The sequence below is a fragment of the Anopheles merus genome, chromosome 2L, assembly GCF_017562075.2.
Source record: "Anopheles merus strain MAF chromosome 2L, AmerM5.1, whole genome shotgun sequence".
Lineage (NCBI taxonomy): Eukaryota > Metazoa > Arthropoda > Insecta > Diptera > Culicidae > Anopheles > Anopheles merus.
Window position 1 is genome coordinate 34,865,700 of NC_054083.1, and position 144,179 is coordinate 35,009,878.

At 43.2% G+C, this 144,179-nt stretch overlaps 5 protein-coding genes across 20 annotated transcripts in view; 3 read left to right on the forward strand and 2 right to left on the reverse strand.

The window, feature by feature from the left end:
- Nucleotides 1–17,017: 17,017 nt before the first annotated feature.
- On the reverse strand, nt 17,018–27,744 carry LOC121593308. Its single transcript, XM_041915554.1, has 3 exons — nt 27,399–27,744; nt 19,909–20,154; nt 17,018–18,040 (listed from the first exon to the last, which is right to left on the reverse strand). The coding sequence occupies exons 1-3, from the start codon at nt 27,432–27,434 to the stop codon at nt 17,225–17,227; spliced, it is 1,098 nt and encodes a 365-aa protein (XP_041771488.1). The 5' UTR covers nt 27,435–27,744; the 3' UTR covers nt 17,018–17,224.
- Nucleotides 27,745–41,354: 13,610 nt separating this feature from the next.
- Nucleotides 41,355–58,313, forward strand: LOC121594684 (repressed by EFG1 protein 1-like). Of its 4 annotated transcripts, none has more exons than XM_041918255.1 (4): nt 41,355–42,993; nt 43,083–43,444; nt 53,120–53,649; nt 54,550–58,313. In XM_041918255.1, exons 2-4 carry the CDS (start codon nt 43,143–43,145, stop codon nt 54,882–54,884), a joined length of 1,167 nt encoding a protein of 388 aa, XP_041774189.1. In that variant the 5' UTR covers nt 41,355–42,993; nt 43,083–43,142; the 3' UTR covers nt 54,885–58,313. The 4 variants fall into 4 exon arrangements, with proteins under 4 accessions (XP_041774189.1, XP_041774190.1, XP_041774188.1 ...); XM_041918256.1 differs by having other exon boundaries at nt 41,355–42,983; XM_041918254.1 differs by having other exon boundaries at nt 41,355–41,562; nt 42,682–43,444.
- Nucleotides 58,314–74,000: 15,687 nt separating this feature from the next.
- LOC121594685 lies at nt 74,001–74,467 on the forward strand. The gene has a single exon (XM_041918259.1). It carries the CDS (start codon nt 74,047–74,049, stop codon nt 74,320–74,322), a length of 276 nt encoding a protein of 91 aa, XP_041774193.1. The 5' UTR covers nt 74,001–74,046; the 3' UTR covers nt 74,323–74,467.
- Nucleotides 74,468–76,454: 1,987 nt separating this feature from the next.
- LOC121594683 (uncharacterized serine-rich protein C215.13) lies at nt 76,455–88,049 on the reverse strand. 6 transcript variants are annotated; one of them, XM_041918253.1, is made up of 6 exons: nt 87,895–88,049; nt 84,712–86,400; nt 81,139–81,237; nt 80,944–81,014; nt 78,675–79,204; nt 76,455–78,542 (listed from the first exon to the last, which is right to left on the reverse strand). In XM_041918253.1, the coding sequence occupies exons 2-6, from the start codon at nt 85,123–85,125 to the stop codon at nt 77,815–77,817; spliced, it is 1,842 nt and encodes a 613-aa protein (XP_041774187.1). In that variant the 5' UTR covers nt 85,126–86,400; nt 87,895–88,049; the 3' UTR covers nt 76,455–77,814. The 6 variants fall into 6 exon arrangements, with proteins under 6 accessions (XP_041774187.1, XP_041774182.1, XP_041774183.1 ...); XM_041918248.1 differs by having other exon boundaries at nt 76,455–79,204; XM_041918249.1 differs by lacking the exon at nt 87,895–88,049 and adding an exon at nt 87,726–87,882 and having other exon boundaries at nt 76,455–79,204.
- An 8,054-nt stretch (nt 88,050–96,103) lies between these two features.
- The window catches only part of LOC121592991 (mucin-5AC), an 81,433-nt gene continuing 33,357 nt past the window's right edge, over nt 96,104–144,179 (forward strand). The window contains exons 1-3 of one of the 8 annotated variants that reach the window (XM_041914996.1): nt 96,104–96,304; nt 97,891–98,308; nt 113,335–114,027. In XM_041914996.1, coding sequence (XP_041770930.1) covers nt 113,709–114,027 — 319 coding nt within the window. In that variant the 5' untranslated portion in view covers nt 96,104–96,304; nt 97,891–98,308; nt 113,335–113,708. The other 7 variants (XM_041914998.1, XM_041914995.1, XM_041914997.1 and 4 more) reach the window with 7 other exon arrangements.

Consider the following 144,179-nt stretch of genomic DNA (forward strand, 5'->3'; position numbering starts at 1 on the left):
TGCTCTGGGACGCACTCGGCAAACAAGCGGTATATTGATAGGTCAATATTGAACCATACCTTCTGATGGACGGTTGGAAATTGAGCAAATTTTTTCCTCTCCATACCTTGAACTGAATCACTTCGGCGATGGAAGTGACTGTCATGTCGCCCAGCCGAAGCGGATACGGCCTGTGTTTCGCGAATGATGATGATGGTGATGTTATAAGGTGGAGCCGGTAGATGTGCCAAATCGAAGCCCGGGTGTACCCGGGGAAAACGGTGTCGGCTCCTTAATCAGTATCCAATCCGTTGCCGCACCCGTCGATCTCGGGACGTTGCTAAGTTTCGCCAGCATGCGTGACTTAACAGGGGAACACATTCCACGTACCCGCACCAGCGCCTCGGACGCGCTGACACTGACATTGGCCCCCAAAACAGTCCGTTGTCCGTTGTCAATGCAGGCCGCTAAATTTCTCACCAACAAAAACCCCAACTCCCCATCTCGGATATATCTGAGCTGGGGATCGGGTACCTGCCTGGCAGGTAGGTACGATCGGGATGCGACAAAATGGAAGAAAATCGAGAAAAAATTAGCATACGCTCGGACGCAACATCGCAGCGCGAGTTTGGAGCGAGTGGGGGAAGAATCTGGTATTGCATGGGCATCGGCCACCGCCTTGGGTGGGGTTTTTTGTGTTATCTTGGGGTGTGTGAGACATTTGCTTCCGATGTCTTCACCCTTATGCACCCTTTTGAGCACCATCAAGGGTGGGAGCTGCTTGAAAGTGGAGCTATCAGGGGAGCCTCGCTGACCGGTGACATCTGCCCTCAGACTGGAATGGGTGGCCCCAGTCCGTGTGGGTAAAAAATGTGCTTTCTATACACACACACACACACACACACACACACACACACACGCATACACACGTTTCAAGGGCGGTTCAGCACGCATATTAATGTGTGATTCGAATGAACACGAACGAAGGATATCGATTTTAATATTGCGTAACTTCTCGGGCGGGGACTGTTGTTCATTTATCTCAATTCAAAAGAGTTCTATGATTTAATCTTGACTTTAAACAAACAACTATTAAAATAATCTGTTTGAGGATGCCTGCTGTCGGTCGGTCTCAGACGGTGACTGTCTGGGTCTACTTTCGATTTCCTGCAGATGGTAAGGGGTGACCTTCTGGGGGTGCATCTGAACCTGAATAACCTGTCTGGTATGGCGTTGCTCTGCATTTGTAGCATATTTTTACACCCGCAAGCGGCTTGATTAGATAAGATTCTACGTTGAAAACAATCCCAACACGGTCTAGCCGCTGGGGAACGCGTGGCGGAAATGGAGATTTAGCATAGACGGCACAGCAGCCAATGAAAGAAAAAGCAGATCGTAGAATTGGGGCCTATTTATGGTAATTTAAAGTCTCCAGCAAATCTAGCAAACCTTTGCAAAGCTGAATGAAAATATGAGCTTTACAGTGTATGGGTTATGCATGCAAATTGTGTAGCTGTGGGAATAACATTCCGTTTGTTTTGTGATATTTTTGTGATAGCGTGGTTGTCTGCGATATTGTGAAAAAATACAATAGCTATGCATTATGCTTTAATAAATCATGTGTTATCATGTCTTGATAATAACTCATTACTTTTTATTTAAATATTTTATGAACGCCCTAAATACGTAAGATTGCTTTATTTGGTGTTGATATTTTCAGAAATGTTACAAATAGCTTTGGCAGTCTCGAGGACGCAAATTCAGACAAAAGTTGATCCAATCCAATCCGATAAGTTTTCAGTGGTTCAGTAACTTTATCAGGTTTTATGAATTTGAAGAAAATTAGATTCTGGTGCTTAACCAATGCGGTTGAAGAACTTCCCCACCAAAACATGTGATGGAGTGTTTGATTTATTAAGTAAGTAATAAGGAAAAATAGCTTAATGTACAACTGAGCAGAACTAAAGCCTCTCAGGAAATAGAGCATCCCCATCAAACAATGTGTGAGCGAATGAGCACAAATAGGTGGGCAATCTTGCCGAGGCAAATAGCAATGTTTTTTTTTAAATCACATCGCAAAGCAAAATGTAAAGCATGGACTGAGCCGTGATTTTTGTTTAATTATGTTTTCGTTATCATTTTAAAGTACATCTCCAACGGCTTAATTCTAATTAGCTGCCATATAAGACCCACAATGTTGAATGCTGTAAAAATAAGTCACAGAGAATCAGTCGCGTTAATATGTACATTGTTTCCTTAGACCCTATGTAACATGTGCATCAAATCTATAGAAAACTTAAGCAATTTAATGTACTACTTTGGATCCAATTCGTCATCCTTTTCACTAACCTATAATAAAGAAAACGACAGACGTAAAAAAGGAAATCAAACGCTTTCGTTCATACCGTTTCCAAACATCTTTGTCCGCTGCCCTCAACATGAGCTTTTATGTCAGCGCGTTTTGCTTACAACGACTTTTACGCACAAAAAGCTCTGTGAAAGCTTTTGTCTGTGCGTTACAAGCGTTACGCGTGGAATGTGTAACAAAACAGAAAATTTGTATCGGGGAGCTTTCTTGCATTTATTTTTTTTATTGAGATGTGTTCAGTAGTTTATTTATTCAGAGGGAAATGTTCTTTTAAAGCAAATTTAACAAGCTTATAAAAAAACAACAGCAAAATTAACGCATAAATGAAATAAATAAAATTATCAATATTTTATGGTATAGCAAAACATTCAGACAGAAAACACTATCAGACAAATCAAGATGTTTATTTTTCTGTCATTTGGATGAAAAAAGCTTTTACATAAAATATCAATAATACATTTAAAAGTTTTCTAACCAGCTTGTAGAAGCACGTTTTAGCTCTCAACTAATAGGGACAATTTCTTATTCATTATTTCGTATCTCCAAAATGTTAGTTGTTAAGTTCTGATACACGTCTTGCTGTGTTTCGAACGGTGGACATATTCCTGGTCGTTTTGGTGTTCAATTAAGAATCTTTATTGTATGCTGAATTATGGATATACGATACTCTGCCGGCCATGACGATCTAGAACAATGCCTAAAAAGGACTATTTTTCATTAGTAGCATCGCCCGATGCTAGATGACCTGATAGATGGCCGGCCTGTTGCACCGACGACCATAATTTTAACTAAGGAAAACATTATTCATCCCATCCAATTACTTTTTAGCCCTTTTAAAAAGTACTTTTACCAGAGCCAGGACTCAATGAAATGTCTTATTCCAGAAATGAAATAATTTTAGAAATGCCAGGAAGCTCATATTTACTATATGGAAATCGGCTCAACGGGCTCGAATTAGAATGGAGAGAATGTGGTCCCGGTACAATTGTTTCTTTTGGAACTCTCTTATCCTCGAAGTAAACAGTAAATTCCTCAGTCGATCGGCAGTCTTCCAAATTTTATATAAACATCAAATTGGTTTGAATTGTGGCCTAAGGGTTTAGGCGTTCTTTCACTTTCTAGAATATTTTAGCTGATAATATGCTAATTTATTTTTTATCCATTGTTTCATGATCTAAGAAGATGTTGATTTGCTTCTGACAACCCTAACCAATGAAATGGCATGTCGTCGTGATGTTAGATTAATTGCGCATAACTTTCAAATTGCAACAAACGGTTCACACTGCCAATACATTCTTTACTCTTTAATTAATTGAGGTCAGCAAGAAGTGTTCCAGTTACCTTACTCGTTCGCGTAATAAAATACCCTCATATACACATTGTAAACCCTTTGACCCTGGGGAAAAGACGACACAAAAGCATGGATGACACAGAACTGGAGCATGAATCATTCATCACAGTTGTACGACCGACACAATCAAGTTTGAACCAAAAAGAAAAGGTCAGCTAAAGATTATTTTACTCACTGCTGTCGTTCACCGACGCCTGTAGCAGTGGAATTTCATTAGCACAATTTCACACGCTGCATCTACTGCAGGCCCCGCTGTTCCCGGAAGGTGTCCGTCACGACATCACGCTAATCTGTGTCCCAAACAGCCGCTCCACAAATTTCTAGCGCATCCCTTTAAAGCGGTGACGATAAGATGAACAGAATGAAATGGCGAAGAAAGGGTGCGAAGAGAAATGACAGCAAAGAAGCGGTTCGGGGGTTGTTTTGTAAGAAAAGCATAATTTATTGTTATTCCCAGCTTTCGTATCACTTATCAAACTATTTCAGTCACGGTTTATTTTGTGTGTGTGTGTTGTCTACGGTTTAAGAAAGAAGAGCGCTGGAATACTGGGGCAGTGCGACACACATCGTCACTTAAAGCAATGACCACGCTTCGAGCGCTACCATATCCCAGTCGATGGCCGTCTTTTCGGTGGGTCTCCGCCGGCGCTTTCGGCGCCTCTTCCGCCGGTTCGTTTTGTGCATGTACGGATGCCGCACCGGGTCGTCCACCTCGACCGAGACGGTTTTGATCGGCGTGCAGAAGACGGCATCCGGGGCCAGCGGTACCGCTTTCAGGGCCGGCGACGGCGTCACCAGCTGCATCAAGACGGGCGGATCTTTCGCGCCGATGATCGTTGTATCGCTGATGCCGAGCAGCCACTGGAACCGGATCCAAAGGTACCGGAAGGTGGATAGGACACCGTTGATCAGGTCCGGTATGCTGATCTCGATCGGGAAGAGAAACCGTCCCGCACCGAGGTAAGGGATCAGATCGTTTGTGCGGCTCACTGGACTGTGCCGGACGGTTTGCTCTACTCCCCGGGATGGTTTGGTGGAATGAAAAGATGTAGAGACAACAGCTGCTGACGTCACGGCTACCACCAAATACCAGGCGAGAGTAAACAAACGCATCCTGAGTGCAGCTGTGTTGCGTGTCTTCGTAATGCTCCGATTTTTTTCTCCGATCACTTTTGCTTTCGATCGTTTCTTTTCCACTCGTTGATGTCACTTTCGTTTACTGTTTTGGCCAGTTTTTGTTGTTGTTGTTGTTGGTTCGGCAGATCGTCGAAACCCGAGCCCAATTCCCCGCTCCGGAATGGAGTTGTTTGGCAAGTTTCACCGGCACACGATCACATGGGCTTTCATCTGCTGCGCAGTTTGCTGCATTTCGTCGGTGGCTTTCTTCTTCACTTCCAGTCCCAAAAAAGACAAAAAAAACTCGACAAAAGCACTAAAAATGATTCGTCTATTTTTCAACCCAACCGGACAGGTCCGGTTCCTCTGGGCTGCCGCTGTTACACAACACATAAGCCCACACACGCACGCACCTCACTCAACGACAGTTCGACTCATAATCGAACTCGATGAAATGCTTTTAAATATTCGGTGACCACCACCAATTCACTATTTGAGTCGGAGTGATCTTTTCCCTGTTTTTTTTTTCTTTGCTCGGAAATGGTTCCGATCGGAATGCATCCGAATTGGTTGGCGCCTGGCACACGACTGACATGCGGCCCCCGGTGTTGTAGTAGCGTCCGGTGATTCGGAAACAGCGGGTTTCATACGAGCGGGAACGTGCCTGGAGCAGCTGGACTGCGGCTGAAGTTCCCCCACCCAGCACGAAGCGGGCAGCGTGGAAAACGATGGATTCACTGCCCATGGGAGAGGCTACGGAGAAATAGGGGGGCGGGAAAATTATCTTTCCCGGTTGCGTTGTTGGGACCAGATGGGAGTTTGTGGATGCCCGTGCTGCCTGTGCCTGTTGCCGTGTTCGTTGATGCATTAAGTGAAGCTGGGTGATTATCGACCTTGTGGAATGGAGGATAGAAGGTAGAATGGAGTAGAAATGTTTTTTTTTTCTTTGCAGATGATACGAAAACCACATGTTAAGGAGTGAACAATGAATATTGAATTATAAAGAGTAGAGCCATTTTTAACATCAATGCAATGCCACTTGGAACACCAAATCCTACCCAAATAAAAAAGGATAAAATGGAGTATTAAACGAATATAAAACTACCAAACACTTCAGTCGGATTTGTTTAAAAAACACAACAATATTTAAGTTTGACAAAACAATATTTAGATAAATAGTTAGTTAAGTATTCTTGTAAGCATCATTTTAGGTTTTGAGGAGTCAATATTTGTAATAGCCATAAACATTAAAAAATATATTTTCCATCCTTTTTGCAAACAGCAAAGCGTTCTTGTCCAGTTGTAAATAAATATGAATTAATAAATAAAAATATTGTTATGCTTGTGAAGATACTTGAAATCAGACCAAGATTCTAACAAATGTGCTTTACAGCCGTGGCCACTTAATTTTGGCTCTAAGGCATCAATTTTTGACAGTGCGCATCTATTTTTGACTGTAACGCATCTTTTTTTGTCTGTAAGTCATCAATTTTCGACTCCTGTGGGAATCATGACAATTCTACAAGGTATTTAAGCATAATTTTAACATTTGTTATCTCACACCTCATAAAAAATACAAAAACTGTGTAAATTGATTGTTTCTAGAGAAAAAATGATGACATTTTAGAAATTCTAACGCTTTTGTTTACAGCTGAAAATACATGCCAATTTTTTCACTTCATTTAAACTTCCAAAATAGGCAAAACAATTGTTTTATTTTAAATTCTATCAATACAATTATTCACTACTTAACTTAATTTATATCATTTCAAAACACGCAGTTTCAGGAATTACTTAAAATTTTGTAAATAAAGCGATTGATTCACAGTCAAAAATTGATGCCTTCGAGGCAAAAATTGATGCGCACTGTCCAAAATTGATGCATTCCAGACAAAAATCGTGACACGCTGTCCAAAATTGGTGCTTTCGAGGCAAAAATAAGTGATTTAGAGTCAAAATTTAGCAGCAACGACTGTAATGTAGGTAAATTTGATGCAGTTTTCGATTCCAATTTTTTCCTTGACTTGAATATCTTAAACCATCAGTAGTTCAATTAAACTATGTTATTGAAATCAGTGCTACTTCAACAAATATATTTATCAAATATTTAAGAAATAATTGTTTACAAACTGCTGTACAGTTTATTTTTATTAATTATTATTATTATTATTTTGATTATATCAATAATTTATACAAATTATATGTAAGATTACTCAGTGACTATTTGCACGAATGACAGAAGTCTCTACAATTGAAGGCTGCTTAAAATTCATTTTCAGCTTAACTAAACTAATCGAGTTTAGTACCTGTAATTAAGAAGTCGTCAATAACGATTTGCATTGTTACAGCCGCGTGAAAAACAACCCTTTTATACGGAAAGAATATATAACTTTTAATTAATCCAAATCGTCCATCGTTAATTTCCAACTCAACCTATTCAACAGTCACCTCCTAATAGGTTTGCAATATGTTTGACACCCAACACAACTCTATTTATAGTTTAATCGCTGCTAAATGCGTCAACAATCACCACATAATCATCGATTAATGGCATTCGATTTAATGGCAAACTCCAAGATGCAAGATCCATCTCGAAACATTCCATCTAAAGCCCGTAGCAAACCACCCAAAAGAGGGGGAAAAAACAACAGAAATAAAGCATAATTTCTCCATTAGCAGCAAACGATCAAAACACAGCCAACAACCATCGGCATCGTCAATTTTGCACAGGCACAAACATTCACACACACACACACGCACCAATACTCATTTGCCCATGTCCAAAATCTTTGCCTTTCAATCATCCCAGCTGGAGCAGATCTAAACGAGCCAGAAAAAAAAGTCGCCGAACCGAACCTGGTCGGCTGTGATGCTGGTGGTGGGGCAGTGATTAACTTTCTCAAACTGGGCGGACGAACAATAATTTCATTTTCAGCCCTACTGCACCCGGCCGCTCGAGCTGGCCGTGTTTCGTCTGCGAATCTTAATTTGAATATGACGATCTGATCCGACGACCAACGGCGACCGCTGCGTGTGTATGTGGGGATCTGTTTTAACGAAAGCAACAGTGGCCACCGGAGCGTTTTGATGAAAGCATCGGAGTAGAAAATAAAGCAACAGGACGTCCGCAAAAAAATAGGACGTTAAATGACACATATTCGCAACGTGCCTTGCAGCACAATTTCAGGCACGGAATTTCGGTGCGAAAACATGCGTTTAATGTACGAAAACAAGTTCACATGGAGCTTACTTTTTCATGCCATCGGCATACATGCCGTAAGCAGTGTAAATCGCGCCAATACTTTCAACAATATCGGAACGAATGTCTCACCATTTGTAACCACTTTGTACTGTCGCTTTTCTTTTCCCTCCATTGTAAGCGTTTTACAGATCGAACGGCCAGTACCGTACGCTCCACAGCCCAGTTGATAAATGGCGTTCGCAGCAAAAGCACGTGCCACCACGTGCTACAACCAATCGTACACAAAACAAGATCTGATCTTGCACAAGAGCCGGCATGCTTTCCCTTTCCGCTGAACGGACGCCGAAGAGATGAAAACGAGATCCGCAAAGAGCGCGCGCGTCAAGTGCACCGCTCAAAGTGGCCCTCGAGGTGTTGTTAATTGTTAAACAAGATATCCCAAAAATTAAGCTACTCGCACACGCTCTCCAAGAAAGGAACTTGAGCGGGTCTTTGGAGTGCCCGCAAAAGTGCCCATTATTAGCACCGTAATTGAGTCGATCGATTGAGTTTCTCGGCGCCGTTACGAGTTACGTGCTGCATGCGCCCGGTAGCCGATCTCCGATCCGATCGCGACGGTTCCTTCGGCTGCTAAACGTACGCCGGAAGCGATCGATTTTCGGTATCACTTTTTGTTTCAACCGTCGAGCCCTGGAGACCAAAAGCCTGTAATCAAGTGCGTGGATCGTAGGTAGTACCGTTTAGGTGCGCAATTAGGGGTGTGCGTCGAAATGTATTAAGCCTTAAAATTGTAGGGATTTGGGGTGGTGCGATACCTTTTCGTGGAGTATGATCGTGCATTTTAGCGGGTTTCGAGTTTTGTTGCTGATGATGATTTAATACCGTTCAATAACCTTTTCTCAATCGGTGTGTTTGATTCTGTGAAGGTTATGGCTGGAGCTTTGAAACGGGAGTAAAAGGAAAATTGAAGATGTGCTTTGTTTCTAAAAAGAATGTAATTTATTTGGACCATTTTATAATAGTTATTTTCAAAATAAAGAGTAAAAGGTGTTTTCTTTCGCAATAAGCGTTTTAACTGTTTGAGTTAACTAAATGAAGGAGTCAAAATCAAGCAAAAGAGTTGGATGATTTTTTTTATCTACAGCTAAAGACAGATTGTTATAGCTAACTAGAATGCTAGAAAAATAATCCAAACAGTTTAATAACGGATAGCTTGAGGTACAAAATGACATTTGAAGGTAACTTTATGTTTAACAGAGCTTTATGTTTTTGCAGTTTTTTTTGTATATTACTCTCTCTTATCCTTACAGGGTTTTCCAGGGGTTCTCTTAGTTGTGGGACATTTTCTAGACTATTTCTATTGGAAGTGAACTTTATTGGTTGGAAATTGAACTCTATGGTACTCTTTTTGGACAGGCTCGTTGGGAATTCTTATTGGATTTGTTAAACCAGAGTGCTAGAGAGTCCAATTCCCATTACATTAAGTTCGCGAAAGAAATGATTTAAAATTAACAGTCGTCAATGGTTTAAAATTAACAGTAAACAAACAAAGAGCGTATGCGATACAAATTAACAGTCGTTTAATTATACTGCTCGATTTTTTTCCCCGTGTTTTCCTATATGCGATATCGAGCAGTCGTTAACTGTTTTGACGATCGTTTATTTTAACAGGAATGAACAACAAATGAACTCGGTTAAACCAAAATGAACTTTAAACGACTGTTAAAATGTGTTCATTTATTCGCGATGCCGGCTAGTGTTTATAAAGCTTCCCACAGCTATGAGAACTCCTGGAAAACCCTGTATTTTGATGATTTCGATGAACTTAAAGACCTTGTATACTAAAATTTGGGGTTAGCTACAAATTTGTTATTGATTTCTACTTATTTCCGCTAGGTAAAATTTGATTTATATTACATTATGATGGTTTTTGTGGCCCTTCATGGGAAATGGTATAGAGCGAGAGCCAATTGGTCCCTGCTATCTACTATTTGTCGGTTAAAACATATTGTTTCCTTAGTAAATTATTGAATCCATGGCTCGCATTGATAAGACCTTAATGCTTGAGCCATATCAAAAGAGATTAAAACATCCAGTTGTTTTCCATAGCGTTATCACAGGCACGAGTCATTGATTTCTCGCTAACGGTGCTAACACACTCGACACATTTTTTCAGCTAATAGTTTCATAGTTGCTAGATTAGCACCCCTCCAGCTAAGCCCCCCTAAAGCAGCAATCAAGCACTGCCCAACTTACTTCCCGATCCGTTCCAATTAAGATCAGCGCCATTTTTAGGGAATTTGCATCGTTTAAAATAATTTCCCTGCTAAAAGTAGTTCAAGCTACAGGTGTACTTCACCATCCCATCACCAAAGCTTAGCCCCATCTAATCGCACCAGGAAACACTTGAGACACCGAAATTGCTGCATTTAAGCCGATGCCGACGGTTTATCAGCCCACCGGCGTCCTATAAAACCAATCCGCCAGCAGCAATCAATACGGGCAGGGGATGCTGCTCCGTCCGTTGCACGAGATATTACGAGACGGCGCCTTCGAGCGAGCAGCTCGTCCGAAATGAACCCACATAACTGATAAGCCAGCGCGGACGGTTTGGCCAAAAACCGTCCCACAAACCGTTGAAGACCGTTCGGTGGCTGGAATCTTTTAGCAAATTTAATTCCATTCCTGCCCAAGAGCCTAGAGCGGAGGAAGATTTTTCGCACCTGATAATTTCACCGCGGGAATCAACAGTGAAGAAACAACAACTGTGCTTAAATTATCGGGCATGCGTCTGATGTTCCAGAAAATATTGCGTCCGAATCTGAGCTGCCCCAGTAGCACATTTTCTATCCGGTTGTATTAATTGCTAGATGTTCTGCTTCAGTTTTTTTGTTGCTGCTTCCTTCCTCAGGGGAGGGAAGTTTTATCCCCAGCGTGGGCGCTTCCGAAGCGGAACCGGTAGAAAGAGAACGGATTGATCGTGTACCCATACCCGGATGGTACCGTTCTGATTTGGTACATATCTTTTTTTTTTTTGCCCATCCACTAGCAAACTTATCGTGGGCGGTCTCCGACAAGAAGTTAGCCTAGAAGTGAGTGGGGGGTTTTTTTTTCTCCAGAAAGGATGGAAAAAATAATCATCGATAAACGTTTGGTAAATGCTTCAAATTGAAGAATTGCAAAACGGTTCTTGAACGGTGCACCAGGGGAGGTTTTTTTCCATGAATTTCCCATCACAAATAGGTAAATGAGCTCGAGTATGCATGTGTTGTAGAACAGCGATCTTTTGCAAATGAGTGGTATCGATTTGAGTTCTGTTGGTTGAGAATTGATATTATAATTCTTGCCAATCAAGAAGCTTTTTGCCAGCTTTTGAAATTCTACTTCTGGTTGGTGGGAATTAGAAAATCGTTCGTACAATACAAAGGTTTGTTCTGGACATGTTCTTTTAGAATGAGATGACTTAATATAGTAAAATAAGCCAAATAATGGTGCTGTGATATTATCCAATGATCTGTAATGTACAAAACAATAATGAGAAGCCTTTAATCCACGATTTTTCCTAACTGCTAATATTTGCTAATGTTTTCTTCAAAATCAAACATAATTTCAACACCCAACGGTAACGTGTGAAAATACATACCTTCATCAATCGATTTTGTAAAGTGTAATGCTCTTTGTTTACTATTTTAAACAAACCCAATAATTGCATAACGTAGATCAGTATCGGCTAATTGCATAATGCAGTTCACTTTCCTTGCGTCATACTAACACTCCCGTAGGCAACCGTACACCGAAACAAAAACCCTTTTTATCTCACACCTTACCCGTTGATTAGCGAACCATGCTCCAAAACACAGGTAGCCAAAGCCAAACCTGAAGTGATCACTTTCTAGGTCAATGTGGGAGCAAAAAAACAACCTTCCTTTCTTTGCCGTGTCTGGCAAGCGGTGCTACTTTAATTCGCAACGGTATCGCAACGGTACAAGCGAAGGGATTCTTACCGATAATGCTTGCATCATCTTCATCAATCCCCATGAACATCCATCTATCTGTCTGCTTACTCTCCCATTCCCCAAAGCAGCACACGATCGATGATACGGACGCAGTGCAAAGAATCCATCAAATCAAGCTACCCGCAACTAGCCTCAATCATCAGCTCATAAGCTCGTAAAAGCTCGTTTTGCTTTTCTTACACCTCGCGAAAGCCATTATCAAACATTGAACTAGGAGGGAAGGGCGTGTGCAGCTTGTTAATGTTAAAACGCGTTAGAACGCTCGGGAACGAGCATAATTAAAGCAAGTATGTGTGTGTGAATGAAGGGCTCGTCGATGGTACACGATGTATTAAAAGAGGAGGAGTTTATTTTAGGGTTAAGCTGTAGCTGACTTCAATTCGGAGCTTCTTTAGCACAGTTTTTTTTGGGGGGCAGTATATTAAACAAAAATGAAAGCGTGTCTTAGTCCTATTTTAAGTGGGACTTTTTGTTAAGAGGCTTTTCTAGAGGGTAGAGTCAGACATGTTATAGAAGACGATACAGAGACTATGATTAATGATGTGATGGATTGAGTGTAAAACGAATCATACATTGTTCAACTTTGATAGAATTTTCTCATTTATTTTTATAACATTATCGAACCTTTCTTTCAAATGTCAGACTCTTTGTCCATTATAAAAACTTACACCAAAAATACGACATAACATGCTGTTTGAAATCAATGCTCAGACTAAAATAAAGGATTTATATATTAAGCAAATATTAATTTCATGTTTTTGAGTATCTAAATTATAAAGAAAAACATTTCTTCTTTTCCAATTATTTTCCAATTGATTTTAACCTTCAAACATTAAGGAATGTCCAATAAGAATATCTGAGCACGATTTTGTCATTTTACATTGATTATTACTTGGCAATTCTATTTTTTATTATTTACCTAATATTAAATAAAACGAAATTGAGAAGAATATATTTAAAAACAATCATAATTCTTGATATTTTAAGAAACGTTGACATATGGCTTAAAGACTTTAAGAGAATGCTAAAAAAGCCTGTTAAATCAATCAGCGGCGGTACAAATTAAACAGAAATAAAAACAATTAAAAACCAATAACACTAACAATTAAATAACTTTCTCTTTATTACCGATACATTGCCAATAAATTACACTAAAATTACCCACTATCATTCGAGCTGCCGTAAGACGCACGTACGCGCGCACTCACACACACTCACACAACTACAATAGTTTTCAGTCTCTTTGGAGCTTTCCTTTCAAAAGTACTTATTCGCTCATTCGCCGTTTCTGCTGTCTTTTATGTCTCGCTTTTTTGTGTTGCTCGCACACTCAGGCACATGAAAAAGTTCACTAATGTTCATGAGACGATCGCCACTTGGGATTACTAGTTTGGTTTCCTTGTGTTTTTTTTTTGTTTTCACTGTACCGCACAAATGCGGATTTCTACGCATTACAAGCCGGCATTGTGTGAAAATTAATTACTCTGCAGGCACGCGGATGTGCTAATTTTGGGGTGCACATTACGTTTTCACTTGCTGAAAATGGTTTTTCACCTGGAGCATTACTTGCACGATGTGTTTCTTTGTTTTTTTGCACGTCTATAATGAATAGAATGCTGCTCTTAGTTGTGGTTTTAAAACCACACAGTTAGTGCAGTTTTTCATTACGCCTGCACTGCCCGCACCACACGGCAGACAGTATGCTGTACTGCGGGCTTGCATACCTTACAGGCGCACTCTACCACAGTCCGAGCGAATCGAGCGAAAAGAAATCATCGAACACATCGTCATCGCCGGTGTACGCTTTCTTGCGTCGACTTTGGCGCCTCGTGGTGCTTGGTTTGCTGGTCGTAGTCGTTGTCGTAAGCCTCTGGACGCGATGCACCGTCTGCAGACGATGCGTGTAGTCCGCCCGTCGTACGGGTTGACGCCTGAACGGTGGCTTCCAGTAGACGACCTGTGTGGCGCCCATCAGCGACGTGATCAGCTTCCGCAGATCGTGCCCAATGCTGCCGAACTGATGCTTAATGTCGTGAAACAGGGAAGGGAATCCGACCAAACCGACACCACGCGGCTGTTCACTAAGCTCCACCACTGGCGTCAACGGAAAAGGCTCGCCCTGCTCAACCATCGCAAAGAGTGCTAGCAGCACCAGACAGAACGCGACCGGCACCGTACGTATTCCTTTCATTTTCACCCGGAGTGTCCGCGGTTCGTGCACGCGTTTTCACTTTTCACATCACTCTCAACTCGACGTGGTTCGGCACCGATCAGCTGCCACCGACTAAACCGTGGCCACTCGACGCCGGCCCACTATATACACACTCACACACTCGCCCATCCGGATGGCCAAGTGGCGGGAAAATGACACGCCGAGGGTGAAATTTTCTTTTCTCTACCCAAAATTTCCACCCCGGCCGGCGCTGCGTGTCCGGTTGGTGCAAAGAAATTTCGGTCACTTACCGATCCGCAGCCTCCCAGACCCAACAGATACACACGGCATCCCCTCCGCAGTTCACAGCGGCGAGCATTACGCGCTTCGCCCGGTTCTACATGTTGCGTTAAATAATTAGAGAAAATCGCACCGCACAGCTTTAAATCTCACCCGAAACACTCGCCCGTCCGCGTGTGAAGTTTCGTGCAAAGTGAAAAATCTCAACCCTCAACACAAATGGAAGGAAGCGGGTGGTTCGTAAAACCAATAAAGCGGAAGCGGTGCGCTCAGACAAACTTGACCATACCGAATGCACTGAGCACATAAACCCCCCCCCACACACACACACACACACACACGGATGTTGCGCTTAATGGTGAAACAGAGAAGGGGGAACAGAAAATGAGCTCATTTTCGCATTGTTCCGATGGACAACAGGCGTTTGGGGGCTGTTTTGGGTGATGATCTTTTGTTTCCAGCGCCACAAAACTGTGTTCCCATGATAGACATGCAAGTGTGAAGAGGGCTGAAGGTGGCCAGTTTCAGTGATGTGTTATGATAAGGTGGACTAGAAAAAGGGGTGACCGGGGTGTAGTGTTGGGAAAAGAGTGTCACACGGTGGAAAGTGAACATTGTGCTGGGAGTTGTTTGATTAGCAAAAGCGTGTTTGAGGTTTGGGTTTGGAAATGGGTTGGGTTCAAGTTTTGGGGCGAATTAGATTGAGCCATGCGTTCATCTAAAAGTGGTTCGGTACGATCGTGATCGTACATGGAATGAGCGATATTAGAGCATCCGTTTGAGTCTAAACCATACCAACAACATAGTTTGAAAGAACTATGAGCCAACACTTATTCAATTAGAGGAAAGATAATCAAGGGAAATTTTGACATCGTTTCGGTTTAATTTTGAGACAATCCAACAAAGCCTTCAGTGCATTCTTCAAGGCTTGAAGTCCAACAGATCAACATTAAACGCAGATTTTTGAGGCAAGAAGTATCAGCAATGTGAGGCACTAATGATTTAGTAATGAATCAAGATGCTTTCCCGATCTAGTAGAGGAGTTCCAGTTATTTAGAATTCACATCTGGAGCGAAATTCCAAGACACATATTACAAGAGTTTGGTATCTGCTTTGAAGTTAACAAGCGTCGAAATAAGCAATATATAAGCGTATTGCGTCCGATGGTCCTATAAGGATACATATTTTGAAGAATCTATGACATCTTTACAAATGTCTCACACTGAAGCTATACCATTCGGTGCTAGAGTGCCAAGCAAAGTTCGTCAAGTGCATCTGCTTACCTTTAAAAATGCCCAAAAAACAAGGAACACCATCGTGCAGCGCTCTACATTAAATGGATGAAAGTACTTTATGAACTTCCCAAGCTAATTATACTATAACAATATAATTTATAGGGAAATTTCTATTCCCAGATTTGGCCTTATCACTTTAATATGTTGCCAATTCAGCTCTATGATTGTGTTAACCATATACTAATTAACACCTTTATCTAAACAACAAAAAACATGGATCATTATCGCTTTTTGTGTATCTTCCTAAACGTAAAACCTATTCCTTTACTTTGTCTTTCTCTGTGACATCTCGGACCTTCATTCATTGCCCTACTATTCCTTCACAACATCATCACTAACCCGATACATCCTAGCGAATCTAGCAACTGCTCTATCAAGATAAGAATTAGTCTACCCATAAATCAATTGACACCTTAAGCTCCCTTAGCGTCAGGTACCGCTGTCGCACAACGCTGCAATAAACTATAACGACGGTAAACCGTGTCAACCTTTCGCATTTACCGAAACATGATCGCTCGAGCTCGATGCTCAGCTTTGATGTAGTTTGACGATCATCCATAACTCAAGTTTCCCATTATTAATTGCTCCTCTAGCCCCAACCGCTGGAAGATCTGTTTTATGACCCGAGGCGCACTCTTCGCCGTCTTTGCCGTTTCCCTGTTTTGCTTCCTGCGTACGATCGGGAATGCAGAGAGAAGAATCAAACCTGTTTCGGATTCTTGATTAAGTTTCATCCAGTTTTGTTTAGCGTCATCCGTAGCCGCAGGCGCTGGTATTTAGCTCGCGCTGTTATCCATTAATAATGCTACCGTTCTGAATTCCCCATCTTGAGAGAGGGGGAGGGAGATGTTGTCTTGTTGTCTTGGGTGGCGAGATGAATGAGATTCAGTTTTCAATTTTGCTGCTAATGAGTGTGTTGCATCGTTCGCATTTAGCGATCCCCCCTTGACGCCAGAAAGATGCTCCGGGAGGTAATAACATGTTATTAGAAAGAGTGGAGTTTATTTTCGTAAATGTTAGCCACCGTACAACCGAAAAGCCATTGGTTGAGCTCGTTCTGTCCAACAGGCTTATCTTTCCTGTTTCTCATTTTCAAATTCTTTAAATGTCATCGCGTCGAAAATGCTTTGTTTAGGTTCTGCAAACAGAAAACCGGGTCATGGGGCGGAAAAAGAAACAAAACGAAAGCAAGAATTGAGTATCCTTGAGATAACAAAATACCACCGAACAGATTGAGCTATTTTTCATTCCTTCAGATTGTTTTATTTTTGCGCTTGCGTTTGACAATTCGATTGATTGACGCGGACCGATACACATTTCTGCACACATTGCTGCAGATAGTCTGGATTTCGTTCAGAGATCTCTTTTGCTTCTCTCACTTTTGTCGTTGATCGATAGATTTTCCTCGCAACCGGTTGTTGATGCATTCCTTCCCAAAAAAAAACTTAGTTTCGCTCCGACTGCAGTCTCTGTTTCGGTGAAACCTGAGCATCATGTACCGCATCGACGAGCGTTTCGCCGCTCAGCACAGCCTTCAGCGATACGCGATCATCGAACGGGACCGCTTTCGGTGCGTTCGTTTCTTTCGTTTCCACCACCACCGATTCCTGCGGGATTTCGTCCAGTCCGACACGGGCAGCCTTCTTAGCGGCGCTTTCCGCCACTAGCTGGACGGGATAGTCGAAGCTGTAGAAGAACCCTTTCGGATCGGCCGATACCGCCTCGTCCGGTTGGTCGTCCTGCTCGTTGTCACGCTTCTTCACACTGCGCACAGCCTCCACGACGACTCCCTCGTCTTGCTGTCCGCCGGAGGAGACACTGGGTGAGATGTGATCGGTGTAGGGGAGACTCGGGTACCGAATGAGGCTCTGGTGTTGGTTCGACACGGCTGCCAGGATTTCGTCCTGCTCGGGCTCTTCCTCCACCGTGTTCGCTTGCACCGCACGGTACGGTTCGTCGGAGCCGCCGGACGTTACGGCCGGGTTGGCACGGGCCAGGTTTGCCGCCTCCTCCCAGGCCTTCAGGTGGGCAAGGCGGGCCTCACGCACCTCCGGTGTGTCCGTGACGGGCTGCAGGCGTACCTCCGGTCGGTTGTCGATCTGGTGAAAGCCGAGCCCATCGGACCAGTACTGCACGATCACGTCCTCGCCGAGCGGGTTGACGTACTGGTACGAGCCGCGCACTTCCCCGTTCGCGTTGCGTGCTTCCAGCCGGGCCTGATTGTGGTCACTGTAGCCGAACATTGCTCTACCGAGCCCATCCTAGACTCCAACATGAAAAGAAAATGGGAAAGAGAGCACAACATTTGGTGATGAAATGTTTATCGTAGTGGGCTTAATGTTTTGCTATCAATTCAATAAAAATGTTACTAAAAAAGCATTAAATTTCATTTCCGTTGTATGAGTTCTAAAACAATGCTGGTAGATATTCCGTTTGAAACAAGCTTTAAACCACATGAAAAAAGCAAAACACTAACACCAAATAGATTATTGTATTTAACGATTGAGCTCATTTCTAGACATTAGTAGTTTTAAGCTGATAGTTCTAACATGACGTGTATGGTGAATGCTCAGATTGAACTCCTTAACAGACTTTTCATGTGCAAAATCACATTCTAAAACTACAAATTACGTTTGATAGCACGTTGAGTTTATTATTTTTTAAAGTAGCGAAATTTCTTGATAAAAATCTAATTAGGATAATTACAGAATTGACCTATTATAAGTCCAATAGCTAAAATATAAGACCCAGCTAAAAATATTAAAACTTTAAAATAGTCTTAAATCGTTGCATAATGAATTAATCGATGGTGAAGTAGGTGGTGGGAGGGGAAAAAATATCAGGCTAGGACTACATTCCATAACTATGCATGTAACAGCAGCAAATATTTAGATTCTGATAAAAAATCGTTGTTGAGGTTTCTTTGTCACTTTTGTTTGATCGGAACAGTTTTGAGCCGTTATTCACTAAATTGACAAGGTTCACATGGCCATTTTCAAAATATAAAAAAAATATAATTTAACTATTATATAATATAATATAATAAATTTATTTTGATTTGAACATAATTTATTTTGATTTGTATTTTCAAAACAATCATTACATGCAAGGAATTATTTTTGCATACTTTAGGTATATAATTTTTTTTTTTGGTGATTATTCTTATCAAACTCATAAAATCTTTAAAAAAAAGTCATAAAAATACTTTTTTTAAGAATCGGTAAAACATATTTTTCTGAAAAACCTTTCTAGAATTTGTTATTTATATTTTTGAACGATTTATAAATGCTTTAGTTAGCACAAAAAACCTGTTTTTCGAAGTGTCTTTATAGTTATGGTATGACCATTAGTTAGTTTTTTCGTAATAAGGCGTGTAAAAACATTTAAAAAATTTGAAGAAAAAATATAACAAGATGTGAAATAGTATTCTGCCCGACTCATGCATTCACTGTTTTTATCTATCTCTTACGGATTTTCCACAAATCGTGAAAAACGACTGACCATACGGTTGTGGTAGGCGCTGTAGGAATTCTTACTTTTCTCAGTATTCACTTAATGAGCTAAAAAACAAGTTAACCAGTTAATACTATTCATTTTGCAAATAATTTCATAATGCACACATACATTATCGGCGACTATTAATTATTGAATTAAAAGCAACACTACGCCGCTTTGATCCAAATTATGCACTGCACAACGCAGCCTTGAATGTACTATTAAATGCCTTGCCGAATTGATTGTAGCTACGCTTTACCATTGAGCCACCGTAGCCATAAACACGCTATCATGTGCAAAATAAAACCATAAAACCGCCCAGCGGACATCAAGGATTTACTGAGCGCTAACGTCCTTGTGGGCAGTAAGCCAAACGGATGCTTGGTTTGTGCAAAAAACAAGTAAAACCAACGCGCAGTTTAGCTGTCCTGTGCCCACCAGCCCATAACGTGAAGGCTGCCTTCAAAAAAAAAAAAAAAAAAGAAGATTGGTCCACCGGACGGTGGCCGGCAAATAAATCTTCCTCTCTCAATTGTGTGTGCCAGCCTCTTGCATAATTTGCCATGTGTAAATTAATTCCGTACCAACACAAAGCCATCTTGTCCATTGGAAAGAAAATTGCAGCCTAGCCTACCTGCCCGTGGAACTGCTTCGCCTCGTACTCTTCCTCCACGTAGTCCTCCGGATTGTCGATCAGCCGGCCGTTGTAGTAGAAGGTGGCTGGATCCGCCGGAACGTTGCGCGTGTAGCCGAGCGGATGTTCGCCCAGCTTGGCCGCATACCGCAGGTCCAAGCTTTGCTGCGTGATGTACTTTTGCGCCTCCTCCGGGCTGATGTTGACGAGCTGGATGCGTCTGGCAAGGAGCAGCGGTGTTACCAGCTGGAAGATAGGAGACAAAAGCAAGAGAAAGAAAAGAAAAAACAAACGTTCATGTCACATTATTTGTGATTCAATTACTCGCTCTCTCTTTCTCTGCGTCCCCGGACGGGACTGGAACAATGCTCCGATTAGCATGGAATGGATTTGAAATCTGCGCCTCGAGCGGAAAGTGTGTGTCTTTGTGTGTGATAAAGCGACAGTTTTCGTTTGACGGAATGTCGTAAACATAAAAATATACTGCCCGCATTGACGGGAATAGCAAATTTGAAACAATAATATTCCTTTCTTCCAGTCCAATCTCGAACGGGGTTACTCCCAGGGGAGAGTTTCTTCTTCGCTTGGTTATCGTCGACGGTTCCCGGTGCTTTTTTTTCTCCTCGATTCCTGTCTGGCGACATTATTCTTGCGCCCCAGAACCCAAGAACACTTTTGACACGCTGCCAATAACAGAGCCGGAGAGAGAGAGCCGAAGGGAAGAAGGCAAACCCGGTGGTGCGAAAATAAAATAAACCAAGCGACGAACCGAAAGATATATGCTGCAGCATATAGAGAGGCGCAGCAACAGTGGCCGTGTAATGGCGTTTGGCACGAACGGGGCGGATTTGGACGACGCCTGTAGACGCGATTGTGTGCGATAGTTTTATGTGCCTTTCTTGCTTTCTTTCCTTTCTTGCCCCTCCGAGCAGTCCGCCGTTGCTTTTCACTGCCGGGGTGCCCTCGAAAAGCTCGAAAGATGGTAATCGCACCAAACAAAAAAAACCGATGCGAGCAATTCCGGTCGTTGTGGCATTGAAATTATATATCGTTCCGCATTGTAAACGGATGGTTTCTCGTAGGTTTTTTTTGTTGTTGTTTTTGTTGGAGCTCGCTCGAATGACAGAACTGTTGGAATCGGTTCAAGCATAATGCATAATCATATCTTGCTGGTCATATCGCTGTAAATTGTTACACAGGCGAATGGCGAATGATCGATGCAACTGGCGGCATCACTGGTGCTGCAGGCGGAGTTGACCAGTTGCAGTCCAAAATGTAAATTAAGTTACATTCGAACAAAGTACCGGAGATGTGTTATGATGTAATTTTATACTGCATTTCAATCGATGCGAATGATGCGTATTTGAATTATATGTTTATTTGGTGGCATAAAAAGAAGAAGGGGCTTTCTTCGCTTCACAGCATCTGAAAGCAATTCCAGAAATACGGTAGCTATGTGTCTTTGTCAAATTATGCACAGTTTAGAAGATGTATGCTTCTCAATTACTAATTAAAAACGTTATGTTGATTTTTCTTCCTCTTTTGGCACAACAACCGTTGTCGGTCAAGGCCTGCCTGTACCCACTAGTGAAGTGAGCTTGGCTTTCAGTGACTTATTGTTACCATAGCAGGATAGTCAATCCTACGTATGGGGGTACGGTCTAATCGGGACTTGAATCCATGCCGGGCATGTTATGTTGATATCAGTAATAAAATTAGTATTTTAAGTACTAGAACATTATTTTTACGAACTTTAACGTTTTCTTCTATGAGAAAAAGATGTTTACTCATGTAATGTTCTAAATTGCATTTGTACTGGTTTTTAGCACAGTTAACACGAGCGACTAGATTGCCTTATACATAAACGATCTGTTCATATGTTCATGTGTTTTTTCTTTTACAGCTAATTTACTTCTTCACAAATAAAAATAAAAGCAATTTGATTTGAATTTGAAGACTTATTTTTCAGCAGCAACTCGCCATTGTCAAAGGCGTTTCATTTTAATTATTTTAATTTGTTTCTCATTTTTCTATCTATTTTCTGGACTTTTACTAAATTTCATTACTAACTTTTTCCATTTTTCCTTCTAACTTATAAAGTATTCTTAAGGCCGGGGGACACTGTCCGTACACGCTAGTGTAATTTCAATTTTCACTAGCGCATCTGGCGGCGGCTGACCGAAGCATTTTTCCAAATAATTTGGAGTCCCTTCAGAAAATATGTATTTTTTCCATGTTTTTTAATTAATTTGGACGAGACAAGTTTTGTAAAAGGTAGATGTACATGTCCAGTACGCATTGCATCCATTTTCATGACAAAAAACGATGGAAAAACTACTTAATTTTGAGATCCGGCATGACCATTCCCTCGATGACCAAAAAAAGCTTCTACCAGTCGCCGCCAGATTCGCTAGTGAGTATCGAAATTACACTAGCAAGTACGGACAGTGTTCCCCGGCCTTTAAGTGTAATTGGTTACTTGCTATTATTTGTACTATTTTTCTATTCTATTTTTCATTTTATATACGGGTTGAAGGCTACAGCTACTCATTTGTCATACGTAATTCAATTCTTCATGTCCTTAATGTTTCTTTTAACATCCCTTTTCAACATTTAACCGCTCAATCGATCAAAGATCATAGAAACAATGATAATAAATACGTTTTATTATTAACAAATCATCAACACATCAATTTCTAAAAAAAACATTTAAAACGATTTTAAGGAGCATCCACTTTTCTACTTCAAACCTTCCATTGTTTACCATCAAAACCGACCACTGTGTAGTGTAACAGTTTTCACTCCTTCACCATTTCACTCCGCTTAAACCACATACCGAAATCGAAACGTGCAAAAATGTCGCCAAAGCGCTATGGCAAAAAACGCAAATTCTCCTCTCCAAACTGCCAACAGGAGAAAGATTTATTCGGCAAAAGTGAAAGAAAAGGGTGTGAAAACAATTGCAACCACCAACCGGGCCGTGCACTGGCCGTTAGCGTAGGTTGTGTACCGACTGACCCACTATTGCAGCACGGGCAGGTGCGGTCTCTAAACGAGGTCCACTCGCTGCACCAAAAAGAAAGGGAGTGGAGCTAGCTGAACGGCACTCTGTATTCACCTTGACAGTGAAAGGGACGCGCAGAAAGGTGAACCGATCCCGATCCGGTGGATGCGGTACTGCGGGCGACACGTGCGCGACCCACAGCGTGACAAAATTGCATAATGAAGTGGTTGTTGTTTTTCGAACCGGGCGTCAGTGTGTAAATATAAATCCGAAATATGGAACCAATGGGTGTGTGTGTTTTTTTTTTTTGTTGCCCTCCCCAAAAACCCATCCCTAAGTGGGATTTAGCAACAGCAACAACGGGAATCAATAAACCAAAGCCCTCGCCAGAACGGGTGTGCGTCACCGAGAGAGCTTGTTCATCATCGGGCAGACGAAACAAATGGCATGATGGCGGGCAGATTAAGGTCAAGCCGGGATGGGTTTTGGGGGCTTCACGCGCGCAAATTGCTTTATTTTATGGAAATGGGAAATGTTGTCGATTAACCGCCAAAAGGATCAGGACCGGTCCAATGGCATTAGCGTGCGTTACTGAGAGATTGGGGGAGCTGAGAGAGACAGACAGCGAGCCGAAGAACATTCATCAAAGCCCGATAAGCGTCATTGAACTTGGTTTTAGCGAAATATTCAAATCATCATCGAAATATAGACATCCTCTCACTCCTTTTTTTTCTTCTTCTCGGCGGATATTGAAGTGAATGAATATTTCATCGGTCAAAATTGCTTTTTATCTTATCCAGTAATTGTTCCAATGAAAGCGATGACCCAGCAGCCTTGCGTAAAAAAGCAGCTATTTGTTATTTTTTCGTTTCACCTCTCAACAGAGTGGGTGAAAAGTAATGCAACCGTCGTTCGGACTTATTGTGATTGATTACGGTGCTGCGGGCCCTAGACCATCTTGCTTCTAATCGCCTTGGGCCGTGATTGAAATGTAGATTGTTGTTGAATTCTGGGAGAGACATGTCAGCTCTCCAGCTAGACAGAGCTGACAGCTCCAAAGCACCGTTGACTTTCCGAGAACTTAATTCTAATGTCAGCAAGGCACCAAACACCTTCCACACACTCTGGCAACGATCAGGTGCGGCGATTTGCTCGAGATGAATCACCGACATTGTCTCCTGCAAACCCTTATAATGGGCTTATAAATATTTCATGCGATTCTGGCTACTTTTGGCAATACCAATTCGGGACGGGGTTTTCCCCCCCACAGTTTACGTCTTAAGTTGGATGGTACCCATTCGGTGAGTAACTGATATTTTGGATTATTGCCCTCTTCCGGTTCGTTACTGGTATACTGGTTTCTTAAAACGATCTAGTCACGATCCCATTTGGAGGAAGATTACGCATCGCGGGACTTCTTCGACACATCCAACATGGCATGGCCGGACGGATCCTAAACGGAGCAGTCGGCAGTATCATTATCGCTCGATTGTCGTCATTAGCCCGGTACAGGGACCATGGCCTTGATTTATGTTTTATGTGTGTTGTTGTTTGTCTATGACTCCATAATGTCATTTTGCTTGGAAGAAGCTAGCCCGCGGAAGAAGCGAACCCCAAAATCGTATCATACTAAGCTGAGCAGATAAACAAGCTGTGTCCCCCCACGATACACGATTCTGTAGGTAAATAGATACAAGTGGAACGGTTGGAACAACAGTTTGCTGCCCGCGGCGCTGGTCCTCAAAAAAAACGGACAAACACTTGACGTTTGATTGTTAAATGTTTACCCTCCATGGGGCTTGTGGGTTGGCAGTAAACATCGAAAGATCATCGATGAGTGTTGTCAGTCGAGCGATTAATTTCGTCATCGATTTTTCGGTGACGACTACGGCCACACCGGCCGTGGCGTCTGTTAATAACTATTAGACCTAGAATTTATATCCGTTTCAGGATCGTATTCTGCCGAATGGAGCAGCGGGTGGAGATGTTTCAGTGTCCACAAGAATGAATGGGTTCTGTTGTTGTTGTTGGTTGGACAACTCGATTAAATACAATCGTCCCATAAAGCTGATAGGCGTGCGTGCGCGTTCAAAGAAGGCCATCAAAGCCGCTAAGTTTTGCATAAATTAGTGCAGCTGACCGTTTGCCCACACATTGGATTGGAGGTCACTGAACTGTTCTGCGCGTGTGTTGAGGGGGAGAAAAGTTCACTTCCAGAGCTTCGTAACAGGTTCTGGAACCGTATCAGGACGACTGGTGGCGATTCCTGGCGTAGCATCTTCTCCTACGGGAACGGGTTTCCATTGCGCGATAACCTTGAACCAACCGCACACCGTGTATTAAAACCCATTTTCGTCCTCTTACATTAGCATTTGGCGTTGCTTAGAATGTGGTCAGAGAGTCCCGCCGTCCCGGGACCGTGGTCGGGAACCTGTTCCGCCACGCTAAATACCGCCGATTTTGGGTGGAGTGAACTAACTGTTCCCCTGGTGTGACATTTTGAGTCAAGTTTTTGGTATGCCGTTTGGAAAGTATTTACAAGCGAGAAAAGAATCGCCCAAAAATAATAAACACACACGTATCATTTCATCGATTAGTGAAGTTGCCAGTTGATACTGTGGAGGAACGCACGATTCCGCTGTCGATGTTTGGGACCATTTGGTCGTACGTTCAGGAACTGGGGTCTATTTTTGGACACTTTTTGTCGGAACATGCCGTTAACGGTCGCAACAACGCCTTAAAGCGACGGGAGGATTATCGGAGCATGTGTGTATCACGCACCCGCATCCAATCACGACTGTTTTTGAGCTAAAAGGTTAACGACATTACCCCGGGCTGCGGAGATTGTAAACGTGATAGTGGGAGAGCAATCTGCCGAGATATTCCAGTAATCCCGATACTTTATGGCTGTGCAGGAAAGGAAATCAAAGACTGGAGAAAAAGGCAGTTTGTAGCAAAAACAACAACGGATGCAACTTCCAAAAGATGCATTGTGCACTGTGTGTTTTGTGGCATTTGGGAGGAACGGTTTGAAGAGTGTGGTCACTGTTGACATTTCAAAGCGTTAGAAAGGATGCTCTTCGTGTGGTGGATTGTTAAAGACTTTACATTTAGGATTGTTTGTTGTCATTGTCGATAAGAGATACAGTTTTAAGGCGGCTTTTCCTATTAGATGCTATTCTTATACTTCCTAATACGATAAAAATCTAGAAGCTTTGAAATCTGACATATGTTTTTGAGATTAGTGGATAAAACCAAACTGATTATCAGACTTAGCTATGTAATTATTCAATTTTGTGGCAATGTTAAAAAATCCAACGAACCAGAATTTTGTAAAATTTCTATCTAGAATGTTTAGTTATGATTATGAATGCATTAGAGATCATAATTATCCGTTATTTATAATTGTATTATCAACATTATTTCTACGTAGGCATATATTTTCCAATAAATTTATATCAATTTTAACGTGTTAATATTTCAAATTCTTTTTCGTAATTTCATCATTACAATCACCTTTGTCAAGTATAAAAATATTTCGATATTTTTTTAATTTTTATAAATGATAGTTTCGCATAAGTTAGTCGTATAAAAGTTTTGAAAATTTAATCTTATTTTGTTCAAATTCTATATTTTTAAAGAAAATGTTCACATTATGTTATGTCACTGTAAATAAAAACACAGTTTGCCTACAATAGATCTTTCTGATATAATAGAATCTATTTCAACGAGTATAACAGTTTTTTAGGAAAAAATGGACATTAAAGTCTTGCTAACTATTATTTTTATTTCATGTTTTATGATTGGATTTGAGGTACTTTCTACATAGCATATTTGACATCTAAAGTATACAATCTTTTTGTATACTGTACAAATAACCAGTTTGCTTTGAAAATCACTCTTTCAAACAATTCAAATTAAATATTGCAAATTAATCAACATTATATATCACTTTTATAAAATAAACTATCTCTAATACATTCTCGTCTACTACTTTTGTACACTCACACTATTTCTAAAGAATTCCCATCGTACTACAATCCATCTTCCTTTTCAACACTTCGAGGGATGGTATGGCGCAATCGAAATGGTAGCTACTCTGCTCTACCACCAAAATCACTCCCAGACTTGGCGCCGACCAACTTTTGGGGAAGCGTAAAATCCGTGTCCAGAATTTATATTTCCACTTTTCGACCAGTCCCAATCAAGGCAACACGCAGCAAACGCCAAAGAGTGAGCGAGTGACAGAGAGCGACCAAGCGAAAACTCACTCACGATTTTAATTCCTGGAGTCAAGGCCACAGAGCCATTTACTACAACCCGATACTGTTTCCCAACCATTACTTCCTCTTCCTTTTGCATCCCTTTCGCTTATCACACAGTTTTATGCAAGTAAGAAAGAACCCTCCCTTTATCGTTCTAATTTCCCACTGTAAATTAGGACCATTTTCACGCATGCAGGGGGAAAAGAAGGTGACCGACGTACCGAGAGAATGGTTAGAACTTGTATCAATTTCTCCATGGCTGTTGTCGCACGGAAGACGCACAAACGCACAAGGCACACGCCGGAGCTTTTACGTTAATTAACTTCTCGTCCACACGGATAAGTGGGTAAGGGCTTATCAGTATCACCGTAGGCTTCAAGGTGTTTCTGTTTTTGCTTCTTTTCCAATCAATCAAGAACACTAATTTAGCAGCACAGTACCGCGTACACGATTACACAAGCGCATAAATCTCGCACTACGACGACGTGGGGTACCCGCCCGCCTATCCGAAATCGAAATCGAAGCTTTCGTTCCCGCGACCACGAAAACAATAACCGCCGAGCGACGCGTGTGACAGCCTTTTTATATGGCCATCATCATTCCCTTGCGTGCTGCCGCGCCCGGCCCAGCCCGGGCCCGGGTGCGTCTTGTGGGGCGCTGTTCGATCGCTACGAGGTGGTTTCGCATTCTTATCCTCAATTTGCACGCGTTCCGGAGCAGTGGAAGCTATCGAAAGGGTGGAAGTCGAGGTGGAAGAGTGCAAGCATACACACACAGACAAACGGACGGAGCGAAGAGCGAAAGAAGAACGCCAAGAACCTGGGCTTCCACGCACCTCGATCCTCCGCCGGTCTGAACCGATGTGGATGGGAAGATAGAGCTTGTGTGTTTGTTCTTGTGCTGTGTTTTCCGTTCTGCGGTTCTTCTTGTCCACTTAGAAGACGCGGTGTATCCGTGCGAGAGCATCGTTCCCTTTCCTTGGACGTAACCTTTTCGCTTTTTGGAGCAGAAGATAAGCCCCAGCCGAAGAGTGGCAGTTAGCAGCAGCAGCAGCAGCAGCGCTTGCTACCCTCACTGATTGCCGTCCTGAAATGTGTGTATTTGCACAAGCAACACAATAACTTGTTAGAGGCAGTCATACCGGGAGGGACATTCTGGAGCAGTATTGAACTCAAGCAAATGTCCAACAGCTGTGGCCCCGTCTATACACCGTCCTCGATCTGAGCCTAGAAGAAGGTACACCTTCGTTTGCTTAAAGCTTCGGTCACAACAATTAAAGAAACACAGTGGTCACCATAAAGGAAGCGAAGGAGCGCAACAGTCCCAGGAAATAATTGCTACATGCAAGCAGTAAATTGGCTCCGGTAGGGCTCGCATCTGATGATAAGAGGCGAATTGAACAGGGCTAGTTGTCATTGCATGTTCTGCACGGTAGGGAAGATATCGGTGCCGCTGTCTTGTTGTATCGATGCAAGAAGGATTTATTGAAGGCGGTGATAGCCTTTTAATACCCATGGTAAGCAAACCAGGAAACATGTGTAGAAAAGGGGGTCCAATTAATAGAAATGCATTGCTTTACAATGCGTTGTTTGACACTTCTTTTTACACCAATAGCTACGAACAGTCGGCACGGTATGATCATTTTCTTACGGTCCTTCAGACTCTCCCAGCGAATGGTAGAAAGCGTTTTAACCTATTGACCGAATGAAATGTATAATCTCCTCCAAGAACAGCTGCCCACACCTTTGGAAGATTAAGAATTCCAATAAAACCCCCGACCATTGTATCTCCCACACAGTCTCGCGGCAGTGGCGCAGAAATGAGGTCATTCAAACGGGAAACAAATGAGCGGATTAGAACAGAACCAAGCATTTTCTTCTGTTTCTTGGTTGCTGAAATTACAAAGCCGCACGATACAAGGACGCCGAAAGGATGCAAGACTGTTGAGCGTTATTTTAGCTTAACACTGGCTGAGAGTTCTGGTTCGATGAACTGACCGCGAATGTGAAACCAAAACCTCTCACGGCAAAAAAATGTCCACATATTCCCATCACGTGTTATGTGATAGCTTTGCTGTCACATTTCGATATGATTGATAAGTGAGAATGGGATGTTTTGTTTGTTTCGTCTTATTTTTGCACGAAAACTCTACCACAACTAACCAAGAACTGATAAGAAGAAATGGGAAAGAACACTTTTTTTTGCAGACATTTCTGATATTTAAACGAGGGTTTGCCTTGATTGGCTTGCAGTTTGGAGCACACAAAAAAGAACGATAATTCAAAGCGACAGTGACATGGTTCTGATCTCCCTCTTCCAATCACAACCTGACACATCGCTCATCGCATGTCCCCATGGCAAGACATTCAATGTTTGCTGTTAGTTTGTTGTATTTTTGCAACCACAAATCAAGATCATCCTAATCAATAACGAATCGATGCAGTTCGCAACAAAATAAGTCACCTTCTTCCGAGCGACAGCACGCAGGAGACGCAAGCGCAAAGGCAAACAGATACGGGCAAATGCTAGAGGCGCAAAAGCGTGATGCGTAAAGCAGCAAACACAACACACAAGAAGTATCATTGGAGCTTATGAATATTCATCGCACTCTGCCGTCTTCGTCGTGCTGCACGTCTTCATTGGTGGCTGTGCGCTGAGGTGGGCGGGTGGGTGAGTACAGTGTGCCATGGGCGAGTTTTAGTGTGTCCCGTGGCCATGCTTGATGACTGATGACAGAACGTAGCAGCTACCAAGGAGCTGCTGTACGTTCCCGCGTCCAATAATTCACCTTCCTAATGAGTCATATCGCGCGATCGTACGCCGGTTACGATCGGGAGCCGGTAAACAATATGTCACCATCGATGGACAGCGCTGGTGCTCCAAATTCTGGAACGTTCAACACACCTCACACAAATTGGAGGTGAATGTAAAGAGCATCAATTAGATGGTCGGGCGTTTTTCGGTAATGCCTCGTTCATCGGTCCATGTGCGAAATGTCAAGTGTATGAGGATCGAGACCCCTAGAGGAGTTGTCAGGAAAACAGGAATTGGACTGTTAGATCATGAAAGTGTTTGGATTTACATTCCATCAGATTATACGCCTTCAAAGCATGATCTTCAGGAAAAAAACACATAACCCAAATATGTCTTATAGCCCTCAAATACGACTCTTTCCAAGCAACTCCTCTTAAGAACCGTAACCTTCCCACCCCATCCGCTCCGATGCTCCACAGTGCTGCAAAACTGGCCCGGCAAGTGATATTTTAAGATCAAGTCTTGCGTACCGCCCTTCCGAAACCGAACCTTCTTAAGCCGCTGCCCGGTGTACGATCCCGGACACCGATCGGTGATTCGATACGTTTGTTCACGCCCCATACATTTGAATTCCTGCGGGATCTCTTGTACCGGGCTTCGGCTCTTGCTGTTGTTGTTAACAAACATCCACTTTTCTCCTCTTCCCTTTCCGACTAATGTATTTCCCTCTCCACCCTTTGCTGGTGGTGTCTATGTTCCGTCCACCATCCCCTAAGCCGGCGAACAGCATTACCGGTAATAAAGTGCTTGCTGAATAAAATCAATTTTTATGGGGTATTATTAGTTTCTTGTCCTTTTCCCCATTGCCAGGTGCGTCTGCAGAGGAGCGGGCACGGGAATGAAGACACTGCACGTAGGCCGTGTTGCTGTCGGAGGCTTTTTGCGACTTTTCCGAACCCACGGGCTCCTAGGGGAATGGGAAACAGAGCCACACGTCCTTGACACTTGACGTTTGCCGAGTAGGCCTGGGACACGGCGGTTCAAACACGGTTAGAGGAAAGCTGTACGCGTAGTAGCATCGCTACGAAGCAACCACATTTGTCGACATGCGTTAAGTGAGCAATTTATCGAGCATAACCATCGATTTTGCGGCCAGAAGCTCTCCGAGACACACAAAGATACTGACGGTGCAACTAATGGGATGCTGGGCAGGTTTTTCTTGGCCTTTTTACTATGAAGTGTACCCAGCTGCATAGGGAAGAGCCTCTGCCACCGGTCAAGTTCACGGCCTGTCAGCAGACCAGAACAGGCGTTTCTTTGGTAGTGCAGACGCACACGCTGTCTTGCTCCCACTGACATGCAATTAATTAATTAAATGCAATCTATCATCGCATCGTGAAAGCTGGTGTGACGGCGCAGATGGACTGACCGACCGGTTGGTGCAAAGTACAGGCATGTAATGGAATCGTATTAACGTCGGTTTGCAGATGGTTGGATGTTTGACATACGGTACCACCGCGGCGCTTGACACTGGTGAGTAATTTGTCGGCGGCGTCGGACAAACAAAACAAACATGGGGATTCCGGTGAAAGAGGTGCGAGTGCGAGTGATCAAATCGCAAGATAATCCCAACTGGATACAATGTGGGATCGTTTGACACATTGGACTCACAGATGCTGGAAGGAAGTCGAAGAAGTTCTACGTTCTACGGGACATTGCAGTTCATTTCAGTTAATGAATGCAATATCCTATACTTTGCCCAGGATTTTTGTAATGTTTTCTATGATAATTATAAATGTTAAATAGTGATGGTGCATAAATACAAACTACAATTGGCAGAACTACCAGGTGAATAATTTACTAAATTATGTTGTCTTTCTATAGCCATGATTTTCGGTAACAGTTATCTGTACAAATTCTTTGTGATGCTTCTCATACTGGACTTAATGTCTCGATCGATCGATGACCTTTATTTTAATTGTATATGAACCGGTATAGCTCTCTCGTATTTCGTTGTTGTCATTGACTTTTTTTTACCTAGTTATAGATACAAGACAAGGTAATCAATTATGTGTGTTTAAATGTATGATTGTACCTACTCAAGATGTGATATTAGAATAATTTTATTGATAAGTTACTTGACAATGACCTTCTTGTGAAATTCTTATTATTGAAATTTTATGTTTTATCAAAGTTATTAAAAAATATTAAAAAATAGGCTGTTTTTATCCTTCACAATACGTCTAAGAATTATCGTGGTATTTCTTCCTGTCAAATATATTTTTTAGAGGCTCGCCCACAAATCACTCTAACATGCTTGCTCTTTTGCTCTTCGTTCGCTAAAGTCTTTTCCCGAAGCTTTAAGAGGACACTCACAATAACAAGACAATCATTCAAATCAGACAATCTATATGAATTGACATTTCACCATCGCTCCTTCATTTTGGTAATCAATTTCTCTGTTTCTTTATGCGTTCCTACCGCCTGTTTGCTTGACTGGTATGGTTTTATGAGGGGACAGTTATATTGAGCCTTGTTTGTAGGTACTATAGCGTAGTGATATCGATTTATGCTCCTGCTTATTCTTGCGTTCTTATCAGGAAGACATTGATTGGTCTTCCGCATTTCCAAGAAATTCTTGCGGTGTTAAACTATTATATTGTTCTTTATTTTTTCATCCTTTCTTTTTTTGAGCAAACGAATGAACTTTTTACTTTAATTCATATTTCTATAGAAATTTCATTCATTAACAATCATTTATTGAAATACTAGTTTTGTGTATGTTTGGACAAGCAAAGCCTTTAAATTCTCGATGGCAAGTAGCTACAACTCCTCTACAACTCGCCCGTTAAAGCCTTTCCCATCGGAAACTGTATCAAGTACCGTAATGGAACCATATTTGGCTTGACAAATGCCCCACAAACTACACCCGCAGAACAACACATTTATCGATCACGCTAACCAGCAGAAGAATACTTGTTCTGGTACAAAATCCCATTTAAACAAGAAAGACAAGAAAAATCATCCGGTTCCACCACCACCATCATCCTATAAGACCAACAAAGGAAACGGCTTCTCTTAAACACACAATCCTATCCGCCGCATCATGTCTCTTAATGATGGCATTTCAAACGTCAGAACGGTTCCTATCCATCTCCATCTGTTTTGGTTTCCCATTTCCCTTTCCAACTGGATCGTTTAATCAAGCTTACTTCCGCGCCCGTAACCAGCTATTCTGGATGTGTTTGTGTGTGTGCGGTTTTCTTTTGTTTTGCCATTTCGGCGACTAGACCCAAAACCGTGATTGTGCGGTTTTTCGTACCAGCAAAAAAAAAAAAAAAAAAAAAAAGAGAAAAATACGGGAACAACTCAATCGCCCAATTCCGAATCTCTTGGCACGGAACATGGTGACGCTGCTGCTCCGATTTGTTCTACACCAGATCTCCGATGCATTGCTTTCCCAATCTAAGTCGCTTCCACGTGGCGGTGTAGGTTCTTAGTTTCCCTTTTAAGAACGAACTTCTGCAGAGCTCTTCGGAAAGGAAATGAGGAACCGACATTTCCCGGGACGAGTTCGGGTGGTGAGTTTTTTTTTCCCCACTCTGCTAGTACGCCACACGTCCCACACGTACTTTCAGCCATATCGTATCGTCGCATACATGCGGAAGCAAATAAATTTCAATTCAATGCGGGTCAGTATGAAATATTGCAATCATAAAAGTGGATTTATGTAACGTACTCGGGCGGTGCTACTCTTCGGCCTGCCCCAGCTCTTCGGTCGGAGTTGTTGATAGTGCGGTTGAGATGGTAGTCGGGGACCCGGCCTGTGTATGCTATTCTTACCGCACACGGAGTGAAAACAACTTCGTCCTCTGAGAGACGGAAAATGGAGCTACAGTTGCAAACAAGTAGAAAAAAAAAGTTCACGGTCACGGTCTTATGCGGTCGATGCATCTTGCATAAACGGTGCACAAACAGGCCCACTCCACTCCACCCATCATTAATGATGGGCAACGCCTCGTTTACGGGTTTCAATTAAACGTTTCAATTTTTCAAACGCACCGAACCGGACACAATCGGAACAAAGTGCGCGACTGACGGCCGACTGTATTATTAACGATCCATCACGGTTCACGGTGGAGCTCTGGTAAAGTGTTTGTTGTTTATTTTCAAGCTCAAGCCATCGCTCCATGTTCTAGGTAAGTTCTTGGATGGGCCTGTCCAGGACGTAGTGCGTGTGCGTGATGGTAAGTGATTTATGTTTGAATTGAAGCACGTGCGTTAGTAAACGTAATTTAATGTTTTAATTACTATTGTTGGGAGTGGCTCTATATAATGTGAAAAATGTCAACAGAATGTAAAAAATGTCACTAATCACATAGTTGTGAGAAATCATGATTTTAAAACACCATTTAACGAATACATCATGTCATTAGAAGCTATTATAATTTCATGGTATAAGGGGTTTCCCACGATTTATTGATCGGTTTCCAGAATTTTATGGTTTAATTGTATTGATATTCCATCAGACGATACCAATGAATTATGGGAACGAACCAACAATCTTTGGGATACGATGAATAAATCGTGAGACGAGCCCAAAAAATTATAGGAACCGACCAATAAATCGTGGAAAACCTTGTAAAAATCCTGTTAGCTTTTGCCATGAGCTATCAATATGAGCAGGACTAGGCCCTGGCCAGTATAACAGTTTTGGTTCTTGGAGCTCTCCAGATAAGATAGAAATCTGTTCCAATAGCTTTGGAAGCAATAGTCCTTTGGCCACACTCTGAAGTTCTGGAATACTTAGAATTGCGTTGAGCTACCCAGTAACTGGGAAAATTTAAGCAATAAATACAAGAATAAAATAACCCACATAACAATACTACTGAAGCGCAATTAATGTCCGACAATCATTAGCGCTAAAACAAAAACATTTCCATTGGACTATTTCCTGTTCAGAGCATAAATGGCAAAGTTGGTCGTAAGTCATTAAGAGAGCTTTAACTACTTAGGGATTAAAGCGTGCATTAGATTGAATGAATATCCTTGAAAGCCATTTATAACTAAATGGAAGGACCCTGAAATAACCTTTATGATCTCTGTAGGCGTTCAAAACACTTTATTTCTTGAAACTTGGAACTTGTGCCATATTGGAGGTTTATTAAGATTGAACCTTGATCATATTTTTTATGCAATATAACTTAATATCTCCTATTATAATTAGGGGTTTCATTTGAATTCCTCAAAGATTTTCTCCAGAACAACTTAAAACTTAAACCAAGAGACCTTCCTTTGATTGAAAGATTCAATTTCAAACATCTCAGTCCATACGAGCCTAATCAATTCAAATCTCCGGATCGTCTTCCTCAAGAGCGCCGTCAAGAGGATTCAATATCAAAAGGAGATACCGACTTCATGAAAGTACATCAATATGAAGCTGCTACTTGTGTCTTTCACCTCAGCAGCAGCGTACTCGGCATGATACATTCAATAATCAATAAAGAACCACAATAGCCCGACCGAAGACGAATCCTTTTCTTTATCCATCGCGTATTTTTACCTTTCTTTCCTCGCCTCATAAACAGGTCGTTGGCATTTTTCTTTACACACATGCCAAAAATATCTCCCCACTGCGAATGCGTTGCAAATGTGGCAGCGGCACGCTAACCTACCCGATCGATTGCGCCATCTCCGTACGACATGCCTCCACACTTTCTTTTCCATCAGAGCATGTTAGCAAGTCAATTATTCCACGATTCCGATTATCCAGCCAGCCCTATCGGCTACGCCGCGAGCCTTTCTTATCCCTTCAAAAAGCTTCCCTAATCACCAGAGCAGTTCCATTTCATTGGGCTTGTGCTGCCCATGTGCTCGGGATATCACACACTTTTCCTTCCGAATCGATGTATTTATTGGGAAAAGGGAGCAGCAAAACCGTGCTACCAGTGAATGGGTATGGTGTGTACACATACATAGCCGTGAAATGTGAGCGTGCTAGTTAACGGAGAAAAAGGAAAAAAACAGTTAAGGGATCGGGGGTACGGGGGGGTACCGGCGCGAGTAAGCGAACGATGTTCGGTGTCTATTAAATTTATGACTTCTCTTCCGGTCTCCGGTCTCCGCGTTGGTCGTGTGAGGTGTTCATGCTCGCTCCTCTTTTACTTTGCTGCTGCGTTCTAAAACCTCCGGAAGACGATGCACTACCGGGTCGCACGGGTCTTTCGAAGCTCTACAACCAGGACAAGCGTTTTTCCCTCCCTGAGCATCGCTTTTCATTGTGTCCCATCGATGATGAGTTTCGGCTTCACGTTCCACCCGACATTGTTGGAAGTTGTGTGCGCGAAACCATCGTTTTATGGTCCATCTGTTTTTTGCAATGGGGCTGAAGTAGAGTCCGTAGAATGAATGGTTGTGCAGAATACGCGCATTGTATGCGTAAAAGGTGGAACCGTTCAGATGACAGAAACAAAGGACGTGAAAGCTATAGAACTCAGAAGAGCAAGTTTTTGTTACAGAAAACCTTTTTTCATGCTGCACAAATACTAGATACTGTTGCAAACGTATGAAGTGTAAGCAGGATTTAAATTAAAATTAAACTTTTCGAGTAAAGCTTCATAATTTAGGTCATTTTTATGGCTTTTCTTTTACGATGCAGATGCAGAGGATAATAAAATTAAACTAGCATTTTCCCAACGGGCTCAAGCTAACCTATTGGATTAGATAAAATAAATACAAAAAAAATGAGCCATCTTCGCGACCTTCAACTTTTCCGAAGCCGGAAGATGTGAGCCTCAGCTCGATAAGCTTAGTTCGCGGTTCTGCAGCAGGACGACAAAGTAAAAAAAAAAACGACATAAAGAAAATATTGATTCACTTTATCCTACTTCCGCCCTTTGGCCTGCAAACTTTTTGCTCGCGCAACAGAAAGAAGAGAAAAAAGAGAGTCAGCGAGGTAGAAAGAAAAAGTTTTCCCTCCACTTCACGGTTCTCGCTTCGAGCATGGATGGAATCGGGAGAATGGTGTGCCAGTTTTGTGACAGGTTCGCGCGACAACACTGGAATACATAAAGATGCAACCGATCATAAAAGCGTCGCCTCATTGGGTAGGGAGCAGAGCCATCCCCAAGACAAGGACTGGTGGTTGGCTTGAGAAAATGGCCAACGGCACCTCATCTTTTGCCCATTCAGTTCCTCCCTCAGTCACCACAGTCTTCTGAACGCGTGCAGCTTATTTTGCCCAGTGCAGAAAATACACTGTTTTACGATGTTTGCAATTAGTCATCGATGAGAAGGGGAGGAGCACCGGGGTGAGTATTGCTGGGAGGGGGAAAAAAGGGAAGCTTACAATCAACTACACCATATCGGAAATGCATGACATTCCAACAGTATCCTGTACGGGGTGAACTGTATCGCACGTCCCAGTTTGAGCATACAATCGACTCACACTAACACACACAATATCAATAAGCTGTCAAGAAAGGTCGAAGAAAACATACAGCAGCGGTGTCGCTTAGCTCGGCAGAAAGTCGGTAAACAGATAAATATCGAATAACGTTGTTTCCAGGGCGGTTGTTGTTTTCATTTGTGAACGCACTTCGTTCTGCCGTTCTCCCACACTACATAATGCTTGGCGTTGGAGTTGGAAGCCGGGGAAGCTGTAGCCGACCCCCATTTGCACACTTCAAGTTGTCACCGATACTGGGAAGGGCCGGGGGAGGAAACACAAACCTGTCACATGTTCAAATTATGACAGCCCTAGAACCTGCGCTCCATCGATCGAGGGCCGAAGAAACGACACATCTTATGTAACAGCGGGACACAGACACAGGGTGTTTGCTGGTCGTGTTTAAATTAATTGCATGCTTAGGCTCGATGATCGAACTGTCGAGGGCTTGAACACTGCCGGACGGGTTTGAAGCGATCTGCAAATACGGGCGTTGGTAAGTTGGTGCTTGTAAGCCATTGGGGTGGGGCGAAAAGGTGACAATAACTTTCACGCCTCGTCGCATCAGATTGGTAGAAATGGTGGGGGCGATGGGGCGAGAAAGGGTGAAAGAGTTTTCTGGAGTTGTTTTGATGGACTGGTAAATACGATTAGTGCGACTAATCCTTTCTCATGTCGATCAGTTGTCAATGTGGTGGATCATTCGCTGCTCAGATTGAGGCATTTGACATGTACGAGATGTTATTCGGAATGTCCAAGAAAATGGTACATTGCAAGACATGTTTTTCATATTATTACTTGTTAGTTTGTGCCGGTTACAGTGTTTTATAATGGAATTCCCAGTTATCGTTAAGAGAAACTGGTTCAGACAACTCATACCGGTCCTGAATTTTTCCTGAAGTTCAGAAGTTTAGTCTTTAAACTGATCCCGAGCCAATTCTAGTGCTGAAACTCTCTCCGGACCAGTTTCCTATACAGTAACTATTTCGATTTAATAACTGATTTAGAAGACATAGGTTAATAGACATAGAAATTAGCAAAGAAGTGCAACATCACTTCTAAAATCATTTATTGGACAGATAATTCAATAATGAACGACTTTATTGTTTGAAATGTGTTAATTGTTTGAAATGTTTGAAATGTGTAATTTGCTAGAACTGTTTGAAATGTGTAATTTGCCATCAAACTCATTGAAATTGAGTTTGTTTACCTAACATATATTCTGAAAAAACTTTACGGAACCAATATGTTTATTTTGCTCCGCCTTCTCTACTCCATCGGATTCCACTCTAACAAACTAACGAGGTATGCTCAATAATGATGTAGTGTTACTAAAATAAGAGAGACTGCTGTTAGAGAGAAAACTCAAGAAAAGAGAAATAAAATAATCAAGATTCGATAGAAACGTCTTAGAGAGTCTTTGGATAAGATAATATTAGTACATCGTGCATCAAAACATCGCACGAACATCAGTTTTAAACGGTGGCTAATATTTAGCGGGAATGGCAGCAGGAAAGGCGTGACGTGCAGATAGGTGAACGCACTTTTCAAGTCGTCCCACAATTCACCTATCTTGGGTCAAAGGTCAGCAACGACAACAGCATGGAAGCTGAGTTGCGCGCAAGGATGCTGGCTGCCAACCGGTCATTCTAAAGCCTGAAAAATCAGTTCACCTCAAAGAACTTATCTCGACGGACGAAGCTGGGACTATATAGTACCTATATAGTTCCGGTACTCACATACGCCTCTGAGACATGGACACTGCCCAAACCTAACGAAACCCTCTTAGCCGCGTTCGAGAGGAAGATGCTCAGAAGGATACTTGGCCCCGTATGTGTGGAAGGACAATGCAGGAGCCGCTATGATGACGAGCTATACGAGATGTAGGCCGTCCACAAGGACAGAGGAGGCGTGAAAGGCCCAAATTGAGGTAGCAAGATGGCGTGAAGGCGTCCCCGCTATTAAGCCCGGGATAACGGACTGGCAGACGGAGGCGCGAGACCGTGAGCGGTTTCGGACACTCCTGAGGCAGGCCAAGACCGCAAAGCCGGATAAGTAAGAAAGTAGACAGCAGGAAAGTGAACATTTGCTCTAAATCAATCATGAAATTTAACATCTGTTATAATACGAGTCAACACAATCGGCTCAGTATTAACAGTGTACCATTCTCTTGCATTAACTTAAAGATGATTCCAACTGTAGTTGATTGGACGACTTCAAAAAAGCGTTTGTTATCAATTTTATGGTTTTATCGTTTTAGCCCAGTTCCTAACAACGAACCGAATCAAAATGGTCTATTAGGCAATGTTATCAGATTTTCCACGGAAGTCCTTGGCTTGATATCTTCAATTGTATGGTTTACTTAAATGAAAGCTGTTCGTAACAAACGTTTCTGGATGTGGATTGCCCATGTCATTCAAACTCTCCAAAACTGTGATTCTCTAGCTGTCATCGTGCAGGGAAGAGGGAATTATACATCTCAATCTCACAACGCGCTTGCTCTGGGATGCAACTGGGATATACAACGCTTTTCCCAGTACAGTTGCTGTACTGCCTTTAGCGTGTCATCAACTCAAATTGCATGGCAGATGAAACATCTGCTGTAGATGAGATGAGAATATGACATATTGTCACTACCCAGATCTTCTGCATGTTTCACACACATTTGATAGCTATTCCAAAAACATGAGTATTTAACATTGTACATTTCTCAACAAATTGTATTAATGCTGTACGCGACCAAACGATTGTATAGAAAATTCGTACACAATGCCCAATTAATTTGAACTTCAACATTCAAAACACTGCCACCTGGCTGCTCCCGCAAGCAATACCACCTGCTCAAGTGCATCAACTGACCTTGGGCAACAGGACACACATACAAAAACGCGTGTTTTGAATCCATTTCCACCGGTGTGGCACGCCCGGCAGACCAACCATTTCAATTACCCATTCACCGCCAGGCTTTTCTTTACACGCAAAACCCACCAGAAAAACTCGCCGCCGGCCTGAAACGTGCCAAAGACAATGTACTCCGAGCGTGTGTTTGTGTGTACCTAAAGTGAAAGCTGATTGCATCGTATTGTAACAAACACAGGCGGGTAGTAGCAGCACAGGTTTCATTGTAAAAAGGAAGTAAAATGTACTAAAAAAACCCAGCCAGTATGCTGACGGCGGTGACGTACAACGATAAATAAACACCTTGGCATAAGTCTCACAAAAAACTGATGGTAGCGATACTCACACACACAAAAAAAAATGGAATAAAACGTTCCCATTTTCTTCTCAGGTCACGGGAAAACTTGAAAACTGTTTGAGCAAAAGATAAGCTCACCTTCACCGTCACCGTCACCGTCAAGTTCAGGTGGAAAGAAAGACACCCGAGCGATACAGCAGCGAACGCAGAAACGGGCGTCCGTGTGCACTTCAACCTTTGCTGACTTCATTTCCATCCATCCATTCCTTCCATCCATCGTCGGCTGGGTTCGTCCATCCGTTGCAACGGAATGCGACTTGCTTTTTGCTCTGTTTTTTCCACGCTTAAAGAGGGTTAGGAGTCGTGCGGCTTCCGCATTTTTGGAGCCGTCCCCGAAAAGAAAGTGAATGAAAATTCAACTTACACAACAACCTCCTTCCGTCACTCCAACATCTCCCTTCCTCGGACTCCTTCTCGTTTCATTCGTAAAATGTTGGCACGTAAATACGGCCAAATACCAAGAAAAAAAAAAATAAAAGAAAGGATAAAGCCGAGCTCTGTGCCACCGCCTCCCCATGCCATGCAAGCGACACCCAAACGCTCACGTCACACAGCGCGATGAGTTCCGGGGCATGAGTTGCAAGCGACAAAACCACACGGGAAAATGGTTTTGTTTGTACATGCGCACTGGCCCAGCCCCCAACAATGTGGCGGTGGGAATTTTCCGTGCGGTGAGCTACCGCTGAGTTGCCACACGGCCGGAGCTGGATGGAAAAGGATATCGCCACGGCCAGTCAGCCATACAAAGCATCGGGACGGTCCGCTCGGGCTAGGCTAGTTGTGCTCGGGAGTTCACCGTGGCAGGACGGATCACACGGAGCCATGCAGCCATACACAGCAGACAGGCAGGCACACACACGTCCATAGGAAGCTACACCAGCAGAGATTTGGAAGGTGCCAGGTGTGCGTTTGCAAAAAACCTTCCCGGGTGAGATAACAGATTCTTCCCAAAAGAAACAAAACAAAAAATCTAGCCCCTCAAAACGGCACAAGCCTGGCAGCGTTTTTTCCCCCTTTGCTGGCACGTGCTGTTTGGCTCGGGTGCGAAAGTTTCGGCACTTGATTTGGCAACAAATCGATCGAGCGTGGGCCTCGAAACTGTGGCACACAGAAAAAACACGCTTAAATCCTTAATCGATAAGGTGAAAATGTGAAAACTCAAGGATCTAGGAGTGGAACGGCGTTGAACAGTGTTGCCGAAAGGAAGGAACGGCCTGTCCGGTGCGCGTGAAGAGATGTACTTCATCTCAGTGAGCGCGTTGCCAGCGCGTTGCTGTAATGGGCGATGGGACATCCAAGCAGCCAAACGCCCGGTCGGGTTGACGCCGACCACCAGTGCGGTGTTTAGTGTTGTTTGCGCGACGGTCGGTAGCGGTGCCGCAGTGCTCTTGTGAGAACGTGTACACAGTGTCTGTCTTTGACTCTTTAAAGCAGCGGCTTCGACCGTGCCACAATAAATCGAGCATCGAGGATTAGGGCGACTGACTGGTCGCTGACTTTATGGGCCACTTGTTCGAATCGCGTCCGATTCAATATTGCCGCAGTCGCTATCGCAAATTGCTCTTGCATTGGCTGCCGCCCCTATGTGTTGCGCCAAAGGAAGACGGGGGGAATTTTAGATAAAACCCATCCAAACGACCAGTTGGACGCAGTTGGACAGAACTAGTGCTTTCGTGGTGTGTGTGATAGTAAAGTTTTGGATCTTGCTTGTCTCAGCAAGAATCCCAATCCCTCCTCGTGGGTGGTTTTTGGTTGGGTGGTACAAGTGTTGTTGGGAAAATCGAAGAAAACAAACCCCCCTTCGAAGACATCAAGGACCGGCAAACAGGGGACAAAAATAAATAAAAGGCTAGCAAGCAGTGGATCGTGTGCGCTGTGCGTCACATGCGTAACACGCGAAGCAAAAACAAAGCAATTCAAAATCGAATCAATGTGTACGAGCGCTGTCTTGACACACCAACACAGCACTGAAGACACGTAAAGGGAGACAAAAAAGGGGAGGAAAATGTTAAATTACCCCATCTTTAACGATTGAAATCGTTTGCAGTGAAGCGAAGCGCTGTCGACTGTTCGCTGCTCATTACAAGTGTAAGGAGTGGGTGCGGACAAATAACGCAAACGGCACAAAGTGAAGCAAAGTGAGTGAGATAAAAATAAATCCAACCGTTTTCCACCACACCGGGTATACCAGTGCAAGATCACTTTTATGACACATCTCGTGCAATCGCGTGTCGAGCAGAACAAAACGCAAACTCGAGGGTCGTGATTTCGTGTGTCGTCGTCGTCGTAGCCAGCAAGCCGCAAGTGATATTTGAAATAAATTCGGTGTCACATTTTATTACCCAACCGGTGTGTTAAAGTGCGTGCGTGTGTCTCTGTGTGTGTGTGTTTATATTTATATGAGCGTTTGTTATTGTTATTTTCGTTGCGGTGGTACACACCGATCAGCTCCAACACTTGATCGCCGAGTGCAAGCCAAAAGCAATCAAAATTGCACGCAAACTCATCATGGCCTTACAGAAGAAGTTTTCCAGCAACGATATGGAGCTGATATCGATCAACAAAGTTAATAATAATGGCGGTGGTGGCGGTGGAGCTGGTGGCAACGGGCCCCCGAGTGCCACCGATCCGAACGGCAATGGGCTGTCGAGCATTATGAGCGTCGGCGGGATCGGAGGGGGCAGCGGCAGCAACAACAACAGTGTGAAAATGCCATCGAAAAAGATCCAGTTCAGCAATCCCGAGTTTAGCATTACGCCGATCGAAACACTGCCGGGCAGCACGGTACGGCCAGCGCCGAGTCGGCGAAGGTAAGGTTTAAGGTTTTGCTTTTGGAGGTGGGATTGGATGGTGGCACACCGCAGTGCGATTAAATGAGACAGTAATTGCTTTCTAAATGGGCCATCGGGCCCTTCGATAAGCTGCCGAAGCCGCCCCTGATTAGCATTTGTTGTCGATGGGTCCCGTGGGGGAAGGGGGAGGTTACGAGTTCATAACGGTTTGCCAATGCGTTGTGTTATTGTGTGTGAATCGGGGTTTTGGAGTTTGAATGAAGTGGAGGAATTGTGTTTGCTTGGCGGGTTGAGGTGCCTGCGTCAGGATGTGAGGATAAGGAGGAGAGCGCATAACAAGGAAAATTAAATGTATTCTCCTGAGAGGCAAAAGCAACGGGAGCACAATGCAGCGTGAAATGTGTGTTGGAAAAAGCTCTTACTGATTTTTATTTATAAAATCCTAATCTTAAAATACATTTTTAAAGAAAGGAATACTTTGCCTCAGAATCAGAAGTTAAATACAGCAAAAATAATATTTGTAAAACGCAAAAGGATTATCAACATATTTAGCAGTATGAGGAAGAGTGTATTTTTAAACAGCAATAGTAGAAAGTATCATGTAAATGGAGAATTATTTGTAAGCTCTATGGTATCCCTACATTAACTTTGGAGCTTAAACCCTTCCCATAACCTTTGGAAAGTAAAAAAGCATAAGGTCTTTTTGATATTATGTCGTAAAGAATTCAGTATTCTAGAGAAATGAGAACTGAGAGAATTATTTGACAAAAACATCATTGTTGTTGCTTCATGCTCAGTTGAATATTACCACAGAATCAGTTTTTACCATCACCATCAGAATCATATCAGAATGTCATTCGACTGATTCACCACCAATCAATTGTGGATTACAGCTTATAAAATTGATGCTTAGTGCTAATTTCTAGATTCGAAGTACTTTTAGTAGTAGTACCAAGAGGTATACAGGTGGTCCCCGAGATACACAGTTAAAAAGGACCGAAAACGGCCACAAAATACCGTGTATCTCGAATTTCCACGTAAGTTGAATCTCGTGCTTTCCAGCCAATATATCACTAATTTTCGTATAATTTTGCACGTAGGGGGTGATTTTAGCTACTTTAGAGGGTTTCCCACGATTTATTAATTGGTTCCCATCAATTTTTGGTGGGTTTCCATATTTTTTGGTGCGTTCCCACGATTTTTTGGTCCTTGTCCAGAATTTTTTGATCCAATTGTATTGATATCCAATTGGAAAATACCAAAAAAATCATGGGAACTGACCGATAAATCGTGGGATACTGTTTTACTTATTTAAAGTGATACTGACTGAATACAACCGTTTCAAACCTTTTGAAATAGTTTTTTACATTAGATCTAAAGAGAAATTATTTTGCATTAGCTAATTTATGTGTCGAAGAACTGTCAAATTTATAAAATCGCGTATCTCTGAATCCACATATAAGAGGTACCGGGTATCTCGGGGACCGCCTGTATTTACTCAAAGTTTAAGGTATGAAAATAAGGTTATCTAAGGTTATTTAAGGTATCTATTTCCGCTATGTTTTCCCATCTCACACGCCAGTTTTGGATTCTGTATCGAGAAAAACACAACCCTTTGGCCATGCATCGATCATTTTTGTATCATATAATCAAAATTGGAAAAATCGGTTGTTTAATCTCTCTATTTCGGATAATTTACTTTCCGCGTTTCGGTGTAGCTTTTCCTAATATTATTTACCTGCAAATCGTTTATTGTGTATCAAAATTGGAAGAGGATTTATTCCACGAAATACACTCATATTTATAAACTATATCGACCCGAGCCGAACGCTCTAAACTTAACGAAACTATTTTTGTGTTTCGTTAAACTTTCGGTCACTTGTCAGGGCTGTTCCTGAACAGTGTTGATCTTCCCGACCATGCTCCATTTACCACAAAATACTGTAATCCATAGAAGTAGTGCCTAGGCTTCAGAATGGGTTTGGTATAACTTCCCGCTTCAATGTCTCTTAGTACTTATCATCTAAGAAATAGTACTTAGTTCTTATCAACTCTCATTTTTGAACCATTCAAACTACTTTCAACAAGTGCGAGCTAGAGCATGGCTACCATAAACTCCCTCTAAAAATGATGGTTTTGGGAAGACGTATAACATAATCCATGCATGGAACTTATAAAAACCCAATTTGGTACCCAATGAAGGATTAATCTTTCTTAAACACTGTGCCTCAGCTAGGCAAAGCGCACAAATCCCATGACCCGTTTAGTGCAATCTTTGGATCGTTAGGTCGTTAAAATCTTAAGCACTCATAAAACCCTTTCGCATCTTTGTTTTACGCTTCTAAAACCCTTCCCAAACCAGACGCTGCATATAAATGTCACAAACAAACCGGGCGAAAAATGCACAAACCCATTGTAAGCGGGTCCCGCTCGTGTGGCAACCGCAACAGCTTGCCGAGCAAACAATTAATAAGAAAACGGCAACGGCGAGCCTTCATCAAAAGGCATGCTGCACAAATACACATCAAACAGCCACAGTCCTGTCGCTGGAAGACTAACACGAAACCGAGAACCGAGATGTTACGTAAAAGCGTTCCCCCGTTGAACAGCAGTGGAGAGAATAATAGCTTGTGACAAAAAAAAAAAATAAAACCCCACCACAACCCGTCGCTCCAGCATCAGGAAAAAAGGAGAATAACCTGAGCAAGGGGAAAAAGTGGCCAGCTTAGTGGCGAACGGTAGGAAACGTGGCGTAGAAAATGTTGCTTACGACAAAACGAACGCTGAAGCTGGTTCGAAGTTGTCGAGTTAAAATTAAGACACCTCGTAAACGCCCCCAGTCGAGTCGCTCGCTTGCAATGCCCTGTGCCGTGTGTGTCCCTAGCGGTGTGGTTTTGTTGCTGTGGGGTTGTGTTGACTTTAAGCAAACTGAAGCTTACCATCCGATGCTGCCGGAAAGCCGAAACTAAAGGCTAACACTCACGGTACGATGTAAATAATACTTCCCCATGGTTAGCTTCTAGGGAAGTGGGAGAGACCGTTTGCTCGCCGTCCTTCCTTTGCACGTTCGTTTGATAGTACTTTCAGTGACAATTTTCACTAGCAGTGGTAAATTGTATCCCTTTCCCTGTATCCCAACGGTCCTCCGGTCTTACCTGCGCTGAAAGTTGTAGTAGAAATAACCCGTGACCTGGTTGTATCCTTTGGCACATCGCGTTTTGCGCCCGAAAGATATGCAATCGCGATAGCCAGCGTGGTGAAAAACTACTACTACGAGCAGCATACTTTTCGCTGCAAAACCCACCCACAAACCTGTACCACAGTTTCTACAGCACTACTGGAATGCTGCTTCAGCTAACCATAGCCCTGCCCATCAGGCGTACGTGATGCACGTGGGAAACTTGCCCACAACGGCCAGGGAGATGGTTACCGTTTTTGCACGCTCCAACCATCCAACCAGGACACCACCATAAATTGTCGGAACTTTTACGGGACACAACGTCTGCACAACCTTCACCTAAGCTGAGGTACAAAGAATTCTCTTCGCTTTTTTTTGTGGTGCCTCCCCTTTTGGATTGCACTTTCTTGACGCGCTCCTTGTGCTAATGGAAAATGCAACGTTTTAGCTACTTTATTACCAAACAGTGCAAATGGCAGTACCATCGCCGTTCGTCTGTAGCGGCCATTTTCTCGCTCGTCTTTTTTCGTTTTTCTTTTCATTTCTCGACCTAATTTCAGGAGCAAAATTTCTCCCGCATTTTCCGAAGCTAACTCGCTAACCCGGAAGCAAATACCAACACGGGCGCACATTGCTTCCCAACGCCCCGGTGGAATTTTGTGCACAGCAACATATCAATCTGTGATAAAATGTCACACGGTCGGTTGCAGGAACGGCCGGGAACGGCCGGGAACGGTGGTACCACCAACCGGCAAGTGTAAATTCCGTTTGCTGCTTTGCTGATTGGGTGATAAATATTCAATGCGATTGGTGGGACGGTGGAGCATAGGTGTGCTGGTAGATGGGACTGAAGATTTCTACCCTCGGTCGGCGCGACTCGGGATGAGCAACCCGTGGGGCATAAAGCAACGTAGCGAAGGGGGCGGAGGTGGGACAGAGCACAGTTTCACACCAGAAAGAAGGAAGCTATATATATATATATATATTTACTTCGACATGGTTGAATCGCAATCCAATTTCATATTTGCATTGATATCGAGATTTTTGCACCTCACCCATCGCTCCTTAGCCGGTTGCCCGTAATCAACGGCTTTGGAGGGAAATGTATTTTTTACGTTTATTTCTATTTGATAGGTTATGTTCTTTTTTATCGGGTGTTTTATATTCATAGTAAATGCATTCATGATTGCGTGAAAGATGAGCAAAGATATAAGATTTTAAAGATTTTTACATATCTCATTTTATCACACATTTTTACATATTTCATGCAAAAAAATTGAAAGAGTAGGACATAAGCTGTACAATGATGTGTCGCTTAGCTCATAACTTTAAATATTCACTCAATAATCAGCATTTAAAAATTCACATGGGAATGAACGAGGAATTAATAATAAATTAAGAGAAACTTATGTTATACCTACTCTGATTTTAGTAATACGTTAAATTTTAGTCGTTGCCGTTAAATGTTGGCTCTAACTTACCAATTTTTTGTCTCTAAGGCACCAATTTATGACAGCGTGTCAAAATTGTTAACTCTATAGTATCATTTTTTGACCGTAACTTAATTTTTATGTTGAATCTCAAATAAAAATGATTAAATTTTACAACCAAGGATTTCGTCAGCAAGTTTTTTTGAGACAATGATTTTTGCGACCAAGAATCGTGCTACCAAGAATTTTGTTGACATGTATTTTTATGTACAATATCTTCAAAATTCATTAAATTTCATCAGATTTTTTCACAAGAAATCCTATAAAACGATTATTGTACTGTATTTGTAGTGTAAAATCACAGTTGTCTTAAATCTATTCAAATATCTTGTACATTTATCATGATTCCTACAAGAGAAAATTGTTGACTTTCAGACAAAAAATGATGCGTTAGAGTATTTAATTTACGATGACTGTCAAATATTCATCCCTTATAGGCAAAATCGTTGGCGATAACGACCGTAATACTGAGTCCATACCGTTCCTGGAAGCGATCACGAAGCTGTCAACTTGATTTTGAAACTGATATTTAACCTAAACCAAACTGGTACCTGGACTTGGACCAAATTTCAGAACATATCGTGAACCTGTTTCAGTTCTGCAACGTATACAGTACCTGCTCTGGATACAGTTTTGATCCAGTAATTGATTCTGCAGCGCATTGCTTGGCGCCTGAAGGTTATGCAATATGTTTATTTACAAATGCATTAGCCAAATCCACACAATAGCATTATCCCTTTATCATGTTACGATCATAGGTTTCAGTTGAGTTGAATGAAATGTAGTCCTATTAATCAACAAACATACAACATAAAGTCCATTTTCTCATTTCAATCCAACAAGCTGTGATGCAGCGTGCAGCACAAGCATAAACTAACGTGATGCGAAACTTGTGCAAAGCGATAGTGTACAGTGAACCTATACTCTATGGTTTAAGTCATTTGACAGCACAGCATTTATGACGGCAGTAAAGTGAATAATAGCACCCTTTGCTGAAACGCAAACTGCAACAGGTGGAAAATAGAGGGTGGAACCACCTTGGCAGGGCGTCTCAAGTTTTAACTGTCATTAAATTTATGTGCTTGTTTATGCCGTAGTTCCTTTCGGTTTAACGGCTCGAACAAAATTGTGATCCGTCGCAACCTATCACAATTTGAAAATGTAACTGTTAGAGTCTTTCCGAGGAACGAAATCAGAAAGCACTCCGAAAGAGTTAATTTACTTTATTATTGTTAGTACAAATGATGCTGGTTGAATAAAAATGAAAGAAGAAAAAATGTTCAGGAAAATATAATTACCTCTATTATAACTTCAACACTAAGCAAGAGATGTGCGGAAAGAGATAAAACAGCTAGAACATTAAAGCACCTGCCCTTTGGCTATTCGCATTACTTTAAAAAGACACACGTTGCGCAGATAACCTTCCACGGTGGCTGCTGTATCCATTTAAACTTTGCAAACAATGCTCCTAAAATCAACACCGTTTAAAAGTTTGCCACATTCCAGAACACCCCTTTGGCGCATTGAACACCGAAAACGAGCAGTATTAAAACCAACGAAAAAAAAAACACTTTTATGCTTCGCAAAGAATATTCGGCACTGTGACCTCGAGAGTGCCATGAAACAAGGGTGCGAATAAAACTCCCAACGAGCAAGAAAGATAGATTATTCTATCCGATTCCCCACACAGCAAAAACGAAAAAAAATACAAGGAAAAAGCCATTGCAAAGGCTTGCTTTTATATCCTCCGAAAGCGGATACATTCTGTTCCTCTTCTTCTTCTTCACCGCTTTCAACCGGTTGCACCAGTAACAGCATACACAGTGCGCTAGCAGTGGAAGGAAAAGTTTTAGCTAAATGAATTGGTTTTCCTTCTTTTTTTTGTTGCTTTCCTAGTGGGCTTTTCTGCCGATCCTCTCCCAAAATGTCAAGGTTACAGTGTACACGTGGTGCCGTAACGCGCGCGCTCCACATCGGGTTGCAGTTGCGCCCCGAAGCGGTCAATTTTATCGCCTAAAAAAAGGGGATAACAAGCAAGAGCAATGCGATTCAAACGGGGGAAAAGTTTTGCCCGGTGCGCCTCGCTGCTTAATCGTTTGCGGAGGGCAGCTTGCTTAGCAGATTTGCCTGGGAGGAAACAAAATGGTGAATATATTATGGACGATATGAGTGGTTGTTTTAATGCTGTCGAATTCGGTTGCTATTAGGGTAATTGATAAAAGTAATTTTGTACAATCAACAATTTTGGTAGGAATATAGGATCAACCATTGGGTATCTTGGTAAGTCTAAACAATTGATGCCAGCATAGTTACAAAACACTAACAGGGCAGAAGCCTATTGGTTGACTATTTAGCTTAATAGAAAAACATCCTTCTTTTCGTGTCTAAATCATCTATGGATCATTAAAGGCTTCCCCAACATACAAGGGATTTCGTCAAGTTCATAAATGGAATCGTTCAAATCTCTGTTCATCCTAAAGATATTGAAATATACACTTTTATAATACCAAAAGAAGTAGTAGAGCATTATGATGGTTTTAAAGAATTCAATAAAATGTGAACATTTATTAGATAATGCGATAATGCGATTTTGGAGGTGAACTCAGAAATAATGAAGTAAAGTTCAATGGAACTCACTATTTCTTAGCAGAACTGGTTCTCAGAATTTTCTTTTCTTGTTCGCTACATTTTGATTTGCAGTTCTTTCCCCTGAATATGTCCTTTCAATTGTACAAAACACTTAAAAAGTTTAAATGAAGTTGCTTCCCCTCTGTCCTGCTACCCTACTTACTGCAAATGGGCAATTAAGACCACCGAAAAAAAAAAACACTTACAACAGACACACACACACAGACGAATTCCATTTGCGTCATTTCGAAAATATCTTCCACGGAATTAATCATGAGCTTTTCCGCTTCATGCTCACACCACAGAAACGTACAGACACATACAAACAAACTCCCCCCAACAAAAAACCCGTCTCCATGTGACGCACGACGCCAGATGCTGCTGCCATCTCGCCCGGCACGGTCGTACACAGTCGTACACGTGGCCCCGCACAGTAACCGAAAGGTAATTGAGCTTGATAAACTACGTTCCCTGCGGATGGGAGGGGGAGGGACTCACTCGGATCGAACCATTTCGTTCGCCCGGTTAGCGTTAACGCCGTGTGTCCACAACAGCCCGAGCAGCCGCTGGAAGACGTAGAAATCGGATGGAAAGTTACGCCCGGGAGTCACCGAAATGGAGTCCCATCGACCGTCCTTCACGCCGCTTTAAAGCGTAAACCTAATGGAGTGTTGAATGGTGAGTTTGGTGGGCCTGATAAGATCGAGACGCTGAGGCAATGGAACGGTTGGGAGAAAATTGATGATGATGATGCCATTGATGAGAAAAGCGAGCGCAGAACTGTCCCCATTGAGCAACGACACGGTACAGATGGAGCACAATTTCGTAGTAAAATTACATGTAATTTTGAATTCTTCGTCCTGACGCAACCTGTTGAAAATCAAAGTTCCAAGACTAAATCAACCAAATCAGTCAAAAACTCTCATTGAAGTGAGTATTTTGGTTGGAATAATAGAAGCGCCCATTCATCACAGATAGCTGTCAGATTAGTGTTGTCCCCAAAACTGTAGGCCCTACCGAATGCCTAAGCTTTCCTTAATGCTTTTCGCTCGAACCAGCACAAGCATGATGGTTTGTTGGTTGTGTTGTTTTTTAATCACAATGTGAAAACGTGATTAAAACCGCTCCATAGAACGTCGTTAGCGCAAACGTGGGCACCGAAACGGTCGTTCCTTTTCCTAATCTGAAAGTAATTTATGTTAATGATAACTTCAACGATGCCGTGCGTGAAGCGTGCAACCAGGAGTGCTAGGCGAAGAATGGCCAACGGCCTCCCTTTCCCTCCCTACCATAATGTATGCGCTTTTGTGCCCGAAAAGATGGACACGGATAAGTGTTGGCCAACACCGTGGTCCGTGAGATGCGTGAAGCTGAAAATAAGTCATAAATCAATGAAGATAACAGTCAGCTTGGACGTGTACTCCCTGCCACGCCTAGCAAAACGCTTGCCCAAGTGTCACGCGAACGCATTCCCCACTGGAGGAAGCAATCTGAACCAGAGGTGGATAGAAAAACGATGGAAATTAATGAGTAGTTCCAATTACTGTAAGTCCTCTGAGCGTGCAGAGGCGGCCACTTTTTAACCCACTAAGGGCGTAGTGATTTAGTGGAGTGAAAAATCAATTGCTTATCTGTTTGTGCCCGGTGAGGTACCTCATGGCCTTCCGTCACATGTCAACGTGAGCATAATTTCATACGATATTTATCCACTGAGGATTGGTTGCCCTAGTAGATGGAGAGCCATCGGTAGCTCTCGAGAAGACGCTGCATGCAACGTCGCTCGGGTCATTGCTGGACCAGCAGAATGCTCTCGACCTGAACGCAACATAGCCATAGTCACATATTTTATTCACTTGCAGCCTCGATGATTTAATCTGTGCCATAAATTTGCCGCACTGGCTACACTTTCGAGCCAGCACGGCCTGGATATCGCACCGGAGAAAAGGGACCACTTACCCAGCTCGTTGTGTTGGAATGCAGGAACGTTATGGGGAAATCTTTTGCCTCTTTTAAACTGAACGGCCGCATCTGGAGCATTTTGTTGCACTGCAGCATCAGGAGAAGTGGACAGTCATCCGCTTCTTCTGTGCCAGACCGTACGGAGCCAAGGTACTTGAACTACTTTCCGGGTTTTTGTTGGTAGAAGTTGCTGGCCCCAGCGTACAGAATTAATTATAACGATGATGATGTACGACACGAACCAGTTGACAGCTGTTTTTGCTTCCGTCTGTAAGGGAAATGATGAGAGGAAGCAGATTAATTGAATGGCGATGTAGCTTCTTAAAAACGGACAACAATAAATGTCACGGTGCTTGCAGTCTACAGTGCGAACAAATCAACAAAACCTAGCCGCATTTAACCTCTTCTTTCGTCTTCTCTTTTTTGTCCATTCCACAGGGAGGAAGCGATCGTGATGGCCAACCTTCGGAAGCGTGTCGCGGCCTGTGATTTGAACAAAAACGTACGCAAACCGGGCGGCCCTGGTGGTGCTGCTACAGCGGGGACTTCAGGTGTAAATGTCGATGACATCAGCATCAATGACACAGGGCAAACGCAGGACGCGCTCGACAATCGTCCCCTGCTGCCGAAATCAACACCGACCGAACAGCGCAAGGACCGATCGGGCGGCAAGCAGAACGGGGCGGACGCTACCGGTGCGTCGACCAGTGGTGGTGGTGGTGAAGACTCGCCCAAGGTAAAGATCGTGATGGACAAGGAGTTCATCTTCGAGTGTCTGTGCTGGCACAACGAGTACCGGATGCGGCACGGGGCGCCCGCGCTGAGCGTTTCGTCCGAGCTGTGCGAGTACGCGAAACAGTGGGCCAACCATCTGGCGAGCACGAACGAGCTGTACTACCAGAGCGGCACCAACTATGGGCAGAACATCTTCTGCTGCCCTGCCAACAGTCTGCTGACGGACCTTTCTGGTGAGTAGGTGCTTGGAGGCTTTAAAACTCTTTTCAAGTTTACATATTTTGGTAGATTTTTCCAAGATGCTCAACAGGTAATACAACATAATATATTTACTACAAAGCATGCCATTTAACAGATGATCGACTTAAGTATCCACTGTGTTTTAAAAATGGTAATTTTGAGTTCTTTATTATTGGAATTTTTGAACTAATGAACCTCATTATTTGGACTTTTTGGACTAATGAACCTTACTAGTCCATTTGTTGATTTGTTGGTAGTGAATACGAGCAATAGTGGCCAATAGGTTCCATAGATCTAGCGTCAAAAGAATAAAAATTAAGATAAAAGTAAGATAAATTGATTAAAATCTGTATCTATGTGCATGTTTCGCACCTACAAGCGATTACGATTATCCTACAAGGGAAATAATCTCGTCAAATATCGATTCAGATTGATCATTTTGAGCATTTCATCGTCAAGTATATAGATTTCTCGTATGATTTTTGACTTAAAAAGGTCCTTAAATTTATATTACTTATGTTTAACCAAATTTAAATACAGCAACGCCTACAAAGAAATGTGTTTTTAGGACTGTAACATCATGTGTTAGGAATGTCTAACTGTAACATCTGTACAATCATTATGTGTATTTTATTTGAATAATTGTAATACTTAGATCTTCTTGTACGTAAAAAGGAACAAAAATTTAAACAAAAATTAAACTAAAAAGGAATAAAAATTATATTAAAGGAACTTTTTTATGATTCACAAAAAAGATAAAATATTATATAAAAAAGCTTATCAAAAAAAAAATATAGTTTCCTTATTGAAGATTTTTTTAGGAGAAAATGAAAAGTCAGAATGAAACTCGTTCAAAACCCCTAAAACATCTTGCTTTTGCTCTCCACCCACAGGTCAGGAGGTGGCCACGTACTGGTACAGCACCAGCCGACGGTACGACTACTTCAAGGAGCCCCATCTGCTGCACACCAACGTCAACACCGGCCACTTCTCGCAGATGGTGTGGCGGGCCAGCCGGTACTTCGGCGTCAGCAAGTCCATCTCCAAAACGGGCAAGCTGTTCGTGGTCGCGTACTACTACCCGGCCGGCAACGTCATGGGTGAGTTCCGACCGAACGTGCTGCCCCCGATCGTGACCAACGATCAGGAGGGCGGTCAGCAGCCGGCCCACACCCTGTCCCGGCCACCGTCCGCCAAGGATCTGGAGAATCTGAGCGCTTCCCACTGAGTAAATAAGAAACGGTGTTCCATAATGTAACAGATAACGCACTTCCTGAGCAAAGCGCTAGCCGAGTGGATGAAGTCGGTCACGGTGTGGCGGGGCGGTGGTGCCGGGGGATAATGCTTCCCCGGACGCCACCGAGATGCCCCTTGCCCGCGCCGGCTAGAACACGATGCTAATGAGGCTCTTCGTCTGCAGCAGTTGTCGCGCACCTCTTCGAACGCAAATCCTTCCGAAAGGCTTCGCTCCATGCACCTCAACCATTCGCAGGGGAAGGTGTTTGGTGATTGTTGACGCTAATGATTGGATCACTGTGAACGCCCCGAGAGGATCTTGATCCTGCTCGGAAGGGAGTCTTCCATACTCGAGTCATGCTTACGCTTCTGACAAACTTCGAACTAGAACGTTCCAACACGTTAAAGAACTATCTTCCAACAAGACGTCTTCTGAGTTCCAGCGCACTGAAAACCAATAATATTAGTGATAAAAAGGTTTAGAGCTCTTGTTTTCAGAGCTGAACAAATTATCATACTTTTTTGTAGAATTTGTTGTTGACTTGCTGCAAAATAAGATTTCCGCCTAAAAGTAGGCAATTGGCGTTGCAAGAACATGCTTTCAAGAGACAGATAAAACGGTGTGGCTCACACTTTCTACCACACAAGTTTTGTAAGTTGGAACACAATTGAAGCAGTTTGAACATTGAAAACCCCATCACAAACGAATGCTAACGCTTGAAGCGACAAACGATCGTTAAAGCTTTTCAGAAAGATAGAACAGTTACGTATAGTACTACTTCCGCTAGTTGAAATGTTGCTTCCAGGTACGGTGCTTCCAAAGCCAGTATAGCTGCCGTAACAGGCAAGGCCCGCTGTCCAAAGCAAATCAATGTCTAGCTTACGCAAAACTAACAACAACTAAACCTTAGCCTATCTGGATCTGGACACACCAAACCAACACTGGTTGGTTGGTTTGTTGATACCTCCAAGGAAAATAGTTCACTCCGCTTCCGACAGCTTTTTAACTGAGCTTTTTTTTAAACGAAACTCTGTGTGCATTAAACATTACGAGAAAGCAATTGGACACCGTTTTGAAATCGAATCAACAACCGTAACAGAATATTCTCCTTCCTCTCCCCCCAACCAGTTTCTACTATAGAGTGTAAGGGAAAGCCGGCCGGCAGCTTATGTGAAGAACGAACCAGAGTGACGTGAATATGATGCTTGTTGTGTGCGTGTGTGTGTGTGTGTTTGAGTGATTGTTGATACATTTTTGTGTGCGCGTGCAAGAGAAGGCGTGAATGGTAGAGTTTAAGGTGTATAGAATTAATTAACAAAAGAGAAGAAAAAACATTGCAAAAACATGACTCCACAAACGAGCGATAACGAAGGAGCTATTTATAGGGAACCGTTTGTTTGCCAAAGAAAAGCAAACAACTGTGTGAGTAAGAGGTGTCGAAGAAAACACAAACGAACGAAAATTATGATCATAATGCTAGGATTTATTACCAAACCCCGAGAAGTGATCGTTCGCATCGTGATAAGAGAGCAGCTTCGTCTAATTATGGCTCCAAGATGGGCCCAAAGCGACCCCCTTTTTCCACACCCGTTCGCGAACGTCAGTGGTTCAGGTTGCCGAAAAATGGGAACTCTCTCGTACCGCTCGGTTTGTTTTCTCGTGCGCAATCCTGCCCACGTCATCGGCCGCAGTAACTGTCGAGCAGAGTTTTACGAGCATCAATTTTTCGAATCAAGCTTCTTTTGCTCTATTTTTTGTTTAATTAAATTTCTCTTCCACCCAGGTAGGACAAAAATCGTCGCCCATCGTCGTCTGTGAGGGTGGTGCGATTTGTGCTCGAACACACAAGGTGCCATTAATTATTCTTATAATTAACATAAATTCATTAAACAAATCAAAAGACGTGGGAGCAATGAGAAGACGGTGAAGGTGAAAAACAGCAGTACCCAGTCACAGGGTGATACGCATTTCCAGCATTAAACATCTGGGCGCCGTTGGGCTGCGGGTCAATGGCATGCACGGAGCGTAGGACCCTTTTTCCTTGGGACCGGCTGTCAACCGTGAAGCGCGAAAACAAAACAATTCGGAATATTTCTCCTCCCGCTCCCAGAAACCCAAGGTAATTAATGTCCTCTTGTACCCTTTCCACACCGTAGCGAAGAATTCGCAGTTTTCACCTTGCTTTCTGCGTGGAAGGAGCGTTGAAAGCAGTGACTGAGAAAGGTTGGAAGCATTCGTACACATGCCGACTGTGTCATGCCGTCTGGTGTGTGACAATTTTTGACTGCAGTCTTTTTGGCCTTTCCTTTCTGGTATTCCACAGCTGGTGGAAAGTAAAACGCGACCACTAAAACAACCGCAACAACATGACTTGATAATTCGTTGTTTTTCCTGCCGGCCTGTTCGAGCAAGACGTTAGACGCTTGATACAGCTGTGCTGTGCTGAAAAGACGTTGCATTTTATCTACCCTTGTCGACACATTTTGTGATTGATAAATTGAAAGGAAACACTCACGCGGACACAATCGACAGAGTCGCAAAGTTTTGAGTGGAGACATTATTTGCCTTTTTCTCTTCATATTGCCACTGTGAGTTTCTGTCGCACGGGCTGCGATGGAAGGACGTAGCTGTTGCGAGTTTCACTCATAATTAACTCGTGGTTTTGCAGCATAAGGAGACGGCAAGATGTGTAGTTCGTGCAGTACGCGGTTGTTCGTGGTGATTGATGACGTTTGAATACGCTGTGAAAGGCTGAGCTTTTGTAATTATTCAGGAATAAATTAGAGTTAATGCGAATTGCACGCCATGTCGAGATGACATGCAGGCGCGGTGAGTTAGTGAGAAGATGGATTTGTTGCTGTTTTAGTCAGCATTCTTGATTAGTAAAGCTTGTGGTTGCCCGAACAGAGTGAAATATTTTCAATGATTTAAAAGAACTTTTCAATGCAAGGTATCAAATTGTGTATAAAAAAGAATTGTGTGTACTTAACATTCATCCGGAAGGCGTTCTGATTCTATTTTCTTTTACCCAAAGCAACACTCGAAGGCACTTGACAAGTCACTCGACAACATTTCATAAAGATGTTAAAAGCTTGAAAACAGATTATTAAATTGTTGTTAGGTTGTTGTTGAATTGTTGAATGATAATTTAATTATGCCAATCTGTTTACAGGCTGTGAAAGAGTAAAAAACTGCTTAAAGTTTTTATTTTGCATATCTTCAGGCGCTTGGTAACATCCCGCAGAGGAGAATATAGCATTATAGCGTAGTGTGATGTATAGTAATATGAAACAACAATTTAATACTTGATCAAACTCTGAATGAACTAAAACTGAGACTTAAAATAGGACTGAAAAGCAACTAATAATGGTTGGCTTAATTTTTCGAGGAAATAAATGCGCCTAAAGCTATGCAATTCTACTTACATTTATTGATTAGTTGCATTGCTTAATGTAATCAAATTGCCTTCCAAAAAGAACCCTTTAAATAATTGGTACAGTTATTGAAAGCGACCAGATAATCGTTTTATAAATCCAATTAAAACCCCAGTAAGAATGTAGAAACACGTTTAGAAAGTTTGCGCACGCAGACCATTGCTCGAAACAAAACTCATCCAAACCACCTTTCCCGACCCATTGCCGTGCAATGCCAATACCGATCGAAAAGCAAAACTTCATTAAAATTCACTCAACCCGTGATTGAAACTGAATCCGAACAATTCAAACCAAACAGTGCCCCGCCTCTACCCCTCCCTTTGCCGATCGGGGTTTTGCACCTTGCAGTTAGATTCTAATCGCACACGGGGCGATATAGCGCGTTTAAATTTATTTCACTCACGTTTTAAATGTACCCCACACAGCAGCAACCGAACCGAACCGAACCGAACCGTTCCCGCAGCACCCAAGCTTCCCCTTTGACCACTCCTCGTTGACGTTTCTCGTTATGATTTCGGATGCGGAAATGCGGACAAATCCGATTCCCGGGCTTAGACCTAATTCCGCCGTGAACGTGCGGCACACGCCAGTAGGAAGAAGTAGGTACGGGGACCGATTTTCCACACCAACTGCGCCGCCTCTGCTGCAACGAACGGGTGTGCAAAGATGCCTTTTCCTTCGGTGACGGATGGCGAACCAAAAAAAAAAGCGATAGCGAACAGAGCAATTGATTTTGCATTTGCACCCCTCAGGGGGAGGGGGAAAGGTCTCGTCGCTTTTTGTTCTGCACGCAAAAGAATGTTCTCGATCTCGGTGCGCCATGTGTTGCGAAGCCTTTTTTCTAAGCCACACACTTTCGCAGCCACACCATCGATGGAGTGAGAAGCGTTTCTAGTGAGGTGAAATGTTATGACTGTGCGATTGCACTTTATCATTTCACTCTGCGAAGGCCCAGAGTGCACGCAGGATCGCAGACACCACCACCATCTCCCACTGCTCGCTTGGCATTGGGAAACCAACCGCCGGTCCACGCCCCATTGCACACGAATCGATCCGTCGGGTCGGGTTTGGGGTGCAAAGAAAGCGCATAAAAAGCGCACACTAAACTTTAACGCTCCCGTCAGGTTTCCCCATTATCCCTCGAAGCCTGAATGCATGTGTCGGGCTGCAACACAGGCACAAAAGGAACTACCCCGCAAGCGATGCACTAGCGACACGGGCGACAATGGCGTTCGATTCGACGACAATTGCATGGACGTGCTCAGTAGCGCCGCCACACATGCCACACCCACACACACACACACACACTCATGTCATCGCATTTCCATTCGGCAATGCGGGGTGGGTTTGTGGTTCTGGAGGAAACTCATTGTTAACCACCTTCACCTCACACCCCATTGCTTGCAGCTTATTGTGTGCTTTTGTGCGCTTTGCCACTGTGTTACCCGTTATCCGGGCTGAATTGAAAATGGCAACCTTTCGTGCCACTTCCCCCCTCTACCCCGGAACGGAACAATTGAAGCGAGAAAATGGAAAATTTCGATTAATTGCTTTTCTATGCTGCTGCTGTTGCTGTTGCTCTTTCTGCCAGCTGCAGGCAGATGGACGGCTCTTTTCACAGACACGCTCCGTTCGTGTGTATGTGTGCGTCTGGATGTTTCATGTTGTCAAACGATAAATTACGATCGTGTAGACCACAGAGCGCAGGGCACCCGTCCATGTTGTGCCCGGGAGACAGAATGACACAGTGTCAGATAAATAATTAGGTTTTGTTTAATTTACCGTCAGTCCCACTTTTTTTGCCCCCTCTGGGTGTGTGTCTCAGTGGGTGTGTGTATTGGTTGCATCTCGTACTGCAACAATGCTTCGGTGGTAATTAGCTTTATCAAGCAGAACAATTACAGCGTGTGGCATGTACTTATGTATTTATGTATTGTTCAGTGAATGTCATTGCCATTCCAGTTTTTTTTAACCTTGATTCCCTTCTCCGCTAGAATGTACGCCACATCGGCCAATGTGTCAGTTGAAGCTGTTTAGCTCAACGGGGTTCGATTGCGATTGTTTTCGATACATTATGGATATAACATTTATCTTACTTTGCTAAACAATCGAAAGCTTAGGATAAGTTATTCATTATTATTATTATTATTATTATTATTATTATTATTATTATTATTATTATTATTATTGTTATTATTATTATTATTATTATTTTTATTATTATTATTATTATTATTATTATTATTATTATTATTATTATTATTATTATTATTATTATTATTATTATTATTATTTAATTATTTAAGCCTACTTGCAAAAGCAAATCTACGACATTGCGAGCTACCTAAGACATGGCATGTCGGTATGTTTTTTAAGTTCTGCATAGGATTTTTATCAATTCCTCTTAAATTTTTGGCGTCAAAATTATTGTAGTAGGGCTTTTGTATCATGTTGGTCCAGAAAATGTCCATGAGTCGTAGCTGGGGTTGCATCGATCTCCCGGCCAAGTGAACGCATGGATGTAGCGACTTTTCCCTCGGCCTTCATTTTCCCCATTATTTGGATCCACCAGTCGCTCAGGGTCGTCTGCCATTCGGAGCTGGGCTTTCTTTCGATACTCTGATTATTTTCTATTAGTCCGAACAATGTTGTAGATGCCAGAAAGCACTTCTCCAACTTCCTCAAACTGCCGCACGCAGTCCGTTTTCATCGTGGCGTGGTGCCTTTCTTTGATCGCGCACGCTTCTGATGGAAGTTGCTTCACTTTTTTTGGCCATCGCGATTAGATTTCAACTGATAGATCCTTCAAATTTTGTCTGCTGACTCATGGTATACTATTATTGAAAGTGCAATTAACGTTTCGTTAATACGGGTAAAGACAACACCCATAAAAAATCGGAAATAAGGCAATTTTTATTTATGCAAACGATGGCCTTGCTTTGCGCCTCAAGGTATGCAATATGGTGCGTTACGTAAAAATACGAGTTACAAGTTGTTGTTTTAAAAGCTGATTTTTTTTTAAGGAAAGGCTATAGGAATTATTGTTTGAAAACTTTACAACAACAGTTAAAACGAGCAAAGCAGCAACACCTGCGCATTTGAAGCTGTGATGCTAAAATAAGAATTTTTCGGTAAATTAATGAATATGAAAAATAAAGGATAATCCAGGGACAGCTCCGTTTGCATTTGCAAAAGAAGAGAATATGCTTTTAGTGAAATAATTATAAATTAAGCAATGTTTTCACCACAAACCAATGGCACTATTTGAACTACTGAATGTTTCTAAAAATTAAAAAAATCTTCGTATTAGTTTATGATCGAAAATGTTTTATATGTACTGCTGCTGCTAGCATACATTTGTGCAATTTATCTATAATACTTTTTTATTATTTTCCTTTACTCCACGAGAGACCCAGAAAGGACAGCTAATTATTAATGAAGTTATATCGGCATTACGTCCCTTCCCGTTGCAATGCAATTGCACCAAATGGTTGTATATATTTTTCATTATAATTGTTCCAACGAATTGTTTGTGTGTTTCCGCCCGCAACCGTCCGTGTGCGCTGGTTTGTTTTTGTTGTGATTCGCACCGCACCGGGGGTGATAATTATTCCGAACTCCACCCCTGCCGAAATGCTCCACCCAAAAACACGTGCAAAATGTGCTTTGCAATCATGAAATAAAGGGAAAACTATCAACACTTCCACCGAGCGAGTCGCGCACGGCCCAAGGTCGATTAAATATTACACCCCAACTTACGCGCCACCGGGCGTCTCCATCAGCGACCCGAAGCCCGAAAATTGCTGTGTTTTTCCAAATTATTTCCGAGCCGATGGAAAAGCGCACGCATCGGCCACGGTCGGCAGTACACGGTGCGGCTACAACAACTATGGCCAGAAACGAATAATAATAATTTCCAAACCACTAACCTCCAGCTCGCTCCCCCTTGGTTGTCAACCCCTTTTTCATCATGCGCGCGTTTCGCGTAATCACTTCCGCACGGCCAGCCCAACCCGCACGCCCGCACACAGTGGATGGGTGGGTGGATTGTATACGGATTGGATTCTGCACTTCCCGGTAGCGCTGGCAAAACAATCAGCCCGTAGAAAATTAAATTAAACACTGCCAAGGAACTCCCTAGCCCTCGTCGCGTCTACTTTTGCAGGCTTGCCTCAAATCATACGCTGCTGCCACACGGACGCTGACGATGATGATGCTGCGGAAGAAAGTTGGCCGTCCGGCTAAGAGCTGCTAGCTGGCTGGCGGCTTTGGCCTTGCGGTTTCGATGATGCAGATGGCAGGCAACCTTTCACAACAACCCGTTGCCTCATGTTGCCCAAGTTCTCTCCTTTCCAGAGGGGAGTTTTCCCATTTTTAGCGGAAGCGTTGACAAAACTGCGGGCAGGACGCACGATTTGTGATTAAGCATAACTTTTCGATTTTACGAGCGTGGAAGTAAGCCATGGAGCCGCAGAAAAGGGAGGAAGGGTAAATATTGCGCAAAACAGAAAAAAATAAACAACAAACGCTTTGCTTTTGAAGGTTGGCGGTTCGGTACATTTTAACTCAGCCGTAAGTGGGAAATTGATTGGGTAATTTCATTACTCGTTCACGCTGGCGCCATTTTTACGTGAATCTGGGCGGTAGCTATTGCGCTAAATGGTGAAACGATTGTGCAATGTGAGTGCAGTTTATGCATTTTATTATAACTTAAGCTAAGCTTGAGTTATTCCCAATTGAAAATAGCACTTTTTCTGCTCAAAAACAGTTGCTCATTTAAATCGAAACTTTATGATAACTAAACTATTCTGAACTATAATTTCTACGATTTTATAAGCTATCATAAAAATGCCACGATTACTTGTTATCATGTTTTGGGTATAGCAGTTCTTCTACTGGGTATAGCAGACATTCTACTCAGACGTGGGCTGAATAATAAAAATTAAAAGGCACCCTAATCGACTGAATCGCAGCTGAACTGGTCAAGAATGGAGGTGCACAACTAAAAAACGAAATTCATCAAATTGCTACTGAGGTGTGGGATAGCGAATCGATGCCTCGAGATTGAAATCTCGGCATTATCTACCCCATATACAAGAAGGGAGATAGGTTGGACTGCAACAACTACAGGGGTATTACGGTGTTGAATACCGCCAATAAAACATTCTCCCTGATCCTTCAGGATCACCTTGTCCCGCACGTCGAAGAGATAGTCGGAAACTATCAAAGAGGATTCCGAAACGGAAAATCAACCACCGACCAGATCTTGGAATAGTTGGCTGAATACAGACACGACACATACCATCTCTTCATTGACTCCAAAGCCGCATATGATAGCATAGCCAGGGTAAAACTGTATGACGCTATGAGCTCTTTTGGAATCCCGGCCAAACTGATAAGGCTAGTTAGAATGATTATGACCAACGTCACATGCCAGGTGAGGGTGGATGAAAAACTCTCAGGACCTTTTGCTACCACCAAAGGGCTGTGCCAGGGGGACGAGCTTGCCTGTTTGCTATTTAACTTGGCGCTAGAGAGAACCATCCGCGACTCGAGGGTGGAAACTACAGGAACCACATTCTATAAGTCAACCCAGATCCTGGCATACGCTGTTGATATAGACATCATTGGTTTGCGGCGTATTTCAAGAACGGTCAATGTCAAGTAATTGAGCATTGTTATATTCTAATTAAAAGAAAGTTTCAATTCCTGGCAGAATATGGATATTCATCGGGGAAATTAATTGCCGTCTATTTAATATATTCATCGTCACGATTTTTTTTTAATGTTTCCGAAGAAACTAAAATTACCCGTTTAGCTTCGTATAGCTGGCTCACTATCCTGAACATTCTATCGAATCCTGTTAAAGCGCCCCTACATTAAATTAAACATCCCCAAAATATAATTTATCTGACTGAGGTATTTAATATTTGATGCCTACAATCTGACACCTGACTACAGTTGTAGCCAATCTTGAATGCTTCTTAAGAATTAGTTTCAGTTTAAAACTGGTGATGCGAAAGATTTTGGTCTGAATGGATTCTAGCTAGTTTCGAAGTTTTTTTTAGGAAACGAACCACTTTCCGGGAACGGAACCGGAGTCAGAATCAACTTAGGAATCTAAACTAGTTTAGAATTGGAATCGTCTCCCGAATCGTCTCCGGAATCGAAATCGGCTCTGCAATCAGAATCGGCTCTGCAATCAGAATCGGCTCTACAATGGGAATCGATGTTGGCATCTGTAGGAAAATAGACGTTTTGGTCCTACGCAGCTACGAATGTGTCGATAGCCTCAAAGGATAAACATCTATTATCCTATTAAACGATCCATTCTCATGAAGATTCTGGAACTGATTCCGCTTCTGAAACTTCAACTTATTCTGATTCCGGAACCAATTCCAATTCTGGCGCTAATTCTGATTCTGATTTCACACCCGATTCTGACTGCGGAACCGGAGTCGCCTCTGAAATTGGAGTCGGCTCCGGAACCGGAATCAGAATCAATTTCATAATCAGAAGCGGCCCCAGAATTGATTCAGAACACGGAATCAGAATCGAGTAGTTCCGATTCCAAGCTGCCACCACTATTCAAAACAACATCGGACACATCAAACAACACGCCTGTGCTGACATGTTGGCCACATTGGACCTTCACCTTCCCAGCAATAAGCTACCGAAGATTAAACGAAGCTTTACCATTACAACCCAAAACCGACAGCCATTCGCTTTAATTCTACCGTGAACCTTTTCATGAGCCTTTCCACCGGCTCCGACATAAATTTTTAGCAAAATTAATCACACGAAAGCTTTCTCTCATCCGCCCACACGGAACATACGGCCAAAATCACGGCTTCATTCGGCCTGCAACCGATACGGGGATAATTTTTCAGCCTCACGCGCCCGTTGACAGCCCGCTGGGAATGCCCGGAGGTGAGATGCGGGTTCACGCGTGGTGCACAAATTGTTACAAATTACCGTCTCCTGTGGCGGTGGCAGTAAGAAACAAAAGAAGTAAAAAAAGAAAAAGCCCACACAACAGCTCCATTAGATGGGTGAAGAAAAGCTCGTAAACGAAACCCCTCTGTGTACCGAGCGACGAGAGACTGACCGTCTTGGCGTGTGCCGTCCCCGGAATGCTTGATAAGTTTGACCACATCGGCCGAGAAGTGACGTCGTTGTCGTTGTCGATGATACGAGCCGGCGTTCAAACCGTTTCGATCGTTCGTTGGTCTCACACGGATGGCAGTGTAACGAGCATATAGCAAGGCTTCTTCTCACCATGACCATCCCAGTGGAGTGGAGTGGAAACGATGAGATAAAAACCGAACCAAACCGAAGAAAAAGAATCGAAACAAGGGTCTCAATTATTCATCCTGACAAAAGATTTCGTCATCGAAGCGTGTAGTAAAAAGAAGGGGAAAAAGAAAAAGAGTCCACACCCGAACTGGAACCTCCGGAAGGGAGAGCAGAATAACAGCGAAAGGGAGTGCCGGCATAGATGGAAATAATAAAAAAAGACTTGTTGCATTTTTTATACCCCTCCCCCCCCCCCCCCCCCCCCCCCACTGGGTGGCACGATATGAATCTTCGCCAAGCTCGTGGTGGAACTGGTGGCGGTGCCCAAGCGCATATCGATGAAAATGACGATAACGTGTGTCGTTCACATGCTGCTTTTTCCCTGCTTTCCTTTCCCCCATCCTTTTTTTTTGTTACACGGATGCTGTCGGTGGAGGGAGAGGCATCGGGCTACGGGAGTCGGCGAGGGATGGGTGTTGTAAAAAATGGATCACTTTTGAATTGAAACCATTCGCGTAGAAATGGGGAGCTACGTTCGCTGGCAACGCCAATGGTTCACGTTCGCGTGCGCGAGTTGAAGTTCGAGTAGTTTTCCATATCAATGAGCATGGGTTGTAGAATTTATGTTTCTTTTATTCGATTTTCACCCAAGAACATGGAGGCCATCGAGAAGGGTGGAAAGCAATCCACACTCCAAATGGCAGTGAGTTGGGCAAAATAATGCGACACAGGGGAATAGAAGAAATGTTTCAATAAACACGTTAAAGAGTTGCAGATGAGATCTGCAGCTGGTACATTGTTTGTAGTAAAATTTTATGATCCTTTTTCGCTCCAAATAGATCCAGTTTAATAATAAATTGATAGTTGATTTCTATATTTGATGTAATAATGCAAATTATTGTTTTGAACAGCGGTTGATCATAAATGCGAATTGAGGAAAGCAAGAAGCTAATTTCATCAGATAAACTGTCTGTATTAAAAGATAACTGCGCCTGTAAAATTACTGAATTGACATGAGGTACAGTTTTAGTTATGCTAACGAAATGTTCTTACCTAAGAGTGTTTGAACCTACCTATATTTTTCCTTTTCTATTTCATGTTTAGCTACTTGCTCACGTTACTTTACTTGCCAAGTATGTCAACCCCTGCTCTAGTCTGCAAACTTCAAAGCTTTATTTTGCGCAAATAAAACATCAATTCGTCTCGACAGCATTTCCAATCCATCCTTACACAGAATCACGACAGGTGATCAAAAATAATTTAAATCATGCTGCACAACAAAAGCTTTTCGCAACATTGATGCTCGTACCATTCTGCTGAACTCCCATTACGACAATCAAGATCGTTTCATCGTTCCTCAAAAAAAGCAACAAAACAACAACAAAAAAACCGAGAGAGAAAAACACTTCCCGGGAACGTGTCCCCGGTGTGAGAGACGGTGGTGGTTTAGAGTTTCGTTCCGCGAAATCTTCAAACAAACCAAAGCTTATGAGCAAGTCAGTACCTTGCCCACAACCGTCAATACAATCCAAAACCACTGAGAGCTTTCAACTGATGGGAAACTGAACTAAGAAGAAGAAGAAGAAGCGAACAGTTTCGCGAAAGCGAACAGAATACATTGATTGACATTAACGCACAATCGACAAAGGCAACGGGAATAAAGATCCAATTTATGCTTCACGCTGTACAGAGGGCGCTCCACTGCTGTTTAACCCCATTAACCGTACTACATAACCTTACACTCGAACCACTAAAGTGAGACACTAAATTAGGCAAAAAAATGTAAGCTAAATTTAGACAAAAAAAACTAAGCATTTATCTACCTATCTCTAACCATGTAACTGTCGTTCTTTGTGCTGCTAACCGATCGACAGACTGCTGCTTTTATGCAAAAGAAAACATGTCAGCACATGGCATACGAGCTTCGTGGATATATGTCGTTTCAATCATTTGTAGAAGCTTCTAGTTAGTTAGTAAATGAAACATCAAACCATGCTATGAATATGAAAGCAAAAAGGCAACACACAAAACTAGAGCCTGTACATGTAAATGCAATGCAATCCAAATGTACACAACAAACCGAACCTAAGCTAAAGAAAATCCCATACACATTGCCTTACACATTGCCTAAAATCAAAACACAAAGACAAAAGAAAGGGGAAAATTGTCAGAAAAAAACAACAACAAGTTACATCATTCAATACATCAATACAGTAAATTATGTAGGGAAAATATTAACACAAATATCCGCTGATAAAGTAAAGTGTGTAACGTATACACTGCAAGCAATGAAAGCGTCTAAGAGAAACTCATCGTTGTCGATTTCAAGCAGAAACAAGTTCCGTACCGGGTAGTTCATGAGTGTGTGTGAGTGTGTGTGTGTGTGTGCGAATTCGTCAAGCATCCTTTCGTGTTTCGTGGTGTGTTCCGTTAGCACTGAACACACAAGGGTTGCGCGGGCCGATGCTACCGCAGTAGACATTATCGTTATCATAGAGTGTGAGCATTTTTATGACTATTATTATCATTACTACGATCATTATTGCTGAGCTGAGTATCAACCGACCTTGCCTTGGTCCGTTATCCACCGCAGGCGCCAGTGGGTGGGGCAGTGGCGGCGGCGTGTTGCCGCTTTAGATATGTAGCCAATGTTGAGCAAGTTTTTAACGCATGTTTTATAATGGCATTTGTTGAACAATTTCTACCGTTAAAAACGGAAATGGGGTTGGGGGGGTGTGATGATTGTAAATAATGCTCACGCAAAGGGGCGCGTTACACACCGAACCCTCTAGCCAACAGGAGAAAAGGCGGGCGGGATAAATGTTTGCTCCATCGTATATTGCGAGAGAGTAATGATAATGATCATTTGATACGTTGTTACAAATCAAATTGTGATAGTTGTAAATGTGTATTGGGCTTGTTTTATTTTTTTATTACTTTTAATAGGCAAAAATGTAAAGCAAAGTAAACAGTTCAACTTACCACATGATAGAGAAACAAATGAAAAAAAACATACAAAACAAACAACCTTACTCACAGAAAGGAAAAGTAAATCAAATCAAAATCGTTTCTTAAATGTACTGCATACAAAAACAACATAGTTGTAAATAAAGATTAAAGAAAATTACAGAAAAAAAACAGCATACATATGCAACGAACTCAATAGCCGGCTAGCAAAAGCAGAAAACAGAAGCAAAACCCCGCAATGTATACAAGGAAACGCTAAACCCTAAATGGCACTGTTGTTATGATAATAAAACACAATTACAAAACGCTAAATGCGCGCTGGAAGTTAAACAAACGATCGAAGTCGGTGGATGCTTCAAAAGGGGAAGAAAAATTAGTGACAACGAAAAAAAAAGAAACTACAAAGTAAAAAGGTTTGCAAACAGTCTGAAAATCAAGCGGCAAGCTGCTGGAACTGAAGGATAAAATAACTTATGAACAGCAAAACAGAAGGAGTGAATGAAAGATGATAAGGAAATGGAAAAATATGGCAAAAAAGGAGAAAAATGAAAAGAAATAAAGTAAAACAGAAAGTGAAATAAAACGAACATAAGAGTAGAGAAACGAAAGCGCTGCAAATTAAATCGCTAAAACACCATTTAACATGAGCATAACAGTTACGTTACCCTTAGTAGTAAGTAAAAACAAAGGAAAACAAAGAAAAAGAAAAACTAAAATATGAAATCAAAACAAAAAAACATCAAGAAATTAGCAAAAAACCACCAGCATAAACGTAAGGGTGTGGGGTCCCGAAAGAGTGAGAACAAAAACAAAAAAAAAAAACAAAAGAAAACTACCAACATCACGGAGTCGCCCGGTCATTCGGGATAGGAGCGGCAGAGATAATCGACAAAATAGTAAACTAAAGACCTAAATCGGTTGAATCGGTTTGTATTCTGTAGTACTACCCCAGCATTTCGATCGGTCAAAATAGCGTACTGGTTAATAAATGACATTATTTACTTATAACAATGGTGCGTTGCGCGCTTGTTCCGTTTTTGTTGTCGTTTGACGGGTAAGTAGAAAATCAGCGGCAAGTTTGGCACAAAACGGTAACGCGATACAACAGGCAGTAGCAGCAGCAGCAATGATGGCTTAATTATCGACCCAGAGTTGAAGTTTCGCGGTGGAAATGCCGCCCCGTACTCAACAAAGTACCCCAAGATAGTCTCGCGAGAGACTGCTGAAATACTACTATTTGCCGCTGCGGCACCAGAAGCGTGCGGTCGCCCCGGAAAGGAAATGGCCAGCGACACCATCGTCAGCACTTTGGCACGTGCAAATCCGTTCTCAAAGGAACGCGCAATGCGATTCCCTCCTGCCTTGCTGTGGGTGTCCCTTGTAGCCGTTTTTGTGTACCCTGGTATTTTTCTTTGCCACCTATACATTGCGGTGTTCAGTGTGGCGTGGCCGACAGGCACGTGAACTATTTTTAAAAGCTTCTTTATTTCTGTTTCGTGACAATTATTAATTGCTTCTGTTTTAAATTCCACCACACGCTGGACAGAAACGGGTTTCTATTTAGCCGGTTTTTGCAGTGGCAGGAGTCCTGGGAGGTCTGGGCCCTGTGTCTTCTTGGCATTGGATTACAAACTACTTAAGCACTTGTGTATTTGTGCGAGAGAGAGGGCTATTCAATAGAACCGGTGCCGGTGCCAGCTAATGACCGGGTTACCGTATTGCCAGAAGCAGAAAAAAAACTCCACATTCTAGAAGCACAGGGCGCTTTCGTGGATTAGAGCGCTTTTAAAACCAGCCGTCAACACAAACAGCATAGTAACATTGTTTCGTAAAGCTCTTTCAGGTCCGTTTCAGAAAAGCTATATAACCCTGTATCGTTTTGCTTACATTGCTGCACGAAACTCCTCCTTCAGCCCGTGCCTGTGGTGCGGTAATCAAATCCAAGCGAATGCCGGGGCTTGGAGGTCTTGGAGGTCTGGGTCACTCGCGAAGAATGCGCCCAAGTTCAAACTGCACGTTGCCACCACTGACCACCGAACCCTGGAGGGCTGGAAGAATCCAAGCGGGTCATCCAAGGGCAAAAGCCACATAGCCTGGCTGTCACGATACGACGACTGTCCAAACGCTACAGAATGCTGTTAGTTGGGTTGGTGCTTGTTTTTTTTTTTTTTTTGAAGTCTCTAACCGTGGTTTAGTGAAACCAAAAACGCTGCCAAAACGGGGCTTGAGATTGAAAGGAGCACTGGAAAGAAATAGAACACTGGGCTAAAGGGACATACACACACACACACTCGCAAAGCCACACAATCACACATGAGAGGCTGGTTGAAAACCCGGAAAGGAAGGAAGGATTTATGTTTGCCACGTGCAACTACTGCTGCCTTTTACTTGGACGAAGGGGAATGGACAGAACTGTGTGTGTTTGTGTGTGTGCGCCGCCATGGCGGGTGTTGAAGTTGGATGAAGCAAAATAAAATGACACTTCCTGGCGCCGTTCGTCTTTTCGCGTATGCACCACAGCAGAACCGTTTCTCTGTGTGCGGTTATTAAAACACGGGCACGGAATAGATTGCGGCTTTTGCCGTTTGGAAAGTGTGGCAAATGCTTTTTTTCTGTTTCTGTAACTGATTTTTATATGAGCGAACAAAAGAGGCTCCTCTTAAATTGTTTAGTGATACGAAGGACAGGACCAATTTCCAAATAAATAACTATAAAAAGTAAGTATTCTCAGTGCATCTGTTACACTTTGCACACTAAGCGACGCAGTGGCTTATCATTTCATACTTAAAACGCCGTTAGAAAGTATCACAAACAATCTCATAAAAAAGTAAAATGTACCAAGTGGCAAATTAAACTCTGGAAGTAAGTAAATAAATAAATGAATACATACAGGTAAGCAATTAATAAATTAATTCTTGTATAATAAAATGAAATAAATACATAAATAAATGAAAAAAACAACAGTGAAATAAATAAGCAAAGAATGCAACTGTACAAATAACTTTTATGTCATTCCTAATAACATTCCTATTGGAACGTTCTAGTTTCCAGCTGGAAATGTGTTGTGTACAATAAATCCCACAGAATCCATATATCCCACCTATTCAGAAACTATTCAGCGGCGAGTTACTTTGCGTTGCATTCGAGCGCTTCTAAACGCTTTGTTCCATGTCTTGAACATGCAATTGCACTGTTTGCACGTGCGGTTAATTTAAACCCCCCTTTTCTCTTGAGCCGTCTTGACCAGCAGCAGGGAGCTTTGCCATGGGTGTGTTGCCATGCTCCAAGTGTGCACTCGATACACACCGGTCAACCGGACGGGAAGTGCAATCACCAGTAGCCATGCAAATGGAAACACACACCGGTAGTAAGGTGGTAACGCACCACGTTGCCGTTTCGTTTCTATGCGCTCTTTCAAGTGCATTTGTGTAGAGGAAGCGCAGTAGGAGAAACTTCTATTTGCAGTCAATTTATTATTTATTCAGACGGAATGTGATCTGCAGGTGTGCAAGAGCGATTGCCAGACGATACACCTACACCTTTCATGGCGTAACGGTGAACGTTGTGAGGGCGGTGGCTCGATTCTCATTAGTCGCTTCACAGACGCACCCTAACCGGCGTGCCATCAGCGTCAGCAGTTAGACAGACGCCGGTAAAAGTTGTAAATTTGTTACCGAGCCTTGGAGAAAAAAAAAAACCGCACCAGAGAGATGGGCAGAGTTCTGTGTTTGCTGCGCTTGATGACCACATTGCTTGTGATGCTATCCATCGTGGGTAAGAAGGTCAGTGCTGCTCCACAAGCGACTGAGGCACCTGGTAATGTCGGCAGCACTTACTCTCCGATGGCTGACATTGGCCGGTTGGCTACTGGGGCCACCAGACTGTTTGGACAGTTTTGGAACACGGGGACACGCTTTGGGACAGAGTTGTCCCGCCGGACGTTTGATTTTTTGCGAGTGAAAAAGTGACAATAATTGGGTCGAAGCAGCGATGGATGAATTCTTAATTCAAAACTATCTTTAAATAAATCTATCTTCAAAATGCAAAAAATAACTTTTTCTAGTGTTATTAGAGTGTAAATATCACATTTTGTCTTATACATAAGTTTATCTACATGATCTCTAGCAAGAAGTAATTATCCATAGTTGTGACATAATGTACTTTATCATACAACTTGCTTTGGAGTTGTCAGAGTGTATTCTATAAGAGGAAATACAGATATCAGTAGAATTTCTGCACAAAAAAACCTGAACAATGTCAACTAACCTTGCGACATTCATATCGATTTTCCCTTAACGACGAAAGCATCTGTTTGTTATTTTATTTGAAAACCATGGACTTATAGAGGATGATGAACGTAATCAGGTAGAGAAGTTCTGCTAGACACGATTGTTTCTCTGGACAACGTTTTACGCAGCGATAGCTTCATGGACATCTAGAGAAGCATTCGAGCTTCTTAGACCCTCTAACCCATACTCTACTCTACCCATGTATCACATACTGATATCTACGAGGAAAGTATTATTCTAGCAGAGATGCCGCTAGCCATGATATCTTGGATGTTTAAATACATGGCTGATGTGGCCATGTGATTCCTGATGCCCTAATGAGTTGATGCAGATGTCCATCAAGGAACCCATTCAAAAGGAACAGAAAATAAGAGAGATTATATGTAACCGAACGTTCTCCATGTTTTTTTGCTGTTTTTTGTATCAAAAATCATGAACCAGCCAAAAACTGGTATAGATGGAATGAAAATAAATTATTCCCGTTATTTCCATCAATTCTTCATATCTTACCTACCACCTTTTTTAGAAGGTTTCAAAAATTGTCTTCACAATCTCCCAAACCAAACAGTTGAGTACAAGAATGAACAGGTCTTGCATGAAATTGTACTACGAAGATACCCATTATAAGAAGATTAATGATCAAGGTGACGTTGTCATGTAGAAAATTGAACTGAGCAGCTCCTACCTTCAAAAGAACTGTTCCTAATCTCTAACACTTTGGCCGAATAGCCTATACTTTCAGTTTGTAAAGCACTGGATTTGAATAGATAAATCTTCTAGTTCAGAACACAGTAAAGTTCTGAATAGATGGAGATAGAGAAAACTACTGTTATAATGAACCCGTTCGTGTGCACTTATTCCTTTCTGTCCACATTCTGCGCGTTGATGTCTGAACTACGCTTGCAGTTAACTAATGATACGGTTGCTGGTTGCCACACCGTTTAGCGCGTAATCTTTATAACGCAAGATTTAAATCAACTTTGATCTAAAGGAATGACAACCGACATCGTGTCTATATGCACAGATGCGCTATTGGCACTTGTCTCGCCATATCGCAACAATCAACGACTCTCAACTAGCTCTATAAAACGAACCCTTCCCAGATCGAACCCAAACATTAGTTGTTACAGATCAAGTCAGATCAAGTTATTACATACCTGTTTTAAAATGAAGTTCCTTACAATCGCGCTACTGGTGTGCCTGCTTTCCGTCGTGTGTTGCGAAGAAGCTAGTACAGCAGCAGAGAAGGAGCAGCCGACTACCGAAGCTTCCGACTCGGAAGAAGCCGCCGAAAAGCCGGACGTGGAAAAAGACGACAACCCGAACGACAAGCCAGACATCGACCCGGTCGACTTTCTTGTGGATGTGATCAAAAACGGGATGAAGCGTGTTTCCGGCTTCCGCGATGCGATCAGCGTTTTGCCCTTCTCGTTTTCAGGCTGAATTTTCGGATTCTTCTTGCAAAAATCAGGAACAAGGCATGAAAAATACAAGCTGCTTCTCAGCGTGAATACTTGACAGTGGATGTTTTTTTTTGTTTTTTGTTGCTGTTGTTTTGCTTTTCCTTCTTTTTATAATTTAAACGCCCTAGTAGGACAGATTTGATGATCATACGAAAAAACTAGACACAAAAAACATACTGAGTGCGCGAGTTACATACATACATACACAAACCCACACGCACACCTTGAACGATATTTTGATAAACTGCACAATTTTTCAGTGTATGCTGGGTGCGGGCTTTCTTGCTTCTTTTTCTGCAAAATTAATTACTCCATATATACTGGGCTCGGGAGGGGGAGGCGTGTGCCAAAACGAAAGAGAGCAAACACGTGACATATCCGAAGAAGGGATTGGCGTTTCTTCCTCCTCCTCCATTTTGGAAACGCAACTTGTGCACATTAGCTAAGGGCGCGGTTTTGATATTGCGCGCTGAAATATATCTAAACAATTATGATTTAAAAAAAAAAAACACTACACTGCATTATGCGAAAGAAAATTCCACTCACGACGCACACAACACACTCTCACACGCACCGTTCTTCTTTGCTATCGCTGTGCTATAGCCGGCAAATTAAATAAATACTTTTTGCGCCTCTCTGCTCACAGGGCACACTCTGCTCGATCACCTTATCACCTGCCGTTAGCTTCAACTGTTCTGTCGTTCTCACCGAGCATGAGATAGAGAGAGAGAGAGAGGAAGGAAAATAATGCTACCCTAATCTGTACTAAACTGACGATACTATGTCAGTACGCTTGCCAACGATCCATTTTGCTAACTGTTCCCATTAAACCCAGCCGGGATAGAAATAGTAAGTGAGGAATGAATGAGCCTATTCACAATAATGAATTTGCCAATGTAGAGGGCATCGTGTAACGTTCTTTTCCCTCGCCTGTTCAAGATTCCTCCCAAAACAGAATAAGAAGTCGAGAGAAAGAGAGAGCAAAACTAAATTCGATCGTCTTCGATCGCTACCCTCAAAAAGGTCATCGAATCGGTTTGAGATCTCGGTTCACGTCTTTCATTGTGGAGCCTTGCAGGGGACAAGCATACATCTCCGTGGGTTATAAAGATTATCGCACTACTCTCTACGGCTAACAAGTACGAAGAAGGAACAAATAGATTGTGTATGTGTGAGTGTGTTTGTGTTGTTGGATGTGTGTTTGTTGGCTACCCTAGCGTTTTGTAAATTATTCCGCTCGCTTAAATCACTAAACCGAATCAGTCCGGAAACTGTTGCCATGTACACGTATATGTAAGTATAAAAAAACGCACAAACTAAGCATATATAAGATCACGTTCGGCCGGTTACGCGCGCCAGGTTCGGCAGAGTTTGCTAAAATTGTTTTTTATGTTTAAAAATCAGTACGATCAAAGATGCGGAATACTTTTCGCTTATGTTTTACTGTCCCATCTGCATGCGATGCATTTAATTGCCGTTCTCTGCTAAACTAACCTTGCCTTGTATTCGACTAACCTGTCAATACGCTACGGGATCAATGCAAACGCCTAACGATGGTCCTCCGTGCAAACGGTACGTAGACTAGCCCCGATGGATATATTTTCCCTACTTCGCACTAGAAGTGTTCGAACCTTCCTTTGCCTAACTGTACTGCATGCAGCGCTACTTCCTACCTAGCTCTAACTACTAATACAAGAGAGTGAGAGAGCACCGTTCCGTTCCGCAGTCTCGTAGTAACCCAAAGTCAAACCCAAATTTTGTTGAACCGAGCAAACTGTGTCCTTAGCTGTTTTGACTAAAGCAACAACAACAAAAAATGGCAGCATGTCGTTGCGCGCCCTAAGCGGCGTACGCCTCACACGTTGGTTCGATCTCTTTGCATCTGTATATGTGTGTATGTGTGTAAGTGTCTATGTCTGTGAGGTGTTTTAAGTAGCTTAAAGAGAGTATCTTTTCACAAAATGTTACCATATAGTATATGTAAGGTATACCGTACGCAATAGAAAAGATAGCCTTCTGTCCGGTCCCGTTTGTGTATGAGATAGCCCGAACGATGGAATAAGAAGTAGAAAATGTGCACCGTCGTAAAATGGCTCTATCCTCTTTCTTTTTCCCCTCCATCCTTTCAGTGCCCAAAACGAGAACGATCGATCGATATTAGCAATGTACTTTGTAACACGCATTTACACACCAGCCTGAGGTCCTCGCTACTGTTCGCCTTCTGCAGCATCGCCATCTTCCCTTTCTTGTCCTTTTTAACACTTTTTTTCCATTTCCGCATACCTACATTACCTTTCTCTTCCGCAAAATTGACAACACTACTATGCACATTAACAGCCGCTCATCAGCGTGTTATGCTTCTGCTGACTATCGTATCTCTCCACTGCTGCAGAACCACAATCTCTCAACAAGCACCGTGTTGTGGTAGCCGCCATACAACCGCGCGTTTGAATTTCATACTAATGTTCACACAATAGTGTGCGCTTATTTATGCTACCGCACCATGCGGATTTCGGGACTACTGCCTGACTACGGGAAGCCAATGGTTTAAAAGCAATACTGCTAGCTGCTTTCCGCTCTACATGCGAGCGAGCATTAATACGTTTTTTATATCTCTTTCTCTCTTTGCTTGCCCACCAATGAATATGTGGTATTGTGTTTCATGCAAAAAAGAGACACACACACACATACACTAGCGTCATTTGTCTAAGCATCCCTACAGCAAAAGCACTGCGAAAGGTAGCTTACGACGCTGTGGGTCGTAACCCGCTGGTACAAAAGTTTCGTTTCCTATTCCTGCCGTGCGTTTAAAATCGATTGTTGATAAGTCTACTGGTTCCCATCCCTTTTAGCCAAAGGGGGTGGAGAATGAGAGTTCAGATGGCAGTAGCGTTTGAGGAGGGGGCTTGAAGCTTCTCCGTGCATCGGCATGATTGATGGCGATGAATTTGGATGAAGCTAATACACACTACTCTGCAGTGGGGAAGAGGAGCTTTACTGCATGATCATGGTACCAAACTTGGGCGCAAATGCTGCCCGTTGCGTTAACAATTGTAACACGCACGCATTCTTCTATGACGGTGAAGATGATGACTGAAATGCTGCTGCAGCGATATACTTGCACACTTTTCGCTATTTTTTTATCGTTTTCCCCTTCCTGCGACTGCTATTTACATACCACAAACATTCCCACATACACACACATACACACACCTATGCACCTCACCACACACACACCCACAAACGGCCCCCTGTATCCAAATTACACAGCTGAATGTGCGGATGATGTGTGAATCGAATCGAATAATACTTAAATCGTCAATAACCATCAATCCACACTCATCGTTTTTCTCTTGCCCACCGTCCGAAGAAGGAGAGGGAAGGGGGGAAGGAAGGGTCCTGCCCAGCCGAAAATATCACATGCCACAGGGTCTGTCCCTCGCACTCATGCGTACGATGTCCCCAGCCGTCCTTACTTTGCCGCGATCGTGGCCGCACTGGCGGTTTCGTGCATTTCACCATCGCCGCCTCCACCATTGCTGCCATTATTGCTACCACCGTCCAGATGGTACGCGCCACTGTGCTGATGGGTACGATGGTTAGCTAAACCGTGCGACGGCAAAGCATCCGGCATGTTGTCCTGCAGCTTGGCCTCGGTTGGGCCGGTCGACGCGGCCCCGGTAGCTGCCGGCGTGGCCGGTGCGGAGGTAGCGGAAGAAAGCCCAGCCGGTAGCACACTGGCCACCACCACCGGGGCGGGAGGTTGTTTGGTTGGTGTGGTGGACGGGTCCTTCTTGCTGGAGGCGGTGTCCGACGCCGCCGCTGCCGTCGACGATTTGTTGCGGCGGAAAAAGTTAAGCCCACTCTTTTTGCTGCTCGTTTTGGCCGCCTTCGGGGTGGGCGGTTCGGGCGCACCCTGTGCACTGTCACTGGTCGGGGCGGAAGACGCGGGAGCGGCCGGTTCGCTACCACCATTTACCGTCGGTTTCTCGCCTGCCTGACTGCCGGCGCTTAGCTGTGCGTTGTTGGCAGTGTTGTTGTTAGCACCACTGCTACTATTGCTGTTAGTAGTAGTGCTGCTGCTGCTGCTGCTGCTAGAGCTGCTTTTCGACGAGCGAAACATAGGAAAAAAGGTGTGCCCCGAGGAGCTTTTCGACGATTCTTTTGCAGGCACCGGTGCGGGCGTTGCGCTGGCTGCTGCTGCTGCGGCCGACGTCGGGGGATTCGTCGGTGACGTTTGTGGCACGGTTGGAGTAGATGAAGAAGAAGAAGACGAGGTCAGTGTGGAGTTCGCGTTACCGTCCGCGTTAGGCAGTGTCGTTCCGTTGCTACCGTTGCTCGCCGACAGTCGCAGGCTTTCCGCTTCCTTCGAGAGAAACTCGTCCAGCATGGCGTAGCAGCTGGATCCGTTCTGAGGCGAGCCATCGGTTCCGTTAGCACCGTCCGTAGCGGAGAGCGTTGAGATCGGTTCAATACTGGTCAGTATGGAGGAGTTGCTGTGGTTGTTGTGAGTAATTGCACTTTGTTGTTGTTGTTGTTGATGATGATAAGGGTAATGATGCTGCTGCTGTTGCTGCTGCTGGCCAGCTGATAATGGAAAACGGCCTTGCTGGTCGGGTGTGTTTGGAAGCTGATCGTACTGTTGCTGATATTGTAGCTGCTGCTGATGCTGCTGCTGGTGGTGATGTTGCTGTATCGTCTGCTCGTAGCTGGGTGCACTGTCCGGGCCGAACTCGGTGTACACGACTAGATTCTCGGGCGGCCCGTTGTCCGAGCGGCCCTTATCGCGGCACGCCTGCACCGCACTCCACACGTCTTTCAGCTCGCCGGACAGGTCGCGGTCCTTGAGTATTTCAGGTTTTCTAAAATGGGAATTAAATTGAAAAGAATTCATTATTGGATGCAGATTATTATAAGTAATTTGAATAAAAATGGCAAATTTTGTTGACAATTTGCATGCTTTTAAACAATCATTTAGCATGGAAATTGCAGGGCGATGGAACTGATATCGAATCTATACCGGTCCTGGAAATGATTCCAAAGCAAAAGCGATCATGTAATTGATCACGAATATACCCCTACCTCAGGAAACAGTCGCATATCTGTACAGGTCCCGGAACCGATCGTTAACTTACAGACGTTGCCTCTACATTTTTGGCTCTAACCCACCTATTTTTATCTTTAAGGCGCCAATTTTTTACAACGTGTCACTATTATTGCCTCTTAGACATACATTTTTGACAGTGCGTTTCAATTATTGTCTCTAAGGCATCAATTTTTGACTGTGAGTCAATTGTTTTGCTTACAAAATTTAACCTAATGTCTGAAACTGTATACTCCAAAATTATTTAATTTGGAAGGAATTAAATGAATTAATAATATCATTGATAGAATTTGAATTTGAACCATTTTATTCCAATTTTGAAACTTTAATGGAGTGGAATACGTTGGCATGTATTTCCGGGTATAAACTACCCGAAACACGAAAAACAATTCAATCACACGGTTTTAATTGTGTTTTTGTGAAGTAAAATTACAGTTGTCATAAATTAGCTCAAATATCTTTTAAATTTATCATCCCACATTCCTAAAAGAATGAAAAAATGTTGACTTACAGACAAAAATATTTGCGTTAAAGTCAATAATTGATGCTTTACAGGCAAAAATTGCTGCACTCGGTCTAAAATGTATGTACTCTGCTAAAAATTGGTGCGTTAAGGTCGCTTTGTTAAGTGATGCGCGTGAAAGTAAACGTGAAAATTTGAAAGTTTTTTTGCTTTATTTTAATGCATATTTATCAGAATATGAGTTATCGCACACCAACAGTAAGGATATTCTATTCCCCAACTATTTAGTACGCAAAACGTATTAAAATAATGAATTAAATACATTTCCTTGCGATTCCCCGTGGACCGGTTGTTTTTTCGCCGTGAATAAAGCGAGGAAGCACAAGTAAATGCATTTAATTGATTAATTAAATATTTTTTTTTATAATCAAGATAGTTGGGGAATTGAATATACTTTCTTTTGGTGTACGACGAACCATATTCTGATAAAAAATTATTGAAATGTAGTAGAAACCCCCCAAATTTCACGTTCAATTTCACTGGGGCTTTAACGAGAGCTTTACAGCCAAAATTTGGCGGCAGCGACTGTATATTGGTTCTGAAACCGAATTTTAATAAAAATCTAACTGAACTATGTCTCGGTCACAATGCTGATTACTTCTAGGTGTCTGCTGCATAACTTATTGTAGAAATCAAGTAAACTTTGTACAATTTGTATACAAACTGTACAGTAAATAGAAAAAGACTAGATGTACCCCAAATTCTTTAACCCCAACAATTAAAGCAACCGTTTTCGTTACAGAAAAAATATCAACAAAATGTGGTCCACTGGAGGAACCACTCGATTCTCTAACCAATGGAAAGCTTCCTGCTCCTTCACAACTAAAAGCGCAAAAGGTTCTCGAAACATTCCGCTCCAGAAGTGCAGCCATAAAAAGATGACTGCTCATACATTACTCCCACCATCCTTCTCCCCATCCCACACTACATTCCCAAGCTGCAAGGCACGTGGCTGGTGGTGCTCCACTACTCACCTCGACAGATGTAAAGAAGGATTCATGGCTTCCACAAACTCGCACATCAAATCGACCAGATTCATTCGTTCCTAAAATAAACAAAAAGCAGGGAAGAGATGTACCAAACCACAATGAGTCTCGGTGGCGTCGTCGTCGTTGCACATAAAAGCCGGCAGCGGCGTGCTGTTTGCTTTATGCGATATGTATATTTACCGGTGTGTCGGGGCATTTACGACCAGCCTTCTTCAGTACCTCCGGGCTGGCCATTACGGCGTAGACGAGCGGTGGCGCTTTCGGGCTGCCGGGTGGAATCTGCGAATTAAAGCACAAAAAAGAAGAAAAATAAGTGCCGAGTAAGAAGAAAGCCACAAGAGCGGCACACTTTCAGCGTACGAGCGCAACAACAAAAGTGCCGATCAGTGTTTTTTTTTTTTTTTTTTTTGGTTCATTTCTTTCCCTCGGGGAACGGGAAAGGCAACATGATGTCCCTTGCGGCATGGCCCGAAAGCAGACAGCGCACAGCACACCGGTCGGTCAGTACACCTCGAGCTTTCAACAACGTTGCGGTTGCTCCCTCTCTTGCTGTTCCACCCTCCAAAGAAAAATCTACCAAAGCATAAGCATCATAACTTTACACAGCATTAAATTTCACTTTTATCTACCTCGATCTGTTTTCCCTACCGTGGAGAGTGCTCTCGCTTCTTCATTTTACTCGCCAAAGTGTCTTGCTGCTTCTTTTGTCTCTAATAAAACATCCAACTCGGTCGGCTGTCCTCTGTTCAACCTACCTCCCCGCGGTTTACTTCCAGATTGTGTGTCATTTTCATTTCATTTTCCTCATTTCTCCATACTGCACACACAAACACACGCACTTTACTTCCTTTCCGGCAGCGAACGGCCGTTTCTTCAATTTTCAGTTGGCTACTTCCACACCTCACCGCCGGTTTGGCCTGGTGGTCACCTTTGCATGACCAATTGTTGCGCTCTTTTGCGACGTGGTGGGGGTCTCTTTTTTTCTCTTCATTTCCTCACAAGCATAATTACAAAGATACAATTTGGCACCCACTCAGTGGAAGAAAGAAGACTCTAATCAGTTCCAGTACGGCTTACTTTTTCGACCACCGAACGGTCGCGCGTGTATGATTTTCTTCGGTTCGTTCGCTTGGCTTCGAACGGAATTGACGGATACAATGACGCACAGAGGGGGATTATCATGGTGGCGCCCTACAGTGGGTGTTAATTTCTTTGTTTGTAAACTAATTTACAAATTACACAAAACATTCAATTATGTTATTTAGAAATCAGAAAAGGTAATTACAATGCATTATGCAAAGCTTAACAAAAAGTGAAAGATTTAAATAAAACAAGCAGAATTCCCGGAATCAACCAATGAATCTATACTGAATATGTAAATATATGTATCATAGGTCGATTTTTTATGTTGCTAACAGCCACTTTTAATTAAAATATCATAATAAAGCCCATTTTTTGCCAACCATCAAGAGTAATTAGAATGTTTAGAGAAAGAAGAGAAAAAAAAAACGCGGAAGCTTCAATCAGCAGCAGTAAATAAATTTCGATTCAACACCTTTCCTTCTCCTCCTCCTACTCCTCCTCTTCGCGATTCGTGTCCGGTGTGAGCGGTGTTCGCGTCTTAATGCGATGCGTCCTACTCTCTAATTCATCCGTGTCCATGCTAAATGGTGGCTCGAGAAAGTTTTATATCGACGTGCCGTTGTTGTTGAGGCGCAAAACTTCCTGCGAAACAGCACACGAAATAAACTATCTACGTTCGATTAAACTTTTCCACTCGCTGTTTCTGGTGGTGGCGTTTTGCGTCTGTTTTTTTTTATTCACCATTGCATTTCATAATTAACTTGATGTACCAGCCACGCTTTATGTAACTAAGCGTTCGGTGCGAAATTACCTTTTACTCACTCACGCACTGTAGGGTGTGGTGTTTGGTAAGAAAAAAATAATCGAAATTTATCATTAGTACAGCTCGATACGCTTTTACTTACAGCATCTTAGCGCAGCCAACGACAAAGAAGATCTTTGTTGCAAGATGCTCTTCCCCTGTCGAAGAGGACCAGCGTCGGTCGCATAACCTAACTGGGCGCGTTCGTTTATTGTCTAGGTCAGGGGTTGGTAAGTTTGTTAACGTTTGAATATAGTGCTGAGTTTAACCGATTATGAATTACATATTACACCCAATTGCAGCGTGAAATGTCAAGCTTTCAAATTCAATTTATCCCACACTGCATTTAATATTGGTAGAAAATATAAGAAATGCTCATGTTTCATAAGAGCAGCCTGTTATTATTACTGCAAGCTGGTCCATTCGCCATGGGAAGGCTTCTAGTTTAAGAATTACTATCCATATTTAACTAAAAACATGTTACTAGAAGTTCAATAGCTCTATGACGCTGACATTCTTTTGTTTCATGACCAGTGTTGTTAATTGTCGACATTTTTTTATGATATTCGCAGTAAGCGGGTGTCAAAATCATTTTTTGATCATGATATTCATGGTTACCATGACACGACTTTCCAAAAGCGACAATCATTTGTGCAATAACAATCAATGGTTTTTCGATGACATGATTGCAAAAACTGTAGAATGAATGTCATTTGACATTTTTCATGAGACGCCAGAACTGCTCTATCGTGCATTTATCGATACTTAGCCATTAGACCACTTGATATTTTCACTCAGTCAACCCGGAAAATGGTGTTCTCTTACAGGAGTATAGAAATTCACGCGAAAACACGAAAAAGGACCCATTTTCGATGAAGATCTAGTTCACTTGAGGTACGGCAAAATCAAAAAGTCAAATGATTGTAGCAGAAAAATATCATCGTGTCAAATGATATTTTTTTCCGTGATTGTCGAATGAATGCGTGGATCTAGAATGCGATGCTTCAAAAAGTATCATTTTGTAAAATTTGATGTCGACGACTATCACCGTTCGCAACACTGTTCATGACTATGTCAGTGACATTTTGCAGAACTGATCACGGTAAAAAAAAAGTCATGACATAGTGACTGACCAAGCGTTGATCGCAAAAATGTCACGAAGCATGCATTGATTACCAATCGTTTTGAGTATCACCTCTGATTATCACAATTGAGTACGTGACGCTGACATGGACTTTGTTTCAGTCAGATTTTTGATGCTGATGCTTATGACATGATTACTTATGATTGAAATTAAGTAGTAAATAATTTCATTTATAGAATTGAAAATGTAACAATTCTATGTCAATTTGGCGGCAACGACTTTAATTGCTTCAACTTAAGACATGCTCCTTTATGGACTAAATATAACCCGAATAACCCATACATCGAAATTACTTTTAAAACAAGCTTGATTGGTCATTTCTTACGAGTAAGAAAATACTGGTAACTTTGCCAAAAATATACAAAATGTTACTAATAACCGCGAAGGAAGCTTAAACTAGTAAAAACTGCTTGCCAAAGTTTACTTAAAACGACATTAAAGCTAGCCCTACTATTCCGCTTGCACCCAGCGCGTGCCGACCACTGCACCAACCGGCAACAAAACCCACGTGTGACGTCGTGCGCGCTGCTTCCTTCCGGGGTATTCCCTCTTACCCATTGGCGCACTGATTTCTCCACTTCTTTGTCCATCCCAATGCGAAAGTGCCTTTTTTGTTGTTGTTTTCGTTGTTCCACCGAAATGATGCTCATAAATCAAAACACACACACACACGCTTACAAATATCTCGTCGTCCCGCTTTCCACTCCGCTTTCCACAGGCTTACCTTGCCCACTTTCATGCCCCCGTACAGTGGTATCGGTGCGTCCGGATTGTCCGGGTTGGCGATACGCGTCCAGCTGAGCACGTTGATGAACACCTCCTTCCCGTCCAGCGTCCGCTCCTTGATGCACATGTGCGGCTGGGGCGGATTCTTGAACGTTCTCGAGGCGCGCGATCGCCGATGGGGGAAATTGTTCGGTATGCCATCGATGGTCAGATCCTGCTGCTGCTGCTGTTGTTGCTGTTGATGGTTTGGTTGTTGGGTTTGCATACCACCACCACCGCCACCGCCAGCACCGCCCCCGATGTAATTCTGGTACTCGACCGGATGATGGTTCGGACCGTTCTGCAGCGGAAAGTCGTGCTTGGGCGAGCCGTTCTGCCGGATTGCGGTCCCGAAATCCGGCGCTGCATTCATCGTGCCCGGGTAAACCAGCCTGACCGTGGTTGTGGTGTGGTGGAAGGAATAAAGGTCGGGAGAGAGGAAGGGCGCCTGGGAACAATCAAACTAGCACACTCGAGCAACCACTACACGGAATAGCACCACACATAGAATCGATATAGCACGCGGATGAGCGTCCTCACCCGGGGGGTCACCTTTTTAGCGTTTCGGCTGCTCGGTTTGGCTGGCACATCCGCAATAAAAACGCACACCAACTCGATTCGTGCGAGCTTTTTGCACACCCACTACACTGGCGCGTGGATTTGCTTTATCGATAAGTTTAGGGCACCACACGGCCGATGTCTTCTTCTTGGCCACGCGCACTGTACAAGACCACCGCCAGCAGCGCACAATAAGTGAACTGAAATTGCGGATTTTCTTTTCCACTGACTCGCCGACACACAAAAGACAAGAAAGCTGGTCCTCCCTGTGCTGGTACAAACACACTCACACACACACACGGCTTCACACACAAAGGATGCAACGGTGGTATGCCCCGTGCAACAAAGAATCTGCTATCTAGAATGCACCGGCGCGCGGCTGCCACGACGGACGATGGAAAGAAGTGGAAGAACAAGAGTTTCGCGACACCAGCACCGCCCTACCAGCACCACACACCAGTCTCGCTCACCACATCACATCGGCATGTGCCCTCACACTTTCACACTCTCTGGCCAGCGCAGCACACCACGTGTGCATCCTTTGCCCTCAAACCCCCGGCTGCGCGGTTTTGTCCCCTCCCAACGCACCACTTCTTTCTGTGTCTGTGTCTGCTGGCGAATGTATAAGGATGTAAACTTTTCTTAGCGGTACTGCTACACTGCTTTCATCCGATTTCCGGTCGCCCACCAAGTAAAGCCACGGCGTTGTTTCTTTTGCTCTTTTGCGTTCGCGCGTGATCGTTCGTTTCTAATCACGACCAACCGGGGCGGTCACCGTCGGGTACGGTAATGTAATAAAACTGCATTCTTCGCCGACGGGTCACTGTGTGTATGTGTCTGGCTGCCTGGCTGTCTGTCTGTGTCGATACTCGAACGTCACCGTTCGAGGAAGGAGCAGCGCTTGTAGTAGGCGAGTAGCGAGGGTGCGTAAATGTTGTCTTTCCTTTTGATGCTCTGCTTCTGCCACTCAGCTCAACGGGAAGACAACAACAACACAGCACAGTGGAAATGGGGGACCGGGGTTGGGGTCCACAGATGCATCCGCCAGAGTTTCGCTCCGACACACAGATGATTTCCGTTCGGGTGAAGACTAGACAACAAGAAAAAAGAAAACAAAGAAAAAATTAGATGAAAATGTGCGTCATTTTTCCACGCCGCTTGCTCTCGCACATCATTGTGTGTGTGTGTTCTATGGGACGATGTGCATGTCTCTAGCATAAACTTATGTTGCAACTATTTTGGTAGCATTTGTTTACTCGCTCCTACTGTGCGCGACATGCATTAGACACATGTACCAACACACAGACATAAAGACACACACACATACAAGTACACCTGATCCCTCCCTTCAGCTAGAGCCACCACCGAAAACGCCCACACCTCTACCTGACCGGAAAAACAACAAACCAACACCGCAGCGTGCTGTATTCGGGAGGAAAATTCATCACCCCCGTTCTTCCGCTACCTTCTACCTCGATTTTCCACCACCCCTTATGGGTGCGCTTTATTTCTACAGGGAGTGGAAAGGGACAAAACAGGGAGACAGGCGGGCGGTGTGAGTGAAACGGAAACACAACAAATCGAACCAGACGGCTGCGATCTAGTGCGTTAGAGCGGTGTCGCCGGCTGTTGCCCGCGACTTTCTTGACGGTGTTGGTAGTGTTTGTATTATATTGCCATCACTAGCCACACACGCACACACAGCACCTCATCGGAGGAGCCTTTGAGTTTTTGCTGCTTCTGCTGGAGCTCTTTTGCTGAATGGTTCTATCGGGCTGGGAGCGAGGGAGAGGCAAAAACACAACTTTTTTTTTCCTTCTCTCCTTCCTCCAATGATGGATTGGGTGCTTTTCCAAACGACGCAATCTGCACATCCGTTTGAACATTTTCACAGCCTCCCCCCAACCCAACCCTTGTCCCACTACACACACACACACACACACACACACACACACACCAGCGATGGAAGAATGTCTCCGGTGAAATACCGGAGGGAGAAAGTTATGCGACGATGATTATGCTGCCCGTGGGCTGCTTTGCCTGCGGGAAGCGGGTGAATGTGTGAATGTGCTCCGGTGCCAGGCCATTTCCGTGGACCAACACAACCACCGCAGCCAGCAGCTTGCCTCTAAAAAGCAAGAAAAAAAACACTACAAAGAAGCACGGCAGCAATTTTGCACCCTTTCCCCCTTTGCTCCTTCAACCACCCCTCGCACCAAACCCCTTTTCGATGGGGCGTATCGCACCGGGCACAATGTTACCATTCGATCAGCTTCTTACAGCACAATTAAGGCCCGATTAAGGCGTTTGCACAGATTTGGGTCTGCTGCTGCAGACGATGATGTGTTATTGGAGCGACACGCGTTGAAATGGGAAAAACATAATTTGTGCACACACGCACACACACACACACACCTCGAGCCCAACGGGAAGAAGCAACGGGCGACAACCACACGACAGCGACAGTCACCTACGGGACACACCAACAAAAATGCCACTCTGTCTTCTTTGCTTTTTCTTCTTCGGCAAGGGGCATTCGAAGTCTTGGTCGCCGCGTTGTTTTTCTGTTTTTGCCAACACTAACCTTTCCGCACAAATGTTCACACTTCCTTGGGGGATGGTCGGAGAAGCAGCACGGCCCGCTGCACGGTCGGCAGAGATTTCATTTACAATTTTGCTCAAGACTTTCCGTGTGCGTGCGTTCGATGGCTGTTTCACGACGAGTGTGTTTTCTTTCGATTTTGTTTTCCACCCCACGGTGGGAAGGGTTGAGCGGACACGCGCTAATGACACCGTGTTGTGAAATCCGCAAAAAATGGAGCACGGTGGGAGTGGATTTGAAAAGACAATGATTATTTAGTTCATCCGTTAAACTGGAAGCTTTTTACAAAAAATGTGTTGATATTCTTGAGATGGTGTTTACAAATAACTAAAACACTACGAAAATCGATAAGAGGCTTGATTTTTGGAAAATGGTGAAATATTTCCATCTGATGAAATATTTCATGCCGCAACGATGGAAACTTTTCGCATTGGGTTTGAAATTACCGTTTTGATTATAATCAAGCAAACCGTAAAAAGAAAAACACTTAAAACGCTTTTATACAACGATTTTTTTTAACTAGGTTGTTCGAAGACAATGGAAGAACCATAACAACGACGATTGTCAACAAACTGTACAACGATTACTCAATTGTGAAAATTTGTTAGACTCCAGTGGGCTTGTAAGGGAGTGCTCTAGAATCTATCGTGTACGACAACCGTCAAGGAAAAACGTATGGCACTCTATGCCCTATGGAGATAAACCAGTCAGATGAATTACCATGTTTGACAGGTAACCATGTGCCATTGGTAAAGTCCTAGCAGACCAGCCACAAGCACAGAGGAAGCGTGGTAAACGCAAGTTAAGGAGGCAAGATGGGAACCCCCATGAAGGATCATATCGATATAACGGATTGACGAGACGAAGGCACAAGACCATAAGCGGTTTCAAACCATTTTGCCCGAGACCAACACTACAAGTAACTATGCCAGGAGACAACAGGATAAGGAAGAAAGCAGTTAGCACCGAATCGGATTCGATGCATCTCCAGGGTTTGCAGCATAAGTGTACTATTGAGACGTAATTGTTGAAACATTCAACACAATCAAGTTTTTCTCGTCAATATATTTTTTCAAAAGTTCTGCACTTTTGATGAGCTTAATTTATTTTATCTTAGAAATCAATACAATCCAACGAAAGTCTCGACATCAATGCCACTGATAACAAAGTGTAACAGACTGTTTCAGATTCTAGCCATCGTATTATCCCCGGATAGGACGTACTGGACGTAATGGTGGTCGGCCTCCTCCTACCGTTTGGGATCCTCCGCGCGGGGGTCGTTGTAGGGATTCTTTCGGTCTCGGTGGGGGTCGTTGCGGTTGCGATGCTCCTTGTGGTCGCGCTGGGGGTCGTTGCGGTTGGGGTGGTCCTTGCGGACGGGCTGGTCCTTCTGGGCGCGGTGGGGGTCGTTGTGGTTTTGGAGGAGTTGGTCTAACAACAGGCGGCCGTTTAATTGGTCTTTTGATACCAGAGCGTTGTGCTTCAGCCAAACTCATCATCGCCAGGATGGCGAGCAGAACGAAGAAGAGCGTTATCTTCATGTTGATTGAATGTAGCTGTGATTGTAGCTAGATCCGAACTTAATTTTAGAACCACACTCATACCGTTTTTATAGCAGAATTACTGGGACGCTATCCAGAAGATGATCTCCTCTGTGTCTGGTTGCTTGCTAGATTGCCAAACAAAATTTCAAACTGAGGCTGAAAAGCAAACAAACAACCATAGACCAACCAGATTCTAGAAAATACTAGAGAAATGGCAAGACGCAATTCAAGACTTAGTAAATAATGTTCAGGGAGAAGAATTCGAAAAACTCGTGTGACGCATGAGAACAACGGTGGCTCCACATCCCTGATGAGGGATTTGATACAACACAAGTGCCGGTGGTTGCAAAACACTTGGCACGAGTTCCGATTTGTTTGTTCATTTTAAGACGCTTGTTGTGATACATGTTTTGATGATATTTTGTTCCATGAATGTGGTTGAGGTTGGTTTGCAAATGGAGTTACTCTAAACAGTTGAGTATACTATTCCTTGCGTAAGTAAATCTCATATGGATTTGTAAATCTCACATGGAATGACAAAAGCGTCCTTCAAGGTGAACTAGAATAATCTAGAATCTTCTCCTTAGAATCAAATAAAATAATTTCAAAATAGTTAAACTTATGCGTGCGATGTTCAAGATTTATTTAATGATTTATCGCCGACTTAAATCACCCGAAATATGATTTACCAGCACAATAAACATTTAGTTTCAAACCCTCCTCCACAATGATTGAAAAAGCTTACTTTTGATTCAGATGTTAGTAAGAGGTCTTTCCATTAAAACTACGAAGTGATCTTCGAAAGTCGGGCGACGCAAACATTTCTTTTTCCCTCCATTCGCCATCTAATGGATCAATGAACTTCGACTTGTGCATTTCAACGTCTGATAAACCACAAGGTGAACGGCAAAGGAATTAGCGTTGATTGCTGCAGCATCGCCCTACAACAGTAGGCGATGACGGTGTAGGAGATTGCCCACGAAATGTGAGCCCCAGGCACAGGGCGAAATTTGGCGCTGCCCTCTATCGACATCCTGCTTTCCATCGGTCAATTTTCGATGCCAATTTCGATCTCTTTCTATCGGCAATTTATTTTTACCTTTTCCCTTGTTCGGCCGAATGGAACAAGAGTGGCCAATTTTGATTGACGGCTGACCGGTTTTGATCGATCGATTTTTCTCTAATCTGTCAGTGCAGGTTTATCTAACCATTTCCTGTTATCGCTCGGTTGGCCCATGACTAGGGGCGGGCTCATGACTAGAAGCTGGACTAAACAGATTTTTTGTTGATTTGAAGCACACTATTAGTTGATCCAATCTCTTATCATGTTCGCCTTTTCATTATCGATCGGTTATGAAACGTTCGAGCGTTAGTAGAATTGTTGTGATGCTTAAGTAAAGCGCGTTCGTGATATAGACCATCACTTGTTGCATAAAATAAAAACCACAATGTGTACAATCACATGAACGATAGAAGAATAGAAAACAACGATCGATCATATCCATCTTATGTGTGATCGTTTGAATGATCGACAAGTAATTGAAACCTCAAAACCTCAACTTTCAAGACGACAACTGACATTGCCATTTCTTTGTACCGTCGTGCACCTACATCTTTCGTTATTTATGCTTCATTTCTGTTTGAGAAAGTTCAATCTCCATACACCGGTTGTCTCGGTTCGCCCGGTAAGATAAACCACCGCAATCGGAATTGAAACCAGAACGCAACTCACGCAACCGAAGCACATCTGGTAGGTTCACGGCCTTCCCTGGTAGACCTGGTTTCAATTTCGGGTAAAAGTGCGGTGCGAAAAAAAACAGCTTTACTCAACTACAAACGACTCAAAGCTGTAGAAAGTATACGCGTGTGCGGTACGGGGATGGGCAAGACCTTGCATACATTATTCAGCGTTGGCGGTTTGCTGTACCATTTTCATTGCCATTGGTTCGAGATCATCCCGCTGCGAGACGTGTCGTTTGGCATCGGAAATCGCTTCACTTTCATCTGTCACTGCGGTTCGGTTGAAGGTGGATGATCTCTGCTTACCCTAACCGGATGGCAACTTGACGCTTTCTGAAGCGGATACCAGATGAAAGAGATGCGCTAGACTATAGCTTTGGTATGCAAAAGGTGGGAAAGGTGTGAATGTTTGTATTTTGCGTGCCATTTTGTACAGATATTGAAATGATCTGTTACCGTTGGTGAAACATGAAAAAATGACTCAAAAAAGCTACTCAAAAACACACATTTCCGTCACTAATTCAAATGTGATAATATCAACTCGATAATAATATCTTTCAGCCGGTCTCGTGGTGCGATCGTCTACTCGTACGACTTAACAACATGCCCGTCATGGGTTCAAGCCCCAAAATAGACCGTGCCGCTATGCGTAAGACTGACTATCCTGATACCGATAATCCAAAAGTCACTGAAAACCAACCCCACAAGTGGTACAGACAGACCTTAACGGACAACGGTTGTTGAGTTTCTTGTTGACGGAAAGAAGAAGAAGAATATCAACTACTTTTCCTTTTACTATAATAAATGTTTTTGAAATATCAGAAAACTGTTTCAGCTATATTCTTTTGTAGCAACCTGAACCATACCCATGGAACAGCCTGTCCTCAAAACATGTATAATAACATCCGTCTTAAAACGTACAAATAAATCGAAGCCTTTTAACAAGTGTTTATTTTAACAGTCACCGCTTGTGTCGTATCGAATGCCTCATCAGGGATGTGGAGCCACCGCATGTTCTTCGCATGCGCCACACGAGTTTGCTCTTCTTCTTCTTCTTCTTCTTCAACCCACTTGTGGGGTTGGCTTTCAGTGACTTATTGATTTCCCCCCATAGCAGGATAGTCAGTCCTACGTATGGCGGCACGGTCTATTTGGGGCTTGAACCCATGACGGGCATGTTATTAAGTCGTACGAGTTGACGACTGTACCATGAGTTTGCTCTTACTGAACTGTATTTGCTATCTCTTGGATGGCACGATACGGTATTTCTGGTAGTTTCTAGCTCTGGTTGGTCTATAGTTGTTTGTTTGCATTTTAGCCTCAGTTTGCCAAACTTACTTACTTACTTATCCGGCGCTACAACCGCTTTGCGGTCTTGGCCTGCCTCAGGAGTGTCCGAAACCGCTCACGGTCTCGCGCCTTCGTCTGCCAGTCCGTTATCCCGGCCTTAATGGCGGACGCCTCCACGCCATCTTGCCACCTCAATTTGGGCCTACCACGCCTCCTCTGTCCTTGTGGACGGCCTAAAAAGACTTTACGGGCTGGGTCGTCCGTTTCCATGCGTATAACATGGCCAGCCCACCGGAGCCTGGCGAGCTTTATACGCTGTACGACAGTGAGGTCGCCGTACATCTCGTATAGCTCGTCATTATAACGGCTCCTCCATTGTCCTTCCACACATACGGGGCCAAGTATCCTTCTGAGCATCTTCCTCTCGAACGCGGCTAAGAGGGTTTTGTCAGATTTGGACAGTGTCCATGTCTCAGAGGCGTATGTGAGTACCGGAACTATATAGGTACTATATAGTCCCAGCTTCGTCCGTCGCGACAGGTTCTTTGAGGTGAACTGCTTTTTCAGGCTGTAGAATGACCGGTTGGCAGCCAGCATCCTTGCGCGCAACTCAGCTTCCATGCTGTTGTCGTTGCTGACCTTTGACCCAAGATAGGTGAATTGTGGGACGACTTCAAAAGTGCGTTCACCTATCTCAGTTTGCCAAACAAATCTTCAAAAATAACAAGCACACAGTCAAAAAGTGGATCAATATCCTGTAATTCTGCTATAAAAACGATATGATCGTGGCTCTAATGTCAAGTTCGGATCTAGTTATAATCACAGCTACATTCAATCAACATGAAGATAACGCTCTTCTTCGTTCTGCTCGCCATCCTGGCGATGATGAGTTTGGCTGAAGCACAACGCTCTGGTAGCAAGGGACCAATTAAACGGCCGCCTGTTGTTAGACCAACTCCTCCAAAACCACAACGACCCCCACCGCGCCCGGAAGGACCAGCCCGTCCGCAAGGACCACCCCAACCGCAACGACCCCCAGCGCGACCGCAAGGAGGATCTCAACCGGTTGGAGCAGGCCGACCACCTTCACGTCCAGTACGTCCTGTCCGTGGGTAATACGATGGCTAGAAGCTGAAACACTTTGTTGTCAGTGATTATTGTAGAAATGAGAAATTTCTTTGCCGAACTGTACCGATTTCCATGTTTCAATAAAACAAGATCCAAAAAAATACATGCTTTGCTATTTCCACTGTCATGGTTAATAAGCTACAGTGTAGTTTGATATAGACAAATTTCAAGCAATAATTAGACTTCAAATGGTATAACGACATACGCGTCGGCTCTTGCAAATGCCTTAAATGGTTCGAGTCCCGTTCGTACAAAGAGGAGTCCTGTTGCAAGTATGCGTATAAAAGGATGATAATAAGAAAAAAATATCACCTGTTTCCAAGTACCTGAGTCCTAAGTTCTCTTTGTCTGCTCGATTATTACATTTCTTGTGCCGGTGAACACGCATAACCGTGCTTAAAATGGTCCGAACAGATTCAGAAGAGCTTGATCGGTATCGATGTTCAAGTTGCTCTGGATAATTCGTCTGCATTCTTGCCTTTTTATGAGGAAATCAATGTAAATGGAAATGTGACAATCCTAAATTCTTTAAATTCTGGTGAATGTTATTGATGATCTTTCCTTAAGCTATAGACGAGACCATTCGCTTTATACGAGTACCATATGAAAGAGGTATGACAGGCTGTAACTTTGCAATGCGAATAGCGGGAATGGTGCAAATAAATATATCTTGTGTATTCTTTTGCACAATTGATAGTATATGATAATGAAAAATGAATTTGCAAGTGTACAAACCAGTTACAAATACTTTAATTTGCAAAAAAAAAAACCTCAACCACACATATGCATGGAACAAAATGTCATCAAAAATGTATCGTAACATTTGTTTAAAAACGAACAAACAAATCTGAGCTTCTGACAGATGTCGTATCAAATGCCTCATCAGAGATGTTGTCTGTTTTTTATGCACTACACAAGATTTCCGAACTCTCCTCTTCATCATTATTTGCGTCATGCAGTGTTTCTAGTATGTTCTAGCTATGGTTGGTATACGGTTATTTGTTTGCATTTCTGCAACCAAACAAACACAGAACACCCCATGTTCTGGAAAGATTTCCAGAAATTCTGCTATAAAACCTTTAGGAACGTGAATGTAATATGAAGTTCAGATCTAGCCACAATCGCAGCTACATTCAAACAACATGAAGATTACGCTATCATTCCTACTGCTCGCCATCTTGGCGTTGATGAGCCTGGCTGAAGCACAGCGTGCAGGTAGCCAGGCCCGAGGCAAAGATCCAAAACCGCAACGACCCGCTACGCGACCACAAGGACAGGCCCGTCCGCAAGGAGGACCCCGACCGCAAGGATCAGCCCGTCCGAAAAGACCACTCCGAGCGAAAAGCATCCTCAATGTGGGAGGCTCTGGCTTAAGCATTGCCGATGTCGCAGGTTTATAAAAGACGACCTCTCAATGGAAATTTGGGAAATCTCCGAACCGGGCTAAAGATATTGAATAAACGAAAACTGCAAACATTTCCAAAAACGTATCGTTTCTATGGCTACCGAATTATCTTCAGAGAAGCATTCTAATTTTGTTATTTGCATTGCGACAAAGCGTAAGTATAGGTTTTAAAAAGGACTAAAGCATACGACTCATTTTTAGAGCAGTCCAGCGTTTTTTTATTTACTGCAATGTGACAGAGGACAGCCCAATTAGGAAATTTTTTGAAAAAAAAAACAAACAAACAAAATAATTAAAACAGATACCACATAATTGTTCATGTACATTAAAGAACTGATCGTTTCCAAGGAGTTAGAAATGATGTTGTGGTGAATTTGAGAACAAGGAACTTTCTTTTCATTTTCAACACATCACAAAGAACTGTCAAACTCAGTCCAGCTCGACGCACGTCGAAAATCATGCGGAGGAAAGGAATATCGCAGAAGGTTCGTACAATTTGTTCAAATTATTGATTTTGAGCCAAGTTTCAAATATCGAGGGTTTGACACTCCTGTAATGTAAGATACGGCTGCTTTCAAGCAAATCTGAAATGCTGTTCGGCATTCAAGCAAACCACGCTACTTAGCAGTAATTTGAACATGTAACATTTTGGGTTAGCGTTTTTATACTATTGTCTAATTTTTCATTTTGTATCAGTGTGATGATCTGATCTCAATGTTTTGATACAATGAAATATGTGGGAAATAAGTATCACACACTGCTTTAATTAGTTTTTGCTTAAAGCTGTGTAGCAATTTTCTGTTTTTAACAACTGTGCAGCTTTTTTCATCAATCACAAATTCCATTAAAATTGCTTATAATTGTTTCTAGCCAAGCTACACCGGTAACAACAACTTTGGAAAACTACATCAACCATTAACGCTCTGTAATTTTCCACCAAAATACACCGGTTTCATATTTACACAGGCCATCTCAATCCATCCAGCGGCATCTCAAACCGGATTCAGTTTGCGAGTGCGCGAGCACGCGGTGGGTTCGTCGCTTACCAGCCCCGCGCAGATGATCGTGCTTCATTCGGGTTTTGAAAGTCAGCGCAAGCACACACGGCCGATCGGTGTGGCAGCGTGGCTAACAACGTTTCAAATACGCAAGGCAAACGAACGACGAAGGAAAAAAAACAAACGACAACAACAACAACCGATCGCGCGGTGGAAACTTCACGTAAACGCAAACAACAAACAAACTTGGGCGACTGTTCGGTGTCCTCCCAGCTATGTACACTAAGGTCGAGCGGGGTTCCGCTGTGGGAATAACCCAGTGTGTTGAGGTTTTTTTTCGCTACTAAAATTCCAAGAAAGCTGTTAAATTTGTATGTGTGTGTGTGTGTGCATTTGGAGTTGTGTTTTGGTGATAAGATGTACAAAATGTGACTTGAGTGAAGAGTGGCGGGTAGCAGTAGTGTGCTATTAATTTTACAAAAATATCATTCGATCTGCTTTAACTGATCTTAAGTGAGATTGGTAGTTTTATTTCGTTAAGCATTTTACCCAACAATTTCAAAGTGTGCCGTGTTCAGTGATGATTGGTGATCAATCCTCTGGTTTGTACAGTCACAGCACATGCTCCCAGGCAGCTCCTCATCGAAAGGAAAAGGTGACATTACACCATGTTTGGCAGCGTGTCCACCACCGTCCGTCCGCTTGGCAGTGCCCAACCCGCGAAGGCGTGTTTCTTCGCGTGTGACCATCGTGTGTTGGCTCATCATTGGATCGCATCAAGCAGATAGGCTGGCGGCTGGCAGATTGTCCACGGCCGTGGTGGTCATCTTTCGGCGCTGCGTTGATGGTCAATGCGCCACCGTCACCCCGTCACACTTGCCACTGCCAGAGGTCGCCTCTTCCGGTGGTGAGGATCGCGTAACGCAGCGCTTTTTGTGTTTTGGTAACGTTTCGTTTTGTGGTGCTGTTTCTTCGCGCCAAACAGGTTTCGGTGTCTTGGCTCCGCTTGGTTGAAGCAGCCGACGGGGGCCAAAGAAAGATGTGATGGTGTGTGCATCATCGAAAAAAAAAGGCAAACTAAAAATGATTTCTTTTTGCGTTTTTGATATAGTTTGGTGGGTTTGGGTTTCGGACCGTGTCTTCTTTTAAAATTTTGCGCCGCCGGGTGACCGCCTCAACTCAGTGATTCCGTGATGAGCAACCAGGTTGAGGTTGTGGAATGTTTTTTTTCAAAGGTGATTTTCATTCGAGCGTTATCAAACACAAAACAACACCAACAGCGGACTACACAAGCCGGCCAACAGTTTGGGAGCGATTGCGAATACATTGTCCGACACCGGGTTAGGATTTCGGTTTGCCCGGCCACTCCTTACACCAGCGGTACGTGATTAGTGATACGTAGATTGTGAAACACATTGCTCTAAACGTGGAACGAAGCGCCAAATTGCTTCAAACAAATGAGATGATCTTTATGATGAGCTTTTGTGCGTTGAGCATTCCTTCCCCCGTGTGTGTATGGGCACTGCGCGTTAAGTGACAAAGAGCCGACTGGTTGCAAGGCACAGCGAGTGAAAGTGAAAATTAACAACCCTTATCTGGTAGTTTTCATCTCGCATCTTGCGATCGCCCATCGCGCCAGCCAAATCTGCGCCGAGAGGCACGTCGTTTGAAGGGAAATTGTAATGATTATTTCGAGTGAAAATTTCCTCCTATACCGTTCCTCTCTGGGCAGTGTGGGGGAGTGTTTTAATTGTGCGGTGAATTATGCATCTTGTTTTGATGATTGTAGGGTGTGTTTGCTGTTGAAGTGTGTTTGCTGTTATAGTGAGTTTCAAATAATGAGCTTTTTATTCACCTTGTTTTCCGTCCTTAGTGATTTACTGTGCTTAGGAAGAACGCGACGCTGTCCAGAGTGTTGAATGGTGCTTGCAAGTGGTGATTGAAGATACATTTAGCCGTTTGATTTTGATAACAAATAATTTCGTGTACCAATAGCACGAAGCAAGTGAGAGTGATCTTTTTGTGAGTGTGTGTGTGTGTCTGGAAAACGCTTCCACGATCCACGCCAGACGCCAGTGTGATAGCGATCGAAAGAAGTGAAAATCTAATCTTCCCGCCGGTACGCTGGTGGTACAACAAAAAAAACAACAACCCACACTACGTATCCGTAATCATAACCGTAACCATACGGCGGCCGTTGCTGTTGCACCCACCGACTGCACAGAAGCTTAATGGAAAGTTTCGGAACGGTTGTAGCTGCTTGTTGAAGGTTTGAAGCTGTTTTGATGCTGGTAGGTAGTTTTTCTTTTGTTAGTTTTGGGAGCTTTTCCAAGGGTGAGGTCATTTTTTTGAAGGCATAATGAGAGGTTTGGTTTTTCGAAAAACGAATTAATTTAATTTACTATAAAAGGAAACACTTGTTTCACTTGGGAGACAACTACAACATTTGAAGCATGGCTGCACATTAGTAAGTTATTCTATTAGGCAGAATAATGTACAAAATATTAATATTTAACAATCTCCAATGGCTGTAGAACATATCATAAGTCGTAATGTAACTCTAACTGAAAAAAGGACTTGCATTGGACTAACACTGCGTTATCTATTTTGATAACATTCTCGTTCCTTAGCTTAACACCACATCCTTAAAAAAACCCAATGGAGAAAACTAAAAATAAAGTGATGAATAGAAAAATACATAAGCTTGGACGAAACTAAGAATACAATGAAATTTTATCGATCAGTTTGCTTCACTAAAATATATTATTGGATTTTAAACACCCCCAGACTTCTCTAATTCTGACTTAGAATCTATAAATTCCAAAAAAAAAATCAAACACATTGAAATATCAAAAGATTTTTTCTATTATTTAAAAAAGCGATAAAAAAATACTTTAATAAGGATATACTCTATATACACACTAACACTCGTTTAAACTCGTTAGTTTGTAAGAGCAGAGGGAATTATTGTTTAATTAAATAGCTTCAAACGAAAGGCTTAGTAGATGAGGTTAAGGTTCTAAGCTTCTGTTTTCTTTGAAAGTAACTAAGTATAAATAGACACAACAATCGATGCAGCATACGCTACAGGATCTTCTATCAAATGTGCTAAACTATTTTATTTTAGCATAGTTTGTATAGTTAATTATGTTAAAGAAAATAAAACAATTAAGCAATTAGGTCCCACCTGAATATCTAACAGATGTTAGTAGCATTTAGATAAAATGAAGGCAGAATTTGTGTCTCGTGCTCGTGCTTCCACTAATGCATCGCGTTTCGTAATGGTTAATCTGTCATTTAAGATTTCAAACAATGCCTTGCTTATCTTAAGAAAGCTTTTACGTACCATTATTAAAAGCCATAAATTAAGCCGTTTGCCTACACCCTTCGCGCACAGGGCTTTTTTCCCGTTTTTGTTAACGTTTAATTAACTCTTCCCGCCTAGCCTGCACCCGCAACAGCAGCAGCAGCAGCAGCAAAGGAAGGAAAAAAACTAGATCAATTACACACGAACGGAACGCAAACCGCAAACCGTGTTCTACAAACGTCAAAAGAAGCCATTCATCATATGGGGGTGTTTTCCTTCTTTTTTTTTTTGCTCACTTCCCCATGCCCGGATACAACGCCGCACGTGGAATGGTAACGCAAAACCACATTCTAGACACGTGAGATCGCGTTCGATTGCGATAACTTCGGCGTGTGTGTGTGTGTTAACAGTTTTTAAGCGATAAAATACGGTCGAAACAAAAAATGGCCTGCCGTACCGCCCAACGCCTCACGATCACAACAGTTCGATTGTTTTCTGCTTTTTTGTGAGGTGCTTTTAAGCACCCCATAGATGCAGCTGTCCTGTTGGCTTGCATGCAGTTTGCATCGGCAAAGCCGCCTGGTCTGTGGCTACACTCCATGCTTATGGAATGTTTCGTGGAATCTGGCCGGACCGAGGTCACTGTTGGATGGAATTCGCCTTCGGGGCTGGGTGGTTGACTGTCGCGGCCGTGGACCTGTCGCTTTTCTTCGGAGCAGTCTAGATGCAGAACGATCTAGACGAGAGGTGGTAATATCGCGATCTCGTAATTATTTAATAGTGCTCTGTTTTTGATTTCTAGCTAATGATTGGTGTTGGAAAGTAATAATTAACGAAACCGACTCAACACGTCGTATAGCGTTCGCCTCGGGGTAAAGGAACACACATGGGGCTCTCGATTGGTTACATGGGATTGGAGGGCATACATTTTACCGATCGATAGGGCAAATGGTTCAAACGGAATGCTGGAAGATATTAAATATGTTGGACCAAATATGGTGTGGTTTCACTTGGAAGTCTCACCTCAATCCTGCTTTGTCTGTAACGTTATATTTATTTACCAAATATATCATTTTCAGTTAAGACTTCTTGTGACTTTATGAATTTGAAATGTGTTGAATTCGGGAACGATCGTAGCGATTGACAAAACGATAGAAAATGGTGTTTTCTTTGGATGTTTTTCGAACAGTTTGCCAAATTGTACGCATAACTGAACAGGATACTCATTAAATAAATTCAAGCAACCGTTGCTCATTAAAGCAAACTGCAATTCTCGTTCCTCTTGGATTGAGTTTCGGAGGGTTCTCTATTTGTTCTTCCTCAAAATTTCATTTTCCCTGGACCAGTTACGAAACAAAATCCAAATTATCACTTTTTAAATCCAGAAAACCACTTCCTACGAGTATCTTCAGCTTGAGCATGGTTAATTCTCGCTAAAATACCTTGGCTTTCAGAGGACATTTTCTCACTTTTGTCCATAGTGAAGCAGAACATCCAAAGAAGAGGGCATCTTTAGGGAAGAACACACATTGATCCTCATGTTTAATGTCCTCTGTTATGACAGTTCTAGGTAAACAGGATTCGTGTATCTCACTATTTTAGACAGTTAACCTTTCTAAGCTTTTGACAGCTATCCGTTAGAATTGAGCTGTTTGAATATAGTGGTAAAACATCTTATTTTTGCTTTAATTAACTCTAAATGCCTGTGTCTTGCTTGCTCCCTTGAAAAAACTCTCAATACGAATGGCTTAATCATTGCTTATTCTGAACTATTCTAAAAAAATAAGACCCAAAAAATTAACAGCCTAATAAATCAGATCCACTTACGGTTAGAATGGGGCACTCCATAAGCTTATCTGCAATTCCCAAGCAGCCGTTTAATATTCATAACTTTCTCAGCCAACACATGCTTCACACATGGACACCTTTGCCGAAAAAAGTACGAAATTTCAAAATTTCATCAAAACTATCCCGAGCGCGAGCTAAACGTGGCTTTGTCGGAACATTAAATTTATCACTTCGTTGATTGTCAGTGCGAACCCGGTTTCAACACATACCCGTCGTTGTCGTGCTGATCTATTACCGTGACTGGGTGGGGCTTAACGAGCTCAAATTAAAATTCCCGTAACATATTTCTTCACATAGCTAAGCCTGGTTGGTAATGATTGCGGAGAATTTCTTTTACTTCACCCTACGAATGACGTTTAGAATTAATCTTACGATTGGTGGCCACACTCTCTTTCAGCGCCTTCGTTCTCCCCCACACACATTTCGGTTGCGCTTCGGAAGTGGAGATTAAATTCATCCGTTCCACCGTGAAGACGTAACTTTGAAACGCTAAACTGAGCGATTAATTCATCGCGCTCTCGTACTTATCTTTATCACCTTCACGGTGATTCCTCCCCCACGGAAAAAAACCCTTCGCCCGTGTCCCTGAAAATGTGGCGCCCAAAATGGAAAAATTAAACCATACCAAGTCGCCTCCGCCTCCTTCTAAAAGCAAGGCGCCACAATTAACGCACCGACCCAACAAGCTAAACACTACGTGCGGCAGGGCGCTTTTGGTGTGCGTTCCGTCCGATGTGGCCTTCGGTTGCGTTACGGATTGTTACATAGTCCACCATAGGCAGTGCAGAATTCATAAATCAGTAAGCACACAATCGAACAACACCACACCAAGCAGCAGTTGCGGCGAGAGGAAAACCCTCTCCGCCTTCGGCTTAAATCTTGATGCTGCCGCTTCTTCAACAGTCTCATGATTAAAACATCACCCACGGTTTGGCCCTCGAATTCTAAGCGCATAAAATTGCGCCAAACACACTCATGAAAAAGACACCTCAGCTACTTAAGCTGGCTTGCTGGCAAGAAGGGGTATGTGGGGAAGGGGGGGAGGGGCTGAGGTAAGTTTTCCTTCACTGCATCCTCCACCCGAGGCACCAGAGAGACAGAGAGAGAGGGGGAGCCGCTTTTCAGCTTTTCAGATGGGCACCGCTTCAAACGAACCCTCCCGGTAACTGCAACGCCGGCCAAAGCGACGAACCTTCTCCACCCCACAATCGGCCGACAATGCAATACGTTTGAAGGGTTGCTGCGTCCTTCCATGTAGCTGTATTTCTACATCAGTGAGCAGCTCGGAATACAATGGTCAATCGGTTTGTGTTCGGTCGGCCAGGCCGGCATCGGTGTATCGCCTTCTTACCTTCACAGCCAAATAATGGCCCACAAAAAGGGTTTCATTGAGAGGCGAATTGGAAAAGCTGGCAGCACACGCATCTCTTATCCGGGGCTCCCAATGGGTACGTTGCAAGAGAATGTACCCCAAACCCTCCCCCTGTACAGCTTCATCCATCAAAAATGTGCACATAAATTGTGCCCACGTGTGTCTTTTGTTCTGTGTAGCATTCTCCGACAAAACCGTTCTAAGACCGCCCGGCAAAAACTAAGATTACGTTCCAGGGGGAGAGAGAGGCTGTGGAGCGATTAAAATGCGAAACAATCAAACAGAACGCATATGCGCATGTGACAAAGCGTGTATCGCACCAGGGTTGACGGTGGTTTGACGAAGGTCAGCAGTTCAGCTTTACTTCCGAGAGGAACAAACAACTCCGAATGACGTTGAGCTGCATGTGTTCTACACAATGCAAACGGTGAAGTGCATTTCGCACTTGTTCAGCAGTGTTTGTCAGCGTGTCTGGGAGCGTACGGAATGACCCTTTCTTGGGGGAGGGTTTTGCTGACCCGGGGAAGAAGCGTGGCTTTACGAGCGTTGCCTGTCCATGGACGGGGCCATTTTGTTTGACGGGGTTTTTATCTTCCGCCTGTGCTTGTGGTAACGTTTGTTTATGGATGTTAATGGCAATTGTTACTGGGTTGGAAGGGGGGGGGGGGATTTTTAAGAGGCTGAGATTGTTGGCGTTGTGTTAATTTTGCGCCACTTTACAGTATCCGTAAGGTACTATGTTCTAAGTATATGCAGAAGAGGTTTAATGCGTCTACGCGTTTGAAGTATTTTTTTACACTTTCGAGCTTTAAAAACTGGCGAGAGGGGGTTCCTTATGGTTATTTGAAACATGGCATGAAAACTTTGTCATGATTTTACATAAACTTACTTACTTTAAATATTCAAAATTTTTAATTTTATCAAAATTTGATGTTTAATGGATTCATTTGATTGAGAAAACTACAAGCTTACGTTGAAATTTTTCATTAGAATATCTTGCTTATGGCCGTAAATATTACCAGATAATGTGATCAGAGACAATCAATCGATAACTCTATAACAATCAAATTGAATGAATGGAAATAACGTTATTTTGTTTTATTTTAAGGTGAACAGTACCAAATAAAACTAAAAAAAGGTTTAAAGTTGACAATAATATTTAAAAGGCCATGAAAATGAAGCAGTAAGGCGCTTAACTATTAAACTACTGTTTTATATTTTAATCTTTTCATTGGAAGCTCCATCCACTTCCCGCAACGAAACCTCACGCAGCCTTGCACATTGCAGTACCGGTTGCATTCGTTGCACTTTAAGGCTGCGATTTTATTGGCATCGTTTTGTCATCATCGGCAAAGAGTGCAGCATATAAAATGAACCTGTACCAACACTGCAGCACTGGCAAACGGGTATAAATCTCATCGTGTAGCATCTAAACCATCGCCACCAGTAGACGGAGGGAGCGGATAGAAATGGGGCTAGACGTGGTGAAAAACTAAACCCCCCCTCCGCTCACAGTTCTAGCGCAAAATCGCAATGCGCATCCGAGCGCAATCAACGAAGTTATCAGGTCGTCAACGGGCGCAACAATTACGTCGTTAAACGTGACAATCGACACTGCGCGAACTGAACGCAATGCGAGGTTGCGGAACCGCGGTCTCTTTTTTTACAGCCCTTTGCGCAAAACAAAACAAAAAAACAGAATTGCACGAGAACAAGTGTGTGCGTGAGCTGGTGGTGGGTTTTTTTCTTTCTCTCTTTTTGGAGCGCAAACCCACCCACCCGGACGTACGCTGATGATGGGGTGGGCTAATGTTTTTTTTTATCGAACCGCGCAGGGAATCATATTGCACATTGCGATTGCGCGAACGGGAAGCCCCAACAGCGAGTGTACGGCGGGGCAGTGCAGTGGCAGTGCTTTTGCTGTACGTGACGATGAAGGATAACGGACGGGAGGTGCAACAGAACGGTTTGCTTTCACGCGTGCCTGGCTGGCCTGGGTTGCGCACGCGAGCCTTTTGTGGAAGGGGGTTTGGGGGTTGGTGTGTGTTTGAATTATGACCATTTTGGCTCTCACGCCCCTTGGAAGCGTCCGCTTTACGTGACTTGGGTGGTGGCTGTACAATTAAGAAGCTTGCCCGCTGGGGTTTCATGTGCAGTGTAGGCATCACGGACTTATCTTAAAAAAAAACATTTTTAATTTCGTTTAAATTAAATTTTAAACGTTTAATATTACAATGTTTTTGAATTACAAAATCATTATCTATTGCATTTTATTAAAATTCGCAACAGTTTGTCCAATGTCAGGTCATTGCGTTATAGCAATTACCCTTAATTTTCTATGTTCAGTAGCACAAAATTGGGCAATTGATGTGATCCAAAACCCCCTTCGATCCCAAGTGACACCAAACACCTACAAATGGGTTGAATTAACCTTACTCACGCATACTGAGCCCCCCCCTGAGCCACTGGACGCATGAGGATACGCATGAGCAATGTAAGGGGGCAAACCGAAATGCAACCCCCAGACGCCACCGTGTCTAGAGCGAATAGCTCCAGCTCCCGTCTGTGTCGGGCGGGTATTTGGAGCACAAAATCGAAACCATACAGATGGGAAAACAAAATGAAACGAACGCACGAAACGCGGGCGGGTTGAATGACATTTTGTACGTACAAATGGACATTGCACGTGTAACAACGGATCCGGTGCATGCAGCAAACAGATATGTGGAGGTTAAATTGAATGAAAAAGCTACGGGAATGTTTACATAGGGTTTTACGGTTTGATGTTACTGTTTACTGAATGGTTGCATTATAAGGAATTTTAGGGTGTATTGCATATGAATGAAATAGATATATAAATTAGCAGAACAGAAACCTCAGCCAATATTGCATTGTTCTATTTATTTATATTATTCTCTTTTATACTTAACACAATGGTTTTCTATTATCGGATTGATATTTTTTAGTAATACAATTGAAGAAAGTGTTGCGATGCTAATATTCAAACTGATCTATAAAGCATGTGTAATATTTAAAAACTTCCCTCCATTTACAATCAAAATTGCTCTTCGAAATAAAAAGATAAAAAGTCAGCGCTGGCAAACTCGCGGACCAAAATGCAACTGAAAATAATAGCACGAGCCGCAGCCTAGTTTTTACATGATATTACAAAGGATTATATTATATGGTACAAAATCAGATCGTTAGTCGCTCTTTTCATTTCAAGACGATAATTACGATACAAAAGTTGACTCTTTGAAAAAAAAATAGCTAAAAGATTAATTCGAAATGTTTCATAGGCCTCTAATATTCCCAAGTTTTATGGCAACTGACAAGATTCAGTACCTAAAAATAATGTGCAAAAACTGGCCATGACCAACGCGTTAGTTCCAATACAGAGCTGTAAATTTTGTGAAGAAAAGTTGGTATTGGTGTCATTTTGACTATCAATATTTTTGAGCTGGAATTAAAGCAGTGAATTCTTACGTTTGATGCTGCCTAAAGTCTATAAATTACAACAGGTAGTTCAGTCTACTTCAGATTTTCATTTTACAGAGGAGTGGAAGGTGTTATAAAAGTCCCTAGTACCCATTATTCCCTTTTAGCCAATCTCCATACAAATCTGCATTGATTATGGCGACTAAATTCAGTGTCCTATGCCCACCAATAGTTTATCTAATCACATTGCTCGTGGTAGGATGCCTGATGGAAGCCTGTTGGAGATCGTTTGTAACATTCTACCAAAAGTAACAAGTCTTTTTCTTATATAAATTACTTAATTGGTCGCCAAGTGTCTTGAAGGATGGCTTAACAATAAAAAAGTAATGTTCCTAAACTACATACATATGAGTAAGACATTCACGATTTTGTATGAGGTTGAAACTAAACCATAAGTTGTTTATTTTAAGAATTGTTCATCAAATATGTGTTGCTAGCAAATATAATCATCGGAAAGGGTATAACATGATTTTCATTGATTTTTTTTAACCATTTTTCTAAAACTGTGCGAAATTGAAAGCTCAGTTTAATCAAAATAACCATGTTTGATTATTATGTCGTTGAATTGAACAGTTTTTGCAATTCTTATCTTTTTTATGCATACATGCATAGAGAGAAAGTAGGAAAAAACCGACAAGATTTCATGATGATGCATGATCTGACATAGAGAAATCTGGGAAGTTTAAAATCTCCTCATATTTCAGCATTCTGGAATTGACTGACATGTAATATAGAAGCAGCAATACTTCTACAAATAATTTTTAGCTCAAGCGGTCGCGGGCCAAACCAAAAGACCTCGCAGGCCACCGGGTTTGACATCTCTGGCTTAAGTTATAAACTTTTAAGCCAAACCGATCGTAAAAAGTCAACGATTGAGTAGATTCATTACAATTTAGAAGGTTGCAAAGAGCGGGCTAGAATACAATGACTCCTAAATATAGGTTTGTTCTTTCCTTGCGTTAAAAGATGAATAAAATTATCTGTTCATTAACAGCAGTTTATCAGTTTTGGTTAGAATCCTGGTTTTGAGCCATGTAATAAAGAAGTTATTTTTTTTTTTTGCAAGCCCAATGTTGTCAGTAAAATGTAGATTTTCTTTCCGATTTATTGCCTACTATCATCATCATCAAGCAGCGGCCCAAGATCCTGTTTCATTTTCATTCACTCAACACCCTGCCAGATATCGATCTGCACACCTTAAGCCAGCTTCTTGTCGCTCCCTCCGACGGCTAATTGATTAAAACGTCTATTCTAGCCTATAAATCTTCATCCCCTTTCTGCAACCATGAGCAAAGTGAACGCTCAAACACACGCGTACATTGCTGCACCGAGTCGAAGGCACCATAAATAAGTCGTTCGGTCGATCGATCGGTCGCACCGGCAAAAGCAGATGATCCGCGGCGTGTGAGTCGATTGCGCAAAAGCATTCGACCTATTCCCTCGACTGACCGACGGTAGAAGGTTTCGTTGTTTAGAAGCACGCTTGCCACATCGCCGCCACATTCGCACAGTGGCCCGCAGCAAATTATTGCTCTTATTTCGAGAAGGTCTCTCATCGTGCGCACCAAAACGCGGACTCGACCGTGTGGTAGCTTCTGGTGGTAGCTGGTGGTGTGTTGCGCTGAGAACACGTCCGAAGAACCATTAAAGTGAATTATACGCTCTGCAAGTGTGCAGTGCGTGTGCTTCTTTCTTTCCACATTTTTTTTTGTATTCGTTTTTGTTCACCCCTCACTCACCCCGACTCACTTTTGGGGTAAGGTAAAGGGCCACTCGGGGCACCGCGAGGAAGTGAAGGGCCGACCGATTAAAGGCATCGCTGAGTGCTCGATGCACGAAAACAAGATCACCAGGCAGCGGCAGATCGTTGAGGCATCTTTCACCACCGCTCGTGTGCTGAAAGGATGCCGGTGTGGATGGATCGTCGTACGCAATGGCTGAGGACGGCATTGATTGGTTCGAAGGCAACATTGCCACACCGCCGAAGGACGGTCCTGTTGACGCACTGTCGAGCGATCCTCTCGGGGCGATTTTTTTTTAAGGGTAATTGATTTTTTTCTTCCACCTCAAAGCAAATACGATCGTGATGACAGTGAGGTGAGATTATTAGTGCGCAGTGTTAGTGTGGTATGCGATAGGGTATTGCTTTCCATAGCTTGATGGGAGAGCGATATAATGTGCGTGGTGGGATGAAAAAATAATGCCATCGAGCATAATGAGAAATGCTTCATTCAATTGCTGGGTATAGGAATGAATGTCCAAAAACTTCAAGCAGTATTTTAGAGACATTCTTGTGGTATTTGTTTACCCTAACGTGGCTACTTCTTCAAGAAAAATCTTATTTCGATCAAAAAGTAATGTTTTTGTGTGTTCATCAAGATGCTGCTAAACACGTCATCTCTAACCAAATTGCTTACATTTTAATTGCATTTTTGCAGCCGTTCTTTTCACTGTTTCTCAACCTAAATTCACTCAATTTGAAACAAAGCACAGACGATCGATTTTCGCACTCACAACTTCCGATCGAGCTACAAGCGACTTTGCTATCGTTTCCATCGCGTTTACATTTAACATAAAAAAAACAACTTAATCATCACATCGATTCAGATCAAAGCCGTTGACGGTTAATGTACCAGCACGTGCGGCGGCATGGCTTTCGGGTGTGCTCACGGCTCACTGCCATCTGCCACTGGTACCGGTGCTCGATTTTCACGCAGCGGAAACGGGGAAATAGAGCCGAAAACGGAAAAATGCCCCTTTCCTCTTACTCCTGCCCTGTATGCCACCGCGGCAGTACAGAGTACGAATTTCTCCTCCACGGTCCGCAAGGAGAAAGTGGCATCGTTTCACGGGCGGGCTAAAAAGAAAAATGGTTCGGAAAATCGGTGCAGCAGCTGCGCTTGAAAGGCAATTGCATTAAGGCACATGCACACACGCAAACACACACACACACACTGTTGACATCGGCCCGCTAGCTAAAAACAGTGGAAAAGGCGGAAATTATCCATCTAGCGCTGGTTGGCCACATCACAAAAGACTGTTTGCGTAGCAGCAAGCGACGAACCCTTTGAGCAAACGTTTCGCGTAACGTGTTTTTTTTTTGTTTTTTTGGCAAACAGCGCTATAAAAAAGGACCCGCGTAACAGTAAAATCGTTCGGAAATTTGGCTCATTGCATTGCATAACTGCCAACGCATATTGACTCATCGCCTCGGTCATGAAAGACAATGTCGTGCTTCTGATTAAAAAAGGCAATAAGTCAACAGATTGCAAGTTTTGCGAGACGTTTTGTTGTTGCTCTTCGGCTTTGCTGGTCGGTTCGGCTCTATCTTTATTCGATGAGGAATGAGTTAATATTTTCTTACAAAAAAAGGTGTAATAAAATAAAGCGAACACATGTTACCATATGTTGGCTTCAACAATGCAATTATTAGAATTTCAGAAATCAGTTCATAAATGTTTAACACCCCTGCAACTGTCAGCCGTTTTTGATGTAACATGCCGAAAGGTAGTGTTAAGCGTAAAGGTTATAAAACATTTTTAAACCTACCCAACACAGTTACACAGTTTTGTTTTGTTGCCATTTTTTCAAAAGCATCAAAAATTCAACCCTCCACAGGGCGGAAATTGCTGACGGAAGTTCGTTAAAAAGAAACAAACATTTTTGTTGCTTTTCCGCTGTCCACCTTTTTCCATCAAACCTGAAAAATGCCTCGAAAGAAACGCCATACCGTTATGATGCAATCAGCCGTGGGTTGGCTTTATCAAAAGCGCTTCTAGCCTGCAGCAAAGCTATAAATATTGAACTAAACCATCGCCAAACGGCATAAACCCCATTCCGATGCCGCCTGCCAAGGGAACGGTCGGGTGGGAGCGACTGTGGAAGATCTCAGTTACCATAACTGGAGCTCATTAGAAGTCGATCATAAACTTGTAGCCATAGATCGGGCTGTATGTTTTGGGGGCAATTTTCAGTAAGCCACAGGTCCACACGGGTACCTCCGTTTTCGTGAAAGTGGTTACGACACAATGGCACGCTGTTGTTGTTGTTTTGGTTGGTTTTCTCAGCTTACTCCTCGCTCGACAGAGTGTCGGGAATTATTGTGAATAAATTAGGCCCACTAAATAGGCACACGCTGGCAAGGGGTGGAAAATGGCGAGACAGAACCGTCATTTAACGGGCGACGCTTGGGTGTGGTTGATCTGTTGAAGTCATCTAGGCGCACACAACAGAGAACGGCATTCTTTTAGCACATTTATCAACCTGCCCCACCAGCTGCGCTCGATCGGCACGGGTGGTGAAGGATGTTTACCCAAAGCATGAGGTAGATTGTTTGTTCCGAGCGTTGTCGTTATTCTTCGGTGAGAAGAATGGCGTGTGTGACGTAGATATGTTTTGAGCTAGCAAAATAACAAACTGCATTGTACGCTCCGTTATCAGCATTGAAATTTCTTGAAAATGCAGTGAAACCCCGACGACAAAGCAACTTCCCCACCCCGTTGGCCAAAATTCCTCTGGTTCGGTGTGCCGCCCCGTAAAAATGCGCAGTGCCTCGGTCCTCGGGCCGAGTGGCGTGAAACTAATCGTTGCATTTTTGCTTCACTATCATCGACTAGAGGTTGAATGCGATCTCGCGCAAATGCAATCACGGTATGCCGGCCCCGTCGATGCACTCGCTTGCATAACGGCTATGCCACGGTCCCATGCAGCTGTGTGAGTGCTTACAGTGCAGAACTAACCGTTGGCATATTTAACCAGCTGCCCCACCCTTTACCGCGCCCTGCGCAACCTCAATGCAGCGAGTATGTTTAGTGCTGACCCAATGCACCGCACGAATGTGGATGTGTGCGTACGCGAGCAGGTGCGTATCTACCACCCAAAACAAAACAAAAACCACCCCATCACACCAAGGCTGGCAAATATTTATGCGTTTTGCGGGCATGGAGGCAGCGGGGCAACAACGAAAAGGTAACGCACCGTGCTAGACCGTGTCTAACGCAACTGACTGATGACCGAGATGCCCGTTTGTTTAGAGCGGCGTGCGTTTTACATCACCCGAGGTGGCCCCTTTTTTTCGAACAGGCTGCACACACGCACAAAGAACTGGCCGAAGCCGACCTTCTTTGCCGTGGAAGGAATTGCAGGGTTTTTTTGCACAGTGTCTCGTGTTGATCGCGTGCCCTGAAGTGTGTGTGTGTGTGTGTGCCCTTTTTGGTATCGATGTCGGTTTGATTAGCCACTTTTGGAAGCGTTGCTAGGGCCAATGGGAATTCCGAGAGGGGTTTTGGGGACAAATGGAATGAAAGGGCGAGCATTAGTTAAGAGTAGAATGTTCTTTCGAAGCTGTGGTCTTCTGATTTTTGCTACAATTGTATGTATTTCTTGGAATTTCTTAGAGTTTTGTTCTTTCTTTGGTACCAAATGTTTGAAAAATAGTTTATCTAGGTTTTTATTTCCATTTACTACAGATTTTTCTAGAACCTAACCATGAATGTTACATGTTTAAGAGAAAGTGAATTCAACAAATTATAGACAGGCCTTCTTTACTTACTGCTAATTTTCTTTCAAATACAATACATATTGGACATATTTTTACGAATTTGGGGTTTCCAATCCATAAATGCTTTATATTCATACTCCAATTAGAAAAAAAACCTTAGGATGTTAGGATTTATGATTGGATGTTACGATTGGTAATAAGGCCAAATCTTGAGATAAAAGATCCAATATATTTGATGGTTCGGTCGATACTAAATGTGTTGAAAATACGGTCGAAGCCGAAATAATGTGAATCTAAATAAAAAAATAAATATTTAATAATATTATACTCTGTATTAGCACGATCCTTCCTAGAGTGTAATTCAGTTCTTTTCTCCCCATACTGTGACGTGCGGACAGTTTCAGGATAGAAAGCATACAAAACAACGATTCTTCAGAATAGCAATATACCGACTACAATGGACGCCATCTGAAAAGATAGATTAGGGGAAAGCTTGGCAAAATGAGCATGTTAAGCAGTTTATTGAAGATTCCTTTGAATATGCTACAAAACACAACTTTTCTTTCATTATTGTAAGGCTCCACCCTTTATCTATGGATTAAAATTGTCACATAGAATGAAATGTACTTAAAAACATGAAAACAGTGTAAAACAAAAGTTGATGTTTTACGAGACGCTATTTTGACACGCGGAATAAAATGAGCATAGCCCTGGGTCAAAATGGGCATATGTAAACAAACTGTGAAACGTCAAAACACTGGGGCAATATGGGCCACAACAACTGCGCTTAGGTAACGGTCTATGCTTTTGCGCACCGTTTCGTGAAATGTATTTTCGTTCTATCTTTTATTTTGCTGTTCAAGAAACCCCTCAAAACTATGTTATCAAAATTAAACCAGTTTTTACACGTTTATATTTACAAAATCTCATCTTTTGAAGCTGTGCCTGTTTGCATTATTTTGGGGACAATTACAACACCATAGCCTCACCGAGCGCCATATGTCAAAAGCATCTGCCCATTTTGCCCCAAGCGTAACTGCCCATTTTTCCCCACGTGAAGCATTTTTTGTATTTTTTGTTATATTAGTAAAAATACACATTCAATTGCCTTGCTTTCTTAACAAAAACATATCATGTAAAACTTGAATGCATCTCTGTAACACTGGTTTAAGCTTATTTTCGAAGTGGCAAAAATTACATCAATATGCTACTAAACCTTATTTTGTATTTTTCTTGGTTATTTGTTATGTAAGGGTTATGAAACTTACATGGTGTTCATAGAACACTCCACTGAATACATTTTAAGCATTGGAAAGTATCTTTCTAGCGAAATAATGCTTAAATAAAGGGTGCCCATTTTGCCCCGCTTTCCCCTACTTGCCACGGTGCATGATTTTTTGGTCTTTTGTCGCGAAGTTAATCAACGAGAACTTCAAGCTCTCCCTGCGAGAAAAAAAAAACTGACGTTTTATGCTCTTGAACGACCGCCCAGGTTAGGTGAGCTGTTAAGGTCTACGTTTTCACGATCTGCTCATTCTTGTAATTCCTGTAAAGCTTTAACAAATAAGAAAGATATTTTGACTTTAACATTAGTATAAACCAGCTCAAACCCCAATCGTCACTCGTGTCCTCATTGATAGCGCTAAAGATAATTTTGTAGATAAATTAAGTGTATCTTATATATGTCAGAGCAAACCCATGCAAGATACTAAATGATAAATAATCAAACAACAAAAGCTTATAAGAATAATGTTTGAATATAACTGACCTATACGCTTTTCTTTCTTTCCAGGTGTCTTTAAACCCACTGGACTATACTGCATCGATAATAAGTATACTCGCCATTGAAAAGAAATCATCATAAAACTTCACAGCAGCTGCACAGTGAGTGACGATTCGGGAAGAATGTCGTGAGAGTGTCTGTGTGATTTATCCCAAAAAAAGATCAATCAGTGTCCCTATCATCAGCTCGAAATCAAAAGAAAAGGTGATAAAAATAGTGATTGCCATTGCAAGTGTCCGGTGTGCGTGTGATAAGACCCCCTTAACCCCCCCTAACCCCGCCCCAACTTTAGCACCATTCTGCCACCCACCGGTGATAGATGCGAGAGCAGGTGCCGCACCATCCACACAGCCACGGTGCACCGGCAACGTTGGAACGGCGCCATGGGTGACTCTCGCGGGCCGGCCGCGCGGCCACTCGTCCTGCTGCTGCTCCTGGTCGTGTGCGGCAGGACGGGTGGTCCCGTCGGTGCGACACCCACCACCCGCGACGAGCCGTATCTCGTCAGTTCCTCCCCCTTCTCCTCCTCCTCCTCCGTCCCCCCGCCGGAGGTGACGGCGAAAAGCTATGGCGGTGGAAAATCCCCCAAACCGACACCGACGGCCATCCCGGAGCCGGAGCTTTCCACGCAGCTCGATGCGGCACAGCAACAAAGCAGCAGCAGCAGCAGCAGCAGTGGCACCGTCGGAGCACATTTAAATGGTGAGTGAATTATTGAGTACGCGCAACACTTAGGAGGGTATTAATTAAAGCAATGATCGTCGCGCGTCTGCACCACGGTCACCAATTTCGCAAGCACCGACCGTGCATTTGAATCCGTGGTGATCGTTCGTGAGCGGCAGGTTGGCGCGACCAACAGCGTTGCGGTTTGTTCGTTCAAGATGGGAACCGAAAAATTAAAGCAAATGAAAAAAAAAACACTGTATGCACTCTACCGGCTGACTTTGTGGGCTGTGTTGAATGGGAAAATGGCGGGGAGTAGCGCGTGTGGTTTGGGTTTTTTTTTGAGCAGCTCACTTCCATGCGCGCATGCTCTCTATGGAACGATGCTTTTCGATGCTACGGATCCACTAGCTGAAACACCATTCCGGGCGCCGGACGGACGTTCGGCTTGAGTGTGTCGTAAAATTTGAATGTGACCTGCTTTTGCTCGGATCCGAGTGTCTGGTGCCACTTTCGAAAAGGGCGATCGAGTGGGAGAGGCAATGCCGGGGAAGGGAGGGATCCAAACCGAACTGTAACACACTTTCGGAGGGGATTTTGTTTTTTTTTGTTTTTTGTTTTTGCTCTTGCGGATTGCGGGTCGGCTTTAGCTGGGAGATCTAGTTCACATACAGCCAGAACTGAAAGTGCATCCTCTTAGTGTCATCGGTAAGCTGGAAGATGGAAGATGGCGAAAGAAATAACGCATTGGAAAAGCGCCAAGCGTGCGAAGCTGGAGTCGGTGGAGTGGAATTAATGAGATTGAAATGGAAATTTGGTTCAGCATTGGTGAGTGAGCAAAAGCATGTAAATCAAGGGCTTATGTGTATATTGGCACGATTGGCAGCATTTAGACTAGACTCTATTTTCAAGAAATATCGAATATTCACAAAAGGCTACTAATTTCAATAATTGGTTTAAGGATGATCGAAGACACTTGCAATAATGGGCAAAAATTGGTTTAAACATAACTCAAAAGATGGGATTGTTTGGGAATCTAAATCTTGCAACAAATGATCTTCAGAATGAGTAAAGTATATTTAAACACAGTATTGCTCCAATGAACCTTTGCTGCCTTCAAGTTTTAACTGCATCTGAGTATATTGATTTAAATCAATCCATGGATTCTTTTCCTAATTTATTTTCTTATAAGCTCTTTTGAATCGTCTTGAAGCCAGTTCTTGTTAGGTGAGGTTTACAAAAAAGTTAAGGATGGTTCTTAAGTTGCTTTAGCAGCACTAAAGACCATGTTTCATTAACTCATTTACCAAAGTCTGGTTTGGATTATGCCGTTGAGCTTTATTTTTCATTTTGCACAGGAGAAAACATAATAAATTAATAATAAAATATAGCAAATAAAAGAGATAGAAAATGGAGCGAGAAGAAAATATAAAGCATTTCCTTTGAGCACAAGGCTAATGAAATAATCATTAGCTGCTTTGTTTCTCCTATCTTCTGGAAAAAAGCATTCACTTAAACCACCGTCTGCTGGCCGATACAGACCGATCCATCCCTTGATTGCACACCCATTAAAAGCAGATCAACGGCCGACGGTGACAGAAGACTGGCGATCGGCACAACAAGCCCTGCGGCTCCGGATCCAATTCCTTTCGACCGAAAGATAACGGGATGAGCGTCCCCTGCCGAGAATGGGACCTTTCCCTCGTTCCGCCGAGGTAGAACTTCTTCCCTAGATTGCACGGTATGGGCCACTAAACACCATGGAAGGAACGAACGAAACCATTTCATACACACACACACACGTCGCTTAAGCAAAGTATCTCTCCTTCTGGGGGCCAATAACTCATTTGCTCTTTGTTGGGCCTGCGTCATCATCGGGATGGTCGCATCGTCGCACGAGCCCACGATACGATCGGCAATAAGTCAATGTGCGCTTCATTGCGCGACCGGGTACCGTTGTTTCTCGAACGGTTCTTCTGTTCCCGTGGTCCGTGATCCCCCGTGCCGTGGAAAACACATTTTACTAAATTACTCCCTCGAAACGGCGGCGAAGGGTTTCGGATGGCGCGCCTGCTTTTCTTCTCATTGGCTTTCCTTCCCCCTTGTTGCTTCTCTATTCTGCAAATGCAAAGGGGAGGCGGCGGGGAGGGCCCCAGAGACGGTTGAACGAACTGGTTCTTGTCATCGCCATCACCATCAGATGGACAGATGTGCGATGTGAGAACTTAGTTACCATCTAAGGGACCGCGATGTTTTGCTCACTTTGGCTCTCTTGCTCTCTCTCTCTCCTCTATGAGGGTTGCAAAATCATGCAATGAAACCGTTTTGTCACCACGGGCATGCCATACGATCACACCGATTCCGGCGTGAGCGTTTGCCTATTCGGCGGGGCCACTCGTGCAAAACCGCCAACCACGGTACCGAAGAAATGCCGCAATATGAGCCGTATCACGTTTTGCGGTATCGAATATCCGGTGCACTTGGCGACCGGGTGCATTCACCTTCTTGTTCGCCCCATGGCGTGTGCAGTGCAGTTGGTTTTGTAAGGAAGAGGAGAAAAAAAAAGAAATGAAAACACACGCAAACCAATTCCTGCCCTGTACGAATGCACTAAATTATGGTATTTTAGACCGGTGCGGGAGTTCCGAATAGGAAATTACGATTTTACGCTACAGTGAGCTGACCGAAACTGAACTGAACTTTTTTTCTGATTTCATTTGCGTTACTATTATCATGAACATGTAGTGAACAATAACAAAAAACATGGCAATTTTCACTTACCTTGAGCCAGAATTGGATGAGATTAATTTTTGCACCACCAGTGCTCCTGTGCGGTTCGTCGCTTGTTCGGTGGCATAGAAGTCGTTAGAGTTGTAAAGAGCATTTGGGTAATTTTTTGTCGTTGGAAAGCCAAACTCGACTCAAATTTGAAGTTAGTCAGCGATAGTTGACAAAATAATGTGCAGCAAACAAAAAGTAATTAGTTAATTGCATGTGCTTGATGGCTTTATGCTTTTTTAGAGTGATTGGTTTAGAAGCGTCATTATCAACTATGGAAATTTTTCTGTAAAAGGGTATGAGAAATAGCAAGCATGATCATCAAATACGTTGTACATTTAGGTTATTTATTGATACTCATAACATAACTATAGTTGAAACGGCAAATGTATTTCATTAATGTAATCAAAATATTCAGTTCCTTGTTTGTTGGATTTCCTCAATAACAAAAATCTATCAACTACAATCTAACGCTCTAATTAAAAAGGAATAATAACTAAACAAGAGAAGAAATGGAAATGGAAATAATATAACTAAAATCTGTAAATAGTTTGTACTCTATTTTACTGCTTGTTTGTTGTATTCCTTTCATACTTTTCCCAATCGCTGCTCTTGCTCTACATCTTGCTATTATTTTACTCCATTCATTCTACTGCACTTGACAGTTCAATTTGAATGTTTTTGCTATTTTGTATTCAATGCCCTGCACACTACACACTACAAACTGCTCATTTGTTCTTAAAACAACCCCACATCGGTTTCAATAACAAATCCATTCAAGTTCCTCCTCTCCCTTTTGCACAGTTGTAACGCTTTGCCCACCTGAGCGACTGACCTTCACGATCCCACCTTAGACGAAACGAAACCTAACGGGCGCGGAGAAGCGATCACATCCGAACCGCGCGCGACATGGTGGCAAACAAAAACACCCACACATTGTGTGTCCCTTGCCCTCCCGCCTTTCCTCTCTCGTTCTGGCGGCATTCAACAGCCAGCAAATAATCATAAACATTCATCGCTTGGTTGGAATATTTGCGTAGCACCGTTAGAGCAGCTGACCCGGACCCGGTTGTCCTTCGATTCTGTGTTTTGTCGTCTAAGGCTGGGGTCTTTCGGGGTGGCTGCTGCTGCTGCTGCCACTGCTGTTAGTAATAGCCCGAGGACCATCTCCGCAGCAGGGTGTTGTGTTACTACTTGCTCCCAACAACAACAACAACAACAACAACAACAACACCAACCGGTTAGAACAGTTGAGAAGGAAGGAACGCTTCAGCTACGGCATACCGGACCGGTGTCCTACGCGCATTCCCTTTTGCAGCGACGGGGGTTCGTCGCTTTCACTTTCGCGCAAGTTTTCTGTTTCCGCTCGAAACGTCAAAAAACGGTCAGCCGAAAACTTTCACTGAAAACCAGGCAGTGGCGGTACATTTCACGGTGTGATTATTTGCGTCCGACCATCCGCCCGCCTGTGTGTGTGTGTCTGTATGATGTGCCTACGTTTAATTAACGTGTGTGAGCGCGCGCACGTACTCAAAGGAATGAGGAAGGGCTGCCAAATTGGTTTGATTTTGGGTGGGCGTCTGTTCGTGTGGTGCGATGGGCTCTTTTTTTTTGCTGTATAAAAGCATAAAAAGCATACCTATTCGTACAATCAATAATCGATTAAGCTTGATTGCGTGTAGTTGCCCCGGCGTGTTTCGAACTCGATGGCAGTCGGATATTGTTGCAAACAAAGCAATAACAAAGCGGAAGGAAATTTAATTCAAGCTTGTCAAAAAAGTTTCCCAAAAAAAAACATCTATTGTAAATGATTCGAACATACTCGGTTGAACAAACTTGTTGGCTTCATGCACTCAGCATTTGGCGTGTTCCTACCCCGGTCGCGAGTTTGTTAACGATCGTTAACGAAAACAGCTAAACACACTTTACACACACCCGACAACGTCCCAAACAGTACGCACCATTGTCGCCGCCCGTTTGGCCATATTTGTGCGAACGTTTGCATAACCTGTTCCGTTGGCGCACCAGCCACACAAAGACACACATTTGCCACTTGCCGCTCGGTGTGAGCTTGTGTTGCCGATCGTAGACGCGACCTACCGGCGACCGTCTAACGCTCGCGGGGCTTAGAATCGATACGAAAAGTTGTCAAGGACTGTGCGTTCCAGTTCCGTTGCGGTTAAGGCTGCCCCCTGACCCGCGAGCTGAGGCGTGTGTGTGTGTGTGTGTGTGTGTGTGTGTGTGTGTGTGTGTGTGTGTGTGTGTGTGTGTGTGTGTGTGTGTGTAGGGGCTCCATGCTAGCCGATAGACAGACAGCGTGTGTTGTCGGCTGCGTACGAGCAACGCGCGATACGTCAGGTTGGTTATGATATTGTTATTGGCGCGCACAAACACAACTTCATTACTGGGGGTCCTTTCTTGGACAGAATATGAGATTTTTGTGATTCGATACTTGTTGATGAAGATATTTATTGCTCGAAACGTATCGTTCGTTCGTTTTTGGAGTGATAAAATTGCTGTCGAGCTCTAAAAGGTATGTTTGATCCAATCTTTGTAAATAAACATGAAGTTGTTTTGAAGTAAATAGAAGGTTTTTTTTTATTGGATAGAATTGTTAGATTAGTTTAGTGTTTTATTTTGTTTGTGTGATGTTATTTCCAATATCTAAATTATCTATTGTATCCTTAAAAGATCCTATGAGCTCATTAGCATTCGTATTCGTATTTATTTAAGACATCTGGCTTCAACGAGCCTACATAACCGTACTTAAAATTTATGCCTTATTTATATCCTACCAGAAACTAATTTTTGCTGGTGAAAACGTGCTTAAATTTTTCTAAGTTTATATGAAAATCTGCTCTGTTACCTAAAGCATTACAGCATCTCATCACTCTGGACAGTGGGTCTCGAGAGTCTTACACTGTAGAAGATAAGCTTGCAACTAATAACGGACTGAGTCTAAGTGATCTAGAAGGAGAAATAAACTTTAGGCAAGGGAGCAGAAAGAGTGCATCAATAGAACCACACATTAACTGTATGTAATAAGAGGCATTGAAATGTTTAACGTCTATCGTCTAAAGATTCTAGTCCAAAGAATACACACCTAGTTCTATAAGAAGGGCAGGAGACACTGCGGACGGTAAAATAGGTTACGTGTAAATTTTCGTTGCATAGCTTCGATCCTATCTTTCCTATATTGTTGCTCGGGAATCATGCGATACAAGCATATTCATAAAAAGGACGAAAAATCGCAGTACAGTACAGCCTGGAAAGTTAATTTGTTTTCTTTTTGTAGGCTAAGTTCACGAACAGATCAAATCTAAGAACTAAACTGCCACAAATGGCTCATACAGTGTTTAGTATGATATTATGTATTTTTAGTTTATTTAGTGTTCTTACTCAATGTTTCTCAAATCCTCCTATTTGGAACAATCCGCCTAATTGAAGCAACTAAAGCAGCGCGCCCCAAAGAAACAATCAAATCTCGTTGGTTTAAACCGATGGGTGCCCCCATTTTTTTTCGACCATCGCACCCCGATTAGCAAACGTTCGATTCTGCAATCGGCCACTGCCACCACCGTAATGAGCACCCTTTTGGCAACTGGCCTTACCCCATGATGCACGGGATGATGATTGGCCGGCGTGTAGAGTGTAGTGTAGCCCAGCAGCCCATCCTATCCGCAGGCGTGCGAACCTCATTCGCAAACGAAAACTCGGTACAAACAGCCAATCCAGCTAATAGTAGTTTGCTCGCCCGGGCTATTGTATCAGTTCCACTACTGGCTACTGGTAATGCTTTCCTCCCAGTGGATGATGGTCAAATAGGATCAGTGAACTCGGGCTGATTGTATAATGATCGCAAAAAAAACCCCCACGGATGCGCTGCTGGGTGGTCATGTTGCACAAAACCCTTCCATCTTATTGTCTACGCCTCGTTAGGCTGCTGTTGTTGAGGTCGAAGAGAGGATGCATTGATAGATTGAGTCTGGACGGTGGATACATTATTACACCTTTTTTTTGCAAACTAAACCCCTTCTACTCGTTTGCAGAATTAGCTGTGAGTGTTTTTTCTTCCCCCATCATCCTATTTTATGAGTTTCCCGTTTTATGCTGTGGTGCGTTGTAGTTTCGCTTGCCCTGTTTTAACCTTGTGTGTGTGTGCTAGTGTGAAGTGTGCTTAATCTGCAGACAACCCACAATTCTATGCCTTCATCTTGCACTGTCTATCGGATTTCCCATGATTTTTTTATACACTTTCCGCTTCATTTGGGAAACTTCTCCCTTCAGGGCTTGCTTTACTTGTTCCTGTTCATGTTTCCAGTTTGTTGCAACAAGTCATTTGGTGTGGAAAAAATAATATCAAGCAATCCGTACGAAACAACAGTCGGCCATCAATCGGTACGAGCTCGATCGGGGAGCGGGAGAGTACATGTAATTCTTCTGTTTTGTTGTTTGTTTTTTTTTTACGTCTGTCTCCCTTTCCCTTTGCACCGAATCTAATCGTCCGTTGCAGATGAAAGCGGAGCGGAGGAGACTCCGCACAAACCATGAACAATTGCAACGGCCAATTAAGCGATGAACCCAAGAATCGCTGGAGCCAGGTACTGTTGCCGTTGCCTTTCTTGCTGCTCTCGTTCTCGTTCGATCCGGACCGATTCGGAGACAGTTACAAAAGCCGAACCTAAGCGAGTTTGATTCGAGCACCGGCACAATTGCAGTTGCACAAACATTGCAAACACCAGTGCGAGATGCTCTAAAGTCGAGTAAAGCAGCACCGGGAGGAAATGGAAAGAGAACACACAATGCAACGCTGCCTCTGTTGGTCGATTGTTGCAAAAGCAGCTGTATTGCTAGAAGAAGTTTAACGTTTGAATAGCAAGAAGAAATTCTTGCATTATTAGTATTCATTTTTCCTATTAAAAATGACTTTAAATTTATGTCTATCACTCAGTTTTCTAAAATAATTAATACTATTGGCTTGACAATATCATCATTCGTATACGATTCTCGTTTTTCAATTAGCCAAACAACTTCACCAATAAATCTGCCCCGCTCATCGTCGCAAAACCGCATGCTTCCCATATAACATCGTGCCCAATAATTCCGAAAATTCAATTTAAATAATATTTCTCGTCCTTCTATGCAATTAAGCTTAATAGACTTTGGCTGCCGGATTCTAATTAGAGTGATCTGTGAGTCGCCGTGCACGAATAAAACAAAAAATAACTCCCCCAAGCGCATCAACAAAATGAAGTTATAAACTTGTTCACACACATTAATCACCGCTGCTCGGCAAATTGACTTCCTCGTTACTTGTGCGTTGTTATTTTTGCTTCTCTTCTTTTTTTTTGTTCGAAAATCGATCACCGTGATTCCGTGTATGATTTGTGCCGGTAGCAAAGACCGGATCCACCAAGCTTCATGCACCCCTTCAACCCTCACACTTCAAACTACTACACAGCACATCATTACTGGTGATCAACCAAAAACCCAAGCCGAGATCGTGCGCCGAAACGTGCGAAACTTCGCATACGATTCTCCGCTGGCTGCGATGAGGCACAGGGTAAGGGTTCGTTTGATTAGTTTCGGGTCGACGTTAGTCAATGCGGCGCGTTTTTGGGAACGCGGTTCTGTGCGGCATCCTCACTACCGTAACGGAAGAGAAGATATTGAACCGTGAATGTGACCTCGGCACGGCACAACATTAATCTATATGTACCGCTGCTGTTGGTGTGTGCGGTGGGTGAATGAAAAAGAGACGACAGCCGAAACGATCGTTCGATTGGATGGAGTTTTTTGTTCGGTCGGTGTTGGCTGCCTTCTGTGCAATATTGCGTGAGTTTGGTGCCGGTCGTAGATGAGCACACGGGGCAAGTTCGCGAGTCAATGCCAAACATGTGAGCTGTTGCTTCGTTATGTTTTTTTGTACCGAGTTACGGCACACAAAAAAAAACGATGATGCGAAAAACCCACTCAACATGATGTTGCCGTTTATTCGATATGTATGATTCTTCGTTTTTTTCGGTCGGTTTGTTTGATTTGGTACCTCCCCACCAATTACCGCCAACCCCAGAGATGATACCGGTAAGGTTCACGAACGGAGAGTTTCGTGAGAATGACGATTCCCCGTGCTCAATGTGACCCCCCTATCGAATGGATGGGGGAGGGAGGAGGAATGGGGCCTTATCCACCTGACGCTGCTGACGTCTTTAGCGACGCATTAAAAGTGCTGACTGGTGCGAAATCGGCTCGATGATGAGTACGTGAACCGGGAAGTAGTGCTTGCATAGGGGTATGTATTTACTTCTAGCAAAAAGAGGATGCTCCTTTTGCTGCCCTGTCATCGTCTGAGTGGTTTTTGGGGTGAGGAAATTATTTGCCGTTTTTCTCTCAGTCTGCTATCTACGAGCACTGGGAAGTTTAGAATTTAGCTGAAAGCTGTAGATGAAAAACAAAACGCAAAATTGTCTTCCCTGTTTTTGTCAAAAGATTTAAGTGTAATTTATTTTTTATCTACATCAAGATAGCGAACGTTGTGCTGGTGGCACATACATTAAACACGTAACTGAGAAGTAACAAAAAAGTAATCTTCAAACAGCTTTCCTGTTGTTGTTTACACTAAGAGTGAGAAGTGTTAGTCATCGTCATTGAGCTATAAATCTAATAAGATAAAGCTTTTCTGTTCTAAATGCAATAGAGTTAATGTTAACAGTTAACGAATGACCAAAGTCCTGTTATAATTAATCCTTATACAGTAGGTTCGCTAACTGGAGTGATTCTCATTTGAAAAACACATAAAGGTCAACATATGAAACATCCGGAATCTGACGAAGAGAAATTCATAGCAAATGTGGATTTTTCTCACAAATTTAGCCTCTCAGTTAGCGGTCACCTACTGTACTTATAATAAAAACTCTGATTGATGATCATCATAAAATGAAGCAAATAGAATGCTATTATGTAGAATTAAGGATAAGGACTTAAGGTCCAAGATGATCTTTCATTCAAATTATGCTTTTTGCTAAAAAGTTAAAGCTATTTTCAGCTATCTCAAGAAAAAGTAAAATAGTCTAATCTTATGTATAGAGTAGAACTGCGCAAACACTAACCTACATTGTACTCCCACTCTGTTGAATGTAATTATTTCCCGAAGTATAATTATTGTTCTATTGCCATTTTTTCATTATTATCCTCAATTTGCAAACGATATTAACGCGATATGCAAACGATCATAGGGAAAAATCATTTTCCCTCTATCCGGTAACACGATACCTCCCACTCCCTCAAAATGTATCATTTCACTTCGAATCGGCAACACGTAACGGGAACGCATTTGCCCCACCTACTGCTTAGTTTCTGCCGCTAGAGCACGGCGCAGGCGTTCAATCGTAGATTTGCCTAAATCTAGGATTTTGTACCTAATTAGACTCGCTCACTGTTTCCTCCGCAAAAAAAAAACACCACGCCACACAGCGCGAGCAAATGAAAATTCAAATTAACCCGAAAAGAGGAAGCAGAAAGATTTTCCAACACACGGTACGTACACGGACGTCATCACCGACCGGGGAGTCGGGGTGGGCTGCGATTAATTGAACGCTTTCACCGCGGTGTGCAGTGGCCGAAGAGCCGAAAAGCCGAAACTCAAACCTACCTCCTCGAAACATAAATCTCAAACCTGACCGTAAAAACAGAGCAGAGGAAAAGCATGGAAAACATGCCAAATGCATAGGCCCGGGCGCTAAAGCCCCGCTTTTCGGTAATGAGCCGGCGCTCGCTCGCCCGGAGGTATGTTGCTCATTAACGTACCCATTAAATAAGCATCAGTCTGGGGTGAGATGGGGCGCAGCGGGATTGTTTTCTTTTCTGTTTTTTTTTTCTTGTCTGTTTATTGAAAATAGGAAGAAGCTTCCGAATGGAGCTAACGGCGCTCTGCAATGGGAGGAAATGGCGAGAGAAAAGTTTCCTCCGTTGCAAGGTTGTTTGCTGTGTTTGCATCACAATCATAATCACATCATCGGCGTAAGGTCGATATTGTGTCATGCCTTTTTGGAGGTGATTTGAGGCTTTAAATTTCACCTGTACAAGTTCAAAAGGCAATTTTATTGCAGCACAAGCATTTCTTTTTAAAAAATAATAAGATCCTCATGTACAAATTGATGATCTCTAACTTCAATGGGGGAGAAATTCGGGAGATCAGGAAACACTTATTATTTCCCTTATAGCACTTGAAGAAAAATCATTTGAATGGTTTTAAAAAGAACAAAGTATTCTTTCGATTCCAATACATTTAACGAGGCTCTTTCCTTTGCAACGCTACTGTTGAATCACTGAAATGAAGATCACACCAGATCACACAGGCATCCCTCACTAACATCCCATTTTGTTTCCGTTCATAATCGCGTTCAAGGTCCTACAATAGCATAAAATGACGTCACATCATTAAAACAGATTAAGTTATAACGTCTCGAGTCATAAAAAAGCACAACCGGCGAGGCGTTTACCTTTGCATAAAGCAGCACAACCCATGATTGACAGCGGCGGAGAAGATCTTGATCGTTCTGGCGTTGGTAACCGGAACTAAAGTTAATCGCTTCATACAACCGTACCGGCCCAGCCGCGTACCAATGCGCCGTTTGCACCCTTAATTAGCTAATGCAGCCAAACGTACAGCGCGTGACATTTTAATCGCATTTTTGCTGCCGGTCAATCTGTCCTGTTCTGGGTGGGTGGGTCGTACCGCCAAGGATTTGCCGTAGGGGAAGGGTGAACAAATTTGCAAGCTTATTATGACACATGGCGAGTGTGTGTGTGTTTTTTTCGCAAGGAACTAATTAGATGGACAGGTCTTAAAATTAAGATAAACAATCGTGCAATTTTTCCTGTGTGCTTTTGTGACGGACGAAGGCCAAAGGAAGTGTTGTACGCGGAAAAAGTTCTACCAAGGGATTCTGTCTCATTAAATCCTCTTTAAGGTGATAAATGATAATTGCAGGAAATAAGCAACCACCAAGAGCTTTCGTAGCGCTTACCGAAAGACACATTTATCGGTAACGAGCCGAATGAATCAAGTCCCCTTATGTGTTTTCCCAATGTTGACCTCGCGTAAGCATTCGAATAAAAAGAAAACGGGTTTCTGCACTCATATTTAAGTGCAACTGAACGATTTTAACAAGGCACTGCACCTCGCTGCAAATGCAAAATGAATGCATAAAGAACATACACGTTAATAAGAAAAACAATTAAATAATGTCGATGCGAATGGCCGCGAAGATGCCTCACCACGTACCTCTGCGTAATTGGATTTAATTCAACCATTAAGCGTGATGGAAGCGTACCCCGTACGGAAATTATCTTCTTTTTTATCCCTCCTCCTCCTCCCCCCGCTCGCACAAACCAAAACGTGCCGCCATTAACCCTTTAACCTGCGTAGAAGTGCATCCTCTACTGGATGCACCTTGTGCACAAAGCGTCCTCCTTTGCACTGCAATTTACACGTTCTTCTCATTACGCGAATGATGCTGTGCAGGTCGTTTCGTGACTAATGCGCAAAAGCGTTCTGATAAACGGTCCTGTCTTAGGGCTTAGAATAGATCCCTTGTTTCCCCCGCTGTCTCTCCCCTACTTCACGCGCTAATCACACAGGTTTGGTCAGGTAGATCGTGAGACCGACGTCGCGCTGCGCACGTCAGCGGCCTGATAGCGTCATCGCCGGCGGTTCATATTAATATAAAATCCTTAATCACGTCGTGTCCGGGGCTGCACTTTGCTGTTATCGTGCGGAATAAATCTTCCGCATCGGGGCCCCTGCTTCGTCGAACCGGCGGAAGATAGATCTACGACATTGAACTTTCCACCGTGCGGCATGATTCTGCTCTAACGCTCACGTTCTGGGTACCGCTCGCGGGCACACAATTCAATTGTACAGCGCCGAGAAGAGTGCGCGCCACTGTACGAATGTGTACTTCCCTGCCACTGTGTGCTGATTGCGCATTTGTCGTGATTCCATTGTTGGCGGGTAAGCATGTGGGTACAAACTATAGAATGCAGCTCTGAAGCAGCTGAAGGAATCCGATGATCTCATACGGCTCGGAATGAAGAATTACAGCTCTAAATGACGGGATTTAAACTCATTCCATTGCAGGCGAAGCTCTCTGAACCTTTCATTTTGACTGTTTTTTTTTTTTGCTAAAATCTTCAAACAATTTCCAAAAATATTCACTCAAAGCTACCGGCAGAAGGGATCCGTCCATTCGGCCTGCGTGATTTAGTGCGCCCTTTCCTCCGTACACAAAACCCTACCCGGCCCTTGGTGGTGGCGCTAGTGATCGATCCAGCCAATCGATCATGCACAAGCTAAAAGGCACATGATTTATGCACTCACCCACTGGGATCAACCACCACCGCACCCCCCTTCTTGCTTCTGCCACCGGCTCGAAGCTGGTGGAACATTAATCTTTTGGCCGACCTCGCGTGTAACCGCGATGTTGACCGGTGCTGACGGTGTTCGTGGTGCGAAATGGTGCTTGAAATTAGATTATGAAAGGAGAGAAGGGAAGAGAGCAAGGGTAAGGGAAAATAATGCTCGCATGCAATATTGGACTGGCTCGGTGGCTTGGCTGGTGGAAGGTGAAAAACAAGGAGCGTGAGAAAATTGCTATCAAATCAGGCTGCAAGGGGATTTATTTGTGTTTTGGGAGTGTCCAAAGGGAGGGTATTTGCATGTTGTGTGCATGACTGTGTGGAATGAAGGGATGTACAATAATTGTTGAAGTTATAATTATTGAGCGGGGGTTTTGATTGTTTGAAAGTGCAAGGGCATAAAAAGTGCAATTCAAAGTGCATGCATTGCAAATATTTGCGTTTTGACTACAAACAGATTAAATTGTTTTTATTTAGTTCACTCTTGTCTTCTCACCTGTCAAATCTGATAAAATAAGTAACAACGTTTCTAAAGCCATCTGAACACAATAAAGAACTAGTTACAACTCGTTCAAAAATACCAGTGATACCTCAAATGATTCGTCAATGGTTGATTGGATCAACGTTTGACAAACAACGAACAATGTTGAAATGAGATTTAATGGTAAAGTGGGTGGTGGGAGGAAAAAAATATAGGACTAGGATAACATTCCTAAACTTACATACATAGTTACAGCACATAGATACAGCAGCAATTATTTAGATTCTGCTAAAAAATCGTTGTTGAGCTTTTTGTGTCGCACCGTTGTTCACAAAATTGATAAGGTTGTCATGGCAGTTTCAAAATAATTTATGAAAATCTGTTTTACATACTTTGGTTTGCATTTTCAAAACAAAAATTACAGACAGAAAAAAGTTTTTATTGATTTTTTTTATATTTAAAAAAATATATTTTGATAATTACTCTTATAAAACTTATAAAACCTTAATATAAGTTATAAAAACAATTTTTAAAAATCGTACAAAAATATATTTCTGTAAAACCTTTCTAGAATATGTTATTTATATTTTTGAACGATTTTTAAATGCGTTAGTTAGCACATAAAACCTGTTTTTCGAAGTGTCTTTATAGTTATGGTACGACCATAAATTTGTTTTTTCGTCATAAGTCGTGTAAAAACGAGGTAAAAAAATTCGAGAAAAATATACAAAGATGAAACATAGTATTTTGCACAACTCATACATTCACTGTTTTTATCTATCTCTAATGGATATTCCGTAAATCGCGAAAAACGACTGCCCATATAGTTGTGGTAGGCGCTGTACTTTGTGCATCATAATTATTGTAAAAATAGGCTTTTAAACAATCTATCTAAATTTAACCAAAAGTAAATGTGTTTGGAGCAAATAATCGCTAACTGTAGAGTTGTAGAATTTGTAAAATCTAGTAGCGAGTGTAAAATTTGCCATAAAATTTGTTAAAAACCCAAACCGTTCTCCACCCACCCTAATAAGATCGTACGCGCTACGAAAACCAAAACCCACCCCCGATTGCGATGATGATCCGCAACCAAGATGGAAAACCCTGACGCCCCGATTCCCATGACCTTCGCGTATCTTTTTGTCTTCTTCTATCGCCCCTTCTACCACCACCCACAGCTACGCCCGCAATCCCCATGCCGAGCAATGCGCACTGCCTTCGGGTCGGTCGGCGTTTTCAACTTCCAAGCAATAAATCTTGCCTCTTCTCCCGGTGACAAAATGCCGCTGTTTCGCTGTCAGAATCTTACCCCATCTCCTCAACTCCCTCCTCTCCGATTTGGTGACGCCCGGGCGCGTAATTATTTCCAGCATCGGGCGCGTTCGTGGGATCATAAAGTAGCCGCCGTTTAACTGCACTTGACAGGCGGACGGATCGGCGTAGGGGTACCATTAATACAGCTGCGAACCCCCTCCCCTCCATTCGTTTTGGCTGGGTGACATATCAACGAGGTCAAAATTATAGGAGGGAAGCTTCCTCGATCAATCGTGCCGGGGTCCGATCTTCCCACCGAGTGCATTTCCGTTCGTACACACGTCTCGTTGCCAAACGCGTCGTTCGACAGTGGCGGCGGTATGGAGGGACAATCACAATGAGATGATGTTTTTAGAAGTGTTTATTTTGTCGTTAAGGGAATCGGGGAAAAAACAGATCCAAATGATACGGGAATGTATTGTTTTGTCGAGTTCGCATACCGGTTGCAATGGCACATGGACGTTCTAGCGTTCTGGCGGGTAATAATAATAAACTCATATTTCTACCCCGTCTCTAAACGCGCTGATGCTAATCATTAGGAGGAAATAATTACTAAAAGATGTAAATCTCTCTTTATGCGAAATGTCAACACTCATTTTGATTGTTTTATGAGCGCTACTGTTTTTATTTATGAGAATTTCTGGAATGGTGTTTATGTTGTTCTGTTCGGTATGGTTTGGTAGATCTAGAATGGTTATTAAAACAACTCAAAAGATAAATCCCGAAAGTACATAGAGTTTTGAGAGGCATGGACTATTCAAGTGTTTTTTTTTTTGTTGTGAAAATGGAAACTTTACAGGGTTTTCCAGAAGTTCTCATAGCTGTGGGACACTTTGTTGGCTCCTTCTTGTTTGAAATGAGTTTAATGTAATGTGAATTGGACTCTATAGCACCCTTGTTTGACAAATCTAATAGGAATTTTCAAGAATTCTGTTCAAAAATGGTGCCATATAGTCCAATTTTTATCATATGAAGTTCTCTGCCCTTAAGAAAGAATCTAAAAAGTGTTCCACATCTACGAGAACTCCTGGAAAACCATGCATTGTGACAATTTGGTAACATATTCCATGTTTGAATGTTTTTTCTAACTACATTATAATACTACTTTTACTTCGTCTAGAATAGACAATGACCCGAAGAATCGATGGCTAGGCTACTCAGCGAGAAAGATAAAACTTCATTTTTTTAGTGTTTTTTAGTATTTTACTAGAGATGCAGTAGGAGCAGTTCCTCAAAAGTAAGCTAATGGGGTTCGTCGCTTGTAGACCAATTCCTATATGAAATTCAGCTCATTAACTTTCTGACAGTTTTGTTTGCTTTTAATCTTTGGGAAATTACTTGTGAATATACTTGACGTGAAGCAGGGCCCTCCGGATTGCTTCCTATATTTTTAAAAGTATCAAAATTACAAGTAGTGGAATAGAAAGCCAAAAGATAACGATTCAAAGTGGCTGTGTTTGAAGATTAAACCAAAAATAAATAAAATAATTGACTACACCTATACTATATCCACATAAACTTATTGATAGTCTACAATCTTTCAGAAACAAGCCAAATGTGCTGTTTCCAAGACCATTTTAACAATATATGTTGAAAATACAGATCATTTTGCAGTTGATTTTATACCAATACAGCACATACAAACTCAACCCCACTGTTACTTCAACTTAATGCGATGAAGTCACAACAAGCCAGCTCACCGTACTGTCCCACCATTGACGCTTTTGTCATCGGTTCACCGGGTAACAATCGAACCGTTTGCATACATCATGCGAACACACACACAGCAGCGCGCTGGAAATGGTATGGCCACATCCACGGCTCAACAATGCAACCGTCACTGATCCCTTTTCGGCTTGCCCGAACCGTTCGTCGCTTCCCTGCCGTCGATCAATCGGCCGCCAGTGACGCGTGCCACCTCACTGGGAGCGGTTCTGGTGGCCCATCGGTCAACCGAGAACCGAGCGGCAAGCGACGAACCCGGCTCGATCGATCGCTAATCAAAATTCAAACACAATCCACCCCAGCGCGGAACAATGCCCCCGAGCCACAATGCCCGGTGGTGGCAGGGACTGGCGGTGGCGGTGGTGCATCAACCCAAACCGATCAGCAATACCTGGCAGAGGATGCAGAAGAGGAAACACAACAAACACAACAGAGGATGGTTTTTTGTGTGTGTGTAGAGCTCTAACAAGCGTTTGGGGAGGGGAAAATAGTCATAAAAAAGTGCCACCACCACTACCACTACCACGATGCAATCAAACTGCGCAAGTACAGGGTGGGTCTGGCATTATTTTTTTCTCTTCTTGGGGGAGGACTGTTAGATGACTGCAAAAAAGGCGTGTTTTTTGTGCCCCCGCAAGTGCAGTCTTCTGCGGTGGTTAACGCATGGTCGGTATTACTTTCACTAGGCAGTAAGCCGTGGGCCGATTTGATGGCAATGTGCGATTTTTTCCAGTAGATTATCCCAACCGTGGAAAGCTTCGGCTGGGATGTACCGCAAGGATCAGCTCTATTGATTCTGAAAATTGTACCATATAATGCTGGTTTAGGGAAGGGTTCGGCCTATTTCTGTTTCCCCAATGAGGCACGTTTGGAATTTGGAACCAAAAAAGGGTCCAAACATTGCATAATACCGTGCATAATCCATCCATCTACTGTTAAAGAAGGAGTAGCATGGCGTAATGAATAGTTGCCGTAACTGCTGCTGGATTGGACTTTTTTTTGTTGTCCATGCATTCTCAACAGTCACCACAGCACGTGCTTCTTTCGTGCGGGCAGAGGCAGCCCTGGAAGCAGTTCATTAAAAGATACAATTTAAATGCCATCGTCTGGGCTGGTGCTCTGTTTGTTTCATTGCGGATTTTTTGTATATTTGCTGATCTCCTTCTCGTTCTCTCTCGAAGTCCATTTGAAACGATGAAATGGTTGATTGGTGCGGCACGGCACAATAAAACAAAAAAAAAACTCGCACAACTGTTTCGCGTTCCGCTGGGCTTGCTCGGGTGAAAATGGGAAAGAGGTCTGGGGTGGACAATTTTCTTACCGATAGGTGGACGCGAGCGCGCCCAACCCTTGCAGACAGCACGGTGCACGGTTGAAAAAAAGATCGCGAGGACACACAGATAAAGGAGGACACACGCGATTCATGATGGTAGTGGTGATGGTGGCTGGCGAGGGTAATAATATGGGTTGACTTTAAAAATTAAATAAATCCCTTTTGCCGATACAAACAGCTCGATCCGTTGGCACCGTTCGCCTGTGAGAGCTGTAAAGTAATTCCGTGCAATTAACGTGTCGTTATGAACCAATCGGACGGAGCAGCCATACACTCGCCATACAAACACACACGCACACTGCTCGGTTGGGTTGCACTTTTTTGCAATCGGTGCGCTGACATCGGCTAATGGTGGTGGCGCAAGTCAAGTCGATCCCGTTTGGAATGTGCACCAGCGCGAAGGTGTCAGCCACCGGGCGGCATGACTCGACAATCGTTCATTGCTTATCGGTTTGGGCAGGGAAACGGTTTTTTTGATTAGTTAGATGAGTTGTTTGTTGAATAATATAAGCGATTGAAATGTAAATAGTAAAGCAAGGTGGGTGGACGCTATTAATAAATCTTTAAAGCAAAGACTCACACAGAATTTTAATAAAATAACACCCAAAGATCAAACCCTATTAATAAAGCCACGGAGTGGCTTGATCTGCCTCTACAAATGTTTTGGTCTGAAATAGATCCAGTTCAATTAACAATAATGACAACTATTGCAGAAGCTAATGAAATGTGTTTCAATCTGTTAAATCCATGAAGTTCTTCTGTGGAGAGACATTGATTTCATTTAAAGTTTATCTAGAAATTTTCATAAGCTATGCCTTTAAAGTAGCTTGAGTTATTGACCGCATAGGAGGGCTCAGTTGCTTTCTTAAGTGACAAAGGATATCTTAACGGGAATCTCTTTTTTTACAAGCAAACAGTTTTTAGCTCAATATCCATCTAAGATATACTAAGACATCCGGCAAGTAACGGCCTCTGGAAGCTTTTCATTGATTGGCATGAATAATTTAAATTAGAATTACAGTATCTCTCGTTTAATCAAAAGCTTGTGATTTGTATATCATTACTCTTCATTTAAGAAATTCAAAAAATCAATCAAACATCCAATAAAATCTCTCGTTTAATTTAATAATAACCAACATAAAATGTCGTCACTTATCTTTGCATCGGTCAAGATTAAATACAAGTTTCATTTAATATTTGATGGCGTTGCCGTAGTCATCAGTCAATCAGTTTGATCATTTCCTGTTACCGTACGTGACAGGCAGCAAGGTTGTAATCAGTAGTCGGTAGTTATTTATACGTCTTAACCACTGCGCTGATATTCATAAAGCTCTCTGCTCTGCCCTAAACAGGGAAAAGCCGTATGCAAAAACGGAATATTTCACAATTTTGTATGGGCTGAAATCACTATCCAAAACAAACCCACTTCATGTCAGTCAACCGTTAACGAGCACATCAGCGAGAAAAAAAAAACCCCGAACGGTAATTGAACTGGAACACATGGAACAAGTGATCGAAAATGAAGCCATCCACGGTGAAAAGCACCTATCGAGCCTACAGAAGTGTACATACTTCCGGAATGCCTGAGTACCCATTTCTGCTACATTGAATGATTCGTTTTGTCAGCATTTTGATATGTTTATACAAGCACGAGAGAGTTGTCCCGATCCTCCAGCAAGATTAATGATGTAGGTTTTGTGTGAAGCACATCCTAGTCAGTTTTTTTTGTTGCTGCAATCTTTCCCCTTCAGTCTAATCAACATGCTAAAAGCGCTGTATTGAGCATCTCGCATTGAAACGTCCACTCCAACAGCCAAACGCTCAGTGCAACTCCCAACGGGATTGCAGGTGAATGGGCCCCGACAGCTAAGCCTTTCAAGCGCTGGGGTTTTGCATAGCACCTTCACTCGCCATCGTCATTATTCATTATCGATTGCAATAAAACTGCAAGCCCACACTCCGGGCGCCGGGTGATTAAAACTCCTCTTCACACTGCCTGGCCGAACCACTTGGCGTCCGCTCGTCTTTGCATCGTCTTTCGCTCGTAGTCGTAAATGGCCGGCACTAAAATTTGGTTTTGCAAATATGCAACCATAAAGTAGCGCTGAGCTACTGTGAATGTGAAAGGACGGCACATAACGCATCATCATAACCGGCTTGTTTATGGAGCTAGCCGCGCAGGGTAGCGCTGGAACGATAAATTCTAATCACCCCGACATTTCAGTGACATCCTGGTGGAGCAATGCATTACACTTGTATTGTTCTTGTGCAGGTGCGATCCACTCGCTTGTTTGTTTGCAAGATCCGCAACCGCGTGGACAAACCCTTTTCTGTAATAGGGTGGTGAATTGCACTCTATCTCCCCTAATCAACCGTTATTACGCTCGATTCATAATTGAATATCAGCGAGCGCTCACACGGGGAGGATCAATAAATCTTCGACCCACCGGTGCGGCCCGGTCGATGGGAGCAAAACCACCCGCTCCAGATGAAAGTGAACCTGACCCACCGGGTCCGCTACGATCTGCTCCGATGCCAAATCGGCCCGAGCCTGGTTAAACGGTTCAAAAGAACAAGTGAATGTTGTTTCGATCATCGCTCATGCACCGGCTTGGGGAGTGCTGGCCGATCCGGTCACCGTGAGCAGCGATCGAGTGGAAATCTAATATTCTACCCTGCCCTGCGGGGATAAAAGGGTCCGTGGTGCGATGGCTGCGCTGCTTGCTGATTCAATTAATTCGAACCTCACCCTCTTTGCATCGTACTGGTCCGTAGGGTGACTGTTTCGTGAGGTCGGGAGCTTACGGTATTGAAGGCTGCAAACGGGTTTGTCGATGCATTCTAAACCGAGCGTTTCGAGTGATTTTTTACGAGATCGGATTCAATTTTTTCCCACGAGCTGACCGGATATGAGTTGTTTGTCATCGATTTAGATGGGGTCGATGAGGCGATGGGGTAAACAGGGGAGTTCGAAACGCTAGGAGTTCCTGTAGGAAAGGGGAGTTCTTGTTGTTTAGTGTTTACTTCTACATACATCGTTCTAGTCTCTCTGGCTGAGTCATCTGATTAATCAGATTGTTTTCTTTTCCAATACTTGGTTCTCCAATTACGTTAGAATTCAAATCTGATGTCTGTTATTATGATCACGTAAGATCTACGAAGGTTCCTTAGGAAGATAGCCAATATCAATTTTCAATTTTTTTTTCTGGAAAGCACCTAAGAACTTCGATATTGTCTATAGTATGAATATATGTCAAAATAATTTCTAAAAATATAGTAGCAAAGTTCATTGAAGCGTTAAGATTTATCAACAGAATACTCAAAATTTATTGTTTTATTTACCACCTAACATAACTAGCATGAATATGAAAGCAACGATGATGTCTTCAGATCGCAATACATCCTGATTAGGGAAGATACTTAATAACATACTAATAATACTAAACTTGTTGTATAAATTGCGGACTACCTGTATCTGCATCCCTGTATAAGCATCAAACATTGACAAACGAACTCCTCAACCACTCAACTCAATTCCTGCCCAACGCGAATTCCATCTAACGAAGAGTCTAGCAGCCATATGTAATCCTCCCTTCAAACTCACCCGAGACCTTATCGTGTGCGCCGAAAAAGGCTTTCAAAGGCCTTTCCCTTAGCCCCGCTTCCCCCACGACCGACCGACCTTTTGCGATGCAAAAACAAGGCATCGGTCCCCTTGGGACAGAAACGGCAAATCGTTACATAACGGGTATTCCTTTATGCTCGGTTTCGTCTACCACCTACCCGAGAATGGGAGACGAGGCGAGGCCACCGGTTCGCCAAAGATGGACCGGGCACACGTTGCGGAAGTCGTTGCGGCGCACGCGACGGACGCGCAGTCCGCTCGGACTACGGCGCGGGCAGTGCATCACGCTTCACACATCACACACGTCCGTTTGACGTTGCTTGCGTATTGTTAAGCGCTGCCCGCTGTGCCATGGGGCATAAACTATATGATCCATTATAATACCCATCATTGCATAACGCATGGGATGACTCGGCGGGACTTTTTAGCGGGAAGCGACCACAATTCCCCGAAGAAGCAATATGGGTTGATTGTTTTTTTGTGGGTTATTTGCACGAGCAGTGTGTAGAGGTAAGCCCTTTTATTCGGCGGATGGAGTTTTACGTAAATTTGGACACGTTTGTAGGTCGCGTTCGAAGCGTGCTTCATGGCACACTGCCACAGTAACATCACAAAAGAACGTTCTCTACTTGCACCGAGATGGGCCCCGTTCCTCCGCGTTCAAGCGAGATAACGCTCCTATTGGGGTCAGTGCAATTAAAGCGAAATAATCATCGTCCAGCTAAAACAATGCTCTAACGATTGCACGCTGAAGACCATCGCTGACTTAGGCACACGGTACAGCATCAGCTTGGAGAGTCTTCACCAGGTACACCAGCGCGCCAGTTTGCCGGATCGAAAATTGCAAAGACATAATTAAGTCTCCAGCCACGACCGCTACTAGCCACCAGAACCGCACGCCACCCGCTCGTAGCTTCTCACAGCCACCGGCTGGGTGAAATTATTGTTATGAACGGTATGGATGAGGTCTTTACGGGCACGGAGCAGTACGGAATATCTACACAGACCACCAGATTCAATTAATGTTTCGCAAAAACCAAACAGCAAACTCATTGCGCTCTCTCGGCGTACACTCCAGGAGTGTCTCGACACTGTACGTGAGATCCGTCAAGATAGAGGATCGATCGAGCCGGGGTGTCTAGAATGGTGCAACCCAGCATAGACCGTTAGCACACGCTCAACCAAACGACATCGGAACGAGAAACTGGGCAGGTTGTAGTGGCAGCCCTCGAGCTCTAACCCTCCCACCTTTAGACACACCTTCAGCACTGGCTGTCTTACAGTGGATTGCAAACAAAACAACCAGTGTACTCTCTGTCGTCTGAGACACCCGGTGGACAATGGGTTTTAATTCGGTGTTTTGTGTTTGTGTATGGACCTGGCGGAGCGGTTCCTAATTTATGTCTATCGGGGCAGGTTGCATCGGTGGGTCGATGGAATGGTAGTTACATAACTGGTTGCTGCACGCTACCCCTGTATTGGGAGTCGATAAACATCGGATGGTACCCGGATGACGATCGCTGGGTGGGTGTGGTTTTTGGGGTTTTGCTAGAAACAACAGATCACTTTGCACGGTTGTGCAAAAAAAAAAAGGAACTGTACTTCTAAGCTGCCTGACAGGTCTGTAATGTACACGTGTTGGGTTGGGGGCAGGCATGGATGTTGGAAGATTAAGACATCATTTCGGCAAATGAAGCGAACGAAGTGGATCGAAAGACTGTTCTCGATTAGCAGGGGTGGGATAGAAAATTAGGCGCAGTTTAGAATGATTGGTTCTTGCAAGATATCTCACACCGTATGAGGTATACATGGGAATGGTTTTGGTGTTGAGAGAAATCATTGTGTTGACAAGCTAAAGGTGGTTTGAAATTTTGGAAAAATAATTTCAAGTATTTCTAGCATAAACAGGTGATTATAGTATGTTTTTAAAGCGATCATCACTTACCAGTGCTTGTGTATTCGTCGCGAAATGTGCTTAAATGTTCACCGCTATTTCGAGATAGTTGTTTCAGTTTAATTCACTGCTTAGCACTTTCTGGAGGATCTAAACCAACGGTGATTATAACTGCAACATTAATTAATATGTTTGGCTTACATTGAGCAACTCATTCGACCGCTACAAGTCGAATAATATACAAACCAAGCACCTTACGTGAAAACTAAATATAAAGAATACAACATATGAGTACAAAGTTTTTTATTCCATAATTTACCAGTATTTTGCTGATTACGTATGATCCATTTCTTAGTTTCAAAATATTCGCGCTTGAAATGGTTGAGTCGAATGCTGGAGCTAAAATTGCCAAAAATGCTTTCGCCTTTGATCTTATTGTTTCAAACCATGGAAGAAAATAAGCCACAATTTAAGCTCAATTTTAATTTATTTAATATTAGTGTTTTTTAGTGCCGCTTGTATGGTGAACTAATCGAAATTACTTTCCCCAACATTTATTATAATCACCTTTAACATCGCTCTTTACCAAACACACACACACACACCCCCGGCACCATCTGCGGTGCTGTGCTAGTTAACAAAATTAACAAATTTTCTTCAACCCTGAGAAACTTTCCTCCTCCCGATCGCAGTATAATTACAGTCCCGCACACTAATCACCACCGCCGCTGTTCCCTTCCCTTCCTAGCCCGAGGATCATTTTCGCTTCATTTACATCTAATTACTGCACGACGGCTGCCCATGGTTAAACCCTAACCAGCACTCCACTGCAATTCGTGTCGCTGTTTCCCATTTCTTTTTTCTCCATTCGTATCCAGCACCGTTTGATTAACCATTTATGGACACAAGCATTGAAGATCTGCCACTGGGAGAAACCAAAAAAAAAAAAAAACAAAAACAAAACAAAACACGCCACGACTCCCGGCCGGATCTTCAAGTACGTCCCAGTCCGTGTCGCTTAAAGTCAGCTTAAATTTCTCTGCCCTCGACACCGGCTGCTGAACGGTAGTTCAGCCTCTTTAGGCAGCGAACCAAACGACGCTTAAGTTTTAATTCCTCTGCCGGTAGCACACACAAACACACGCAGAACAAAACGGTTGCAATTTAACCAAATGAGGTCTTACTGCCGTCTTACTAATCGTGCGGCATGCATCTTGCCCCCAACTGATTGGTCGGGCATGCATTCGAACTCTAGCCGGCCTAAAGAGCTGGCTAATTATTGGAATTAGATTTAATAAGTTCCGAGCAGATCGACGCGGGGACAGGAGTGACCTGCAGATGCCGCCATTCAATTAGGGCTGCTTAAATAGTTGATCCGTTTGGTTGACCTTTTTGGCATTTTGCAAACAAACAAAAAAAAACCTCCTGGTCTTGGCGAACGCTTTTATCGCTGTTTGCTGTTAATGCTTCTAGTCGGTGTACACGGTGGCACACAGTGGAGAGCTCAGCACCGTACCGTAGCTGCCTGGCGGCTGCCTACTGCAAGCCAATTTTCCCGTCAATTGAAACCACAACTCCCCAATGGTTAAACACTTTTAAGCAAAGTAGACCAAATAACAGACCGAGGTCCGAGAGGTTCTCCGCTGGTAATTATCGCGTTCGTCTGCGCGCTCCGTCTCGCTTAACTGTTTCGGACAACCACCGATGCTTTTGGGTTGTTGTTTGTACTAGCAAGTTCTAGCATCACAGCCTCGTTGCCGCTACGGTTGCCGTTTCACGGAATTCACGCATTTGCAGCCTCAACTCAATTCAATCGATTTGCTCGTAACTGATCGTATTTCGGGTGAATTGTTTTTGCTCACTCAACAACCTGCCCCAAAGGCAACGCTGGTCCACTTTCAGCACGCGGAGCAGTTTCGTTACGGTCGACATAACCGGTGCTGGCGGGTCGCGATGTGTGCCTGATGTGCCCAAACGATCTCGGGGTGACCGTCTTCGCGGGAGACCTTCGAACTTGGCGGCGCGCTTAGAGCGTCCTCCAGGTGACGAATTGTTTGGTGGCCTCCGGCTACTGACCACCACACACACATATACACAGGCAAACAGACGCTGTGCGTCAAAATGGATCGAATCAATTATGCAAGCATCGTGGCCACTTGGCACTGAATTCAACCGCATCAAGTCCGCTTGTGGGTAATGTTTTAAAGTAATACGCAGCCGAAAAATGTTGGACCTTAACATGGGCTAGTTCTAACAGTAGTTGAAGGTATTATTTCAAGGACTAAGGTTTGACACGTTTCTTTAAACACTCTTTGTTGATATCTGACCATCACTGTTCCTTGTATTGAAGTATTAGGCTTTTGGCACAGATTCTACTTTATGTTTACACAACTACCAGTAGTCCGCTATTTACATGTTGATGCCCCTTGGGATATTGTAGGTTCGTTATCTTTGATTCTTCAAGTCCCGCAAGTCTGCTGGTCACTTGCAAGCTGCTATAGGACAACAATAAATTACCTTAGCACAGCTGCAAACCAACGGCATGCACTCTCTTCTACCGCAGCTCGAAAGCACAACCAACGAAACACTTGTGTCGTATGGAATGGACATCTAACGAGTTTCCATCTAATGCCAGTGCCACTGCTCAAACTGAAAGCTTCAGCACATCGGTACCCCATGCAATGGGGGACGATAAAATCCACGCACGTTGCTCTACCGGTCAACGCAAGAAAGATGCAAAGATGTAGTGAAGATGTTAATTGACATCGGTAAAATATTCATCAACAGGCGTGCGCGAGTGCGCATTCGAAAGCAGCGTGACCGAACGGTGGTACATTGCGGTAATTGAGCCCTAGCAAACAGGGAATGTTACGATCCGGCCAAGGACGTCCGAGCAAAAGCGATAAATTTTAACGCCTCTTCGAAAGCCTGACAACCAATAGATATTATAAGACCATGATCTCAACCACTCATGCCCACTGCAGCATTTCGATCCGCCTCGCTCGATACAGCCAACAGAGCAGGTCAGAAGAATGCGCAAAGCTTTCCGTTTAATTAGCTCATAAAGAGAAAAATGCCACCGGAGCGCGCACGGGCATGATCTTTGCCGCAGTCTGGACTAGATAAAATGTCACTCAAAGATCAATTGTCGCTGATTCTTGCCCCACCGGTACGAATCGCCTCGCACGGCTGTGGCGGCTGAAGATCGTGTAGGAACATGGCGCTACTCACACGACGCGGTGCGGCCATTCCCAGGAATCGTGATAATCGTACGAGGGCTGTTAATTGTGATCAACACGATCACACCTAGGTTCTCACGATTGCCCTTTCGCTTGCGCTGGCTGTGGGGCCCGTGGGGCACCAACAAAGTGTACACATTGGCTGGGGCGTTTGGTGTTGATGTATCGTGTATGCATCCAGTATGACCTGCCACTTGGTTTGGTTGGTTGTTGGGCAGCTTCCGCTTCGTTAGAAGTGATGCGAAATGAGCTAATGCTGACGCAACACGCGCCAGGGGCGTTCAGGGTTGGCCAAACCGTTTCCGTTTGACGGAACTGACACCACCGATCGATGATTAATCTTGTTAATTGCGAACTCTACAATCCGATCACGATCATCACCGACTGAGCGAAGGTGGAGCGAACCAGTGCGGTGCACTCATAATTCCAGTTGTCTTTGCACAAAAAACCAACGCCCTTAAAAACAGGCGAACGAACAACGGATTAGGGCTTGGATGCGATGTATCATTCGCAACTAAGTGAAGGATTTAAGAGTGTTGAGGCTGCTTGCTGCATGAGTATCACTTCACTTAAGCGGCTTTGGATTGGGTTGGAACATTGCACAGTGGTGAAAGGGTGAGAACAAAATTCAATATAATATTTGAATAGTTTATGTGGAATAAGCTCCTGAAGAATTCCTGAGGATACCCCGAAGATATACAGTACTCAGCTCACAACATGTCATACAATACAAATTTCTAAGAAACTATATACTACAGAGTATCATTCAGATTGAGTTACAGTAGTTTATTATCTTACAACGCTGAGAATACATAATTTATAATGTTCTTTTGTAAACCAATATAGTTAACACGTGACCATCTGGTTCTTACAAGGTTTTCCAGGAGTTCTCACAGCTTTGGGACACTTTATAAACACTTTCTTTCGTGAAATGAACTTAATGTAATGGGAATTGGACTCTCTAGCACTCTTGTTGCACAAATCCAATAGGAATATCCAAGGAGCTTGTCCAAAAAGGATGCCATAGAGTTCAATTTCCAACGTATGAAGTTCACTTCCAAAGGGAAAGAGTCTAGGAAGTGTCCCACAACTATGAGAACCCCTGGAAATCCCTGTATTGGTGTAAAAGATGTAGCCTAACAATAGTAAAGCCTTAAAAACAATATTTTCCATTCAAATGTCTCAGCTCCATGTCCACGATTGAGTCCGCTCTTTCTCGCTCTCTTTCTCCTGCAATCCGACAGCAAATTGCTTGCCCTTTTGTTACGCCTTGCCACACTCGTAACGATCCCGCACCGCTCCAATACAATGTAAAACCACAAATGTACACCCTTAAACTTACCGACCCGAAAATAAAGCCATTTGCTTCGCGTTGCTTCAGTAAAATTGCATCCCCCCCCCCCCCCCCCCCCATGGTTAGATACATATTCTAATTACAGCATTTTTGTCCATTTCTTTTTCTTCCACTCCAATTGCAGGTAAGCGAACGGTTACACCTCCAGGCGCAGGCACGATGCGCGCGCGCGCGCGAGAGAAGGAACAACAAACGACGACGATGCGATTCAAACACCTCACTGCGGATGGCGTTGTGGGTACGGGTGGTGGTAACAGTTTTCCATTTCCTCGCATGATTGCCACTTGGGTGCCCTCTGTTCAAGCGCACGCCAGCGCGACTGCTGGTTGATGGTGGCGCTTACCGTGAGTCCTACACTACACAGACACCCGGTGACCACTTTGGGAAGGCCGAAAAAATGGCGCTATTATCATAATCGCGCACATTGCTCGTGGGGTAGGGTAGCGCTTGCGGTAGCTGCACGCCTTGCGGACGTGAAGCTTTGCTTTCCCACCCTGCCCCCGGTCGGTCGGTCTGTTGATACACACTTTTCCGCTTCCTTTCACTTTCACGGACGGTTTGTTTGGTTGCTTTTTTGGAGGTTTTGTGTTATCGAGTCGCGGTGGTTTAACGGTGTTATAACAGCCGCATTAGTGTGTCGGGGGTGAGGAGGAGGAGGTTTTTTCCCTTTTTCTTTTGTATGAAGGAGCTTCCTCGGCAGCTTGAAGTTACGGGTGAGGAATGTTCAGCCTTTCGTTGTTGGCTGGCTGAAATCGTTGTTTTGGGGGGGTTTGTGCTTTCAAGTCGATTGTCTTATGCGCTTAAGTGATGATCGCAAAGTGTACTCTGCTCCGGGTTGGACAATTCGTTCCACCAGCATCATCAACATCATCATCGAGCTGTGTGTTTTTTTTTTGCTGCGCTGGAGTTTGCGCTCCCTGCCTAAGCAACAATTAAGGCTGGTCGATGGGTCAGAGGTCTTGCGAGATAGCTACCAGAAAGCTTACAAAAAATACAACCCCGAAAACGAAAACCTCGCCGCTTCCCAGAGGCAGAAAGGAAAACCCCGAAACACACGCCACTGCTGCCGGTGTACTGCTTTCAGCACAATCGCGATAAATCAGCGGCTTGATGGCCCTGCGGGGCAGCGCGCACCAATTTAGCCCACAGCCCACGGCTGCTCTGATACAATCTGCTTTAGATTCGTTTGCAGCGCGGCCTTCACCAAGGGTGGGACGTTTCCAGACTGGAAAAATTTTCCCCGGAGGCTAACACCGGCAGCTGTGGTCAGCCGTGATTGTTAGATTATGAAAGGATGAATATTATTGGAACATTTATCTTTGCTTCTATTGCTTGTGTTTTTTTTTTGTTCATTCGTGTTTCGACGTCTGCGACGATTGTTCGTGCGACCCGTTTTTTTTGTGCGGCCGTTACATAATTTGCCATCAGCCAAAAGGCATCACTTTAAGCGCGTAATTTTTCGTAGCTTCCAAACGTTTGCCAAAAGAAAAAAACACAAGCGCTCGCGCCAGACCATCAAAAACAGGGAAGCGAAAGGGTTCACCAATCTGCTCGGCACTAGCAGTGCCGCAGCCAAAAAACGGGCCGCGTGGAAATCATCGTGTTTTTCTTGCTTTCATTTTCCACACGCATCACCTTTGAACCTCCCCGAGCACGGGGGAGGGATTTACGGGCGTCGATCGTGCGAGAGATGTTGATCGGATTGTATTGTATGTTTTTTTTTTTGCAGTGTTGATTGAAACGATTACTTGCATCACCCGGCGGCTTGGGTTCATTTTAAGGGATATACTTGCTCAAAACGGTTGCGTTTGTGGGTCAGCCAGCCAGCACCCGGGATGGAAGTCCCTGTGCAATATGGTGATTTTCTGCATCGTTCCGATCGGTGGCGGCGATAGGCGGCGATGTCCATTATGTCGGTTTGGTGAATTATGCTTTTTTGTTTTGTTGCAGCAACGCTGGCAGCGGAGAAGTGTCTATCAAATCAGTGATGAGAGGTTGATTAAGAATCAGATAAGTTTTATTAATGGAG

Bases quoted from the DNA above. Each gene is read 5' to 3' on its own strand.
- LOC121594685 (XM_041918259.1), top strand. From the start codon at position 74,047: ATGAAGTTCCTTACAATCGCGCTACTGGTGTGCCTGCTTTCCGTCGTG.
- LOC121594684 (XM_041918255.1), top strand. From the start codon at position 43,143: ATGGCCTTACAGAAGAAGTTTTCCAGCAACGATATGGAGCTGATATCG. The intron at 43,445-53,119 runs GTAAGGTTTAAG...TCCATTCCACAG, and splicing joins CCAGCGCCGAGTCGGCGAAG to GGAGGAAGCGATCGTGATGG. The intron at 53,650-54,549 runs GTGAGTAGGTGC...CTCCACCCACAG, and splicing joins TCTGCTGACGGACCTTTCTG to GTCAGGAGGTGGCCACGTAC.
- LOC121593308 (XM_041915554.1), bottom strand. From the start codon at position 27,434: ATGGAGAAATTGATACAAGTTCTAACCATTCTCTCG. The intron at 20,155-27,398 runs GTACGTCGGTCA...CCTATCTTCCAG, and splicing joins AAGTTCTAACCATTCTCTCG to CTGGTAACACCGCTGCTCCT. The intron at 18,041-19,908 runs GTAGGCTAGGCT...GTTGGAGTCTAG, and splicing joins CGAAGCAGTTCCACGGGCAG to GATGGGCTCGGTAGAGCAAT.
- LOC121594683 (XM_041918248.1), bottom strand. From the start codon at position 85,125: ATGAATGCAGCGCCGGATTTCGGGACCGCAATCCGGCAGAACGGCTCG. The intron at 81,238-84,711 runs GTAAGCCTGTGG...TTTAATTCGCAG, and splicing joins GGGGCATGAAAGTGGGCAAG to ATTCCACCCGGCAGCCCGAA. The intron at 79,205-80,943 runs GTGAGTAGTGGA...TTCCCATTTTAG, and splicing joins CCTTCTTTACATCTGTCGAG to AAAACCTGAAATACTCAAGG.